Here is a 123,611-nt window from a genome sequence, read left to right on the forward strand (position 1 = left end):
TGACTTATGCACTGGGTTTGACAAGGCTACAGTAACGGATGTATTTATCTTGGGTGATTTCAATATAAATTGGAAGGATCATAATTAAAATATAACTAAATTAATGAGATATGCAGAGAGCTGTGGTTTGAAACAAATGGTTAATGATGCTACCAGATCATCAAGTAAGTTAGGTCACTGTTCGGACACGTGTATTGATCTTCTGGAATATACCATTGCAATGCTTAAAAGCCAGATCAATGCCAGTGGGCTGGACAGACCATAATATTGTGACCATAACCATGAACACCAAGGTTCCAAAGAAACCTCCAAGGATTGTGGTCAAGAGAAATGTTAACACTTAATCAGGAGCTATTTCAAAATGATTTGGCTGCTGTACCCTGGGAGCTGATTTATCTAGAGGATGATTTAAATCACACTACATAATGTTTCATTGATTTGCTCACCGAGGTAATGCACCATCCTGCCCCAGTAAGAAAGAGTAGCCTGGGTGAGGATGAAAATCATCGCCTGGGCACCAGGATGCCTGAAGACCTGCTTTCCCTTACCTTGTGGTTCCACGTCGGTTGAGAGTCCTGTGAGCGCCCTCCAGCCCATCATTCCACCCTCCCGTATCGTTGGCCCCGTGTTTTGGGACGTAGATGTGGACATCCGCCAGGCTCTGGAGAGGGAACCAGCGCCTGCTACCTGCCCCCCTAAGCACATCTACATCCCCACGGTGAGGGATCGGCTGTTGACCTGGGCACACACATCCCTTGCCTCTGGACACCCAGGTATCACCCCCAGCAATCAATCCATCTCCGTGAAGTACTGGTGGCCCAACTTGGTACAGGACGTCGCCCGCAATGTCAATTCATGTTCTGTGTGTGCCCAAACAAAATCTCCCTGGCACACTCCACCAGGGAAAGTCTTTCCCCTTCCCGTGCCTCAGCAACCTTGGTCCCATCTATCCATAGACTTTGTTACTAATCTCCCTCCGTCTGATAGTTTCAGAGCTATTATGATTGTTGTGGACAGATTCTCTAAATCCTGCTGTTTTATCCCTCTCTGGTCTCCCTGGCGCTCTCCAGGTCGCTAAGGCACTGTTCCAGCAGGTCTTTTGACACGATGGCCTTCCAGAGGACATCGTCTCCGACCGTGGCCCCAAATTCACATTGTGTGTATGGAAAGCCTTCATGGAGCAGCTGAGGGCCACAGCCAGCCTCACTTCCAGGTACCGTCCTCAGTCCAACAGGCAGGTGGAGAGGACTAACCAGGAGCTGGAAGATTCCTTAGAAGGACCGGCAGGGGGAGTGGGCCCGGTTCCTTTCCTGGGCAGAGTACGCCCACAACTCACTTCGTCACTCCTCCACCGGGCTGACTCCTTTCCAGTGCATCCTGGCCCCGAGGACCCTGAGCCAGATCAAGGCCCTGCGGTGGATGAGTGGTTTCGGCTGTCACGCCTACTCCTGCTACCCCTCTCAGGCGCCCAACGTCACCGGTCTACTAACCACCGGCCCTATCAATCTTCATTACGCACACCATTGTTTATCATATATGCATAGTCACTTTAACTATACATTCATGTACATACTACCTCAATTGGCCCGACCAACCAGTGCTCCCGCACATTGGCTAACCGGGCTATCTGCATTGTGTTCTGCCACCCACCAACCCCTCTTTTACACTACTGCTACTCTCTGTCCATCATATATGCGTAGTCACTTTAACCATATGTACATACTACCTCAATCAGCCTGACTAACCAGTGTCTGTATGTAGCCTTGCTACTTTTATAGCCTCACTACTGTATATAGCCTCGCTACTGTTATTTTTCACTGTCTTTTTACTGTTTTTATTTCTTTAATTACCTTTTTTGCTTTTTGCACTATTGGTTAGAGCCTGTAAGTAAGCATTTCGCTGTAAGGTCTACACCTGTTGTAGTCGGCGCACGTGACCAATAAACTTTGATTTGATTTTCAACATGTCCCTGATTAGTCTGTTATACCAACATGTTTCAAGCAGACCACCATAGTCCCTGTGCCCAAGAACGCAAAGGCAACCTGCCTAAATGACTACAGACCCGTAGCACTCATGTTTGTAGCCATGAAGTGCTTTGAAAGGTTGTTAATGGCTCACATCAACACCATTATCCCAGAAACCCTAGACCCCCAATTTACATACCGCCCAAACAGATCCACAGATGATGCAATCTCTATTGCACTCCACACTGCCCTTTCCCACCTGGACAAAAGGAACACATATGTGAATGCTATTCATTGACTACAGCTCAGCGTTCAACACCATAGTACCCTCAAAGCTCATCGCTAAGGATCCTGGGACTAAACACCTCCCTCTGCAACTGGACTTCATGACGGGCCACCCCCAGGTGGTGAGGGTAGGTAGCAACACATCTGCCACGCTGATCCTCAACACTGGAGCTCCCCAGGGGTGCGTGCTCAGTCCTCTCCTGTACCCCCTGTTCACCCACGACTGCATGGCCAGGCACGACTCCAACACCATCAAGTTTGCAGACAACACAACAGTGGTAGCCTGATCAACGACGAGACAGCCTATAGGGAGGAAGTTGGAGACTTGGCCGGGTGGTGCCAGAATAACAACCTGTCCCTCAACGTAACCAAGACTAAAGAGATTATTGTGGACTACAGGAAAAGGAGGACCGACCACGCCCCCATTCTCATCGACGGGGCTGTAGTGGAGCAGGTTGAGAGCTTCAAGTTCCTTGGTGTCCACATCAACAACAAACTAGAATGGTCCAAACACACCAAGACAGTCGTGAAGAGGGCACGACAAAGCCTATTTCCCCTCAGGGAACGAAAAAGATTTGGCATGGGTCCTGAGATCCTCAAAAGGTTCTACAGCTGCAACATCGAGAGCATCCTGACTGGTTGCATCACTGCCTGGTACGACAACTGCTCAGCCTCTGACTGCAAGGCACTACAGAGGGTAGTGCGTACGGCCCAGTACATCACCGTGGCTAAGGTGCCTGCCATCCAGGACCTCTACACCAGGCGGTGTCAGAGGAAGACCCTAAAAATTGTCAAAGACCCCAGCCACCCCAGTCATAGACTTTTCTCTCTACTACCGCATGGCAAGTGGTACCGGAGCGCCAAGTCTAGGACAAAAAGGCTTCTCAAAAGTTTTTACCCCCAAGCCATAAGACTCCTGAACAGGTAATCAAATGGCTACCCGGACTATTTGCATTGTGTCCCCCCCCCCAACCCCTCTTTTTATGCTGCTGCTACTCTCTGTTTATCATATATGCATAGTCACTTTAACTATACATTCATATACATACTACCTCAATTGGGCCGACCAACCAGTGCTCCCGCACAGTGGCTAACCGGGCTATCTGCATTGTGTCCCACCCACCACCCGCCAACCCTTCTTTTACGCTACTGCTACTCTCTGTTCATCATATATGCATAGTCACTTTAACCATATCTAAATGTACATACTACCTCAATCAGCCTGACTAACCTGTGTCTGTATGTAGCCTCACTACTTTTATAGCCTCGCTACTGTATATAGCCTGTCTTTTTACTGTTTTATTTCTTTACCTACCAATTGTTCACCTAATACCTTTTTTGCACTATTGGCTAGAGCCTGTAAGTAAGCGTTTCACTGTACACTACACCTGTTGTTTTCAGCGCACGTGACAAATAAACATTGATTTGATTTGACTTCATCATCACCTTGATTACCTACCTTTTATTTAGCCCTCAGTCATAAGGTCTGCATTGTATGAGACACTGACTGCAGATTGGGTTCCCAGTGGGATGGACTAATAAATGGTGATCTTTGATCATCATTATTATAGTTAAAATGATCAAGTATTAATTTCCTGTGCTAAGTATGAAGATCCCTCCTGAGCTCCATGCGATCTTAGCGGGTGTAGGGATAAACATGAGGCCCTTCTCCAGAAGTTACTGTTCTGCCGCTGTAAGCCTAAAAGTAACTGCTAGGTTAAGGAGATTGGTGTGTTGGGGAGTGACACTAGTACTGTCTTCCCCTCTTAATAGTTTAATTAGTCTAGCCAGTAGTTCAAAATCTTTACAGCTGCATCTGGTCTCCAATGCACTGAATCGTAATGCGCTGTGTGGAATCTGAGCTCAGTTCCGTAAAAATGTCTGGATATGCTTATTCAGTTGGTTCAGTTCCTCCTGCAATTCCCATGGACGCTCATCCGAAAAGTGTATGAGTGTGCATGAGAAACTTTAGCTGCTCTATTCAGTAGCTGTTGTAACTGTTTGACTGCAGTAGTGTACTCCTGATTCAGACCATTAACAAGAACCACTGATCGAATAACCTGTGTGTTCAGCTGTGGCTCCAGCTTGCCTATCACTCCTGAAATATGTCTGAAAGTTGCTCCAGGGAAACTATCTGTATGCTAGTGTCAGTGAAACTAGGAATGCGAGCAAGGTTGGAATCCCCAATAAAAACCACAGGTTTTGTAATCTCAACACTCCCAATTAATTTTTCTTTCAGTACTAGATTGACATTGGGTAGAGAAGTTAGCGTTAGCCACCTAGTAACGTTAGCTAGGTGGCTAACACTAGCTAGGGGTTAAGGTTAGGGTAAGGAGTTAAATTAAAGGGTTAGGGGAAGGGTTGGTGACCGCTAACAGCTCAGCAACTCGGCGGAAGCGGATATTATGTTTGAATCAGATGGCATGCCGAGTGGAGATGCACGTGAGAGGAATTGCAAAAGGAAATAAGAGAAGTAAAGTGGTAGTGGAATCTAATAAATGAAAGCCTAGTTATGATTATTTTTTGGTTGGAGTAAGGGTTTTGGATCAATGTTATCTGGGAGATCTGATTGTAGTCTATAAAAATTGTGTAGGCGTTGGATGAGGTGGCGTCTATGAGAGCAATGAGAAGTGTGCTAATCAAGTTTTTTTTGGTGTATCTATGAAAAAGAAGGAGCGTGCTCTGCACCTCAAGATATCAGATTGTAATGTATCGTGTGGTGTGTGGATCTTCGAAGCAGGGCACCTATCAACGGTATCTCTGGGGTGGCGCTAGAAGTAAAAGCAAATGATATACTATATGAAGAATTGGATGAAGTGGTTGGTGCGCACAGACTGACCAGCATGGTGGATGGAGTGAGGAAGCCCACTCCATCCATTCTATTGTTTTTTTTACGAAGAGTCTCTCCCTTCTCACGTGTATTTGGGTTTTATGATATTTGGTCATGTGTCAAGTGTATCATATGCCAGCTGAGCATAAATGCTGCAATTGTGGTAGCGAACATGCACCCAAATTTCTGAAGGGTGAAGGAGACAGAGGTGATAAGAATATGGACTGTCCACCATGTCTCCTATGCGGAGGCAGTGAGAAGAGTAGAAGAAAGGAGTGAACTTGAAGAAATAATGATAGTAGGTGTAGAGACACCGGATAATGTTCCTTGTCAACAGAGGGATCCTGACATGTTGCATGTCAAGTAGATGGACTTTGTAGCGTTTATTGCACTGGTTGTCAACGGCAGAGTGCAAACAGAGAGGAAATCTGAGAAAAAAGGGCATTATGAGCGTGGATGAGCAAATCTTCCCGCAATGGAATTGTTTTTTTGTTTTTTCAACACCCCTTAACAATAGGTGTAGTCTGCCATAAAACCTTAAAGAAGAAGAGGTAGGGAACGGGTTAGGTAACATGCTAAGTAGGTGAAAAGTAGCTACAAAAGTAGTAAGTAGTTGCAATGTTGCTAATTAGCTAAAATGCTAAGGTTGTCCATGATGAGATTCAAACACGCAACCTTTGGGTTGCTAGACATTCGTGTTAAACGCCCATCCATCTTTCGTTTTTGCCTTAAGTAACCTTCTGTCATATGTAACCATACCAAATGTAACATATCATACTAATTTGAGTGTCCCAGATTTACATTTAGTATGTTACGTCTAATCTATGAGACCAGGCTGGTGTTGCGTGCTCACTGCTCAAGTAGCCTAGCTTCATTAACGTTTAGTCGGTCATTGACCATAAATCTATATCTAATAAATCTATATCAAACATCATACATTGTTAGCCATGTAGGCTCTGACATTGGGGGAAGATGTACTGTCACTCTCTTTGCACATCAATTCACTGGTTGTCAGTTGGGGTGTGCTGGAGCGTCCATGCACACACACACACACACACACACACACACAGTGGTGTAAAGTACTTTAGTAAACATAGTTGAAAGTACGACTTAAGTAGTATTTTTGGGCGTCTGTACTTTACTTTAGTATTTATATTTTTGACAACTTTTACTTCACTACATTCCTAAAGAAAATTATGTACTTTTTACTCCATTTTCCCTAACACCCAAAAGTACTCGTTACATTTTGAATGCTTAGCAGGGCAAGAAAGTAGCCTAATTCATACACTTATAAAGAGAACATCCCTACTGCCCCTGATCTGGCAGACTCACTAAACACATGCTTAATTTGTAAATTATGCCTGAGTGTTGGAGCATGCCCCTGGACATCTGTAAATTAAAAAAAAAAATGATGCCATCATGGCTTGCTTTTTATAAAGAATGTGATTTATACTTTTACTTTTGATACTTAAGTATGATTTAGTATTTTACTGGGTGACTTTCACTTTTACTTGAACCATTTTCTATTAAGGTATCTTTACTTTTACTCAAGTATGACAATTGGGTACTTTTTCCACCAGTGCGCGCACACACACACACACACACACACACACACACACACACACACACACACACACACACACACACACACACACACACACACACACACACACACACACACACACACACATTACAGAGGTTGTCTAATACAATACAGCTGTAGCATAACTATCCATAGGCCAGGCCTAATATCTGTTTTGGCCTACACAGACAAACATCAAAGGTGCTTAACAGACAAGCGTAGAGGTTGAACAACTCTGACACCCAGTGGCAGTCACTGAAATTGCAAAACAAATAAGTGGGTCTCACAGTGCCTTCTATAAAATATCCTTGCTTCAAGATCCTTCATATACACTGAGTGTACAAAACATTAAGAACACGTGCTCTTTCCACGACAGACTGACCAGGTCAATCTAGGTGAACGCTATTATCCCTGATGTCACTTGTTAAATCCACTTCATTCAATGTGGATGAAGGGGAGAAAACAGGTTAAAGAAGGATTTTTAAGCCTTGAGACATAGGTTGTATGTGTGCCATTCAGATGGTGATGAATGGGCAAGACAAAATATTTAAGTGCCTTTGGACGGGGTATGGTAGTACGTGCCAGGCGCAACGGGTTGTGCCAAGAACTGCAACGCTGCAGGGTTTTTCACGCTTTAACAGTTTCCCGTGTGTATCAAGAATGCTCCACCAACCAAAGGACATCCACCCAACTCGATCCAGTCAACTGTGGGAATCATTGGAGTCAACATGGGCCAACATCACTGTGGAACACTTTCGACACCTTGTAGATGCCATGCTCCCAATGACTTGAGGCTGGTCTGAGGGCAAAAGAAGGTGCAACTCAATATTTGGAAGGTGTTCTTCGTGTTTTGTACACTGTGCACACATACTGTCATTGGTCTATGACCCATTGTTTGTTTGTCAATATCATGGCTGCATACATTATTTACAAACTCACATCTAAACCACCTTAAACGAACGATACAAATCTAGAAATGTAACGTAACTTATCAGTATTGCAACATTGTAACTAGCCAACTAGCTACATATTTTGTCAATAGATATTTTGCTACATGTGTGTCGCGTGCTCACTTATCAAGTAGCCAAGCGTCGTCAACCGTTACAATCGGCCATTGACATTGGAGAGAAAGCCAACTAGCCAGTCATAGGCAAATGTGTTGCATATTATTTTCGCAAATATCTACAAACTACAAGGCTAGGACCAAGTAGAGGTTGTCAAAAAGGAAGCTTCAAGATCCTGATAACAGTAAGAAAGTCACACATTTTTGTTAGCCAACGTTAATGGAAGTTAACCAGTGTTCGCTGCAGCCAGCCAGCCAACTGAGGCAGTTTGCAAATAACGTTAGTTGTAATTATGGCCGTTGGACAATATGCCTTATATTAGTGGTCATTGGCCAAAGGCTGTTCCTTCATATTTCTTCTGATCTAGCTAAATATATATATATATATATTTGTTGTAACTAAATGCATATCAGGTAAGCATATATCAATTAGTGATGTTAGGCATAGCTAACTTTAGCAGGGGTCCACCCTATGTTCCTTCAGCCTTATGGCCCTACGTTCCCTCAGCTCTATGTTCCCTGGGCCCAATGTTCCCTCAACCTATGTTCCCTCACCCCAATGTTCCCTCACCCCTATGTTCCCTCAGCCCTATGTTCCCCCAGCCATAGGGCCCAGGGAACAAAGGGCTGAGGGAACATAGGGCCCAGGGAACTGAGGGAACATAGAGCCCAGGGAACATAGTGCTGAGGGAACTTAGACATGGTCCCCTTTATCATATCACATGATGTAATCTGAATTTCTCTCCTCCAGAACAATCACCACCATGCGTCGCAGAAGATCAGCTTGTAGTGTCAACTCTGACAGCAGTGAGATCGATATTGATCTCTTAGGTATGTGTTTTCACAGTTCACCTCCCTACAAGCACTCAATAGCATCTGTTGCATGACTAAGACATGTCCTTTTATCTGATATCCTACCCATTTTTATCCCATAAAACATTAGGATACACTTACCAGTTTTGAAAGTTGTGTGTTGCAGCTGAGACAGAGTTGAGCAAACTCCAGAGACAGTTTCGCATCATGGAAGGAGACAGGCAGGCGTACAGCGTAGAATCACAGGATCTCATTCGCAGACAGCTGTGAGGATATTTTCGTCTTAAAGACTGAAAACATTGAAGTTTACTTATTAAGATTTAGTGTACCTCTAAAGTTGTCTTTTGCTATGTTTACCTGGACATTGAAACTATACTGTACGCCCATGACAACTTATTGTGGGACATGTGAACTCCGTTCTGCCACCTCTGGTCACTTTTGTTTTGTTCTCTATTGCTAGAGGGGGACGTCAGAGAGCGCCATAAGACCAACTCCTTGAATGGCCTACTCCTTGAAGTTTGCAGTTGTCTGAAAAAACATTATTTGCTCAAAATAATACTATTTTATCCTTACGTATATATATTACTGTATTTATACGTGGGATATTGTTTTTCAAAAGGAAAAGTTCAAAAATAGCTGGAGTGCATCTTTAAATACCCCCCCCCCCCAATTTGTTTTTAAAAAATGACACCCTTGCTTTTCGTGAAGTAACACTATTTTTTCCTACTAGCACTGACTTTGCTGAAGGCTACTTTGAGGAAAAATATACTTACTATGACTGAGATGTGGTTTTCTCACCTAGCTTTCTTAAGATGAACACACTAACTGTAAGTCACTCTGGATAAGAGCGTCTGCTAAATGACTAAAATGTAAATGCAAAATGTAATAAAAAGGAGTTTAGTTGGAGAAATGTGGCCAGCCCAGCCACTGTCAATTGAACTGGCCTAATTGCTAACAAAAGGTTTTTAAAACAGTATGATTAAGTGTAGTACAGTGTTCCTCCATATCAAGGCTAACGCTGTCTCTAGTAAGAGCACTAAGTCCAGTATGACACAAGCACATGGCTTCTTCCTTTGACACTGAAACGATGCATGTCTGTTACCCAACCAGGAGGGAGATCCAAAGGCTCCATGGTGAACGCGAGGAACTTCTCCGTAGCCTGTGTATCCCATTTCGATGCCGGGATGACGCAGACGCCACGCAAAATCTGAGCAGCATGCTGGTGTACCGCGACAGGGTGGTGGAGCAGCTCGACTCTGAACAAGGGAAAATGGCTTATCTCAGACAGGAGGTGTTTGTATTGACGATTGCTTTGTTACAAACATCATAGATGTGAATTGCCCAGATAATCAGGAATTCATGATAGTTTAACCTCATCCTACCCATGCTAGAAACTGACTTTACCCCCAAACCTGCAGATGGGAATCTGGGAAAGTCATTCATCAGCCTGAAGTGTTTCCCCTTGCCCTGTTGAAGGCTTTTTTCAATAGCGCGATAGGTTGGAACTTTTTAGGAGGGCGGTCACGTGTTTGGGAGGTTGTGAGTTTGAGAGCTGAATCAGAGGAGAAGCAGTACTCACTAAGCAAGAAGTGTGACATCCTTTACAATGGTGTTGTGACCCGGATCTGCAGCTGCATTCAGCTCAACCGCTGGGATTGCTGTGGAGTGAGTTTGGAGGGTGAATGTAGCAGATGAGGACCTGTGAAACTTATTCCTCAGCCTGCAGTGTCGCCTCTAGCTCTGTTGAATAAGGCCTTTTTTTCAATAGCGCAGTTCCTAAATTTGAGTCTTGGTATAAGCTGAATCAGGTAGAAGCGCTAAGCAAACAGCATGAAGTCCTTTACACAGGCCTATATCTTTTTCTAATTCATTTTATTTTAATCAGCTCCAATTGACACTTCTTGCTCAAATACCTAGTGATATTCCTTAGGTAACCAGATTTATTCGCTTATCTGCTTTTATCTGCTTCTTCTGTGGTAGATTTTGACTTGGGAGAGTAAGCTGGCTGGCCAGAGGAGAGGGAGCACCACATGCCACAGTCAGAAGTCGGAGGCAAACCAGACACAGAAGAACAGCCTCATCCTGGAGAACAAACTGGACAGGGTTAGCAGTAGCCTGAGTGCCAGTCTGTTTCTGTGCTCTTGCCAACTCCTTATGGAATTGTCATGGTGTTGACATGCCACCCATGTTTTTGCACCAGGGTCGTGTTCGCTTCAACAAGATTTTGGCCAAGAACGGGCAGCTGAGAGAGGAGCTGAAGATCTTGCACGTGGAGAGGAAGCAGTTCCTCCACCTCTACTGCAGGATGGAGAGGGTAGGGCTCACAGCACCATAGAAATCAAATTACTAGAATGGGTAATGAATTGGGATTCACCCAACTCACTGAGCAATGTTGTGTTCCTGTTTGTCATTCAGGAGCTGCAGGAGATTCGCAAGAACATCCGAGACATGATGGCTCAGTCCACTGCTGCTTTTGAGGCCAGGTAATACATACAGCTTTTTTGTGTTGATATGTTTTTGAGTAGAAAAAGGTTATTTGGTCTGCATTATAGAAAACAGACTAAAACAGGGAGAGACTACCTGAACTTTTTTTTTACGATGGTGTGCCCTCATGAATATGACCCTTCAGAGTGGAGGCTCGGTGCAAACGGATGCTGCTAAAGGAGAAAAAGGTGAAGGACCTGACCCAGTATGGCACGGAGGTGAGCGAACTGCAGCGGGTCATCTCCCACGACCACCGCCTAAAGACCTTCATGAGCATCAAGGGCAACGAGTCCAGCAGCCAGGAGGAGGGCGAGGACCTGAGCCGCAGACAGGGTCATAGATGAGATACTTATTATAAGCCTTGTTATAAGACATTATAAAGGCTTATACATGCTTATGACAAGTGACACAGCATTATACCTGTATGCTTTAATTCACACAATGACAACAATTACAAAATTACAAATTACTAAATCAAATACACAGCGCCATGGCTTTTCAGCAGACCGATTATTTTATTTAATAGCCGAATGCAACGCAGAATAAGCAATAGTTGAGTAGTTCTGATTTGGGGCACTGAGTTGATGGTGTACTGCTTTATGTAAGTCTGACTTATATCTGTCTGATTCTGACCTCTAACGTCTGTCTTTAGTTGAGGAGAGGCAGCGCAGGAGACTGGGACTGGACACTCAGGGAGGGACTTTTGGGACTCTCGATTCCTTGCAGGAGACCTTCCACAAGATCCACTGTGTCACAGGGGAGGAGGACCTGCACAAGCTGGTGGGGACCTTCATTCAGAGTGAGTCACAAAGCCATGTTTCCTCAGCAAAGGGGCACCTCTTAACTTCAAAATAATCGCATTTACTACTTTATTATGGAAATATGATAAGGAAATATGCCGTCCTCATATTTTAGGCCCTCAAGAGTATGCTCCTTAACTCTCAAACTACCAACATATTTTACATACATGGATTATTACCTAGAACATATAAGAAGAAACTATTGGAAAAAGCAACAATCGTAGCAAAATATCAACTTAATTATTTTAAAACATCATTAGACATGTAAATAATGTTATCTGAAGTAAAACAATAAAAATAACCAGTAAAAGTATAGTTAATTAGCATAATCTGTCAAATTAAGATATACATTTTTCCCTTATATAATGTGCAGCATTTTTCAAAAGTATAATCCACATTAGTAATAAAAAGCTAATTTACAACCATTTGATTGTAGTACCATTTTGTTTTTAGAATTTTGAAGTAAATATTAACGTTGCCATATTTTTGTGGTAAAAACCAACATTTGAAATAGCCTATACTTAATGTTATTGACAAAAAGTGAATGATCCGGAGAGATGGCTTAGTTTTCTTTATTTACTTACCCCACAGCCAACAGTAGCATTGCTGCTTGTGTAACAATGGGAGCGGTAGGGCCTATGGCAGAATGCTTCAAAAAGCAAGCCAAACCCTCAAATTCACTTCCAACCAAATGTTATAGCAACCAAAATACCATAACAAGTTGCAAATATAGAATATTGGAGGGTATTATATGAATGCTGGTATTTAAATAACATTTTCCAGGAGTGTATTGTATGAATTCTGGTATTTCTATAACATTTTCCATATCATCAAATTGTTCGTAGAATACACACCAATACGCGGCAGGTAGCCTAGCGGTTAAGAGTGTTGGGCTAGTAACCAAAAGTTCTCTGGTTCGAATCCCTGCAGCCAACTAGGTGGGAAATCTGCCGATGTGCCCTTGAGCAAGGCACTTTTATGAGCTGTTTTGACTGCAACTAAGCATATAACTAATTTAGATTTTGTACACGGTTATACCTAGTAGTTATAACCATAGGCGAGTACATAAGGTACATGTGATCTGTTTATCCGGTCAAGATCGCTCCACCCTCTGGGGATATGTATGACTTGATATTATGAACAAGTTGATTGACAAGTTTGAAGAATTTAATGAACCACCTTTAGGGTATGATAAAAAAATATATATCCCAGTCGGTAGTTTGAGGGTTAAACAAGGTCTGTGTTGACACAAGAGGCCATCTAAGATCTATTCTGTTACATTTGTAACTGTGATAAATATATTTTGTGTTTCTGCATCCTACAGTTGAAGACAAGAACTTTGCTTTGCTAAACTTTGTTAATGAACAGAACAACGAAGCCGAGACCTTGAAGGACGAAATCAACCAGGTCTGTATGAAATTGAAACTACATGCATGTTTACCTTTGAAATAAGTAATTTCTTTGGATGTTGTGCTTTAATGCGGCAGCGTAGCCTAGTGGTTAGTGTTGGACTAGTAACCGAAAGGTTGCAAGTTCGAATCCCCGAGCTGACAAGGTACAAATCTGTCGTTCTGCCCCTGAACAAGGCAGTTAACCCACTGTTCCTAGGCTGTCATTGAAAATAAGAATTTGTTCTTAACTGACTTGCCTAGTTAAATAAAGGTAAAATAAAAATGCACATAGTAAACTACAGGGCACCTTCCTTTCTATTTAGACACTTTGCTAAATGTAGCCAACTAATTGGAGGAGTGTGTGCGTGTGTGTATTATTGTGCATTCATGTGTCCATTAGGTGCCTCTTCTACTTTTGTGTTCAACCTGATCTCAGAGCATTTCATATTATTCTCTATGTACATCCGAGACATTTTAGTATATGCTACGTTTCGTATGGTATGTATTAATTTGTGAATGTCCGTCACCCATTTTGTATATGTTATGAATTACAATTTGTACAATATGTTACGAATTAGCAAAACTTACAATATCTTACAAATTTGCAAAACGTATAATATGTTACAAATTCTAGCTAGGTGGGTAACGTTAGCTAGCTGGCTAGGGGTTAAGTTTAGGAGTTAGGTTAAAGGGTTAAGCTTAGGGTTAGGTTGAAAGGTTAAGGTTAGCTAAAAGGGTTAGGGGAAGTGTTAGCTAACATGCTAAGTAGTTGAAAAGTTGCTAAAATTGTCCGTGATGAGATTGTCCGTTATGTGCTTACCCATCCACCCCGACCAACCACCCTAGTTTTGTTTTTGCCTTAAGTAACTACTTGTCTTATGTAACCATACCAAACGTAAAATATCATACCAATTTGAGTGTCCCAGATTTGCATTTACTATGTTACATCTAATCTATGAGACCAGGCAGTTGTGTTTTGGTGGGTGTGTGTGTGCCACAGATCCGCTGTGAGATGGAGGTGTTTTCCAGAGAGGAGCGCAGGCAGCATGAGGAGCGCAGGGCCGTGCTTCGGGGGGTCAGTGTGCAGCAGCAGGCCACAGAGCAGCAGGTTGGGGGCTACCAGCAACGCATCACCTCAGTGGGCAAGATCCTCAACCAGCTCAAGACAGGTATAGATGGGAAAGAATGGTTTGTTTTGTTTCAGGCCAGAATTATCTGCATCTGTCATCGTCGTGTGTGTAGGTGGCAGGGAAGTCAGGAGCAGGAGAAACCAACTTGGTATAACTGGAGTAGTTTAATAAAGAAATAAAAACAAACTCCAAAACCAACATACATAAATAAAATAACATGGGTAAAATTAACCCGTCGCACACCAATACAAAATACACAAGCACATAACAAACAATCTCTGACAAGGACATGAGGGTAAACAGAGGGTTAAATACACAACATGTAATGAATGGGATTTGAACCAGGTGTGTAGGAAGACAAGACAAAACCAATGGAAAATGAAAAATGGATCAATGATGGCTAGAAGACCGGTGACGTCGAACTCCGAGCACCACCCGAACAAGGAGGGGCATCGACTTCGGCAGAAGTCGTGACAACATCTTACGACTATGACTTCCCTTCCTGTGGAGGCCTTAATAAGCTACTTACTATGACTTGTTGTACTTATACTACTATAACTAATACAACTATTACTACTAATTTACTATTTTCTTCAAATTCAACTAAATCAAGGGTGTGTTAGTTGAATCAGGTGTGTTAGTGCTGGGCTGTAACAAAATGTGCTCCTCCTGGTGGTCTTGTCTCTCATTGCAGTGAAGAGACTCACCGAGTGCCAGTTTCTTTCTGCTTCTTTAGACAACCAGATTGAGAACCCTAAATTCTTCTTGTGTGTTTCTATGCACCAGGAATAGACAGTGTGTGCCACAACATAGACTGTGACCGGTCAGTGATCGAAGACAAGTTAGGCTCCTCGACCGGGATCCGGGACAGCACCATCATGACTTACCTGGGATTGGTGGAGCGCAGAACCAACGAGCTGCTGACTTTGCAGTCTTTCCTCAGCTCCAAGGTCATTTCAATATCACAAGGTTATTTAAAATGCATCCATCCCTCCTTCATTACTTCTCTGGAGTAAAAATGGATCCGATAGGACTGGATCGATGAAAGCTATTGTAATGTAGTGGAAACCTACTACTACTATCAAATTGTGTCAGATCAGGGATAGGCTACATCAGTGGAGGGAGGGTGGAAGTATGGATTTTAGAAGTGAACAGAGCCTCAGTGAAGTGTTGCCCTTGAACCATTTTATGTTGTTCTCTGTCTCCGCTCCAGGACCTTGATAAAGATTACAATCCTAGAATGGTTGCCAGGCACCTCCTAGGGCAAAGTCCACCACTGCCTAGGCAAAACAAAACAGTTGAGCCTCCTACTTCTGGGTATGTCTGTGTGTGTGTGTTCAATATAGAAGCTGCTATATCTAATGCCGGGAAGGGATGCCAATGAACAGTCAATGAGACAGCGGCAAGTTTGTTTGCAATCCTGTAACAATAACCTATAAAAAACATGTGGTTCTGTTTCTGAAATATATCCCCGACGATGCAGTTATATCCACTTTGCAGCTCATGTTTTTTTTGTTTTACCTGTGCTGCAGCTTAGAGAAACTTTTTAACCAGCCCAACTGTATTCACAACCTTGCCGGAGGACAAACTAGTGTGCTATTCCAGGGCATAGTGTCCTATTTTAAGAGCCTATTTTAGGAGTAGGACCTACATTTTCAGCTTTTCTCACGTCCATAAGGAAATAGTAAGTGAAAGCAATACTTGGAAGTGTGTTAACCATAGAAATATAACTTATAGTTTAACTTTATGGTGGTAATGTAAGACTACTACTATTTTAGGGATGACAATGACCCAGAGGAGTCCCTGCTAAAAGACCAGTTGAAGCCCCTCTCCAAGGACGAGCTGCTCCCGCTGGTAATGACGAGGGTGAGGCCTTCCCTTCAATCAACATGGACCACCACAACCATATAGCCGGAGATGGCCTACCTGACTCTAGTTTAACCCTCAATTGGTAGCAAAATAGTGTCCACAATTAGAAATATCATCCATACCTGATCATTGTTATTGTAATACTATGGGTTGATAGCATTCTGAATTTCCTACCGCACACATAACAAAATACTGTCTCATTGGGTTGTTTTCTGCCACAGATGCAGAGGAAGGCAAAGATCGTCCGACCAGAGGTCCGAAAATCAGCATCCAAACTCAGCGTTGTGGCCAGCAGAATCCACCATGGCTCCCTAAGACTCTGAACTCATCATCCCTTTATGAATATTGATTGGACACACAAACGGAAATAGTTTATTGACCTCATCCCTGGTAGATAGACAGACCTCATCCTTGGTACCTTGACCTAGTCCCTGGTAGTCTGACCTCTTCCCTGGTAGTCTGACCTCTTCCCTGGTAGTCTGACCTCGTCCCTGGTAGTCTGACCTCGTCCCTGGTAGTCTGACCTCGTCCCTGGTAGTCTGACCTCGTTCCTGGTAGTCTGACCTCGTCCCTGGTAGCTGCAGACTGGGGGACCGCAGGAGGCCCACTCCTGTGGAAAGCAGCATCACAGCCCTGCTTTCATGAGCCATTCATAATCTGTTACTTTTATAATGCTTCATTAGTTGCAAAATTGAGTTAAAAAGAACTGAAGTATTCATTATTTGTTGACCAAATAAAATATTGTCTGGTGTAAGCGTTTAAAGATGTAGAATAAAATAAATAATTTTAATCAGAATAAATGTCAGCCTCGGAATTCAGATAAGACATTTTATTTTTACAATGGCGTGCAACATGGTTCAACGCGACAATAAATCAGCACAATCGTCTTTTTCGGTTTTCCAAATTGGCAGCGTCTTGGAGCAAGAATTGGTATCATCTATACTGTGCTAATGACAATAAAAAAGAAGAGTAATGTAGAGCAAAGTACAATACGGCAAAATAGGCATTTTTGGTAAGTGCATGGGGCGTATTTATAGATGTTTGCTTAGATAGGCTACATGTGTGTAATTTCAAAACCACTTTCGAGGGGGCTTTGATTCCAGTTTCATACAAGATATTAGAACAAACACACAATCAACATTTTTAGAAAACTGGCTAAATATCTGATTCTTCGAAAATCAGTTTCTCACATAAAAACAGTTGCTGACATGACAAACAGTACATACATCATCACATTTAGTTAAGAAAATCATTTTTATGGAATGTGCACATGAAACAATCCTTGAGAATTAAACAATCTCAACACTAGGCCTAGCTACAAATTACATACAGTAAAATGAAATATCCAGTTACTTCATAATGTTAATGAATGAGTGAGTGAGCTCTGTCATAATCATTAGAGTTGAATCATTAATGTTGATGATCAAAATGATTATGTCCCTTCACGTCACCGTTCATGTAGACGTCTAGTCCTGGTCAGTCCCACAGAACACCACCTTGCTCTCCAGTCGAGCACGCTCAGCCTCAAACACCAGCTTGTGGCTCAGTAGAGTCTCCTCTGGTCCGGAACGGATAAAAGATGCATCTCCACTCTGTACGCAACACACACACACGCAAACACGAGTCACATTTTTTCCATCCACATGAGTGTAATGTAAGGTTACTATGAATGATATGGCAAAAGGTGTCATGACTGGTTTTTTAAAGGTGTTATGAATGCCTTTTGTATACTCCCTTCAGGTAAAGAGTTAGGCTAAGAGTTTTTACAGCACCCTATACCATTTTGTGATTCTATTGAACCAGGTACTGCAACAGTGTAAATTTCGCAATGGGGTTTGATTGAATCCTAACGAAGATCTAGATAACTCAAATAACATTTTGCTCCACGACATCAATGTATGATTAACACAAGCCTAAGTCAAAGCACAGATCTGAAGTTTAAAAAAATATTGTCCCTCAATGTTGACATTCACACAGGCTCCCAGCACTCACCGCCACAGCAGAGATGAAGGCTTCCACCAGTTGGTAGTCCGCCCCGCCGTGCCCGCCCATGCCAAAGGCCCCTGGGGCGCAAGTCTCAGCTGTGTGCTTGGTGGCCCTCCCTGTGAGGAAGTCAAACACTCGAATCTCATGTCCGTCACACGACAGCTCCCCCTATAGGAACAATGTAATCATTACATGATAAGAAAATGTTTGCAGGTTATCTTTATGTACTAAAATCAGACAGTAGCCAGATACATCCAGCTCTAGCTTTACAGCTACTACAAATACAGATGGTTATTTATAAGGATAAATATTCCAGAGAGAGATAAAGTTCATAAACTATGACACAGAAATTCGGGGTCAATAAACTATTGCAGTTTGTGCGTGTCCAATCAATATTCATAATCTCTCTCTTTCTATTCAATCCATATCCCTATCTTATTATCATATCACATTGATTTCAATCACACAGGTGGCATATTAATGATCAACAATTAATTATTCATAATGATTTAACTTGATCTTGGATTATTCAAGATTGTGTCTGGACTGGAGTGCTACAGTACCTTGCTGCCATAGATGGTGGTTCTCCGCTTACATATCTCCTCTGTAAATGCCACCATGGAAAAAGCAGCTGTAAGACCCCCTTCAAACTCCATGTTCACCACCTGTACACACAGGTACAACAAGGAGAGAGAAGAGAGATAAAGCGAGAAGAGCTGTGTCGACTTGAGCCAATATCAAATCCATCAAATCAAATTTTCTTTGTCACATGTGTTTAGCAGATGTTATTGCGGGTGTAGTGAAATGCTTGTATCATTATTATTTCTGACCGAAGCATAAACTTAATTTAAATACAACAAAAGTGTGCAGGACATAATTTACAATTCTGTAACCTCTCTTCTGACACTCGGAATGGTCTGTTACGAAAGAGACACTTATTCTAAAGGAGATATCCTGTTAAAATAAAGGTGAAATACAGAGTAATAAATAATAAGTGTAGATGTATAAATGTAGGATAACCCTTTTTCGAAGCATGGTTTCTCTGCGCTAGCGGCTAGCCAGATGGTGGTCAGTCTTACCTGGTTGGTGCAGACGTCGTTGTCACACTGGTAGACACAGCGACCGTACGGCCCTGATTTCAGAGCCTCGGTCACAGACTCAATGTCTGGGAGAGAGCTGGAACATATCACAGACACGGGCCAGCCCACACAGCCCTGAGAGAGACACACAGACCAGGTTACTGTGAAGTACTTTGTGATAACTGCTGATGTAAAAGGGGCTTTATAATTACATTTGATTGATTGACACAGATACACACACACACACACACACACACGGTCATTTTCTATGTGCCTTCTAATTTACACTGCTTGCCCTGAATAATAATTGCCCCCCGTGGGACAAATCAAATGTAATTGACATGAATGGAAAAACCTGTTTGACTCTGTCCAGGTAGATCTTGCGTGCAGAATATGGGCAAGATTCCTCTACAGGGCAGTCTAGGCAGCGGTCTGCAGCACCTGGTGGCTGGAGGAAAAACTCTTTAGCACTGAATCACCTTTGACTATTCTAGGGTGGGTTTCCCGAAAGCGTCGTAGCATTCACATCATCTACAGCAAATCCGTTGTAGGCAATGGACGAAAGATGATCTTTGTGCTACAAAGCTTTTTGGAAACCCACCATTATACTATGTAGGACAAAATGGAAGCTCATTGGACTTATGTTCCAAAGGGGCCAAAGAGGGTTGAGTACCTTTGACAGAATGAAAAACGATCTATAAACAAACATTAATACAACGAGTGATATCACAGAATGAATACAGTATGATTAGAAGGTAACTAAAAAGTGGAAATCAAATGTAAAAGCATGGACGTCAGCTGCTTCGGGAGAGGTGGATGTAAGGCAGGAAACTGGGGTTGTGGGAGTGTGATGCAATGCTTTGTCAGCTATGTTTTTTCAGACAAAGAATCACCAGGAGTTAGTTACAGTCAGTTCTCAGGCTTATGGGGCAGCATCTGTTCTCCCACCGTATCGCCTGTGGTGTACTGTTATTCTGACACAGTGACTCTGTGTAAAGGTTGTATCAGCTGTTGCTGTAATGTTTTCCTTACCGATCCATATTTTCCCTAGTTAGGGTCCAAAAAGTTGTGAAATCAGTGATTCCAGTATATTAAAAACTAAACGATATATAAAGTATTTGAGATGGTACAGGAATTTGGATGCTAATATGTTAAAGTAACACATCCATTCATGTGTATGTATCTATGGTTGTCATCACTCCAGGGCCTGTATTATTGTTCAATGGCATGCCAAACCCATTGTTTAAAACTATTTTGAGTTCATTCAGTGTCCAAAACAGACAAACATAGTTCTACCACTTTCTTTCTGATTACAGTGCATTCGGAAATATTCAGACCCCTTTACTTTTTCCACATTTTGTTACGTTACAGCCTCATTCTAAAATTGATTAAATTATAATTTTTCCCTCATTAATCTACACACAATACCCCGTAATGACAAAGCAAAAACAGGTTTTTAGATCTTTTTGCAAATAAAAACAATATAAAAAATACCTTATTTACATAAATATTCAGACCCTTTGCTATGAGACTTGAAATTGAGCTCAGGTGCATCCTGTTTCCATTGATCATCCTTTAGATGTTTCTACAACTTGATTGGAGTCCACCTGTTGTAAATTCTATTGATTGGGCATGATTTGGAAAGGCACACACCTGTCTAAATAACTTCCCCCATGAGGTCCCACAAACCAAGCCATGAGGTCGACAGAATTGTCCGTAGAGCCCCGAGACAAGATTGTGTCATTTGGAACCACCAAGAATCTTCCTAGAGCTGGCCACCTGGCCAAACTGAGCAATCGGTTGAGAAGGGCCTTGTTCAGAGAGGTGACCAAGAAACCGATGGTTACACTGACAGAGTTCCAGAGTTCCTCTGTAGAGATGGGAGAACCTTCCGGAAAGGACAACCATCTCTGCAGCAGTCCACCAATCAAGCATTTATGGTAGAATAGCCAGACGGAAGCCCCTCCTCAGTAAAAGGCACACTTAGAATTCAGCCCACTTAGAATTCACCAAAAGGCACCTAAAGGACTCTCAGACCATGAGAAACAAGATTCTCTGGTCTGATGAAACCAAGATTGAACTATTTGGCCTGATGCCAAGCATCACGTCTGGAGGAAACCAGGCACCGCTCATCACCTGGCCAATACCATCCCTATGGTGAAGCATGGTGGTGGCAGCATCATGCTGTGGGGATGTTTTTCAGCGGCAGGGACTGGGAGACTAGTCAGGACCGAGGGAAAGATGAACGGAGCAAAGTACAGGGAGATCCGTGATGAAAACCTGCTCCAAAGCGATCAGGACCTGACTGTGGCGAAGGTTCACTTTCCAACAGGACAACGACCCTAAGCACACAGCTAAGACAACGCAGGAGTGGCTTCGGGACAAGTCTCTGAATGTCCTTGAGTGGCCCAACCAGAGCCCGGACTTGAACCCGATAGAATATCTCTGGAGACACCTGAAAATAGCTGTGCAGCGACGCACCCCATCCAACCTGACAGAGCTTGAGAGGATCAGCAGAGAAGAATGGGAGAAACGCCCCAAATACTGGTGTGCCAAGCTTGTAGCGTCATACCCAAGACTTGAGGCTGTAATTGCTGCCAAAGGTCTAAAAACCTGTTTTTGATATGGCATTATGGGGTACTGTGTGTAGATTGATAAGGGGGAAAACGATTTAATCCATTTTAGAATAAGGCTGTAACGTAACAAAATGTGAAAAAAGTGAAGGAGTCTGAATACTTTCCAAACGTATATGAGAAGACCACACACCCTTTTCTCTTTGCGGAAGTGACTGAGAGATCCAAATGATGACACTTTCAAACACCTGTGAAGAACAAGCTTTTTTTAATAGGGCTGTCAGTCGATCAAATAAATTAGTTGATTAACTTATTTTATTTATTTAAAAAATTAAAACATTGCCTCTTTACCTTCGTCCTCCAGCCCAGTGATGTATCAAGTCAATGTCATGGCAGGATTTGGCCAGAAGTGCAAAAGAGCTCTCAGCCTCATTCCTCCAGTTCCCTCGAACAAAAGAGTGGGCAAAGTGAAAGAAACCAACCTAGAGCAGAAGAAAGTAACCATGGAAATCTTTGCAGATACTTCAACCCATGCAGGCTGCATTGAGAGTGGAGTGAAGGCCACTATTCAAATGTACAATACTGTACGAAGACCTGGGTTCATATACTATTTGAAATCGTCCATAAATATAAGCGTTCGCTATAGCCTGTCTGGAGAGCCTAGTTGAGCGGGCTTTGCAGTTTTGCAACTATTCTAGTAAGTGAAGTTTATTTATTTATTCTGTTGGTTCCACTGTGCACGGCAAGATCGCTCAAACACAGATAAATTAAATAGTATTATTACTTTATCGTAATAGCACTTGAACCCAGGTCTGGCTATGCTCTATGTAAATTACGTAAAATTGACACAGTATTGTAAATACATCCCTACCGGTTCTAGGTGTTGAATATGGACCGGGTCTCCAATCGCTCCACTGTCCATCAGCACCTGTGGGGTCAATTCCAAAGTGTTGGCAACACACTATATGGTATAATTTTAGTGAATGATATTATAAATATGACTGGTGGAGTGATGTCACACATGCAGCTAACACAGACATATGGAAATGTCTGCTCTACCCAAAGTTACAACCAATTAATTGCAGCATTACCACAAAAATGGAAGAGGCAAGTAGAAGGGGAAAAAAGTAAGGAACTTGTATGTTGGCCCTGTATTAAAGAACATAAATGGTTAAAGAAAAGTGTGATAAATAAAAACATATACCAATTTCATTTAAGGACCAAAAAACTGACAGCTGTGCCATATAAATTGCAAAATAGTTGGGAAGAGATTTGATATACCCATTCCATGGCACATGGTTTATGAATTGATACGCAAAACAACGCCGGATTCAAAACTTCAAATTTTTCTATTTAAATTAATATACAAACTTCTTGCAACTAATAGAATGTTATATATATGGCGGATACAATCTTCCCAGCTCTGCAGATTTTGCTGTGAGGAGGCAGAGTCATTAGATCATTTATTTTGGTATTGTCCATATGTACGTTTACGTCATTTAGCAGACGCTCTTATCCAGAGCGACTTACAAATTGGTGCATTCACCTTATGATATCCAGTGGAACAACCATTTTACAATAGTACATCTATATCTTTTTTGGGGGGGAGCGTGGGGGTGGGGGGGGGGTTATAAGGATTACTTAATCCTATCCCAGGTATTCCTTAAAGAGGTGGGGTTTCAGGTGTCTCCGGAAGGTGGTGATTGACTCCGCTGTCCTGGCGTCGTGAGGGAGCTTGTTCCACCATTGGGGTGCCAGAGCAGCGAACAGTTTTGACTGGGCTGAGCGGGAACTGTGCTTCCGCAGAGGTAGGGAGGTGAGCAGGCCAGAGGTGGATGAACGCAGTGCCCTTCTTTGGGTGTAGGGACTGATCAGAGCCTGAAGGTACGGAGGTGCCGTTCCCCTCACAGCTCCGTAGGCAAGCACCATGGTCTTGTAGCAGATGCGAGCTTCAACTGGAAGCCAGTGGAGTGTGCGGAGGAGTGGGGTGACGTGAGAGAACTTGGGAAGGTTGAACACCAGACGGGCTGCGGCGTTCTGGATGAGTTGTAGGGGTTTAATGGCACAGGCAGGGAGCCCCGCCAACAGCGAGTTGCAGTAATCCAGACGGGAGATGACAAGTGCCTGGATTAGGACCTGCGCCGCTTCCTGAGTGAGGCAGGGTCGTACTCTGCGAATGTTGTAGAGCATGAACCTACAGGATCAGGTCACCGCTCGTTTTTGGTCACAGGTACAGGAATGGCTGAAGAATTACAACATTTGCCTAGAACTAACGCTGCAGATAGCAATACTGGGTGATTTGAAAAGCCATAGACAATCAATCAATAATATAATAATTATTTTAGCAAAAATGTTTATTTTTAATTTACAATCTGTAGAAGCTTTGAGAATAGAAAGGTTCAATTGTTTTGTGAAGCATCACAGCACAGTTGAAAAATATATGGCAAATAGAAATCCGAAATGGATGATGTTGAGAGATAGATGGGAGGGGTTGAATGGAGCTGAAGGGTGGGACTAATAACAAGATAAACAATGTAAAACATACGGGGTCTGTAAAATGTATATAGGTTCAGAACTTTTTGTGAAATAGCACAGTTACAAATACAAATCAAACTAGATGGACATCAGAAATAGAGGAAGGACTAAAAACAAACAAAAAAGAACTATTGTAAAATAGACTGTGTCTGTAAAATGTGTATAAGATGAATAAATTGAAGGTAAAAGCCGAAGTGTTTATTAGTTTACTCCAATTGGGGGATCGGTGGTAGGGTTTGCGGGGAATATTAATAAAGGTATATTCTTTAAAAAAGTATGTATGTCTATAAAGGTATGTGTATGTATATATGTGTATATGTATGCATGCATGTATGGATATATATATTTACCAAAAAATATATGGGAGATTGGAAATGATGCAGACAATTACATTGATGGAAGCAATATTCTTTCCGCAATATTAAGCTGATCCACCCCTAAAAAAAAAACTTAAAAAAAAACACACTATATGGCAGCCCTTCTCAAGATTGATTTGACTGCTTCTATCCCACGAGGAGTACCTTGTTACTAGGTATATTTTCGCTCGAGCTCTGATTGGGCATTAAATCCAATCACAGTAGCCACTGTCCTAATGATGCTGGGTGAAAAAAACATTTGCCACGCAAAAAGCACAGATCTGTGCAAAACATACTGTAATATTTCAAATAAATGAATATACACTTACTTTTATCTTGTGAATGACAGGGTCATATCGGAGGACATGGCACACTGTTAGCATCACACCATTTTGAATGCAAGTTCTTACAATCTCTGTGCAGTCCTCAGCGGTTACCTAATATGAAAAAATATAAATTTGACACTGCGCTTACACACGCCTGCACGCCCACAAAAACAAACACGGACAGACACAGACACACTCTTTCTATATCTCTAGATATGATTGATTGTATAAACCACGTGTACTGGGCTGGTATAGGATAGCTGAAATGATCTTGTCTTGATCAGACATCACAACAACATACATCGTTTTTACAGGGGTTGGGAGAACACTCACAGCCATGGGCTTCTCCAGAAGAATATGGTAGCCTTTCTTTGCCAGTGCCACAGCGGGGATCTTGGCAAGAAGACAAGAACGCACACTCACTCAGAACAGCCATCATGGATTCTCAATCTAAGCCTGCTGTAGCATAAATGGGCAAAATACTAGACACTGAGCATCCTAAAATAGTTCTGTTGAAATGGTTGCTCAGATTCTGTGACATACCAAATTTGATGACTTGAGTAACAAGTATGCTCTACTACTATTACCTTATGTTGGCGGTCTGGGGTACAAATGAACACAGCATCCGCAAACTTGTCCCTTTGTACTATACCACGCCAATCTGGGAAAGAGGAATATAGGTAACATATGTCATAACACTTTTCATAACTGATTACAATGCATGTAAAATTATACTGGTTTGTACTTGACATTCAGAGACATAAGATGACACGAGAGCTTATTTGTTATGACATGCTTGTGATAATATGACGCTGTTATGACGTATAGTTCAAATGAAGTGCTACCAAATAATCAATCCAGCGTATATCAAAAAGGAGAGGGAGAAAATGGATGTGGACGGACAATTAAATATTTTTCACTCATACCAGCAAACACGTTGACATCTGCTATTCTGTGTTGTTTCTGAAGTTTCTCCCGTGCAAATTTCCTGGGGTCAGCCACTCCAATGACCTACAATTAATTTGAGTTATCATTGTTTCCATTATTATCATCATAATCATCATCATGACTTTTATGTAAAACCTTAGTCAAGACCGAATGGCTACTAATCGGTAGCACACTTCAATTCTGATGGAAAGAAGTGATGAATGATTTAGCCTAGCAGGGATGAAAGCCTATATCTTACTAAGATCAGATGGTCTACTCATTAAGTTATTTCAGTCAATATTGACAAGATCAGATGTAGAGAGATGTTGGGGAGCCTTACTCGCATGCGTTGAGGCTGGAGGGAGGCAAAGTGTGAGTATGTCTCCCCACGGTTCCCAGCTCCCACCACAATGACATCCACAGGTGATGCCATCCTGTCTTTCTGGGCCCTGCTTCAAAATGACAAAGACGCCAGTTCAAACCAGCCATGTTTCATTTATTGATGTATATGATGTTTAATGCTATTGTTTTTTTGTTGACTGAACATCCTCTTAAGATTGACTGAGGTTTGTGTAATAGATCATTTTCATGGTGAAAAAATTATTATAAAACAAATATTATTGTGCCTTGTTATATTTGAAGAATGACTCATTTCTTGTTTTCCTAGTTGTACTTCCTTTGTTTAATTTTACAATAATAATGTATTCGTTTAAACAAGGTTGTCACTAGTTAACACAGCCACAAAGTCAAAATTGGCCATGGTGTAAAAATTCATGCAAACAAATATGAGGTTTTTGGTCTTCATTCAAGGTTAGCAGTGTTGTTAAGGTAAGGTTTCAAATCTGATTTTAACTTGCTGATTACACCGGGCACGCATGTTGATTGTGTCCATCCACAGCAGACGCGATCAGGACATGCAGGTTGAAATATCATAATATCATGAACGAACTCTGAACCAACTATATTAAGCTAGCGAACTTGCTGTTGCTAGCTAATTTGTCATGGGATATAAACATTGGGTTGTTATTTTACCTGAAATGCTCAGGGTCCTATTTTTCCTGGATCTTTGTAGAACTGTGACCCATTTTGAGTCACACAAAATCGTGAGTTATCTAATCCGACAATTAATCCACAGATAAATGGGGAAATTTAGATAGTTTCTAGTAAAAATCTATGATGGGAGAGGCTGGATTTGCAGTGCGTCAATCCTCAAAAATAGAACCAAGACCTATTTCAGACCTATGTCGTAGGATAAATAAATTGTGACGATCTTTTAAACAAAGCATGAACGTTGTTTCCCTTTAATGACAAGATAAAGTGACTGTCACATGATCATATAAAAATCAGCAATAGTAGGCTAAAGGTTAAACGTGGATGCAATGTTTCAACAACAAAAACACAACGACCATTATTCACGCCAGAGTTTATCATTGACCGTGTACAAAAAACGCGAAATTCAGATCTATCGTTTTTTCTACAAACGTGTGCATACAATATAGGCTACAGTAGGCTACCTACCTTAAAAACCGGTGGTCTTCTTCAGTGAATCCAAGATTCGGTGGATGCATCTGAGCACATTCTTCTGGGGGGGGGGGAACGAATAGTAGGATAAGACATGGTTATGCCGGACATTGAAATCGATGCACACGGAAGGCGTGAAAATACAATTTCGTAAGCTAACGCACTGTTTGCTAGCACGATTAGTGTACGAATGCTTTTTATTTTTCGCTATTTGCCCATACACTGTTGTAAAAGGTTGTTTTTGGCAGTTAATTTAACCCTTTCACTATAGCTAGCTAGCTAACTTAATTTTTTGATTTTGTCTATTTTACCAAGCGAACTGCGGTGCAGCCAGCAACCAATATGAACGTTGATACTCCACAGCCAGTCATACCAGGGGGCTCTAATTCAATTTCCTCGACATCCAGTAATTGCATTACTAACAACAATGCAGCAACTAATGTCAGCAGTATCCCCTCGGTTGCCATAAGTAATGGTAAGTATTTCCACTCATTTTGAGGTTATAAACAGCTTTATGAGCTGGCTTTAGACACGGTTACACAACACATGAATGGTCTGCTATTTACTAGCTAAGCAAACTAGATCAAAAGTGACTCAGAACTGTTGAAGTTCTTTAAGTACAGTAGCCCACACATCATATAGCACTATACAAATCTTGAAACCCATCTTAGATCTAGCACGTTCATTGCTTGCTGCTTTGTGGAACAGTCCATTGCTTAGCCCAGAGCTGGACCTTGGCTATCAACATCTCAGCTACATTTAGGAAGATATTAAACTATGTCATTATATGTTTTTTTGTTTCAGCTCCAACCTCGGCTACCATGGCCACGCCATCATCTGACACATCCGTGTCCAACGGTGTCTATGTTCCCAGTGGCATTGCCAATGGCGATGTGAAGCCTGTAATCTCCACCACACCACTGGCTGACTTTCTCATGCAATTGGAGGACTACACTCCTACAGTGAGTCATACCCCTTTTTAAAGTCGTAACATTAGTTCACGAGAAGACAAATGTAGATTACTTTTTTCGCCTACCTGGGCTGATGTCGACAGTCAATTTACTTGTATACATATTGCATATTTGGGTTAAGTAATTTATATTTAGCATATAAATGTCCTTCCGGTATCAATTGTGGTGATGCTAGGGTACAAAATACCATACCAAAACACATCACAATGACTTCAGTCCAACCATTTGTTTGCCAGATCCCTGATGCAGTGACAGGCTACTATCTCAACCGGGCCGGCTTTGAGGCGTCTGATCCGCGAATGTAAGCCTCATCTTGTTTACCTCTTTACCTGCAAAGTGTCCTCTCCATCTTTCAGCTTTTACACCAGTTATAGCAACTCATTTGAGCGCCAAACGTAAACATTATATATGCCCATCGTTTTCAGAATCCGTTTGGTCTCCCTAGCAGCTCAGAAATTCATCTCAGACATTGCTAACGATGCCCTGCAGCATTGTAAAATGAAGGGCACTGCCTCTGGGAGCTCCAGGAACAAGACAAAGGTTGGTGTATTTCTGATGGTATTGAAACATAACATAGGCTATACATCTCAGTGAATGAACACATTAACTGTTTACATGAGTTGCACAGAATTATTCATGCACAAGTATGACTGTATTGTTGATTGGTTTCTCACTACGTCATCCCACCTCTTCTCTCCCAAAGCAGGACAAGAAGTACACATTGACCATGGAGGACCTCTCCCCTGCCCTGTCTGAGTATGGCATCAACGTAAAGAAACCTCACTACTTCACATAGGATATTGGCATATGCAGTCTGGCAGCTTCTGCTGTTTTTGCACCTCATAAACCCCTTATGATGGTCCTTTAGGATGGCCATGGAATGTTAATTGCAGTCACTCTTTTGTTCTGTTTTTTTTCTTCCAAGTAGAGCATGCTTTGCTTTGTATGAATTTGAGCTTGTAATATTTTATTGAGACAAATAAAATGTTCAGCAATTACTTATTTCTGACTTTGTGCTTTTTTATTTATGTACTCTGGTGTACAAGGAGAAGAGTTATGGGTCGATTATAAACTCTATTGATTTGGACGCGATAACACTAGTACTCCCAAAAAACGTTTTCTTGAGTGAGGGCAATCAGTAATGTTTGTCCATGGAAGTGAGCCGTAGTAATTGTCCACCCGCGGCTACCGTAGATTTAGGAACCGCAGTTCTTTTTGAATTAGTTCACTAATGGCATGCTTTCGGTTAACCACTGAATAGTTTCACGTATTGTTTTACTTGTGCGTGAAAATAAATAACAATGAATGTTCAGCCTTCTAACCCCAACAACCCGATTGTGTTCTTTGATGTCACCATTGGAGGACAAGTGAGTAACTAGTTTTATTGCTTTCATAGCTATGAAATGGCCAGCTAGCACGTTGTTGGCTAGCCTGCCAGCTAACGTTAACTTTCCCCCAAAATGTAATTATGACAAATCTAGCTAGCCATCACGTTGAGGCTAAAAAACATCCCATATAATATGTAGACATGTGGTCTCAAGCAATAGATAGCTAACGTACGAAGTGCTAACGTTACGTGATAGTTGATTTGTAGTAGCTACGAATGCACAGTTTCTAAACCCAAAGGCGCAACATCGCGAGACTTCCGGGAACGCTTGCGAAACAGATCAAGCTTTGCGGAATAATAGAAGTGAAACATTCTCCCTTCGAGAAGATGAACTACTCTGAAGATGCAACGTAGATTCGAGCTAATATCTTAATTATTTTAACATGTTATAAAGAAAGAGACAAACTGACACGTTTTCATTTTCGTCAAACTGCTTCTCCAATAGAAATTCCCCATCACACTCGTGGGCGATGTCATGGCGACGTTGGCTTGTTAAGTTCATGCGGAGAACACGTAATCATGCGCAGTTCGTCGTGAGATAGGCCGGATGACGTTTCTCTTCATGAACTTAGCTAGCCAACGTCGTCATTACTTCGCCTACAAGTATGATTGGAGCTTTCTATTGGAGAATACGTTTTTAGCCTATCTTCATACTGTTTTGTCGTTGAGAAAGGCAAAAACAGTATCAAAGATTTTTATTAATAACCTAAGATGGACCACAGCCTGTCGTTTCCAATGGGAGAAAATCAGTGGCGCAGCAGTCTAAGGCACTGCAACCCAGTGCTAGAGGCGTCACAACAGACCTTGGTTCGATCCTGGGCTGTATATCAACTGGCCGTGATTGGGAGACCCATAGGGCAGTGCACAATTGGCCCAGCGTCGTTAGGGTTTGGCCGGGGTAGGCCGTCATTGTAAATAAGAATTTCTTCCTAACTGACTTGCCTAGTTAAACAAAATAAAAACAAGCGAGGAGATGGGCAGAGCAAAGCATGAGCTAGCAATATCCTATTTTGGGATGTTCTAGCAAGTATTTGCATATTTCCGTTTGGGAATGGCTACTTCGTGAAGTGCGTATTTGCAATAACTCAATTCAGCCTTTTATTTATATATATATATATATATATATATACACATATATATATATATATACACATTTTGTTGAAATTTTGGCAAAGGGCAAAGTCTACAAAACGTGGTCCACTCTGTTTGTAGCAGATCGTTTTGGAAACAAAACTGTATTGAGATCAAATGTTTCATCGATGAGTAAATTAGCAGCATTCTGGCCACTGGGCTTCCTCTCATTAACATATAGTGAGTGGAAATGCCAACTGGATGCTTCACATTTATACATCTGGTGAAATATCTGGTTCATTGTTCCATCTGTGACAGTACGTAGATGGCCAGAAAGTGCTGCTCTAGTAGAAATCCCCGATTACACTTGTAGGCAATGACATAGGAAAGAAATAGTAATGCTGTCTTTATTTATTTTATTTATTTCACCTTTATTTAACCAGGTAGGCTAATTGAGAACAAGTTCTCATTTGCAACTGCGACCTGGCCAAGATAAAGCATAGCAATTCGACACATACACCAACACATGGAATAAACAAAACATACAGTCAATTATACAGTAGAACAAAAGAAAACCAAAAGTCTATATACTGTGAGTGCAAATTAGGTAAGTTAAGGCAATGGTGGCGAAGTAATTACATTATAGCAATTAAACGCTGAAATGGTAGATGTGCAGAAGATGAATGTGCAAGTAGAGATAATGGGGTGCAAAGGAGCAAGATAAATAAATAAATAGAGTATGGGGATGAGGTAGGTAGATAGATGGGCTGTTTACAGATGGGCTATGTACAGGTGCAGTGATCTGTGAGCTGCTCTGACAGCTGGTGCTTAAAGCTAGTGAGGGAGATATGAGTCTCCAGCTTCAGTGATTTTTGCAGTTCGTTCCAGTCATTGGCAGCAGAGAACTGGAAGGAAAGACGACCAAAGGAGGAATTGGCTTTGGGGGTGACCAGTAGAAGTCGACCGATTATGATTTTTCAACGCCGATACCGATTATTGGAGGACCCCCCCAAAAAAAGCCGCTACCGATTAATCGGCCGATTTATTATTTTATTTTTTGTTGTTGTAATAATGACAATTACAACAATACTGAATGAACACTTATTTTAACTTAATATAATACATCAATAAAATCAATTTAGCCTCAAATAAATAATGAAACATGTTCAATTTGGTTTAAATAATGCAAAAACAAAGTGTTGGAGAAGAAAGTAAAAGTGCAATATGTGCCATGTAAGAAAGCTAATGTTTAAGTGCCTTGCTCAGAACATGGGAACATATGAAAGCTGGTGGTTCCTTTTAACATGAGTCTTCAATATTCCCAGGTAAGAAGTTTTAGGTTGTAGTTATTATAGGAATTATAGGACTATTTCTCTCTATACGATTTGTATTTCATATACCTTTGACTATTGAATGTTCTTTTGGGCACTTTAGTATTGCCAGTGTAACAGTATAGCTTCCGTCCCTCTCCTCGCTCCTACCTGGGCTCAAACCAGGAACACATCGACAACAGCCACCCTCGAAGCAGCGTTACCCATGCAGAGGAAGGGAAACAACTACTCCAAGTCTCAGAGCGAGTGACGTTTGAAACGCTATTATTGTGCACCCGGCTAACTAGCTAGCCATTTCACATCGGTTACACCAGCCTAATCTTGGGAGTTGACAGGCTTGAAGGGGTGGGTATAATTTGTGGAACGTTCCAACAGGAATCTGTCCCAAAAAATTTAAAGTAAAAGGTTGCCAACCAACAACGCATACAAAGTAGCAATGCATACAAACCTAGCTAACTAGCTGCCGAATAGGCATCAACTCGCCACGTAGCTTATTCTTAATGTTTGTCCATAGGCAAACAGACATGTGAGGAGAGATATTTTTCGGAATAAACGTGATGAGTGAAAAACGCAATGAAATAGACCACTCCCTACCCGGTATCTTATTCTGCCGCTATACAACTTTGTATGCGTTGTTTTGGTCGAATCCGGAAGCTATCATCTCGAAAACCAACGTTTTTTTTCTTTCAGTGACATACGGAACCGTTCCGTATTTTATCTAACGGGTGGCTAAGTCTAAATATTCCTGTTAGGCATTGATGTTTATGGTTAGGTACATTGGTGCAACGACAGTACTTTTTTCGCAAATGCACTTGTTAAATCAACACCCGTTTGTCGAAGTAGGCTGTGATTCAGTGAAAATTAACAGGCACCGCATCGATTATATGCAACGCAGGACACGTTAGATAAACTAGTAATATCATCAACCATGTGTAGTTAACTAGTGATTATGTTAAGATTGATAGTTTTTTTTATAAGTCTAATGCTAGCTAGCAACTTACCTTTGCTTCTTGCTGCCCTCACGTAACAAGTAGTCAGCCTGTTAATCCTTGTGGAGTGCAATGTAAGGCAGGTGGTTAGAGCGTTGGACTGGTAACCGAAGGTTGCAAAAACGAATCCCCCCTGAACAAGGCAGTTCACCCTCGTTTCTAGGCCGTCATTGTAAATAAGAATGTGTTCTTAATCTGACTTGCCTAGTTAAATAATGGTGTAAAAAAAAAAATAATAATAATAATAAATGTTAAAAAAAAATATATAATAAAAAAAAAATCGGCAAATCGGTGGCCAAAAATACCGATTACCGATTGTTATGAAAACTTTAAATCGGCCCTAATTAATCGGCCATTCCGATTAATCGGTCGACCTCTAGTGACCAGTGAGATATACCTGTTGGAGCGCATGCTACGAGTGGGTGCTGCTATGGTGACCAGTGAGCTGAGATAAGGCGGGGCTTTACATAACAGAGACTTGTAGATAGCCTGTAGCCAGTGGGCTTCGCGACGAGTATGAAGCGAGGGCCAACCAACGAGAGCGTACAGGTCGCAATGGTGGGTAGTGTATGGGGCTTTGGTGACAAAACGGATGGCACTGTGATAGACTGTATGTAGTTTGTTGAGTAGAGTGTTGGAGGCTATTTTATAGATGGCATCGCCGAAGTCGAGGATCGGTAGGATGGTGAGTTTTACAAGGGTATGTTTGGCAGCATGAGTGAAGGATGCTTTGTTGCGAAATAGGAAGCCGATTCTAGATTTAATTTTGGATTGGAGATGCTTAATGTGAGTCTGGAAGGAGAGTTTACAGTCTAACCAGACACCCAGGTATTTGTAGTTGTCCAGGTATTCTAAGTCAGAGCCGTCCAGAGTAGTGATGCTGGACGGGCGAGCAGGTGCGGGCAGTGACGATTGAATACCACTAACTTGTATGCACTAATCCCGCCATGGTTCGTTGGACAAAGTTAATGTAGAAATTAATGAACTACAATCCCAACACTCTGTTTTAAAGTTAAGAAAGGTTATTAACCCTCACTAGAGTTAAGGTTTCGGAAACCTTTGGAACTTTCATATAAGCAAGAAATAATCTTTCAAATATAAAAGATAGGCTTACTGTGTGCGGTTTAGCAAAGTAGCACCCAGCTGTTTTTACACACTGCCTCGCTATGACACAACCTCTCACTTTGCAGTTGCATTTCCAATGGACCATTCAATTTTATATTTCCGTCTAGATCGCGTTTCTCAAAATACAGCAGGGTGCAACTTTCCTAAACTGCGTACAGTTAACTGTATCTTTTTACAAGTATTATTTATATATATATATATATATATTTGAATTCTCGCCTATATGAAAGTTAAGTTCCAAGTGTTTTTAAAGTTGTATCGCATGCCAGGCGTATTTGTGTTGAGACAGAGCATTTCCATCACAAGGCTAAAGGGGATGTCCAATGGCTCAATGTAATGCAATGGAATAGATTTTTATGAATAAGGGCTAGTGGTTCTCCAAAAACCAGAGAATATTCGGAAAGATATTAAATCCACATTTTGTATCAAATAAAACATTTAGCTTTCGTGTGTCTTTGTTTTGGTCGCAATGTCTGATGCGCTGTTATCTACTTCTAAACGTGGCCATGGCCACGTGGCGTAGAAACGACTAGTTCCTGCAAAGATGTTGTGAAATGCAACATGTCTGGCAGGTGAAATGGTGAGGGAACTGCTCACTCAGTGCAAAATGTGGATTTAATATTTTTCTGAATTGTCTGGTTTATCGAGAACCATTTGCAACTGGACACACATTTACAAGATACAATTTTCTTCTGAATTGAGGACAAAGTAGGTAGGCTATCGCCAAGCACAGGTTAGTAGAACATTTGCCTGGAATGCTTTACACTAGCTACTTATCGACGACTATCGCTCAGCTGGAATGCAGATAGTAATGATCAGACTAGCCAATGATTTATTAGCTAGCATTGCGGTTCTCCTAGCCTAGTCAGCATGGCTATGGGTCTCCAGGACTATAGGTCAGGGGTGTTCGAATCCCAGCCTGGAGGTCCAGACTAATAGTGCTGGTTTTCTGTTGCACCCACTGCACAGAGTTGTGTGGCGTCCACTCCTAGGTCTAAATCAGTCCTTGTTTAGAGGGAAGAATGAATGAAAATCAGCAGTGGAACTGGGCTGGTTTCGAGGTCCAGATTCGAGTTTTCCTTTGGTAAGAGGACCAATTCATTTGGAATTTGACTCTTTCCTCTCCACCAGATACACTAAATAATAGGCAGCCGTTCATATTTTAATGTAATCTGACACAAGAACGTTTGGTCATGACTCATGAGGACATTGCCCATTTGACATGACCAGCAGATGGAGTCTGTTAACAATATTGTGAATTTTGTTAGGGCAGTTGGACATTTGTCACTTTATGAAAAACACACAGCGTACTTGGCAGGAAAGGGCTGGACTGTGTCATCACATTTGATGACTTAAAGCTGGTTTTTAATTGTGTGTAGGACTACACTAGGGGCTCAATTCAATCATTGTTGTACAGTAGCAGTCTTTTCTCATGGTCAATATAGGCCATTCCATGGTTGCATAGCCCAAAATATTTTTGGTATCTCAGATTGTTCTGGCAATTCTCACAGAAACTTATACTGAACTAAAATATAAACGCAACATGTAAAGTGTTGGTCCCATGTTTCATGAGCTGAAAAAAAAAAGCCAGACATTTTCCACACACACATCTTATTTCTCTCAAATTTTGTACACAAATTTGTTTACATCCCTCATAGTGAGCATTTCTCCTTTGCCCAGATAATTCATCCACCTGACAGGTGTGGCATATCAAGAAGCTGATTAAACAACATGATCATTACACAGGTGTCACACAATGCCAGAGATGTCTCAAGTTTTGAGGGAGTGTGCAGTTGGCATGCGGACTGCAGGAATGTCCACCGGTGTTGTTGCCATAGAATTTAATATTAATTTCTCTATCATAAGCAGCCTCCAACGTCGTTTTGTAGAATTTGTCAGTATGTCCAACCGGCCTCACAACCGCAGTCTACGTGTTGCCATGCCAGCCCAGGACCTCCACATCCGGCTTCTTCACCTGCGGGATCGTCTGAGACCAGCCACCTGGGCAGCTGATGAAACTGAGGAGTATTTCTGTCTGTAATAAAGCCCTTTTGTACGGGAAAAATTAATTCTGATTGGATGGGCCTGGCTCCCCAGTCTTGTGAAATCCATAGATTAAGGCCTAAAGAATTATTTCCTTATATGAACTGTAACTCAGTGAAATTGTTGCATGTTGCGTTTCTATATTTTTGTTCAGTATATTTGGGGGGGAAGGATGCTTGATATGCTTTTTACATTTGTAAAATAAACCATATTTAAGAAAATTGAGATAAAGTGGCAATTTTAGGCCCTTTTTAGACCTATACATAATGGTCTGTAAACCGTACATTATACACACTACCTTTGTTTCATTATACTCGGTTGAAGCTATATGAGTGAAAAAAGTAAGCATGAGTCATTTGGCACATTGTGGATATAGGATACTCCATCTTATTCCTGCACAATAGGCCTGGCTGTCATTGAAAGATTGAGGTTGATGTATCCTTAGTTGTAATGCATCATTGAATTTGCAAACGGTGTAGTCACTGTGAGGAAGTTAGTTTGTAAAACAAGAAATAGACCTATGACAGTTTGTTTTATACACCACATATTTCTGGACAAACCAGACCTACAAGAAAGTCTCTACCATTGTCCTAAAAAGAAAGGTCATTCTCACAAAATTGACATTTGACAAAACAATTTTCAAGTGTCATTTTTCACAATTTCCTCTTTGATCACTGAGAGTACTTATCAATTTCATACTTTTTATTTATTGATCAGATATTATTCATTTTACCACTATTTCCAGTACCAACGCAAAAATTCTCATTACTGCTCATTACCAAGTCCAAAAAAGTTAAACAAATCAATGTGTAATATTTTAAAAACATTTCTTACTTAATGAAAAGGCCGGAGTTAAACATAACACTGAAAATACAAATATTGAAAATGTCATTATTAAAAAGTATTTCATTTATCTCATTACTGTTATTATTATATTTACACTACCGTTCAAAGGTTTGGGGTCACTTAGAAATATCCTTGTTTTTGAAAGAAAAGCTATTTTCTTTTATCCATTTAAAATAACATCAAATTGATCAGAAATACAGTATACATTGTTAATGTTGTAAATTACTATTGTAGCTAGAAATGGCAGATTAAAAAAAAAAAATTGAATATCTACGTAGGTGTACAGAGGCCCACTTTCAGCAACCATCACTCCTGTGTTCCAATGGCACGTTGTGTTAGCTAATCCAAGTTTATAATTTTAAAAGGCTAATTGATCATTAGAACACACTTTTGTAATTATGTTAGCACAGCTGAAAACTGTTGTCTGATTAATGTTCACATTTGGATAAAGAACAAAATCACACTATTACATTAAGTGAACATTGCTAAAGTATAGGTTTTAAATTGTATTTTTCCTTTATATTGGTGCATTACGGTAATGATGAGCAGGTTTTGGAGATGAGACTGCATGTTTCAGTAATGAGTGTTTGCCATTGAAAAACCGTACTAATCTCTTTCAGAGATTCAGTAATCCAACAAATGATCAGCATCATTTGTTAATCCCAAATTATTTGCATCATACTAAAATATCCCTTATTTCAGTATAAGTACTGTAATTACATGCATGACTTAAGGGTAACAAAGGGAATTAAAATGTTTTTTTGTTAAGTCTTTTACAGGTGATATTGGTGTATTAGGACGTGGATAGGTGTGGTTGTAAGGTTTTTTAGATGCATTTCTGGATTGAATGGGATCCTATGGGCAAATTGGATAATACTTTATAGGCATATTGTATCTAAATATGTGAGATATGGACCAAAAACTGTCTTGGGTTGTCGAACAGCATTATATGTAAGTGTGAAAACCGATAACAGTCAAAATGGGGGATATCCTCCTTTAAGTGATGGGATTGGGTCCCGTGTGGCTTAGTTGGTAGAGCATGGTGTTTGCAACGCCAGGGTTGTGGGTTCGATTCCCACGGGGGACCAGTACGGGGTGAAAAAAGTATGAAATGTATGCATTCATTACTGTAAGTCGCTCTGGATAAGAGCGTCTGCTAAATGACTTAAATGTAAAATGGGATTGCTCTTTGCTGAAACACAAACTGCAGATTTTGTATTGAAGTAAGTTACATGGGGTTTGTACACCCCATTTTCTGGGGGGGACAAACCATACTTATTCAAATTAATGTTGTTTTACCCAAAAATCTATACAATAGTTGTAAATAGTGGTTCAAGTAAATAAAGTTACCAACACAGCACACCCATTAAATATACATTAGAATTAGCATAATACCTAAATTATAAAGGTTTGCGTTGCCAAAACGGACCTCAATTACATGGTAATCAAATTTGTGTTTTAGTAATGAGGCCCTTAAATATTGGCTAAACCGGCCACACTCGTACGCAGGCTTGCACATTTTTGCTTTTGTCTAGCTGCACCAGAAGCGATCGGGACAAGCAAGTTGAAATATCAAAACAAACTCTGAACCAATTATATTACTTTGGGGGCAGGACGATGTGGTTAATGCCTTTTCCTGGTTACATTTTTGAGTGGAAAATGTATTCCGATTCTTCTGATTTCACCACGATTGAGGAGTGGTAACATGGGTAAGTACAAGGGACTGAGATATAATCACTAATTCAGTTGACATTAATTGATCAGGTAGTGACTTAGCAGGTAGGAAATAATGCTAGCAATACAGCAGACCTTGAGGTTCAGTATTCAGTGCCCAATAAAATGTGTAATCAATTCAAATGTATTATAACTTACCTTCTTGGCTAGATGTAAGCTATCAAGAATGATCATATTTTCATGCATTTCCATTCTTTCTGATTGTTTACCCCAGAACCATTGGGTGGGTCTTACGTAGATACCTTACAAAAGTGTCATGGGGGGACTTCCGTCTGGTTTTGCACAATTCAACATCTGTGAAGAGTAAAATGGACATGATTGTTAACCAATAACCAAATATTTATTTTGTCATTACCAGGTACTTGGCATCTGGAGGCTCTATTTTCAGCCTGGCCTTCACCTATCGTCTTTGAATCGATTATGGAGACCTTTTGAGGCCATATGTCGTCAGCATCCATCCTCCTCTCAATCTGCCGTGACTCACTGAGGAAACCTAGATTCAAACTGCTCAAGAGTTTAAGAAAAAATGTTCCCAATTGTTTGGGATTGGTTGACAGAAAACCTATTATGATCAAACTCAGGGAGATGTTTCTTTATTAATTATAAAGTAACCCTTTCTGTGGTGCTACTCGCCCTTGTGGATGCCAACTACCGCTTCACAGCTATTCAAGTTGGGGGGTTTTGGAGAAACGCCGGAGTCTATGCCAACTCTCCAATTGGAAGGGGAATGTGGTCAAAAACCCTGCAGGTGCCCCAAGATGCCTTTCTGCCTGGGTGTGAAGAGTTGGGAAATATACCATACGCAATGGTGGGGAATGCTGCATTCCCTCTAAAGCCCTACCCAGGGCTCTAAAGTGCCACCAATTTAGTTGCATATGCGGCAAAATATTTAGCTGTGCGACCAGGAGTTTTGTTTGGGAGCACTGTGCGACTTTGAAAAAGATCTCCCAGATAATTGTGGTAATGATAAGGCATCGCTCTACCGTTGTTTCCGAGTGCCCGAGATTCTCGTTAGCGTCATGGTTGCACAATTACTTCAGAGAACTGCTTGCCTCTAGCCAACCAGGTTAACGGATTTGACCTATATTACCCACGCAACATTGTTATTTAGATTTTGTTCAGTCATGTCACCTCATTGACTAACTTTACCAGTATATCTGAACATTTGGGGTCACAGAAACAACGTTTCTTCAGGAGATCAATGATTAAATGACAGATCTTTCATGACAAACTTAATGTTTTTAAAGAGACGGCGTAAAATGTAGAAACCTAATATTCCACATATGGCTTATATGACATAACATTTCAATGACAGGTATTCATATCAACATTTTAGCTTTTATAATAAACTAATGTATTTACAGTTTTACATAGTGCATTCGGAAAGTATTCAGACCCATTGACTATTTCCAAATTTTGTTAAAGATTTATTCTAAAATGGATTAAATAGTTTTCCCCATCAATCAACACACAATACCTCATAATGACAAAGCAGAAACCGTAAAAAAAAAAGTTATGTTAAAACTGGACACATCACATTTACACAAGTATTCAGACCCTTTACTCAGTACTTTGTTGAAGCACCCTTGGCAGTGATTACAGCCTCGCGTCTTCTTGGGTATGACGCCACAAGCTTGGCACACATGTATTTGGGGAGTTTCTACTATTCTTCTCTGCAGTTCCTCTCAAACTCTGTCAGGTTGGATGGGGAGTGTCACTGCACAGCTATTTCCAGGTCTCTTCAGAGATGTTCTATTGGGTTCAAGTCCGGGCTCTGACTGGGCCACTCAAGGACATTCAGAGTTGTCCCCATGCCACTCCTGCTTTGTCTTGGCTGTGTGCTTAGGGGTCGTTGTCCTGTTGAAAGTTGAACCTTTTGCCCAAGTCTGATGTCCTGAGCGCTCTGGAGCAGGTTTTTATCAAGGATATCTCTATACTTTGCTCCGTTCAGCTTTCCCTCGATCCTGATTAGTCTCCGAGTCCCTGTCGCTGAAAAACATTCCCATAGCATGATGCTGCCACCACCATGCTTCACCGTAGGGATGGTGCCAGGTTTCCTCCAGATGTGACGATTGGCATTCAGACCAAAGAGTTCAATCTTGGTTTCATCAGACCAGACAATCTTCTTTGTCATGGTCTGAGAGTCTTTAGGTGCCTTTTGGAAAACTCCAAGCGAGCTGTCATGTGCCTTTTACTGAAGAGTGGCTTCTGTCTGGACACCCTACCATAAAGGCCTGATTGGCTGAGTGCTGCAGAGATGGTTGTCCTTCTGGAAGGTTATCCCATCTCCACAGAGGAACTCTGGAGCTCTGTCAGAGTGACCATCGGTTTCTTGGTCGCCTCCCTGACCAAGGCCCTTCTCCCCCGATTGCTCCGTTTGGTCGTCAGCGAGCTCTAGGAAGAGTCTTGGTGGTTCCAAACTTCTTCCATTTAAGAATGGAGGCCACTGTGTTCTTGGGGACCTTCAGTGCTGCATAGTGGTTTTGGTACCCTTCCCCAGATCTGTACCTCGAAACAATCCTGTCTTGGAGCTCTATCAACAATTCCGTCAACCTCATGGCTTGGTTTTTGCTCTGACATGCACTGTCAACTGTGGGACCTTATTTAGACAGGTGTGTGCCTTTCCAAATCATGTCCAATCAGTTGAATTTACAACAGGTAGACTCCAATCAAGTTGTAGAAACATCTCAAAGACGATCAATGGAAACAAGATGCACCTGAGCTCAATTTCGAGTCTCATAGCAAAGGGTGTAAATGCTTATGTAAATAAGGTGTCTGTTTTTTTATACATTTGCCACCATTTCTAAAAACCTGTTTTCGCTGTGTAATTACTGGGTATTGTGTGTAGTAGATTCATGAGGAAAACAATTAATTTAATCCATTTTAGAAAAAGGCTGAAATGTAACAAATTTGGAAAAAGGTCAAGGGGTCTGAATACTTTCTGAATGCCCTGTATTAGTTTGTAGGGGCACAAAGTGTGCTTTCGAAAGTAGCTAGAATTCATAAAGGCTGTATCTCAATCAAGGAAGTATTCATTTCTGGTTCTCTTAAATTTCATGTGATGCTCTTAACTTTTTAAAGTTGGGCGCACCGGTGCTACCAATGAAAAATCTTAATGTAAAGCCTTGGCCCTACCTGATGAGGCCATAGGCCGGGCACAACATCAGCTACGTGAAACAAATATTCAACTATTGTCTCTGTTGAGCTAGAATGACAGTGGAGAAGGCATTCGGGATCCCTGCGGCCAGATACAGTGGGAGAAAAAAGTATTTGATCCCCTGCTGATTTTGTACGTTTGCCCACTGATAAAGAAAGGATCAGTCTATAATTTTAATGGTAGGTTTATTTGAACAGTGAGAGACAGAATAACAACAAAAATATCCAGAAAAACGCATGTCTAAAAATATTATAAATTGATTTGCATTTTAATGAGGGAAATAAGTATTTGACCCCCTCTCAATCAGAAAGATTTCTGGCTCCCAGGTGTCTTTTATACAGGTAACGAGCTGAGATTAGGAGCACACTCTTAAAAGGAGTGCTCCTAATCTCAGCTTGTTACCTGTATAAAAGACACCTGTCCACAGAAGCAATCAATCAGATTCCAAACTCTCCACCATGGCCAAGACCAAAGAGCTCTCCAAGGATGTCAGGGACAAGATTGTAGACCTACACAAGGCTGGAATGGGCTACAAGACCATCGCCAAGCAGCTTGGTGAGAAGGTGACAACATTTGGTGTGATTATTCGCAAATGGAAGAAACACAAAAGAGCTGTCAATATCCCTCGGCCTGGGGCTCCATGCAAGATCTCACCTCGTGGGGTTGCAATGATCATGAGAACGGTGAGGAATCAGCCCAAAACTAAACGGGAGGATCTTGTCAATGATCTCAAGGCAGCTGGGACCATTGTCACCAAGAAAACAATTGGTAACACACTACGCCGTGAAGGACTGAAATCCTGCAGCGCCCGCAAGGTCCCCCTGCTCAAGAATACATATTCATGCCCGTCTGAAGTTTGCCAATGAACATCTGAATGATTCAGAGGACAACTGGGTGAAAGTGTTGTGGTCAGATGAGACCAAAATGGAGCTCTTTGGCATCAACTCAACTCGCCGTGTTTGGAGGAGGAGGAATGCTGCCTATGACCCCAAGAACACCATCTCCACCGTCAAACATGGAGGTGGAAACATGCTTTGGGGGTGTTTTTCTGCTAAGGGGACAGGACAACTTCACAGCATCAAAGGGACGATGGACGGGGCCATGTACCGTCAAATCTTGGGTGAGAGCATCCTTCCCTCAGCCAGGGCATTGAAAATGGGTCGTAGATGGGTATTCCAGCATGACAATGACCCAAAACACACGGCCAAGGCAACAAAGGAGTGGCTCAAGAAGAAGCACATTAAGGTCCTGGAGTGGCCTAGCCAGTCTCCAGACCTTAATCCCATAGAAAATCTGTGGAGGGAGCTGAAGGTTCGAGTTGCCAAACGTCAGCCTCGAAACCTTAATGACTTGGAGAAGATCTGCAAAGAGGAGTGGGACAAAATCCCTCCTGAGATGTGTGCAAACCTGGTGGCCAACTACAAGAAACGTCTGACCTCTGTGATTGCCAACAAGGGTTTTGCCACCATGTACTAAGCCATGTTTTGCAGAGGGGTCAAATACTTATTTCCCTCATTAAAATGCAAATAATTGTATAATATTTTTGACATGCATTTTTCTGGATTTTTTTGTTGTTATTCTGTCTCTCACTGTTCAAATAAACCTACCATTAAAATGATAGACTGATCATTTCTTTGTAAGTGGGCAAACGTACAAAATCAGCAGGGGATCAAATACTTTTTCCCCCCACTGTATATAGATCCTATATATCTTCCTCACAAAGCCTTGTGGTGTGGAGATTTGGCTACAACAGAGTGGGACAGGGATGAGGCATAGCCATCCAGGCCAACAGCGCAGGCCAGGAGGCTGTTTCTGTCAGGGAAAAGTTGATCAAGTATTTCACCTCTGGCAGGCAGAATTGTTTTCCAAGACAGAATGGTTGGAGCTAGGCCTACTTAATTACACTGTGTATGTCTCTAGTTAAAATAATTCTACCTGATTTGTTTATTAAAATGTGACAGTATGTTCATCTTTGACATCTTCATTGGTTTTCTTTGTTTAGGCTACACTTTAAAACTACCATTCCACCAACTAAAAAAACAACCAAGGAAATTAAAAAGGTCTCTTGCTTAACTCTCTCGGCTATGGAGGATTTCTACTTTACCTGAAATTAGCATGGTTCTTGCATTCTATCTAGACCACATCTTTTTTTCCCCCTGGATCCTTGTAAAATTTTGAAGCCTTGTCATTTAAAAGCAAGTACTTCTATCCTTCCACGATTAATCTCTTGTCATTATCTCAAGCACCCACGTTGGCTTTTGTTTAGAGGAAGTATGCTCGATGTGAGAACCAGTTAGGTGATGGGAGAGGCGGGACTTGCAGAAAGCTGCAGCGTCTCAAACAACCATGTTCTAGTTTAGAGCTCTTGAATAACATGTACGCATGCATTTATTTTGTGTTGCAACGCTCGTGCACGCAATGTAGCTGTGTCGAGTCAGCATATTAGCTCAATCTGCAAATAATAGGAAACGGCCATTTATGAGTCCGCAAAGAATTAACCACATCACTAAAGCCCATTCATGCCTCCATGTTGCTAAGGTAATGCTTCTGACTTTTTCCCAATTTTGAGCTTTTTAGCCGTTTCGGTAATGAGAAGGTCAAGTGGGGTAAAGGGGGTGTTTTGAGAATAAGAGTCTAATTCTGAAGGCGCATATGCGAATTCATGAACTTGTGATCAAATTCAGACCCCTTGACAGTTGAAACTGGATTTTAAAGATTGACTCTCTGCTCGACACTAACAAAAGACCCATCATATCTGGCCCTGTGCCCTCTCTGAATCGTGGCATTGAATGCTCCTCCAGGATTCTTTCTCTTCACAACTGGCTACCTGATTATTGCAGCTCAATGGGTGGAACTTTTGTGGACAATTTCGATACCTTTTGGAAACAAAACACGTTTTATAAGGAGGATGGGATCCACCCAAATCATTTGGGTTCATGGATCCTTTCACAGCATTATGAGGCTGCTTTGAGGCAATGACTTATCAATGAAGCCCAGCTCAGTTAATCCCTACCATTGTGATGCAGAGTTGTCATAATGCTTCAGCAAATATACATTACACCAGGAGTGTCGGTAGACGCAATATAAGTAACATAATGTATGTCTCTCTAACTGCTCTGAATGCCTCTGCTGATCCTACAGCTATTGTATGCTGTGATCGTGTGCCTACGAACCCAATTTATACTGTTAGCACTGAGCCGGTGTGCCCTAGTAGGAAGCAGTAAAGTAATAAAAACAATTAAGCATCCCAGAAGAAAAGTGCTCAAAATAGCCCACGTTAACACATGTAGCAGGGTTCATGAAATCAATAATTTGCTAGTAACAGATGACATTCAAATTATATCTCTGAAACTCACTTAGATAATAACTTTGATAAAGTGGTAGCTATACAAGGTTATAACATTTACAGAAAATATAGAAATGCCAATGGTGGTGTTGCTGTATATATTCAGAACCACATTCCTGTAAATATTAGAGAGGATCTCATGTTAAATTCTGTTGAAGTAATATGGCTGCAGGTTCATCTGCCTCACCTAAAGCCCATTCTGGTGGGAAGCTGCTATAGACCACCAAGTGATAACAGTCAGTATCTGGATAACATGTGTGAAATGCTTGATAATGTATGTGATGTCAATAGAGGTTTACTTTCTGGGTGATTTTTAAATATTGACTGGCTTTCATCAGGCTGCCCACTCAAGAGAACGTTTCAGACTGTAACTAGTGTCTGCAACCTGGTTATCAATCAACCTACCAGGGTTGTTACAAACAGTACAGGAATGAGATCATCAACATGTATTGATCATATCTTTACAAATGCTGCAGAGATTTGTTTGAAAGCAGTATCCAAATCCATCGGATGTAGTGATCACAATATAGTAGCCATATCTAGGGAAAGTTCCAAAGGCTGGGCCTAATATTGTGTATAAGAGGTCATGCAAGAAGTTTTGTAGTGATTCCTATGTTGTTGATGTAAAGAATATTTGTTGGTCCGTGGTGTGTAAAGAGGAGCAAACAGACACTGCATTTGACACATTTATGAAATTGCTTATTCCAGTTACTAATAAGCATGGACCCATTTAAGAAAATGACTGTAAAAACTGTTAAATGCCCATGGATTGATGAGGAATTGAAAAATTGAATTGTTGAGAGGGATGAGGGAAAAGGAATGGCAAATAAGTCTGGCTGCACAAACGATTGGCAAACATACTGCAAAGTGATAAATCATGTGACTAAACTGAAATAAAAGAAGAAGAAACTACACTATATAACAAAGATAAATGACATAAAGAATGATAGTAAAAAGCTTTGGAGCACCTTAAATGACATTTTGGGGGAAAATGCTAATTCAGCTCCATCATTCATTGAATCAGATAGCTCATTCATCACAAAACCAACTGACATTGCCAACTAGAGTTGCACATTTTTGGGAATATTCAGAGGTGGAAACTTTCCGTGGGAATATATGGGAATTAACAGAAATATATGCAAATGAATATTAATACCATTTAAATGTAGATGTTTTTTACATTGGGATACATTTACCATATCTTATGGAGACAGAAACCTAAATATTTTACCTCATCATAAGTAGACATCATTTGCAAATGATTAAATCCTTCCAATAGAAATCAACAAAGTATTTAGTTCCAAATTGAACTTTAAATGAGTTGACTTTTCACATGGGATGATTTCACTGAACAACAAAAGAAAGGGAATGAATGATCCCCAATGATCCATTGTATCTCCCAAAAACATTTTCAACAAACATTTGTAAAATGATAGTCTAGAAACTAAAACTTTGGTTGTCTTACTTTCACAGGCCGACTACACCGCTCGCGTTGCAAAATTAATTTAGACATACATGTTATTCAATTATTGCACCCACACTGCTCGCGTGCGCCAACGAGCATCTGCGTTTCCAAGGGCTAAAATGGAAGTCAGTTCTATTTCTGACGCAGATTGCGCTGCAAGTCCTGCCTCTCCCATCTCATTGGTTTATAGAAGCAGGTACCCACGTGCCATCTCCTCATTGGTTACACCCACGTGGGTGACTGAAAGGTCAGTGCCAGTAATGCACCTAATTAATGAAAGTTGCCAATCGCAATGAAGTCAAGAGAAGAAAAAACCTGGAAGGAGGAGAGATGACTAGAAACGATTCTGTTGACCGTTTTATGTGTGTGAATTAATTGGCGGAGTAGAGGACCTTGTGCATTTCAGGTAAAATAACAACTCAATGTTTATATCCCAGGACAAGTTAGCTAGCAACAGCAAGCTAGATAAATAGGGCAAATTAGCTAGCAAGTGCAAGCTAGCTAGCTAAATTACCATAAATGTTTAATGCTTTTCAACCTGTCCCAAAATAATATAATTGGTTCAGAGTTTGTTTTAATATTTTAACCTGCGTGTCGTGATTGCGTTTGGTGTGGGGGGACAAAATACATTTATGCATGATGGCGCACTCGTGCAGCCGCTTTGGGTTCCGTGTCAGGCTTCCATGTCTTCTTCCTGGACCTTCTCAATGTCCACCTCTTGAACATCAGACTCTGAGGCCTCATCTTCACTGTCACTTTCCAACCTGGTTGAGGATGGCTCGTTGTCAGGCTCAAAAAACCTCAAATTTGCCCAGATGGTGACCAATTTTTCAACCCTTTTATTGGTCAGCCTGTTGAGTGCTTTGGTGTGTATGTGTTCCTAAACAAGGACCAGTTGCACTCTGAGGCGGCTGATGTTGGTGGGATTTGGAGGATGATGGAGGCAACAGGGGAAAGAGCCTCAGATCCACAAAGTCCCTTCCACCAGGTGGCTGATGAGATATGTTGGCACGACTGCCATCCCAAAGCCCTTGCTTGGAAGTGTACTTCGCCAGACTGCTAAGAACCTTGCCCTCATCCAGGCCAAGGTGGCGAGACACGGTAGTGATGACACCATAGGCCTTGTTGATCTCTGCACCAGACAGGATGCTCTTGCCAGCATACCCGGGGTCCAACATGTACGCTGCGGCGTGTATGGACTTTAGGCAGAAGTCTTCACACTTTTTGATGTATTTCAGAACTGCAGTTTCCTCTGCTTGGAGCAACAGTGAAGTGGGCAGGGCAGTACAGATTTCTTCTCTTACATCTGCAAGCAGAGTCTGAACAACAGACAGGATAGCATTGCCTCCCTCAATCTGTGCAATGGCTACTGCTATAGGTTTCAGGAGTTTCAGGCTGCTTACCACTCTCTCCCAAACTACATCATCTAGGAGGATCCTCTTGATGGGGCTGTCCATATCGGCAGACTGTGATATGGTCATTTTCTTGGAGAGACTCCTTCCCCTCCAGGAGACTGTCAAACATGATGACAACACCACCCCAACAGGTGTTGTTGGGCAGTTTCAATGTGATGCTCTTATTCTTCTCACTTTGCTTGGTGAGGTAGATTGCTGCTATAACTTGATGACCCCTTCAAATACCTAACCATTTCCTTGGCTCTCTTGTAGAGTATATCCATTGTTTTCAGTGCCATGATGTCCTTGAGGAGCAGGTTCAGTGCATGAGCAGCACAGCCAATGGGTGTGATGTGAGGGTAGAACTCCTCCACTTTAGACAATGCTGCGAACATGAAAGCTGCTTGGTCTGTCACCAGTGCAAATACCTTCTGTGGTACAAGGTCATTGATGACTGCCTTCAGCTCATCTGCAATGTAGAGACCGGTGTGTCTGTTCCTTGTGTCTGTGCTCTTGTAGAATACTGATTGAGGGGGGAGATAATGTATTTAATTATTCCTTGCCCACAAACATTCGACCACCCGTCAGAGATGATTGCAATACAGTCTGCTTTCTCTATGATTTGCTTGACCTTCAGTTGAACTCTGCATCCAGCAAATGAGTAGATAAAGCATGTCTGGTTGGAGGGGTGTATGCTAGGCGAAGAACATTCAGAAATCTCTTCCAATACTCATTGCCTGTGAGCATCAGAGGTGAACCAGTTGCATACAAAGCTCAAGCAGACTTTCATCAGCATTTCTCTGACTACATTCCTCCATTGAGTCAAAAAAACTTCTCATTCAAGGAGGACCATGAGCTGTTGCTATAGATAAGGTGTCTGCTTCATCATTTTCACCTCGAATAGAAGTAGAGGGACTTTTGTCAGAGGTTGCTTGTTGTGAGCGCTGAGGGAACCTTATGCACTTGGCCAGATGATTCTACATCTTTGTTGCATTCTTTACATATGATTTGGCACAGTATTTGCAAATGTACACAGCTTTTCCTTCTACATTAGCTGCAGTGAAATGTCTCCACACATCAGATAGTGCCCGTGGCATTTTCCTGTAAGGATTTGAAAAAAATGAGTAAAACAAATACAATTCCATGTACAGATAAATAGCTAAGCAGTTAGATTAAACAACTCCTTTGTAAGATAAATGTTTTAAAATGAAGCATGTATGGAAACAGGTGAATGAACACTCCTCAGAAGGCTCAAGCAAGCTAAAACCCACATGGTAGCAAACACGAACTAGCAGAAATTGCTAACAAGTTATAAATGATTTAAACACACTATTTTAAACACACTATTACTACTACTATTTACTAGTTAACAAAAAATCATGTATGTCATATAAAATATTTTCACCACACCCAGTATTGTAATCAAAACTTACCAGAAAGCATGTAGTCCTTGGCTCAGACAGTGTAGTAGTGTGGGCTCAATAGCATCTCATTAGTGTGCAAGATTTTGAGAATCAGCTGTACAGTTGTGGCCAAAAGTTTTGAGAATGACACAAATATTAATTTCCACAAAGTTTGCTGCTTCAGTGTCTTTAGATATTTTTGTCAGATGTTACTATGGAATACTGAAGTATAATTACAAGCATGTCATAAGTGTCAAAGGCTTTAATTGACAATTACATGAAGTTGATGCAAAGAGTCAATATTTGCAGTGTTGACCCTTCTTTTTCAATACCTCTGCAATCTGCCCTGGCATGCTGTCAATTAATTTATGGGCCACATCCTGACTGATGGCAGCCCATTCTTGCATAATCAATTCTTGGAGTTTGTCAGAATTTGTGGGGTTTTATTTGTCCACCTGCCTCTTGAGGATTGACCACAAGTTCTCAATGGGATTAAGGTCTGGGGAGTTTCCTGGCCATGGACCCAAAATATCGATGTTTTGTTCTCCGAGCAACTTAGTTATCACTTTTTCCTTATGGCAAGGTGCTCCGTCATGCTGGAAAATGCATTGTTCTTCATCAAACTGTTCCTGGATGGTTGGGAGAAGTTGCTCTCGGAGGATGTGTTGGTACCATTCTTTATTCATGGCTGTGTTCTTAGGCAAAATTGTGAGTGAGCCCACTCCCTTGGCTTAGAAGCAACCCCACACATGAATGGTCTCAGGATGCTTTACTGTTGGCATGACACAGGACTGATGGTAGCGCTCACCTTGTCTTCTCCAGACAAGCTTTTTTCCGGATGCCCCAAACAATCGGAAAGGGGATTCATCAGAGAAAATGACTTTACCCCAGTCCTCAGCCATCCAATCCCTGTACATTTTGCAGAATATCAGTCTGTCCCTGATGTTTTTCCTGGAAATAAGTGACTTCTTTGCTGCCCTTCTTGACACCAGGCCATCCTCCAAAAGTCTTCGCCTTACTGTGCGTGCAGATGCACTCACACCTGCCTGCTGCCATTCCTGAGCTCTGTACTGGTGGTGCCCCGATCCCGCAGCTGAATCAACTTTAGGAGGCGGTCCTGGCGCTTGCTGTGAAGCCCTTTTTGTGCAAAGCAATGATGACGCACGTGTTTCCTTGCAGGTAACCATGTTTGACAGAGGAAGAACAATGATTCCAAGCACCACCCTCCTTTTGAAGCTTCCAGTCTGTTATTCGAACTATAACAGCATGACAGAGGGATCTCCAGCCTTGTCCTTGTCAACACTCACACCTTTGTTAACGAGAGAATCACTGACATGATGTCAGCTGGTCCTTTTGTGGCAGGGCTGAAATGCAGTGAGAATGTTTTTTTGGGATTCAGTTCATTTGCAAGGTAAAGAGGGACTTTGCAATTCATCTGATCACTCTTCATAACATTCTGGAGTATATGCAAATTGACATCATACAAACTGAGGCAGCAGACTTTGTGAAAATTAATATTAGTGTCATTCTCAAAACTTTTGGCCACGACTGTACGTTTGATGGAAGAGTGCACAGCACATGTGATGGAAGAATTCACTGTGCATGCAGAGGGTTCCAATTCCATTGAATTGGGGATAGTTTAACAAAAATATGCCACAAGACCTAGAATTGCCTTATGTGTATTCCACAAAAAAGGTTCACTGTTGTAAGCTAACGTTTTTGATGAATTTAAGCAAAATTCCCCAAATTCCTGGGCTTAACTTCCCATGGAAATTTACCAGAAAGTTTCTGACCCTTTGCAACCCTATTAACAACTGTTTTAATTTTTTGTTTTTAATTGGCCAGATTAGAAAACTTAGGCATGCCATGCCAGCAACAAACGCTGACACTGCACATCCAAGTATATCTGACCAATTATGAAAGACGAGCATTATCATTTTGCATTCTGTAAAGTGAGTGTGCAAGAGGTGAGAAACTTATTGGTGTCTATCAACAATGACAAGCTACCGGGGTCCTACAACTTGGATGGAAAATTGCTGAGGATAGTAGTGGATGATATTGCCACTCCTATTTGCCATATTTTCAATTTCAGCCTACTACAATGTGTGTGCCCCCAGGCCATTTACTGGCTCAAATAGCTGACCAATCAGCCTGTTACGAACCCTTAGTTAACTTTTGGAAAAAATTGTGTTTGACCAGATACAATGCTAATTTACAGTAACCAAATTGACAACAAACTTTCAGCATGCTTATAGGGAAGGGCATTCAACAAGCACAGCACTTGCACAAATGACTGATGATTGGCTCAGAGAAGTTGATGATAACAGCCTCCCTCAATCTTTTTTTCTTAGACTTCAGTGTGGCTTTTGACATTAGTGATCATAGTCTGCTGCTGGAAAAATGTTTGTAATGGCTTTACACCCAATGCTATATTGTGGATAAGGAGTTACCTGTCTAACAGAACACATAAGGTGTTCTTTAATGGAAGCCTTTCCAACATAATCCAGGTAGAATCAGGAATTCCCTGGGGAAGCTGTCTAGGCAATTGGCGAAAAAAGTAATCTTTACTAATGACATGCCACTGGCTTTGAGTAAAGCCAGAGTTTCTATGTATGCGGATGACTCAACTCTATACATGTCAGCTACTACAGCGACTGAAGTGACTGCATCACTTAACAAATAGTTGCAGTTAGTTTCAGAGTGGGTGGCAAGGAATAAGTTAGCCCTAAATATTTCAAAAACTAAAAGCATTGTATTTGGGACAAATCATTCACTAAACCCTAAACCTCAACTAAATCTTGTAGTAAATAATGTGGAAATTGAGCAAGTTGAGGTGACTAAACTGCTTGGAGTAACCCCGGATTGTAAACTGTCATTGTCAAAACATATTGATACAACAGTAGCTAAGATAGGGAGAAGTATATCAATAATAAAGCGCTGCCCTACCTTCTTAACAGCACTATCAACAAGGCAGGTCCTACAGGCCCTAGTTTTGTCGCACCTGGACTACTGTTCAGTCGCATGGTCAGGTGCCACAAAAAAATACTTAGGAAAGTTGCAATTGGCTCAGAACAGGGCAGCACAGCTGGTCCTTGGATGTGCACAGAGAGCTAATATTAATAATATGCATGTCAATCTCTCCTGGCTCAAAGTGGAGGAGCGAATGACTTCATCACTACTTGTTTTTATGAGAGGTATTGAGATGTTGTTTGAACTGCTTGTGCACTGCTCGGATACCCATGCATACCCCACAAGACATGCCACAGAGGTCTCTTTACAGTCCCCAAGTCAAAAACAGACTATGGGAGGCTCACAGTACTACATAGAGCCATGGCTACATGAAACGCTATTCCACATCAAGTAACTGTTGCAAGCAGTGAAATTAGATTAGTAAAAAAACAGATAAAAATACACCTAATGGAACAGCAGGGACTGTGAAGCAACACAAACATAGACACATGCATACACACACATACACGATAACATGCGCACTATACACACATTTTGTACTGTAGATATGTGGTGGAGTAGGAGTAGGAGCCTGAGGGCACACAGTGTGTTGTGAAATCTGTGAATGTATTATGTTTTTAAAATTGTGTGAACTGCCTTAATTTTGCTGGACCACAGGAATATAATCAATACAAAAGGACTACTCCTCTAGATGATGCATCATGGGAGAATAAATATGTATTTAACTGTTTTTACAGGAACTTGAAAAAGTGTTACTTTAATGAGAGACGTGTCCACAGACACTGTTTTTCCATAATACCTATAGATTAATGGAAACTTCAACTAGTATAGAATTTTTATTATTTATGGACAAACTACAGCATACTGTTTTTATTCAAACAAGTTAAAATTGTTGAAAATGACCAGAGAATTTAATCCAGACACATTTCGGTAATGAGAATTAGGGGGGTAATTTTACAAAATTCAGGCAGAAATCTAAAATGTATTTAAAATAATACACTTTACCAAAAACTAGGCATCTTAGTCTTCAGAATGATAGTTGCTTTTTTGCAGATGCATCATGGTTTTGCCACTCAGTTTGCTACAGACAGTTAAAACTAGTTTAATGAGAATCACCCAGTTTCTCTAAAGCATATTGAAAAACCTGTAACAGAGAAACATGAAACTCGAGGAGTGGGAGTCAGTACAGAGAGTTTATTGAGCAAACATACAAAGTACACTACTACAAAGTGTTGCAGGTCCTTTTATTATCCCCATGTTGTTGGATGTGTGTGAGAGTGAAAGTATTTGTTGTAACAATGAGCTAGTCTAAACAAACGGCACCACCCTTCATACAGTTAACATATCAAGGGCAGGAACTATTGAGAATCATATAGGCTAGGCTTACTAACAAGTAGAAGTATGTAACAGCATAATTGCTTTCTTTGTCCTCATATCTGAAACAAACGTCATCAAAGGAATGTAAAGGTAATACAGTAGGCTTATCTCGCATCATGAGCCAAGCCCGCTTTCGATTGGCCTAATTCAGACATGCAGGAGTGGGTTTCTGTCCTTGCCTGACAGGCTGAACACAGTCTTGGGAAGTTTCTCAGAGTCTCTAACGGGTCCTCTACTTAAGTGCCAGTAAGCCTGCCACTGGCAGATGTCATCCGGAAGATCGCTGTACGGCCCCAGCCAGTCGCTCTTGAGCCAGAACACCAGCCCTACCAATAAGCTGTTGGCACACTCCAACCACAGGAGGTTGATTGCAATGTAGGCGGGAACCGCAAGGCCCAAGAGCTCACAGGCAATGCACATGACCAGGTATGATGCCCACATTGTGCTGAAGCCCAAAGTCAGTCCGAGGTAAAGGGGGTGCCTCTGCTGTTCGGTCTCCACCGCCAGTGCTTTCTCCTCATCCTTGTCAGCCCCTGGCTGGCCGAACATGGCATACCTGAAGCTCAAGTCGCTGTGCGACGTTGGGTTGACGTCGTCGCTATGCTCTGAGAGCCTGTTGGCCTCCTTCAGCCACGAGGGAAGACGTTTGTAGTGCAGCATCAGCACACAGCAGATGGCTACAGAGATCCCCACTGAGAAATGTACTACAAACACAGACTCCTGCACCACGCACCCTAAAGCATGCCTCCCTCCCTCGTACTCCACCTCTACGAGGTAGGTGAAGGCTGAGCAGCCGGAGCGCACGCCTGCCAGCACCCACACCAGAAGCGTCAGGGTGCAGTTCCACAAGGCCCTGCAAGGGGCGGCATGGCAGGAGGTGTAGCGTGACTCTGTGGCGTAGTCCAGCAGCCCCAGGCCCAGCACGGGCAGAGGGAGCGCGTTGAACACGGCCGAGGCCTGCGCCAAGAGGAAGCAGATGGACACTGGGGAGCGGGCAGGTCCTAGTAGCCAAACGGCCACAACGGCGCATGCCAACGCCACGTCGACCAGGAAGACGGAGAGACCACAGACGCCCATGAAGGAGGTGTTAAGCCGGCGCAGGCTGATGAACAGGACCATACAGTCCATGCCCACCTTTAACAGCAAGATGAACAGAAACTGGCTGGTGTTGTCCTTGATGCAGCTCCCTTCCTCTTCCCACGACTCAATGATGGCCAGCATGTTGAAGCTTTTGCCGTTGAGACTGAGCCCAGCCCCAGAAGTAACCTATTGGGTCTGTGATGTTCCGGTTGACGTCACCATGCTCAGGAAAAAGCTGTCGAAGAGAGAGTGGAGCAGTTAGCAGTAATCTACAAACAGCTTTTACCAAGAAATTAGACTGTTTCTAGTGTTATCAGTACTACCTGGCTTTTCATGACTCGTCTACAGAAATAACAACACCTTATGGAAGTCGAAAATAAGAAACTTAAACTCTCCCTAATGTATGTTGGCACCAGTGTGAACGGATATTTTTGGTATCTCAGATTGTTCTGGAAATTCTCACATTTCTCAAAGATTTTCTGAAAGTATTCAGACCCCTTCCATTTTTCCACATTTTGTTACGTTACAGCCTTATTCTAAAATGGATTAAATACATTTTTTTCCTCAGCCATCTACACACACTACCCCATTATGACAAAGCAAAAACAAGTTGTTAGAAATTTTTGCAAATGTATAACAAAAAAAAGAGACCTTATTTATGTAAGTATTCATACCCTTTGCTATAACACTCCGGTGCATCATGTTTCCATTGATCATCCTTGAGATGTTTCTGTAAGTTGATTTGGAGTCCACCTGTGGTAAATTCAATTGATTGGACATGATATAGACAGGTATGTGCCTTTTCTAAGGTCCCACAGTTGACAGTGCATGTCAGAGCAAAAACCAAGCCATGAGGTTGAAGGAATTGTCCGTAGAGCTCAGAGACAGGATTGTGTCGAGGCACAGATCTGTGGAAGGGTGCGAAAAAATGTCTGCATCATCGAAGGTCCCCAAGAACACAGTAGCCTCCATTCTTAAATGAAAGAAGTTTGGAACCACCAAGACTCTTCCTAGAGCTGGCCGCCCAGCCAAACTGAGCAATCGGGGAAGAAGGGCCTTGGTCAGGGAGGTGACCAATAACTCGATGGTCACTCTGTGGAGAGTCCTCTGTGGAGATGGGAGAACCTTCCAGAAGGATAACCATCTCTGCAGCACTCCACATATCCAGCCTTTATGGTAGAGTGGCCAAACAGAAGCCACTCTTCAGTAAAAGGCACATGACAGCCCACTTGGAATTTGCCAAAAGGCATCTAAAGACTCTCAGACCATGAGAAACAAGATTCTCTGGTCTGATTTAAATGAAAATTGAACTCTTTGGCCTGAATGACAAGCGTCACGTCTGGAGGAAACCTGGCACCATCCCTAAGGTGAAGCATGGTAGTGGCAGCATCATGCTGTGGGGATGTTTTTCAGCGGCAGGGACTGGGAGACTAGTCAGGATTGAAGGTAGGATGAGTGGAGCAAAGTACAGAGATCCTTAATGGAAACCTGCTCCATAACACTCGGGAGCTTGGAAGATGAACCTTCGCCCAACTCCTAACAGGACAACGACCCTAAGCACACAGCCAAGACAATGCAGGAGTGGCTTCGGGACAAGTTTCTGAATGTCCTTGAGTGGGCCAGCCAGAACCCAATCGAACGTCTCTGGAGACCTGAAAATAGCTGTGCAGCGACGCTCCCTATCCAACCTGACAGAGCTTGAGAGGATCTGCAGAGAAGAAGAATGGGAGAAACTCCCCAAATACATGTGTGCCAAGCTTGTAGCTTTATACCCAAGACTCGAGGCTGTAATTACTGCCAAAGGTGCTTCAACAAATTACTGAGTAAAGTGTCTGAATATTTATGTAAATGTAATATTTCAGTTTTATTTTAAAATTTGCCAACATTTCTAAAAACCTGTTTTTGCTTTCTCATTATGGGATATTGTGTGCAGATTGATTTTATTTTCCTCCTCATCAATGTAATACATTTTAGAGTAAGGCTGTAATGTAACAATGTCGAATAAGTAAAGAGGTCTGAATACTTTCCGAAGGCACTGTAATGTTATGAATCGCCCATAAGTTTGAAAAATATAAATATGATTTCTAGGCCATATTGCCCAGCCCTAGTTTGAAGAGTATATTGCTACAAACAATATGTCTTTAAAATAAGAAAAATCAAAAAGGGTAGTTTTAAGATATTATTATTTTATGTTGAATAAATTAATGTGAAAATGTGTATTTCAAAATCTATACATAGGCTTACTCCATATTTATGAGAATGTTATAATGACACCAATATGTTGCCTGTGTCATGTACGGTTCACAGATCATAGATCATAGGGTCTTACAGGAGACATGTATATGTCTAAAAAGGGCCTAAAAGTGACAATTTGATTATGCTTTTCTCAAAAATGGTTTGTGATACAAAAGTATGTTAAAAATCTGTCCTCCCAATGAAGTTCCTATGTGAGAATTCTCACAACAATCTAAGATGCAAAAAATAGTTTCCACTCCCACTGGCGTGGAATCGCTCATGTAGCATGCCTCAACACTCATTGGAGTCCACCAACCTCAAGTGTTAGGAAATACAGTAGCCTATTATTTATATACTTAACTGGTGACTGCCTGAGGCTAGACAAAAGCTAATATTTCAGGTATGGCAATCCAATCCGTTTTACTATTCATTCCTATAAAAAAACAGGTTTGTTTACGGGTAGGAGGAAATGCGTGCCTTCTTTTGATACAGTGCTATCGCTCAACCCAGATATTTCCAGATACGGGAATCTTCAAAGAGGAAACGATATTTTGAAGCTTATCAACTATCACTTTGATCTCATGGAATGTTAGTCCTTGCATCCATAGCGCCATCTATAAATTTGAGCATGATTAGGCTACATTCAGCCAGCCCCACCCCTCAGCTCTATTGCAAACCCAGGGATAGGGCTGCCTTATACTTAATAATACAAATAAATCTAATTTAAGAATTGTTTTACGATGACAATGGAAAAAGCTAGCAATCCACGTAATACTGTGATCTTTTGAACACTACAAGTAGGCCTTACCTCTTAATCGTGGTAATTTATGTGTAGTTTGAGATCCCAGTGGCAGCATCAACAGGTGTGTGTGCTTTACTGTTAGCAACAGGCTAGTAGTGTTTGGCAAGCACTTCCTTATTATATGGTAATTTTACATTGTGGGTGGGTCTATTACCTGCTCAGGGAGAAACTAGCCTTGTAGCCAACCTGACACACCTGTAATTCTACCTGGCGGTTACAACCACCCTCCTTGCCCTTCCCCCCTCTGGTACTACCATTTCTCAGTTTTGAATAGCCTGTTGTTGAGTTTTGGGTGGGGTGAAGATTCACCACTAAGACCATGCAGAAACTGTTGTTTTGTTGAAGAGTCAGTGTGTCTTACAAACATGCACCTCTGCTGTGATGCCGATATGGGGACAACACTGATCAAACCCGAGACATCCATCACGAATGATTACTGTAAAATCGAGGGCCAGGTCTAGATTTCTTTCTCAACCTGAACAAATGGTTAATTAACAGTGATGAAAGGAACACCTATACTAGGAGGTAAAAGCTTATTTATGGCCTATCCGGTATACATGGCGCAAAGGATCCACTTGGCGATTTGAGGAAATTACCGAGAAAATCGAAGTGTGCGAGGTGTTGTTGACTCCTGCACCTCCAATATTTGTTTAACACAGAAGCTCTCCGGGGATGCCTTGGGGACAAATGGCTCTTTTCACAGGGGGTGGATTTCAAAGCTGTAGCACAATATTTGACATAAAGCAGGTTTTGAAAGAGTTTAGTCCGCTTCTTATTTTCCTTTTTGCCATGGAAAATTTCAGTATCGTCTTAATTCCTAGAGGGCCTGATTTGGTGTCAGTTTTTTGCCCCAGCTAACACATCCGACTCCAATAGTCACCTAATCATGACCTTCAGTTTAGAATGCAATTTTAATCAGCTGTGTTTTGCTAGGGATGGAGAAAAGGTGTGACACCAATCAGGCCGTCGGACTGGAGTTATTCACCTCAATAACAACTAGTATCATGACAACCCGACCAGTCGATACTGCTTAATTAATCCATTGGGAACAGGTTTTCATTAAGTAGCCTATTAGTCATTTAATTTGCGTAAAGTGTCTTACCATGTGAAAAAGATATGATATGATTACAAAATATTGTTGAATACAAGAAACCAGAAGTTATTTGGTCAAAAGATATAGAGACTATGTTTTGTCATATACATTTTACACTGCTTCCAGAAAAACATTTCTCATGCAGAACAATGAATGTAGTTTAGAAATACTAATTGTTAAGCATACCAGGAAATATGAATGTGGGCAAAAGCGGCTTTCAAAACCCGGTCGAGCAAGGTGATGACTATTGTACTCCTGTCAATATTTGCATGTGGAGTGTTTACAGAAATCAGCCCTTTGACTTACTGTTTTCCAGGAAGTTGGGAGAATGAAGGTAGAACTCTTTGCCGATGTGGTTCCAAAGACGGCTGAGAACTTTCGGTAATTTTACCTAAACAAATTTCATGACTTCCTAGTGCAAAATCATGCCTTAACTTTCACATCAAGGCCACATTCAGTATGGCATAATGTTGTAGAATGTCGGACAGAAAATTATTCTGTAGAAGAGACATGCCTCTGACGTATCTGCAATGTTTAGTACATTGCACCATACTGAATTATTAAAGATTTGTTAGAGATGATTAGTAGAGGTGATTTTGCCCTTCCAATGAAGAATAAATGCTTTCTTTTGTCTTTTACAGGCAGTTCTGCACAGGGGAATTCAGGTAAGGGCATCTCTATGGACACTAGAGTAAGCTATATATTGATTCCTGGTACACTTGCTTATCTACTCGCTCTGACCACCCAACTGTACCCATGTACTACTACAGTTACAAGCACAGTCACTGTATGAAAGGCTGTAGTCAGGAGAGGTTTTATTGCTCACTTGACACAAGTATCTAGCAGGTTAAGGTGTTGGCTTTATAACGCCATCTACTGGAGCTGTAGAACCCTTTCCACTACCTTCCTCACACCTAACTAGCACAGTTCACCCTTGAAGAGAGTTCAGTATTTGATTAAAATAATGTACCTGCAGCCTGTTCACTGGCCGTGGTGTCCACTTAGTGGAACAGGTGTATAGAGTGTTATTCTTTTCCTCAGTACAGGTGTTTTAATTGTGGCAAATGTCCCTTTTCACTTATGGTTTAGGCTGTTGAGCACAAATTAAAAGACAGTAGTCGTGGCCGCTTCCTTTCAACTCTGCAAAATGCGAAACCTTCTGTGCACCCTAATAGGAGAATGGTAGGGAATCAGACCACAACCTCTTTTTCCTTTCCACTTGTTCTTTAGGCATTAAACCATTTGTGTTAATTGCTGTTTTTAATTGTAGTTTGCATAGTGATTTTCTGAGGGAAAAGAAAAAAATCCCATAGACAGCAACTCTTTAACATTCCAACTATGGAGACAAACAATGACTCTTTATGATGACTATACAAGATATATTCAGGCATTCTTGGGGGAAAAACTGCAAAAATATTTTGTCGTTGTCATTAGTCAAACTCTATTAGCTAAAAGGTAAACCCCTTGTCTATTTTACATCAGTAAATATTACTGTGATTTGAAATAATAAAAATGGAAAGGACGAGTACTTTATTCTAAATAAACACTGAGTGTAGTACAGCTTTCCATGACACAGACTGGCCACGTAATTCCAGGTGAAGGCTATGATCCGTTATTGATGTCACCTGTTAAATCCTCTTCAATCAGTGTGTAGATAAAGGGAATGAGACTGGCTAAAGAAGGATTTTTAAGCCTGGAGACAATTTGAGACACGGATTGTGTATGTGTGCCATTCAGAGGGTGAATGGGCAAGACAAAAGATTTCATTGCCTTTGAATGGGGTATGGTAGTAAGTGCCAGGCACACCGGTTTGAGTGTGTCAACAACTGCAACGCTGCTGGGTTTCTTACGCTCAACAGTTTCCCGTTTTGTATCAAGAATGGTCCACCACCCAAAGGAGATCCAGCAAACTTGACACAACTGTGGGAAGCATTGGAGTCAACACGGGCTAGCATCCCTGTGGAACGCTTGACACCTTGTAGAGTCCATGCCCGACGAATTGAGGCTGTTCTGATGGCAAAAGAGGGGGTGCAACTCAATATTTGGAAGGTGTTCTTAATGTTTTGCATACTCAATCTATTTTGAAACTCAAACATGGTTGAAAATGTATCTTGTAATCTGTTATGACACTGTCACACACATACGCCTATCTGACAAGTGAGCCTAAAGGAAAAACCTACGTGGTAATATTACTCTAGGGCAGCCATTCTCAACAGGCAGACGGACCGCTGTCCAGATCTGGACCCAGAATGGGGTCAATAGGGACCACCACGGGTCCCGACAAAATTTATTATTATTATTATTTTTTTTTTTTAAGTTGATCAAGTAGCCCATGTTAGCTAGGTAGGTTAGCCTAATTTATCTATCTAAATCTTGTAAACTAGTTAGCATGGCCAGATTACGTGCCTTGGACCCTCGACCCCTAGGGGGCACCCTATTTTAATTTGTTGAGTCACTCTGGCATCATATGAACACACATTAGACATGGCAAAATGTGTAGAAATAAGATTTAAAACTGCTAAAATTCTATGCCAACAAGAGAAATTTGAACAGTATGGGGCTGCAAGGTGGTGTTTGTTACTACGCTGTTAAATGAGAATATCCATTCACACTTTTTCCACCTAGGAAATGTGTGTGTTCTCAAATAGTACATAGTAGTTGAGTACCCCTGCTATAGGGTAAAAGTGAATCCCTCGACCAGGATTTGCATGTACAGTGCCTAGTGTGATTCTACAAACCCCTTGCACAGTCTTCACATTTTGCTGCCTTAGAATGATATCAAAAGTACTACACATTTTCAAAGTGAAAGACAAATAATAGAAATGTTAACTAATTAATATTAAATAACAAAGATGTCTTGATTATGTCTTCACACCCCAGAGTCAATACTTGGTATAATCTCATTTGACAGCCTTTACAGCTGTGGATAATTTTGAATAAGATTCTACCAACCCATTGCAAAAGCTCAGTAAATTTGGTTGGGAGTCAGTGATGAACAGCAATATTCAAACCTTGTCTCTGATTTTCAAGCAGATTTAAGTCAGGACTGAGACTGGACCATTCAGTAACACTCAACACCTATTGGAAAGCTATTTTGGTGTGTCTTTGGCATACAAATGTGTTTAATTGTCCCACTGAAAAATAACAATATAAACTCAGCAAAAAAAGAAACGTCCTCTCACTGTCAACTGCGATTATTTTCAGCAAACCTAACGTGTCAATATTTGTATGAACATAAGATTCAGCAACTGAGACATAAACTGAACAAGTTCTACAGACATGTGACTAACAGAAATTGAATAATGTGCCCCTGAATAAGGGGGGGGGGGGGGGGGGGGGTCAAAATCAAAGTAACAGTCTTCTCCTCATGGACTGCACAAGATTTGCCAGTTCTTGCTGTGAGATGTTACCCCACTCTTCCACCAAGGCACCTGCAAATCTTTCTGGTGGGAATGGCCCTAGCCCTCACCTTCCGATCCAACAGGTCCCAGACGTGCTCAATGGGATTGAGATCCGGGCTCTTTGCTGGCCATGGGAGAACACTGACATTCCTGTCTTGCAGGAAATCGCGCACAGAACGAGCAGTATGGCTGGTGGCATTGTCATGCTGGAGGGTCATGTCAGGATGAGCCTGCAGGAAGGGTTCCACATGAGGGAGGAGGATGTCTTCCCTGTAACACACAGTGTTGAGATTTCCTACAATGACAACAAGCTCAGTCCGATGATGCTGTGACACACTGCCCCAGACCATGACGGTCCCTCCACCTCCAAATCGATCCCGCTCCAGAGTACAGGCCTCGGTGTAACGCTCATTCCTTCAACGATAAACACGAATCCGACCATCACCCATGGTGAGACAACACCGCGACTCGTCAGTGAAGAGCACTTTTTGCTAGTCCTCTCTGGTCCAGCGACGCTGGATTTGTGCCCATAGGCGACGTTGCCGGTGATGTCTGGTGAGGTCCTGCCTTACAACAGGCCTACAACCCCTCGGTCCAGCCTCTCTCAGCCTATTGCAGACAGTCTGAGCACTGATGGAGGGATTGTGCGTTCCTGGTGTAACTCGGGCAGTTGTTGTTGCCGTCCTGTACCTGTCCCGCAGGTGTGATGTTCGGATGTACCGATCCTGTGCAGGTGTTGTTACACGTGGTCTGCCACTGCGAGGACGATAAGCTGTCCGTCCTGTCTCCCTGTAGCGCTGTCTTAGGGGTCTCACAGTACGGACATTGCAATTTATTGCCCTGGCCACATCTGCAGTCCTCATGCTTCCTTGCAGCATGCCTAAGGCACGTTCACGCAGATGAGCAGGGACCCTGGGCATCTTTCTTTTGGTGATTTCAGAGTCAGTAGAAAGGCCTCAGTTTTCAGAACTGTGACCTTAATTGCCTACCGTCTGTAAGCTGTTAGTGTCTTAACAACCGTTCCACAGGTGCATGTTCATTAATTGTTTATGGGTCATTAAGCAAGCATGGGAAACAGTGTTTAAACCCTTTACAATGAACATCTGTGAAGTTATTTTGATTATTACGAATTATCTTTGAAAGACGGTCCTGAAAAAGGGATGTTTATTTTTTTGCTACGTTTATGAATTCAGAAGACTGAGACAGAGTTTTCTCTTACTTTTTATCAGGGCTTTGCTCCTTTCACATTTCTTTTGATCCTGACAAACTCCCCAGTCCCTGCCGGTGACAAGAATACCCATAACGTGATGCTGCCACCACAATACTTGAAAATACAGATGACCAACAACATTGCATTTACGCCACATTACTGGCCAGTATGGCAAAGTGAAAAGAAAAAAAATCCACTCCAAATCATCCATTGTTTTTGCAACAAGGCTGTTAAGTGATATTGTAAGACAACACGGCAAAGAAATTAACGTTTTGGCCTAAATTAAAAACTACAGGCTTGGGTCAAATACTACACACTACAGGGTGAAATCCTCTATATTTTCAAGTATTGTGGAGGCAGCATCATGTTATGGGTATGCTTGTCATCGGCAGGGACAGGGGAGTGTTTGATGATCAAAATGTTAGAAAAGATCCCCCTCATTCTTCTGAAAACCTAACCCTAGCTTGGTTTCCATCCAATTGGCGACAGATTTTCCTGCAAATATTAAAACATCTGCATAAAGGAACATATGCACGTTTTCCCACCAGTGGCGTTTCCACCAAAGTGACTTGTTGTGGAAAAAAGCAGTGCGTGATGACGTAGTGCACATAAAAGGTACTTTTTTGCTTAAGTTTTCATGTACCGAATGAAAATGTAAAGTTCAATATTTTTCCAGGGCATTTTCAACTTAACCGATTTTTAGTTTTGTTACAAAAACAGTTGTGTTAAATAGCAAATGTGCACACTCTGGTCTTGGCACGTACGCTGTAGCCAACAGCTCGCAGATACAATGTGGGTGGACTAGCCTACATGAGAATATTATTAATTAGATTTTTTTTATTTGTCAAACAGCAGCCAAGGATCGGTCATCATGTCACCAAGACACTCATCACCCTGTGAAGTTCATAATGTATTTAATCTGTAGCCTAATAAACTGTGTGCACCACACAACATATCATCACGTGACTTCAAGTTTACTTCAATATGATGGTTATTATATTAATATTGCCATTTCTTGCGTTATGAATTCCGTTCCCGCCATGTCGAATGAACAAATTGTCGGGTCAACATTTATGAAATTGTACTGACATTTCCTGTTTCCATCAGCCCGGCCGTGACTTTTTTTTTATGCTACAGGTAATTCATCCACATGAAATGGTTGGATTGAAACCTGGTTCCTGAGAGTTTTGTTTTTCAGCGGGACAATTAACACATTCTAATGCCAAAGACACCAGAATGGCTTTCCCAAGAGGTGTTGAGTGTTCCTAAGTGGTCGAGTCTGTCCTTATTTAAATTTGCTTGAAATCAGAGAGTATTGCTGTCCAATGATTCCTAACCAAATGTGCTGTTTGACCAAATAAAATGGTCAAATGTTGTCCTCAGAGTTATGCAAAGTTGGTGGAAGCACCTTTGGCAGCTATTACAATGACTGGTAGGCCGTCATTGTAAGTAAGAATTTGTTCTTAACTGACTTGCCTAGTTAAATAAAGGTTAAATAAAAATAAATACGATTTCACCTAGTATTAACTCTATGGTGTGAAGACGTACGCAGTTAAGATATTTGAGTTTTATATAATTTCGCAACATTTTCTGTAATTTGAAAATGTGCAATAGGAAAATAATTGAATTTATTTTCATTTGGGATTTAATTTTAAGGCAGCAAGGGCTGCGTAGACTTTCACTAGTGACTGTATATTTCCCAGTTAACAGTAAGGATACATGTCTGGTTTGTGAAACTTAATGTTGATTACTTTTCATGTGAATGCGCTATCTTTAACTACCTAGCGCTGACTTGGAGGTGTAAAATGAGCTAAACCTAAAAAAGTTTTTGTTTTGTTTTAGTGAACTAGCCTATTCCTTAAACTTTAGAGGCTTTCTGTATACTCTGCTGACTTTTATATCAATACAGCAAAGGAGGCAGTACCATCTTAATTTATCTGTACAAACTCTCTCCTACAGAAAAGATGGTGTCCCTATCGGATTTAAAGGCTGCACCTTCCACAGGTATGCTTGAGTGGGATGATGGAAGATGATGTGACAAGTGTTACTTTACATATATTTTTGATCTGACATCAAATCACAATAATGGATATTGTGATAGGCTAGGCATTGTCTCTTAGAAGCAACAACATGCATATTAAGTAATTATTGAATCCATAAAACCTATATCTTGATGGGGTGTTTAGTGTCTTCGTGTTGGTAATGCTTTTCTTCGCAAGCACATTCTTACGTGTTATGATTTGGTAAGATACAATATGAATATTTTTGTATAATTGAATTTGATTGTTAGATAAAAAGCTCCTCAGTCTGTTGCCAGTTTTAACGGTTTTTTATTGCTTCCTCTACTAGGGTGATAAAGGACTTCATGATCCAAGGCGGGGACTTTGTAAATGTAAGTCAATTCACTGCTCTTTATTGTTTCTGATTTGTTCTTTTAGAATTCCAGCCAAACTGTTAGTTTATGCAGTTAACTACTTTTTTGCAGCATGTCCTTTATCTGCACTGCGGTGCAGGTACCCAACTGTAATAGTGTGCTACAGAGTTGGAAGCCGCACATATCTGCTATTCGATAAGTCAATTAAATATGGTGTGAAATATGTAACGGGCCGGCGGACTATCGCTCTCTGCAACTCTGGACTCTGTATCAAATTAGCAATACATTAGCATTACAATCTACTTCTAATCTAATTTGTCCTCCTTTGTTTCCCTTGATCCTGTGGTGCACCTGTAGGGCGATGGTACAGGTATCTGCAGCATCTACAGAGGACCATTTGCAGATGAAAACTTTAGAATGAAGCACTCTGCCCCTGGCCTCCTATCCATGGTACCTTTATTTCAGACAAAAAATCACACGTTTGCACACACACTGCTGTTCATACACACATGTTCCATTGGAGACATTTAAACATTGATATGAATAGACATTGATTATAACTGATGTTATTGGTTGATGTAGGTGAAGCATACAGTAATAACCCTCCAATCCGTCCTCTGCAGGCAAACAGTGGCCCCGGAACCAATGGCTGTCAGTTTTTCATTACCTGTACGAAATGTGACTGGCTAGATGGAAAGCATGTGGTCTTCGGTGAGTATTACTATATTGTGGATCACAATGGGTAATATTTAATATGCTGTATGTGTATTTGGCTCATAAAATATTTTATTTCAACATTTCAGGGAAAGTGGTCGACGGCTTGCTCGTCATGAGAAAAATTGAGGTAAAAGCTCTTCATTTGATAAGGGTTTGTGCCCAGGGCAAGATATATAATGATGATCCTCAACAAAGATCAAACTTTAAGGGTTGGTGGGTTCCATGGAAGTGGAAGTAGAAGCAGGGAATACTGTTCTTAGATAATCCAGATTTAGAAACGTGATTTCAGAGCCATGTTTTAACCTTGGATTACATAGTATTGGATTATTGAGTCCTTGACTGTGCTAGAGAATAACAAGGCTAATTTATTATCTGAATTGGTCGCTTAGTAGATCTAAATAACATTGGGGCTGTTTTCTCGACACAGATTAAGCCTAGTCCTGGACTACAGAGAATTCTCCATTGAGTTTGCTTTTTACTCCAGGACTAGGTTTAAAGGGAAACTGAATGCAAACACCAATTTATCTGAAAATAGCTCATTGATATTAGTCAGAAAAAGTTATTCCAGAACCAAAATGGATTTAAAAAGTAAGTAGGTTAATTGTGGTTATTGAGTCCATATACTCCAAAACATAGTTTTGTGAGATTTGTGTAATCGAGGTCGTCACGATTTACATGAGGTTTGGGTTTGGATTACAATCATGCCTACTAACATAGGATTGTAACGCCTAAGGAGAATTTTCATGCACAGAGAAACAGCTGCGCTTTATTCAATCATAGCAGTGAACCTCCACAGACACTGAGACAGACCTGCCCATTACACAGCGCCTTGGACTTGGACCTGTTTACATAGGACAACACGTCGCCAATGTTATGTTGAAAGAACACTTGGCCCTTAGCCCTTTATGGAGTGGCCACTTCCTGGTGTGTTTCATAGTGAACACTTCAGTCTGCCACTATTTTGGGCAAAATGAGAATTTGGATGATGCGCACTTATATATATCAACTGCCACTTGTCAATATAAAAAAATTCTAAAATCATTTGCAAGCATTTTGTGTCCTGCCGCGACCTGTTTTATAACATGATCTGCAATGAAACACTGCCAGACAGACGTATACTCTAGTAATAGATAGTGAGAAAGTTGTAAATGGCACCGAAGCACACACGTTGCTTGATAAGCTAATTTAGCTAACTTGGGCAGCTACTAGCTAGCTTCATTGACAAACAGAGATGGAACTTTGCTAGCTAGCTAGTGATTTTGGGCACTGATACACAGCGGGTAGCAGATTGTGCTTTATTTACGATCGTTTGACAGCTTGCTGCTGATGAAGTTGTAGACGTTCTCAGAAATCAGTCCTGAGCGCAGCTAGCAGAAGCTGACTCCATACTGTCTGCAGTGCACTTTTTATGCAAATGTTTTTAACTTGAGAAATACTGCACCAAACACCTTAGCTAGATATGAAATTGTGTGACTAAGACCTCTGCAAAAATGTCAAAATTGCAGATTTCATGATTTACCTTAGATTAATTCGGACCATTTTTGAGGATGTGGTAGTGACTATGTTGTTGCTACTGTGTCTCAATGACAAAAAACAACTGCCAGGGTACGATAATGCGAACACATCCAAATCGTACCACATACCCAAGACCAAAATCATATTTTTCATAACGAGCAGCAGAAAAACATGTGGAATCATTAATCCGCTCTTTAATCTGTGTCCGGAAACTTCCCCATTGTGTTTCTTGAAAGCAGACATATGTTATTGTATAGTCAGTCAGATTTGGCTATACATATCTGGCTGGGAAAAAATATCTTAGTTTAACCTCAAAACCCTTCTACACTTCAGATTACACACTGTTTAGACATGAGAATATCTGTCGCCGGTCCCAAGCTGTTTGCAACAACCATCTGATTTAATATACGTCAGAATTCTTTGTATACAGTACGTCTATTGCTGGTAGTAGAATCACAACCCTTTCCAACAAATGTCGTAAGGTAGAAATTACTGTACCATTTTAGAATGTTATATTGAACGTTATCTGGACTCCTCTTTCCCACAGAACGTTCCTACCGGCCCAAACAACAAGCCCAAGCTTCCCATCCTCATAGCTCAGTGTGGGGAAATGTGACTCAACTACAGGGCAAGGATATTTTTTAGGACAGCCACATAACCTCTTTTTGTACTTGAATAAGTGTGTTCTTCTCCCATGTTTGCGCTCAATAGACATCAACCAAATTCTGTTTACTTCTGTAAGTTGAGTGGAAGTCAGTTTGCCACACAATCATGACGTCTCCTATAAATAGTATAGCTATACAAATTGCATTGCTTGAGTCGGTAAAATTCACAGACTGTAAATCTAGGATGTAAGACATCTTGGACATCAACTAGACTTGAGCCTCATTACTCCTTACAAAAAAAATGTTTCTGTTCCAAGTATCACCAATCCATACATTTCCTATGTGTAATTCGATAACTCACTAATAAATGTATAGACTACTGTAGCTTACTCAAATGTTTTCTCAATGCTTAGCTATGAATAACAATTATTGGAAATGCAATGTTTTGTATGGAATCTGTTGCCTTTTTATAAATGGATCATATAAATGTGCTTTTTGGTGCAGCGGTTCTGTTCAGTAGTTGTTTTTCGAAATGTCAGGTTTTCAACAATTATTTGGTATCCCCCACCAACAATGCATGTGAGTAACAAGACATTGAGTTTTCTTATAGCCTAAACAGAATAGATTCCACATATGGACAATATTGAGGTTTATCAATTTGTCAGGTATAATAAATTAACATTTTTGTCAACTACTGCTGGTATTCTAATTTATTAAGACATTTAAACCTATGAACCATATTATATATTATTGTTGAGAAGCAATCTCAAAGGCATTCACAAAGTTCCTCAGGTAATGGATGGACTGTAAGTAAATTGGACAAAATCTGACCTTTTTTAAAACGGAACTTTAAAAAAATACGCTTCCCCACCCCCACGCCTGAACTTGCCTTGGACCCTTTCCCTCCCAGTACAAAAGAATCCTTTCACATGGAGCTCGGCTCTCTTATGGAGCAGGAACAGTTTTTGGGGGTCTTGGTGGGAGGCTTCTGGGGTCAATGTTAAAGGCCGTCTTTGTGTGGGACAACAGGGTCCGACCATTAACAACAGGCTCTTCACACATCAACCAGTACTCATAAACTGTGCCAGCAGGGCATTAACATGACAAAAGATGGGGAGTGGTTTGGGGCTGTTTCGCACTCAGGCTTGGGCTGGCTGGCTGTCTAGTCTACCACACTGGCAAGTGGATCCTTTTAAATGTTGGATTTTAATCGAGGACAATGATGACAATTTAGCAGTGGTGTAAAGTACTTAAGTAAAAATACTTTAATGTACTACTTTTGGGGTATCTGTACTTTACTATTTATATTTTGACTACTTTTACTTCACTATATTCCTTAAGAAAATATTGTACTTTTTACTCCATATGTTTTCCTTGACACCCAAAAGTACTCATTACATTTTGAATGCTTAGCAGGACAGGAAATTTGTCCAATTAACGCACTTATCAACCACACATCCCTGGTCATCCCTACTGACTCTTGATCTGGCGGACTCACTAAACACACATGCTTTGTTTGTAAATTATGCCTGAATGTTGGAGGGTGCCTGTGGCTTTCTGTAAATTAATAAAACAAGAAAATGGTGCCATCTGGTTTGCTTAATTTAAGGAATTTTTAATTATTTATACTTTTACTTTTTATACTTAAAAGTATTTGGTTTAAAATATACTTAGACTTTTACTCAAGTAGAATTTTACTGGGTGAATTTTACTTGAGTCATTTTCTATCTTTACTTTTACTCAAGTATGACTGTTGGGTACTTTTTCCACCACTGCAATATCGGGTTTGTTTGATTTGAGGTATATTGTTGATAGGAAACCCAAGTCCCTTCCTATAAAAATGAGCCAGAAATCTTTTTGGATAGAAACGCCTCTTGGTGCTGCTAGAGATTAAAGAGAAACACTTGACATACAGTTGAAGTCGGAAGTTTACATACACCTTAGCCAAATACATTTAAACTCAGTTTTTCATAATTCCTGACATTTAATCCAGGTAAAAATTCGCTGTTTTAGGTCAGTTAGGATCACCACTTTATTTTAAGAATGTGAAATGTCAGAATAATAGTAGAGAGAATGATTTATTTCAGCTTTTATTTCTTTCATCACATTCCCAGTGGGTCAGAAGTTTACATACACAATTAGTATTTGGTAGCATTGCCTTTAAATAGTTTAACTTGGGTCAAATGTTTTGGGTAGCCTTCCACAAGCTTCCCACAATAAGTTAGGTGAATTTTGGCCCATTCCTCCTGACAGAGCTGGTGTAATTGAGTCAGGTTTGTAGGCCTCCTTGCTCGCACACGCCTTTTCAGTTCTGCCCACAAATGTTCTATAGGATTGAGGTCAGGGCTTTGATGGCCACTCCAATACCTTGACTTTGTTGTCCTTAAGCCATTTTGGCACAACTTTGGAAGTATGCTTGGGGTCATTGTCCATTTGGAAGACCCATTTGCGACCAAGCTTTAACTTCCTGACTGATGTCTTGAGATGTTGCTTCAATATATCCACATAATGTTCCTACCTCATGATGCCATCTATTTTGTGAAGTGCACCAGTCCCTCCTGCAGCAAAGCACCCCCACAACATGATGCTGCCACCCCCATGCTTCACGGTTGGGATGGTGTTCTTCGGCTTGCAAGCCTCCCCCTTTTTCCTCCAAACACAACGATGGTCATTATGGCCAAACAGTTCTATTTTTGTTTCATCAGACCAAAGGATATTTCTCCAAAAAGTATGATCTTTGTCCCCATGTGCAGTTGCAAACTGTACCTGTTTCCTCCAGCATCTTCATAAGATCCTTTGCTGTTGTTCTAGGATTTATTTGCACTTTTCGCACTAAAGTACATTCATCTCTAGGAGACAGAACGCGTCTCCTTCCTGAGCGGTATGACGGCTGTGTGGTCCCATGGTGTTTATACTTGCGTACTATTGTTTGTACAGATGAACATGGTACCTTCAGGCGTTTGGAAATTGCTCCCAAGGATGAACCAGACTTGTGGAGGTCTACAATTCTATTTCTGAGGACTTGGCTGATTTTTGATTTTCCCATGATGTCAAGCAGAGGCACTGAGTTTGAAGGTAGGCCTTGAAATACATCCACAGATACACCTCCAATTGACTCAAACGATGTCAATTAGCCTATCAGAAGCTTCTAAAGCCATGACATTTTCTAGAATTTTCCAAGCTGTTTAAAGGCACAGTCAATTTAGTGTATGTAAACTTCTGACCCACTGGAATTGTGATACAGTGAATTATAAGTTAAATAATCTGTCTGTAAACAATTGTTGGAAAAATGACTTGTCATGCACAAAGTAGATGTCCTAACGGACTTGCCAAAACTATAGTTTGTTAACAAGAAATTTGTGGAGTGGTTGAAAAAAGAGTTTTAATGACTCCAACCTAAGTGTATGTAAACATGCACCATTTTGTAAGTCGCTCTGGATAAGAGCGTCTGCTAAATGACGTAAATGTAAATGTAAACATCCGACTGTATACATATCAGCCAAAAATGATACATAAAAGCTGTAACATGATAGAGATGTGCCTAGGAGTACATATGGCTATTGAATAATATCCTTTATTTGTAAAGAGCAGTTTCATACAGTGGCCAACTTTTGTCATAATAAAGAATGCATATAAAAACAATGAAACATAAATGATAAAAGCAGCATAGAATAATACAAATTAATACAAACACATAGGAATAAGATGTTAAAAAGGAAGACAAAAGTTAGCAAGACTAATTACAAGCCAAACTAAAGAGGTTGAACCTTAACCTTGCTTGTAAAAAAAATGTTACTGTTTTTTGCCTCCCTCCTTTTTAGATGACGTGGCACAGCATTCCAGTTGTGGGTTGTAAAAGCTAAAAGCTGCTTTACCACTTGACAGTAATATGCGTATGGTATTCCAGAAAAATCTGGAAAATACTTAAATTGCCTTGGAGCACTCTATTAATAGCTCCTAGAATAATCTGCTCTTTAGTTTTGATGTCAGCAACAATAGACATTACTATAAGGTTACAGTAACTGACTAATAGCCTGCATTGTTTAAGGGCACTCTGTTTTTTTTAAATGATGCTGGGACACAACAGGACACTTGACATTCATGAGAGCACCCTGGAACCTACCTCCTTCCTATTCTCTTTTTCCAACCCACAGCCATTCCAGTGGGGATTTTGGCGCAACTCCGGCCATGATAACCAAACTGAAACATGTCCAACTTGTATAACAACTAAAGGATAGGCTAGGTAGCTACCAGGCAGAGTGGTTCATAGCTAGTGGAGACTGGTAATTGTGAAATAGCAACGTGAAGGGTACAGTTAACTCAAAGCAACCCTTTAAGAGTTTAAAGACTGATACTCCTCAACAAGCTCATGTAATATAGGATTCACAGAGAATAAAAATGAAAAGTATTCAATATTTAATTATTATACATTCACTATTTTTCATTCATTCATGTATAATAATGATTGATCCCACTTAAAATAAAAAATGACTAAGGCATAATGAAGCCTTCACCTTTCATCAGGCCTATAGAGATGCTTCAGAAATCATTCATAAGCAATTGTCTATAGTTATAAAAGGGTGACAAATGGCTTGTGCCGCTGTCATATTTGGCAAATCACCAGAAGGACCTTTTATATCACTCATACGACTTTGCTTAGGCCTTTATGTGATTGGTGAATGATGTATGTAGTGCTTATGAAGACTTTATGAATGCTCTATAAACCCTTCAAGTCGTTGTTAGTTTAAAATGATGAGGCCCAACATTTTATACAGGCCTACAGTAGCAGTCAAAAGTTTGGCCACACCTACTCATTCCAGGGTTTTTCTTTATTTTTACTATAATCTACATTGTATAATAATAGTGAAGACATCAAACTATGAAATAACACACATGGAATCATGTAGTAACCAAAAACGTATTTTATATTTGAGATTCTTCAAAGTAGCCACCCTTTGCCTTTGACAGCTTTGCACACTCTTGCCATTCTCACAACCAGCTTCATGGGGTAGTCACCTGGAATGCATTTCAATTAACAGGTTTGGTTTGTCTGACAGATGTTATTTTTATGTAAAATATTCTGTAACAAGTGTTGTTTTTGTGCTCAATGGTGGATCTATTCATAATTATTTAAGAGATGATAAAAGTTCATTTGTGGAATTTCTTTCCTTAATGCTTTTGAACCAATCAGTTGTGTTGTGACAAGGTAAGGGTGGTATACAGAATATAGGCCTATTTGGTAAAAGACCATGTCCATATTATGTCAAGAACAGCTCAAATACGCAAAGAGAAACGACAGTCCATCATTACTTTAAGACATGAAGGTCAGTTAATCCAGAAGATTTCAAGAACTTTGAAAGTTTCTTCAAGTGCAGTCGAGAAAACCATCAAGCACTATGATGAAACTGGCTCTCATGAGGACCGCCACAGCAAAGGAAGACCCTGAGTTAACTCTGCTGCAGAGGATAAGTTCATTAGAATTACCAGCCTCAGAAATTGCAGCCCAAATAAATGCTTCACAGACTTCAAGTAACAGACATCTCAACATCAACTGTTCAGTGACTACTGCGTGAATCAGGCCTTCATGATTGAATTGCTGCTAAGAAACCACTACTAAAGGACACCAATAAGAAGAGACTTGCTTGGGCCAAGAACACATGGGGATTGGTGAAACTCACTCCTCAGCCTGAAGTGTCACCACTTGCACTGCTGAATAGCTCACTTTTCGGTGGTGCTACTAGGTAAGATGCTTCAGGAAAGCAGTCGTTTGCTAGGCAGAGGCCCTGTGGTCAAGCCTTTGTATGAACCGAATCAGGAGGAAGCGGGAACTCGCAAAGCAAGCAGCGTGACTTCCTTTACACTGGTGCCGGGACCCTCATCAGCAATTGCGCTCTGCTAAACACTGGGGTCACTGTGGAGTAAATTGGGGGGTGAATGTATCACATGGGAATGCGTGAAACTCACTCAGAAACCTGAAGTGTCTTGCGCCGCTGAATAGCTAACTTTTCGGGGGGGGGGGGGGGTGACTAAGAGACTTCTAAAGGGCGGTCAAGTGTGTTTGCGAGGCAGAGGTCCTGGGTTTGAGCCTCTGTATGAGTTGAATCAGTGCAGTAATCAATAACAATGTAATACTAAAAATAACATGTCCAGGGGCCCCCCTTGGGTGCACATTTTGTTTTTTGCCCTTGCACTACACAGCTGATTTTCAAATAATCAAAGCTTGATGATGAATTGGTTATTTGAATCAGCTGTGTAGTGCTATGGCAAAAAAGGGGGATCCAGGGGGGACCCTGCTTTACACCTACAAATAAGGTATTTAAAAATTAAAAGCACACCTAATTTAATAGCAATAATTTAAAAACATGCAAACCAATCAGGTTTCTGGGTCAGAAATAACATTTCAAGGTTTAGGCTCAGCATGTGTTTCAGGTTTTATGTTAACTTTGAACTAAACCTGGTTAATGTTTTGTTTTCTCTTTATTGTAGTTGCTGGGAGCACTGTACAATGTATATTTACAAAATTGTTTAGCTACAATGGGCGGAATCGATTATGCTCAGTCGCGGGCCACCGGTATATGGCCTGGGACGTGAACGAGCAAAAGTGGTGGAGGAGCGCCTTCTCAAATCGAACTGTAATCTCAGCCATGTTGTCAACAAGGTGCAGCTTCCAGAAACATCTCTTTTCCATAAAATATGTTTCAAACTAGTTTTCATTGGGAAGGCAGATAAAGCGTTTTTATCCAAAGTAATCTCTTTTGCATGTGAAAACACAATCCTACTCATGACTCCACATGCTCCCACGTCACTTGGGTTTTGAGCCGAATTCGCCGTGGGCTTGAACAGGGCAACTGTTTTTTTCACCATTGAGGCAGCCCGGTTCCAAAACGTATGCAATCAACTTTCACCCGGTGCAAAACTTGCTTTGCCGGGCCAGATTAATCTAATCCCCTGTCTTGGTCGTCTGTCTGGCTCTAGCTCATAGGTCTGGCTCTGTCTTGTAGGCGGTGTTGGTTTTCGACATCATTTCTCTTGTACCAATTAATTTTCAGGGCAGCCATATTTCTGAAAAACTGGCAACCAATGAGGGGATTCTATAAATCTGGCCCGAGCGCCCGGTAGACGTATTTTGCGCCGGGCGAAATTTGATAGCATTCGTTTTGGAATCGGGCTGACTACCGGGCGTGAGCCAGGTTCCCTGTTCAAAACCCACTGCGAAGTCTGCTCAAAACAAAAGTCGGATAATTAAGCACGTGGAGTAATGAGTAGGACTGTGGGGGGAAAAAAACAAAGTGATTGCTTTTGATAAAAACGCTTGATGTGACTTCCCAATTAAAAATCGTTTGCAAATCCAAACGTATTTTGACGACCCTGGGTTTATAAGCGCGGAAATCGACTCTGCCGCTCGAGCATGATTTTGCGGCACAGTCGATAGCGCGCCGGCCTTCGGGCTTGAAGGTCGAGGGTTCGAGACCTGCTCCCTGCTGTTTCATTACAGTATGTACTTTACTTTCCCGTTCACGTCACGGGCCATAGACCGGTGCCCCGCGGTTCAGTATAATCGAACCCGCCCATTGTTACGTTTATCGAGAGGAAATAATTGACCAATTATATTAGAGTGGGCGGGACTATGGCTGGGGATAGTCCACTGCATCGTTTTTCGTTCCTCCCAGTTCGATCGGCAACGGGAGAGAGGAAAGTTGAGAGCCCGAAGGCAGCAGCCCCCACCACCGCCGGCCCAGGTTACCATCTAGCACCGGGAAATACACTAGAGAGCCACCGCCGGCATTACCAACCAGAAACCATGAGCAGCGAGGCCGAGACACAACAACCGCCGGAGCCTGCTGTGGATTCGGAGAGCCCACCCAGCCCGCCAGCTACAGCTTCCGCGGGGGATAAGAAGGTCATCGGTAACGTTAAGCTACAATAGCGTTAGCCAAGTGGAACATTATTGAATGCCAAATTAGATTTTATTGGCACGGTAACGTTGATTTCAAAAATGAATCAAACTAGTTACGTCGAAATGTCTAAATAATTGTAGTTAACTAAGTTAGTAACTAGGATGGCTATCTTGAAATCGTTAACTAAAACGAACGTTATGTTCTCAGATGTATGTTAACTAAAGTGCCAATTCAAAATGTCAGTTGGTTTAACGTGAATCTACTTCATAAGTTACCTAGTTGACGTTAGCCAAATACTCAGAATTTACTAACTATAGTGCTTAGATATAGGCTGACCATATATCTGAGAGTCAAGTTCCGAGGTAATGAATACTGCAAGTTAGCCTTTCCTCCATATCCGCTGTCTTTGGCATCTATGTCCTAATAGTGATTTTAGCCAACCGCAGCTAGCCTTTCTGCTAAATGGCTTGAAAGAGTTGATATTGGCCTTGTTCGTGACCGATTACCGGACCCCCAAAATAACACAGATCCCATGACCAGGATAGGTACTATACAACGTGTATTTTACGCAATTTCCCTTTCTAAATTAATTGTAGCCCATTTTAGGGACTTGTAACAATGAATTGGAGGCCAACGACTGCACCACAGAGCCACTATTGCAATTGTATGATATCCCTTTGTTCGCGGAGATGCACATACTAGCTAGCTTGCTTGATAGCATCATGCTAAGGCTACAATAGCTAGCTACTAACGTTATATTGCTAACTTTCGATAACTAGCTAATGTTATGTTTCACCTCCCCCAAAAGTAGTAGTTTGTGTTAACTTAATTAAGTTGCAGATGGAGTAGTTAGCTAACCAACTAGCTTCCCATTATGTCGAGTGGATAGTGGCGACCAAAATGTCCGCATCGATGTTCGGATTCTATTCATTTCTTTTGTCCAGCTTTGGCAGACAATTTCACTGTTATCGCGCCTAAAACCTTACCCATCACACGCGTAAGAAATACTCACTCGGTGCCCATGGGTATTTATTTGAGGTGTTGAATAACAGGTTTAAGCATCCTGGCCCGTATCCAACCACATGGTTGAGACCAAAGGCAATCTGCTAGCTAATTTAGCTACAGTGGCTATGTAGCTAAACTTGCTTGCTAAATCGCTAGCTAGCATCTTAGGGCGCGACACCACGTGTAAAGATTCAAGCACTTCCTTGTGCGCATTGAAACTGGGGTAATGGTTTTGCATCTCTAGTTCCGGGCAGTAAATGATTATCCGCCCAGGTTACACATTATACCAGACACTCTGATCAGTTGTGTACATGGCGTAGAACACATTGAACGTCTAGGCTAGTACCGGTAAGCTCTGGCCTCATAAGACCCTCGTCACGTAGGACGGTCATTATTGCAAGCTAATAATATGCGTTGGACCATGCCATAGCAGCTGGCAGACAAACACCAAGGGTTTAGCGGCCGAATCTATAAAAAGCGCAGCAGTTAATTATAACTTGCTTCCCCAGTGTATTTTCCTTTCCTGGTTGGTGTCTGTAGTCTTTCATTATCAGTCTTGCCATTTGATTGCCCACATGAAGTGCTCTTGACCCATTCCCCCTTTGAGTAATATTTGAACGAGAATGAAAGCAGCTAATGTGCACGGTACATCTTTGCATTGTAGTTATAGTTGGTAACTCGGCTACATTGTCTTTTTCAGCAACTAAGGTTTTGGGTACAGTCAAATGGTTCAACGTCAGAAATGGCTACGGGTTCATCAACAGGTATGTTGCACCCTCCTGGGCATGTCCAAAAGCCGCAAATATGAAGTGTGTGTGAAGGAACAATCTCAATCCTATTATGGCTTTGATTTGCTTACAAAGCTGGGAAGCAGATTTGCCTGTCCGTGGCATGCTCTTGTTGTCGTGTTACAATTAAGCCAGATGGTTCTGTTAAAAGCTGTTAGCCTCAATTATAAAATAGACATACCTTTTAATCCAGTGGTTTTTATTGGCCTAAATGTAACTAATCGCATTCTCCCTTCTACCACAAGGAATGACACAAAGGAAGACGTCTTTGTCCACCAGGTAACAAGCTCCAAAATTCTCCATGGATCGAGTAATGTATTGTGTAACTTTTTACCGTTTTCCTGCAATCAAAATCAGATTGCAGTTGTGTCCCAAAGGCAAAAGTTTATAATGAAATGTTATGTTTTTTTTTAGACTGCCATAAAGAAAAACAACCCAAAGAAATACCTTCGCAGTGTTGGAGATGGCGAAACTGTGGAGTTTGATGTGGTTGAGGGGGAGAAGGTAGTTGCAGGCTCATATACATTAATATGCCTTAATATTTTGGAATATTTAAAGCTTTAAATATGAGTTATAGATTTCTCGTTGAAAGCAGGTCTAAGTGGTAGAGCTGTTCTGTGTGCTTCCCGTTAAGTGTAGTTTTACTTACACCAGCTGAAAATAAAATGGTTATGGAAAATATATTTCAGTGGTTTCGGCTGTACAATCATTTTCTACGCAATATTTGCTTGTTTTGGCACAAACCGAAATTAGACAAACTATAACTTTGGCAATCAGGAAATAGCGGTGTGATTTCTGCCTAGTGCACCTTTAAGGCATTCAAATTTACTCTAACATCACGTACCACCTCAGTTATGATAAACAGTGATTCTAATGTGCTTGGGTAGTTTTGACTAGTCATCAATGCTATGCAAAATAACCTAATAAATAATTTTAGTGGGTGCTTATATTTGTCCTATTAAGTAATGTGTGTATTGGGGGGAAAAAATGTTTTTGTTGCATACCCCAACTCCCCGAGACACCCTCAGTGAGTGGGGTATGGCATCAATTCCCTAGAGCAATTAGGATTAAGTGCATTGCTCAAGGGCACATTGACAGATTTTCACTTTATTTGCTTGGGTATTCGAACTAGCAACTTTTCGGTTACTTGCCCAATGCTCTTTGACCGCTAGGCTACCTGCTGTCCTAAACTTGATTCTCCAGAATGGTAGTGTGGTCCAAACAGTGTGTTTGAATCTCTTCCCAGGGAGCAGAGGCAGCCAATGTGACCGGCCCAGCGGGTGTCCCAGTCCAGGGGAGCAAGTATGCAGCTGACCGGAACCGCTACAGGCGGTATCCCCGCAGGAGGGGCCCTGCCCGTGACGGCGAATACCCGGACAACTACCAGAGTGACGGCGAGGGTGAAGGAGAGCGTCCCCCCCGCAAGAGCCGCGAGTGTGCTGAGAGTGCCCCAGAAGGAGAGATGCAGCCCCAGCAGCGCAGGCCCCCCTTCCCCGGGAGACGGCGCTACCCCCCATACTTTGTACGTAGACGCTACGGCCGTCGGCCCCCGTACACCAACGCACCTCGCGGAGAGATGACTGAGGTACGCTGTCACAGGCACTCCTGAAGCAGTCCGGCCCCGTTCCAGTGATGTCATACACACTCTCATCGAATACGCGCGCCACACTTGGTTTTGGCCGGACAAAACCAAACCTCACGTGTATTAGTCAACAGACCAATACAGGTTCACCAAAATAGGTCTACATAGTGTATATACTGACAAGAGTTGGCTCCAAACCACTGGTCAACAGATTACAATTAAACCTTGAGCGTATCGGTCAACAGACCGATACAAGTTGACCAAAATAGGTCTGTCAATCTGTCACAAAAACCCCAAAGCGTTACACCTGCGGTTGGTCACCACACGTGCAGAGACTCAAATATAATATAGTGGCTGGTGATTCTTTCTATCCAGATAATAGGTAGAATCTACTGCACACCAAGGCACAACTGGCAAAACTGGAAAGTGTCTCCCCACAGGCAAATTAATGGTAGCTAAGCTTTCTGTCAGTCAACTGTCATCAGAGCTTATCTTTTCCTGTTTTTTTTCATTCTTTCTATACATTGGTGAGTTTCAGACCCGGATCTAGGTTGAGTCAGGACTTCGTGAGCCTTGAGTGATTTGACTGTGACTAACTCTGTTTGTTTTTAGGGTGGCGAAGGTGATGAGAACCAGGGAGGTCCAGACCAGGGCAACAAACCAATGAGACAGAACTACTACAGAGGCTTCCGACCAAGGTTCGCATGTTGTTTATTGACACAAGGCTGCAAGAAGGGGTTATAACCTCAACACGAATGGACCCAGAACTTAATCGAGCAGTTGACCTATTACACCAGAGTTTAGTTCTGGGTTAACCAAGATTATCCCTATAGTTATAATTGATATAAGTATTATGAAATGCATGACCCTGGTGAATTGGCCAAACTATCTATGGACTATGATCTTAAATGATTCCAGAACCAAACGATCTTTGCTGTTGAAATGATGATTTCTCATGTCTCTTCTCTGACAGAATAATGGAGAGAGCATAAACACCTCTGATCTCAGCATGTTCACATTTACTTGCCCTCAACAACCCTGTTTAAGTTGAGGAATATTCGTGTTTCTATTTTGAGTGTCATTATTTTGTCAAACCTGTGGTCCATGTTATGACCAGGCCTTTCGCTCTGCCAATATGCCTCAATGATGAACTTGTATGTAAATTGAACTTAATCAGAAATGGTTCAGCGCACAGCCACAACTTGAACGCCAACACTTGTTTTAAGCTCAAATGCATGCTGCGCTGCTAGCCCGTGGACAATTCTTTACTCGTTTCAACCAGACTGTGGCAAACGTTGCAACCAAGGACAGACGATGTTTACATCGTAGCACTCTGTGGTCCCGTTCCATAAGCTTGTGACCTACCACTTTGGCTGAGCTGCTGTTGGTCGTAGATATTTCCACATCACAATAACAGCACTTAGTTGCCTGGGGCAGCTCTAGCAGGGCAGAAATTTGACCAACTGACTTGGTGGCATGCTATGACAGTGCCATGTTGAAAGTCACTGAGCTCTTCAGTAAAGCCATTCTACTGCCAATGTTTATCAACAGAAATTGCATGGCTGTGTGCTCGATTTAAATCATTTTTTATTCACTGTCAGCAACGTGTGGCTGAATCCACCTCAATTGTCTTATTTAGCAACAAAAAAACAACATTTTTATACTTTGGATTTAGACTCAGAGCAACAATAAAGAGAGCTCATACTTTGCAGTTGAGGAAAATTCTGCTTTGAAAGTTGCTGAACTTGGAACCATTTTCTCAAGTGGGGTTACATCTGGGAAAAAATGTAATTATTAGTGATTACATTTTGTTCCATCTGGGAAAAAAGGTTACATTTCAAATTCCCATCCCTAAAATGGAATTGGCTGTCATGTTCTGAAGTTATGGGTGCTATCTTGAGATGAGGCCGGTGTTAAAGTGTGTATCCCTCAACTCCTGCAGCAGGGGTGGCGGTCCACCCCGTCCCAGACCGGTGCGGGACGGCGATGGGGAAAACAAGGAGAACCAGGATGGTGATGGTGAGAACCAGGAGCCCCGCCAGCGCCGCTACCGCCGAAACTTCAACTATCGCCGCAGACGCCCACAGACTGGCGGCAAGCCCCAGGATGGCAAAGAGGCCAAGACCGACGGCGAACCATCTACAGAGAAAACGCCCGCTCCCGCGGCCGAGCAGGGCGGGGCTGAGTAGAAACTGCCGGCATACCATCGTCCGGGTGAGTCCAACACACATTGCTACTCAGCATACCTGATTTCTGGGGGGGGGGGGGTGAGCATGCTGAATTAAATTTCAATGCAGTCAAGCTTAGTTTGTTCAGTATAGGACTGCAAGATTATTCATGGTAAAATATACAAATAAGTTCTACTTTTCCACAAGCACACTGGCATTGATGTGTAGGTTGGAGAAACGGGTCCTTATTGCTTAAAGATCAATCAATTTAGTGGAGGGGGGAAAGTACAAGTATTCTTGTATCAAATGAATGGACCACAGGCTGCATTAAATCTGCTTGCGGGCAGTCTGTTTGAGACCCCTGATTCAGTGGAAAGGTCCATATCAGATGGCCATTGCTGTGTCCTGGGCCAGTTTACTCGAGTTCTAAAGCCAGCCTCAGTCTGCACTTTCTATTGACACTGTGCTCCATCGCCCAAGGCAGGGGCAGAATGAGGTAATGCCATGGATTTGATAAAGCAAACTGCCTGCCTGATTAGTCCTGCCATTGTGCCATGTCTGATGCTGGCGTCAACCTCTGCCCCTGTTGCACATTCATCAGTTGACTGATGCAGTAATGTATTTTCTTTAACAGTCTCCCTCTTTTCTCTACAGTTGTCATCAAGAAGAAACAAAGATCTGAGCAATAAGAAACAGATTTGACTTGACGATCGTCTTAAGCTTGCACCATGAATTTGACCAGATTACCACCGATTGCCTGCAGAATCTATGCAGACCTGTTTTGTTCCATTATTTTTGTGACAGCTAAAAAAAGTTTGGGGGAAACAGCAGATGTTTTTCTAAAATCGGTCCTAAGTTTTTACACCAAATGGTTTTTAAAAGTAATTTGATATCTGGTCAGTTGACATTTTTAAATAACTTTTTATGTATTCAAACATGAATTTTAACAACGCAAGCTCAAATAAAAAGTCAAAGGAGAACTGTTGACTCAACTTTTGTACCAAATGGTCTGCTCTGTCCAAATGCATGACAACCAAGGACTTGGGGGGTATACTGTATACAAGTTTGAATATTTATTTGGCACTTGCAGGCATCGCACAATTAACATTGATGGGGAAGGCATTACTGATGCTAAGTCCCACCACCATGGCATGTTTCAAATGAATGTAAAATAGAAATACATTTACACAATAACTGACATTAAATTCATACAACACTACCACTTCAAATGTACATGGCAACTACTTCCTGCCCAAGCGAGGTCTATTACTGATTGAGGCAGGGATGTTGGTTGGCTAAACGTTGGTTTCCTTGCGCAGGCGCTTCATACGCTGTACATTGTTCTCCCTGGCAATGCGGTTGGTGATCTCCGTGGCACAACTGGCAGGAAACCAGCCCCTCTCCCCGTCCCTCATCCTCTCCCCATGGCACCAGTCTACAACAGGAAGGAAGATATTTTGGTAGCAATATGATTTAAGATTATCTTAACACACTTAAAGCAGCAAACTGCACTTCATGGTTTCACTAAAAAGCTGAGGGATGGGGTTTGAAAAGTAAACCAATACTTTTGATTCAAACCAATTAAGTGTAAACATTGAGTAAAACAAGCTTATTTGGTATGACAGTTTAGCTAAACTCATAAGGCATCTTTAAATCAATGGGTACATACTAACTTACAAGTCCAAAAATTGATGTAGCTATTGCAGGTTGCCCCTTAAGTGTTAGCGCTAGGTTACTTGTTTCTATCCAGACTTACCCTCTTCTTTCTGCAGGAGGATGACTACCTCTGCTTGCTGCAGGCCTAGCTCATCTGGCTCCTTGGGCATGTAGGCTTTAGTGGCCTCGTACTGCGGCAGGCCTGAAACACCATAAAAAAGGCCCACTAATAAGTTAACCAATGTCATTGCAATGGAAAGTGTAGGAAAGCAGATACATGTAGCTAGTCACCACTAGTGGTTCTGGGGGGAGATTTACATATGATTTTTCAAAGTAGATCACTAGATCCAAAGTAACAGATAAGAAAAATAGTTACGGGCAGGTTTAGTGTAGCTTAACGTCTTCCAGTGTGAAGTAGTTGGTCAATTATATTTTCAGAGTAGCTTCCCCCACCACTGACATAACCAGCAATCAAGGTAAATTGCATCTAATAATCCTACCGTCTGCACTGGTCCTGTTCTGCTTGTGCTCCCGGAGAGCACTTACCCAACGAGCGCGGTCGACCCTTGAAATTAAGACAGATCAGACACTCATGGCATTGTTAGTAGAAACTGGTTGTATCAGTTGTGCATTCCAAAGCATGGGGAGGAGATTCAGGTTTCACTTTCGGTAAAGATGAGCTACAGACCATCTACTAACCCTTATCCTGACCAGCAGTTGCTGAATGCAGTTAGTGCATTCAGAAAGTATTCAGACCCCTTCCAGATTACAGCCTTATTCTAAAATTAAGTTGTTTCTCCCCCCCCCCCCTTATCAATCCATACACCATAATGACAAAGCAAAAACAGTTTAGAAATGTTTGCAAATATATTAAAAACAAACTGAAATACCACATTTACATAAATATTCTGAACCTTGACTCAGTACTTCGTTGAAGCACCTTTGGTGGCGATTACAGGCTCTAGTCTGATTGGGAATGATGCTACAAGCTTGGCACACCTGTATTTGGGGAGTTTCTCCCATTCTTTTCTGCAGATCCTCAAGCGCTGTCAGGTTGGTATTTTATTAGCATCTCCATTAGCTGTTGCAAAAGCAGCAGCTACTCTTCCTGGGGTCCACAAAACAACTACATACATTAAAAAAAGGCACACGTAGCCTACATATCAATGCATACAAACTATCTAGGTCAAATAGGGGAGAGGCGTTGCTTTCTGTTTTTTGAAACCATGTTTGCTGTTTATTTGAGCAATATGAGATGGAAAGTTCCACGCAATAAGGGCTCTATATAACTACATTTTCTTGAATTTGTTCTGGAGACTATGAAAAGACCCCTGATGGCGTGTGTGTGTGTAAGTTGACTATGCAAACAATTTAGGATTTAACACTGTTTCTTATAAAAAGTAGTGATGTAGTCAGTCTCTCCTCAACTCTTAGCCAAGAGACTGGCATAAATAGTATTTATCAGCCCTCCGATTACAATTAAAAGCAAAACATCCCACTCTGTTCTGGGCCAGCTGCAGCTTTCCTTGCAGTACTGGACCACATGACTAGACTAGACAATACTAGAGCCTGCAGAACTTGCTTTTGAAGTGGTGTCAAAAAAGCAGAGCCTCTCCCCATCTTTGCAACCATGTTTTGACCATGACAGTTTACAATCTAAGGTAATGCCAAGTAATTTAGTCTCCTTAACTTGTTCAATCACCACACTAGCTGAGGTCTAGCACTTAAGGAATGATTTGTATCAAATACAATGCTCGTAGTTTTAGAGGTGTTCAGGACCAGTTTATTACTGGCCATCCATTCCAAAACAGGCTGCAACTCTAAGGGTTTCAGTGACTTCATTCGCTGTGGTTGCTGATGCGTATATGGTTGAATCATCAGCAAACATGGACACGTGGCTTTAATGCCAGGTCATTGGTACTCATTTCTATTTTTAGAGGGCCTAGAGAGCTGCCCTGCAGTACACCACACTTTACATGTTTGACATTAGAGATGCTTCCATTAAAGAAAACCCTTTGAGTTCTATTAGATAGCTCAATCCACGATATTTCAGAGGTTGAAAACCCATAGCACTTAAGTTCAACAGGTTATGGTCAATATCAATTTCTTTCAACAAATCAGTCATTTGTGTCAGTGCAGTACATGTTGAGTGTCCTTCTCTATAAGCATGCTGAAAGTCTTAATTTGTTTAGAGAAATAGCATTGTATTTGGTCAAAAAAAATTCCAACAGTTTGCTAATTGCTGGCAGCAAGCTTATAGGTCTGCTGTTAGAACTAGTAAAGGCCGCTTTACCACTCTTGGGTAACGGAATTACTTTGGCTTCCCTCCAGGCCTGAGGACAATGACTTCCCTCTAGCCTCAGATTAAAAATATGACAGAAAGCTACGGAGGATGGTGGCTGACTATAGCAATGCCTAAGTTGTCAATGCCAGGAGGTTTGTCAATATTGATCGTTAACAATAATTTTCCCACCGCGCCTACACTAACTTTACAAAATTCAAACTTGCACTGCTTTTCTTTCATTCTTTTTTATGCATGAATATAATTGCTCAGTTTGTGGGCATTTCCTGCCTAAGTTTGCCCACTTTGCCAATGAAATAATCATTAAAATAATTGGCAACATCAAATGGTTTTGTGATGAATAAGCCATCGACGAAAGATGGAGTTGAATGTTTTTCTGCCAAGTTTTTTTTTTTTTCCCCCCATCATTCTTCATATCATTGATCTTGGCTTCATAATAGTTATTTTTATTGAGTTTAGTCACAATCTCAATTTGCAGTAAGTAAGGCAGTCAGATGTCAACCATACAGTTTTTCAATTCCTCAATCCATGGAGCCTTAACAGTTCTAACAGTCAGTTTAACATTGATCATAAATTCATCAAGTGCAGCGTCTGGATGCTCCTCATTAATCACAGACCCACAAATATTTTTAATATCCACATAAGTCACAGTAAAATATTTTGTATGATCTGTAAATACACTATTTTAGGCCCAGCTGTTGGAACTTTGGCTATCCTGGATATAGCCACTATATTGTGATCACTGCATCCAATGGGTACGGATATAGATTTAGAACAAAGTTCTACAGCATTACTAAAGATGTGATCGATACATGTGGATGATCTTGTTCCTGTATTGTTTGTAAACACCCTGGTAGGTTGATTAATAACCTGAACCAGATTACAGGCACTGGTTACAGTAAGAAGCTTCCTCTTGAGCAGACAGCTTGATGAAAACCAGTCACTATTCAGGTCCGCAAGAAAGTAGTCCTCTGTTTACATCACATACACTAGCAAGCATTTGACACATTATTTAGATACTGACTGTTAGCACTTGGTAGCCTATAGCAACACCCCAAAAGAAAAAGGCTTTAGATGTGCCAAGTGAACCTGCAACCACAACACGTCAATAAGCAAAGATCTTCTAAGCATTACAGGGACATGGCTCTGAATATATACAGCAACTTCTCCCCATAAGAATCTCTGTCTCTTCTATGAATATTATATCCTTGGATTGCTACTGATGTATCAAATTATTTATCTAAGTGAGTCTTCGAAATGGCTAATGTGAATGTTCTGATGTTAGAAATAAGGTTAATGAAATCAGTTACTTGCTAAGACTACATATAAGAGCCATTTTCAGCACTTTCCTGAGTAGCTTAGAGACAAAGCAAGATTAAAATCATACACACATTCAGCAGTCCATTAATCAATTTGTGTGCGTGCTGCGGAGTTGAGGTTACGAACCCATAGGCTTGGCTCATCACTTCCAGGCTTCTGGGAGGGAGGGTGGACAATGAGCCTGTCGTAGCAGATGTACGCAATGTCCCCACACACTCTGGCAGCTTTCATGGCTGGGATCAGTGCTTTCCTCTGGCGCACAGCTTCAGGATAGTCCTCGTTGAGGAAGATATGTTCCTCTCAAGTTCTTGGCTCTTTCCAGAACAGCTACCTTGTTCTTGAACCTCAGGAATTTGACCACTGGTCGGCCGGTGGTGGGTTTTCCAGTCCTGTGTTGTCATTGTTAGCTGTCATTGTTAACATGGATTCACGCACAGAACTAATGTCCTCTCTAAAATGACAGATTGCTGTCATCTTGCCGTTCTCCTGTTTCAACTCGTCGAGCTGACCCTGGGAGAACTGCAAACTGTTCTTCAGGTCCTGGACCTCTGGTCAGGTCGTCCATTCTTTTATTAGTAGAATCCACAAGTATTTGGACAAAACACTTGTAACAACTGCTTATAGGTCTCTTTAAAAGATCCTTCACGTGTGATAGAGAGACACCACTGGCACTGTCCTCAACGGTACTCCCACCGGCTTTGGTCCTTGTCATAGTAGCCAACATCTTAAGTTAGGCTGTTACTCCTCGCAGTTCCAGACAGGGCAGGTCACAGGGAAAATGTCAGGGATCTAGTCACAAACCCCGGACAATCTGCGGTCCCAGCCACAATAGCTAACCGCATCACGGGCTGTGTTCAAGAACACCGCGCTAGCTTGACATCCAGCTAGCTAGCAGCGACACCAAATAGCTCCTCAGACCCATCCTTAGTCGGCAGGATCACTGGAACAATACAAGCAGTCCCAGCAACTGATGCCAACTGCGTCGCGGGAACCAATATAAGCTAGGTAGCTACCAAGAACTTTCCAATATACTTTTAAACAAACAAAACCAAGCTCTTCCTCGTACAACAGGAAGTGACAAAATTAAAGTCTACATAGCTGGATGGGGAGCGTCGCTGCACAGCTATTCTCAGGTCTCGCCAGAGATGTTCGATCGGGTTCAAGTCCGGGCTCTGACTGGGCCACTCAAGGACATTGAGACTTGTCCCCAAGCCTCTCCTGTGTTGTCTTGGCTGTGTGCTTAGGGTCGTTGTCATGTTGGAAGGTGAACGTTCACCCCAGTCAGAGGTCCGGAGCAAGTTTTCATCAAGGATCTTTCTGTACTTTGCTCCGTTAAGCTTTCCCTCGATCTTGACTAGTCTCCCAGTCCCTGCTGCTGAAAAACATCCCCACAGCATGCTGCCACCATGCTTCACTGTAGGGATGGTGCCAGGTTTCCTCCATATGTGACGCTTGGTATTCAGGCCAATCTTGTTTCTCATGGTCAGAGTCCTTAAGATGCCTTTTGGCAAACTTCAAGCGAGCTGTCATGTGCCTTTTACTGAAGAGTGGCTTCCGTCTGGCCACTCTACCATAAAAGCCTGATTGGTGGAATGCTGCAGGGATGGTTGGTCTTCTGGAAGGTTCTCCCATCTCCACAGAGGAACTCTGGAGCTCTGTCAGAGTGACCATCAGGTTCTTGGCCACCTCCCTGACCAAGGCCCTTCTCCCCCGATTGCTCAGTTTGGCTGGGCGGCCAGCTCTAGGAAGAGTCTTGGTTGTTCCAAACTTCTTCCATTTAAGAAGGGAGGCCTTTGTGTTCTTGGGGACCTTCAATGCTGCATAAATTTTTTGGTACCCTTCTCCAGATCTGTGCCTTGGCACAATCCTGTCACTGAGCCCAACAGACAATTCCTTCAACCTCATGACTTGATTTTTGCTCTGACATGCACTGTCAACTGTGGGACTTTATGTAGACAGGTGTGTGCCTTTCCAAATCATGTCCAGTCAGTTGCATTTACAACAAGTGGACTCCAATCAAGTTGTCGAAACAGCTTAAGGATGATCAATGGAAACAGGATGCACCGGAGCTCAATTGCAAGTCTCATAGCAAAGGGTCTGAATACTTATGTAAATAAGGTGTTAGTTTTGTTGGAATACATTTGCAAACATTTCTAAAAAGCCACCCACACCTCTGATTCAGAGGGGTTGGGTTAAATGCGAAAGAACCATTTCAGTTGGACAACTGACTAGGTACCCCCCTTTCCTAAAAAAAAGTTTCTGCTTTGTCATTATGGGGTAGTGTGTGTATAGATGGATTAACTAAATAATTTTAGAACAAGGCTGTAATGTAACAAAATGTGGAAGGGGTCTGAGTACTTTCTGAATGCACTGTATGCTTTAAGATGTATCATGAGCAACCGCCTTATGATGATCCTGACTAAATACAATTTTCTGATAACATAAGCCTTCAGATTATTATTATTTTTTTTTTTTAATGACTCATACATGCCTGTAACCAGTATTGGACTGAATGAGAATGAAAGAGCTAGTGATACCTGGACTCAGCGACCAGAGCGATCTCCTCCGGTCTCCCCTCGCTGTTCCTCGACATCAGCAGCCGCAGAGACAGGTGGGCGGAGCCTCCCTTGGCGGGTGGTGATGTCCGTCCCTCCATCTCCTCTGCCGATTCCACCTCCACATTCACCAGCGTGGCATAGTCCATCACCACATAGCTCTCTTCACTGGACACACACGAATTACATGTTCATGTGTGTTTGAAACATATCCTGTACATGCATGTATAATAAATCGCCACATACAGTACAAGTCAAAAGTTGGACACCAACTCATTCAAGGGCTTCATTATTTTTTACCATTTTCTGCATTGTAGAGTAATAGGCTGAGACAAAACTATGAAATAACACATATGGAATCATGTAGTAGTTAAAAAAGAAGTGGTAAATCAAAAAATATATACATTTTAGATTCTTCAAAGTCACCACCCTTTGCACACTATTGGCATTCTCTCAACCAGCTTCATGAGGTATGCTTTTGGAATGCTTTTCCAACGGTCTCGAAGGAGTTCCCACAGATGCTGAGCCCTTGTTGGCTGCTTTTCCTTCACGCTGCGGTCCAACTCATCCCAATTGGGTTGAGGTTGGGTGATTGTGGAGGCCAGGTCACAGCACTCCACTCTCCTTGGTCAAATAGCCCTTACACAGCCTGGAGGTGTTTTGGGTCATTGTCCTGTTGAAAAACAAATGATAGTCCCACTATGCCCAAACCAGATGGGATGGCGTATCGCTGCAGAATGTGGTAGCCATGCAGGTTAAGTGTGCCTTAAATTCTAAATATATATATATTTTTTTAAATCACTGACAGTGTCACCAGCAAAGCACACCGAGACCATCACACGTGTAGATCATCCGTTCACCTACTCCTCGTCTCACAAAGACGGTTGGAACCAAAAATCTCAAATTTGGACTCAGACCAAAAGGACTGATTTCCACCGGTCTAATGTCCATTGCTCGTGTTTCTTGGCCCAAGCAAGTCTCTTCTTATTGGTGTCCTTTAGTAGTGGTGTCTTTGCAGCAATTTGACTGTGAAGGCCTGATTCACAGTCTCCTCCTGAACAATTGATGTTGAGATGTGTCTGTTACTTGAACTCTTGGAAGCATTTATTTGGGCTGCAATCTGAGGTGCAGTTAATGAACATCCACTGCAGCAGAGGTAACTCTGGGTCCTCATTTCTTGTGGCGGGCCTCATGAGAGCCAGTTTCATCATAGTGCTTAATGGCTTTTGCGACTGCACTTAAAGAAACTTTCAAAGTTTTGAAAGCTTGATCTTCATGTCTTAAAGTAATGGACTGTCGTTTCCCTTTGCTTATTTGAGCTGTTCTTTCCATAATATGGACTTGGTCTTTTACCAAATAGTGCCATCTTCTGTATTCCAACCCTACAACTGATTGACTCAAATTCATTAAGGACTACCTAATGAAGCTGGTTGAGAGAATGCCAACAGTGTGCAAAGCTGTCATCAAGGGAAAGGGTGGCTACTCAAATATATTTTCATTTGTTATTTTTGGGGGGTTAACACATGGAATCATGTAGTATTTCATAGTTTGTAGAATAATAGTGGGGAGACAATGTAGAAAACAGCTTAAAAAAAAAAACGTCAATGAGTAGGTGTCCAAACTTTTGACTGGTACTGTATACAGTCAGGTCTAATTATTGGCACCCTTGATAAAGATTGGCAAAAAAAAAAAAAATACTGAGCTATATTGTATGCAAAAAAATAAATATATGACTTGTGAAATTATATTAGTATGATATTTTATACTAATACAATTTCACAAGTCATTAAAAAAAAAGTTAAATCAGGGGATTAAAAATTGACACCCCTTTTCAATACTCTAGCACCCTCCCCTCACGAGGGTAAAAACAGACTTTTGCTAAAAGGTTGTGGGATTAGAGAAGACATTGAGTTGAAATTAGAATATTACGCCATACAGAATGTTTCCAGATCCTTGACATCCTTCCTCTGCACTGCCCTCGTCAATTAAAACCATGGGTTTTCAATTGGGGTACAAGTCCGGAGGCAGATTACCATTACAAAATGTTGATTTTGTGGTCAATTAACCATTTTTGTAGATTTTGATTAGTGCTTGGGGTTATTGTCTTGTGCTAAGATCCAACAGTTGGCATGACTACGGAGTAGGCAAAAGCACAAACAGATCTGGGACCAGGCTTCTCTAGACAGTCATTGTGACCTGAAGATTGTAAGATGGCCTTGAGACACAGTTCTGAACATGACGCCAGCACACTGGCATATCGCTTCCTCTCACCGTTGACATGGATATAGCCTTCTAACTCAGGCGCATGGACACACACGCTGACTGGAGTCTGCTGAACAGACATGGTGTAAGGGGGTTCTAGGAATCCCAGGCATGCTCAGCAACATCTTCCCTCCCGCCATCCTCTCCTACTTTCCATGACAGGTCGCAGCTGGCCCTACTCAACCCCCCCCCTCCCCCAGAGGTCATGACCTGTCTCCACTGGCTTAAGTAGAAGGACAGCAGATAAATGACTCCTCTTCAAATGAATGAGTTGGATGCGAGTGTGAAACCAGCATAAGAACTTATTCTGTTACATCAAAATGTGATTTGTCTGTTGTATGAATACGCTTTGGGACAAATGTTATGGACGGAGGCCAGAATTAAAATCGAACCACATTGCGCTGACCCCAAACTGCACTTAACTTTTCATCTCAGCCCATAAAGATTCGTATTGTCAGAGGCTGAGGCTCTCTCACCTCTTCTTTTTGGTGACGATGAGCACGTCGTTGAAGAGGAACAGGTAGTAGCTCCTGTGGCTGAAGGCCTTCCAGAAGATACTGAGCTCCTCAGTGCAGACGGCCAGCTCCCCGCGCTTCTGCAGCCACCGTGATGACGACACCAGTGGGAAAGGCTGAGGACAGATTCAGGTTTATTTTGTAATTTTTTAAAATTATATATAAAATAAATTAAAAAGGTACTCGGTCACAACACATTTAAAATAAAATGGATCAAACAATAAGTATAAATAAATTAGTAAAAAGCTAACAAGACAAACATAAAAAAATTATTGAAATGTAGTGCTGTGAGTGAAGGTCTGCTTGGCCGTACCTTGATCTTGCCAAACTCCATCTGCTTCTGAATAGTGTACATCTGTTCGGTCCTCTCCATTCGCCTTGCTCCGTTGTTGCAGCTATTCACCAACTGATGGGATGAGAACACATGCAACATTTCATTTACAGATCTATTTTGGTTGCACAATGCTCAGTAATCCAACACACAGCAAAGGAAATGTACTGCGCATTCAGACCTTGACTTTCCACTGTTACGTTACAGCCTTATTCTAAAGTGTAAACTCAGCAAATAAAAATGTCCTCCCACTGTCAACTGTGTTAATTTTCAGCAAACTTAACATGTAAATATTTATATGAACAAGAGTCAACAACTGAACAAGCTCCACAGACATGTGACTAACAAATGGAAGAAAGTGTCCCTGAACAAAGGGGGAGGGGTCAAAATCAAAAGTAACAGTCAATGCAACTGGAAACCACACCAGATACTAAGTACTGCAGTGCATCTCCTGGCCATGGCAGAACACTGACATTCAGGTCTTGCAGGAATTCACGCACAGAACAAACATGGTCACATTGTCATGCTGGACGGTCATGTCAGGAGGAGCTTGCAGGAAGGGTACCACATGAGGGAGGAGGATGTCTTCCCTGTAACGCACAGCGTTGAGATTGCCTGCAATAAGCTCAGTCCGATGATGTTGTGACACATGGCCTGGGGCGGCAAGTAGCCTAGTGGTTAGAGCATTGGACTAGTAACCGAAAGGTTGCAAAATCGAATCCCCGAGCTGACAAGGTAAAAATCTGTCCTTCTGCCCCTGAACAAGGCAGTTAACCCACTGTTCCTAGGCCGTTATTGAAAATAAGAATTTGTTCTTAACTGACTTGCCTAGTTAAATAAGGTAAAAATAAAGAAAAAAAAGCCCCAGACCATGACGGACCCTCCACATCGATCCAGAGTACAGGCCTCGGTGTAACACTCATTCCTTTGACGATAAACGCGAATCCGACCATCACCCCTGGTGACACAAAACCGCAATTCGTCAATGGAGAGCACTTTTTGCCAGTCCTGCCTAGTCCAGCGACGATAGGTTTAAGCCCATTGGCGACGTTACCGGTGAGGACCTGCCTTAGAACAGGCCTACAAGCCCTCAGTCCAGCCTATTGCGGACAGTCTGAGCACTGATGGAGGGATTGTGTGTTCCTGGTGTAACTCGGGCAGTTGTTACCATCCTGTACCTGTCCTGCAGGTGTGATGTTCAGATGTACCAATCCTGTGCATCTGTTGTTACACACGATAAGCTGTCCGTCCTGTCTCCCTGTAGTGCTGTCTTAGGCATCTCACAGTACGGACATTGCAATTTATTGCCCTGGCCACATCTGCAGTCCTCATGCCTCCTTGCAGCATGCCTAAGGCACGTTCACACAGATGAGCAGGGACCTTGGGCATCTTTCTTTTGGTGATTTTCAGAGTCAGTAGAAAGGACTCTTTAGTGTCCCAAGTTTTCATAACTGACCTAATTGCCTACTGTCTAAGCTGTTAGTGTCTTATCGACCATTCCACAGGTGCATGTTCATTAATTGTTTATGGTTAATTGAACAAGCATGGAGAACAGCGTTTAAACCCTTTACAATGAAGATCTGTGAAGTTTGGGATTCTTACAAATTATCTTTGGAAGGCAGGGTCCTGAAAAGGGGACGTTTCTTTTTTCGCTGAGTTAATTAAATAAAAAGCTCAATATCCCATAATGACAAAGCAAAAACAGGTTTAGAATTTGCTACTTTATTAACAGAAATACCTTATTTACATAAGTATTCAGACCCTTTGCTGTGAGACTTAAAATTGAGCTCCGGTGCATCTGGTTTCCATTGATCATCTTTGAAATGTTTCCACAACTTGGAGTCCACCTGTGGTAAATTCAATTGATTGGACATGATTTGGAAAGGCACACACACAATTGTCTATATAAAAAAAGGTCCCACAGTTGACAGTGCATGTCAGAGCAAAAATCAAGTCATGAGGTTGAAGGAATTTTCTGTAGAGTTCAGAGACAGGATTGTGTCAAGGCACAGATCTGGGGAACGGTACAAAACAAAAATAATTATGCAGCATTGAAGGTCCAAGAACACAATGGCCTCCATCATTCTTAAATGGAAGAAGTTTGGAACAACCAAGACTCTTCCTAGAGCTGGCCGCCCAACCAAACGGGGGAGAAGAGCCTTGGTCAGGGAGGTGACCAAGAAGCTGATGGTCACTGACAGAGCTCCTTTGTGGAGATGGGAGAACCTTACACAAGGACAACCATCTCTGCAGCACTCCACCAATCAGGCCTTTATGGTAGAGTAGCCAGATGGAAGCCACTCCTCAGTAAATGACAGCCCGCTTAGAGATTGCCACAAAAGGCACCTAAAGAACTTACCATGAAAACAAGATTCTCTGGTCTGATGAAACCAAGATTAAACTCTTTGGCCAGAATGCCAAGCGTCACATCTGGAGGAAACCTGGCACCATCCCTACGGTGAAGCATGGTGGTGGCTGCATCATGCTGTGGGGATGTTTTTCAGCAGCAGGGACTGGGAGACTAGTCAGGATCAAGGGAAAGAGGAATGGAGCAAAGTACAGAGAACTTGCAAAGTACAGAGCGCTCAGGACCTCAGACTGGTGAAACGGTACACCTTCCAACAGGACAACGACACTAAGCACACAGCAGTGGTTTCAGGACAAGTTTCTGAAAGTCATTGAGTGGCCCAGCCAAAGCCTGGAATTTAACCCGATCGAATAACTCTGGAGACCTGAAAATAGCTGTGCAGCGATGCTCCCCATCCAACCTGAGAGAATCTGCAGAGAAGAATGGAAGAAACTCCAAATACAGGTGTGCCAAGCTTGTAGTCATACCCAAGAAGACTTGAGGCTGTAGTCACTGCCAAAGGTGCTTCAACAAATTACTGAGTAAAGGGTCTGAATACTTATGTTAATGTAATTTCAGTTTATTTTTAATACATTGCAAAAATGTCTAAATACCCATTTTTGCTTCGTCATTATGGGGCATTGTGTGTACATTGAGAAAAAAAAACAATTCAATCAATTTTAGAATAAGGCTGTAACGTAACAAAATGTGGAAAAAGTAAAGGGGTCTGAATACTTTCCGAATGCACTGTAAGTTGTTACAGTGCCAGGGTATAGCTGTAGCAGTACTGCAACATACCAACAATACACCATGCGCGATTAAGTTAGATGTATAGAACAATATGACAAATCAAAATGGATGTCTGTTGCAGGCCTGTGAAGCGTTCAAAAAGGTCGACATTTAGAAATGTTGGAGGACGGACGCAACAATGAACATGCAGGGTTTGTGGAGCAGCCTACCTTACTGATGGCCTTCAGGGCCCACACTGCAGCAAAGTGCTCCGCCGTTGTGTCTAGAGTTTTCTGACAGATTGTCTGGTAGAGAGAAAGAGAGAAAGAGAGAGAGAGATATGGATGGATGGATGAGGTTGGGGTCCCAACTACTACAAAACCACCTATTGCCCATCCGGATTTCAACCCCTGGATACCAGATGTCGCAACTGGTTCACCCTGGGAATCTGCTTATAGAACAATGAATACCTCTAGGCCCTATAGTAATAGCCTAGTCGGGTCACGTCGACAGGAGAGACTCCTGTCCGTACGGATACCCAATCCTTTTACAACAGGGGTTTCCAATGCTGGTCCTATGGAGGTACAGGGTGTGCAGGAATTAATTCCAGCCCAACACTAACACATCTGTTTCAAATAATCAACTAAACAATTAGTTGAATAATGAGTGTTGGTGTTGAGCAAAAGCCTGCAGACCCAGCAGCACTCTCCAGGACTGGAGTTGGAGAACCCTTTCCTATACCAGTGGCAGGGCTTTGACTATTATTGGTCTGGTGTCAAATCTCTCCATTAGGGTGCGCCCAAGGCCTCTCTGCAGTGTGTCATAGCAATTCTGCAATGTTTGAATCTCACGGACCCCTCTCCTTGAGGGACATTACGAGATCAGAGGAAAATGCCAAATTTTCTCCTCGCTTACCCTTGACGTTTTGAAAAGGAGGATGCAAGGAATCAAGACAGACTTTTGGGATTCACCTGTTGACTCCCATCAGAGGAATTGTGAGGGACTTACATCTAATAGCAGCGGCAGCCGGGTGACCCTCTGCATTGGAAGGATGAGGAAGGAGATCATGGGCAGGCCTTGGGACTCGCCACTCCCCTCAATCCGTTTCAGCACCTCCTTAAAAGCATTGTTGCTCGTTCTGAGAGACACAAACAAGGAGAGAAGATGAAGCCACTATAAGTCATGTTTGAATCATTTCAACATTGCATTATCCTTTAATACTTAGCCCATTCACTGATCGGACATGACTGGATTGGTATAACCTACGTAGTGGAAAACCTGATTTTCATTTATCCAACCATTTAGATTTGGTGATTTGATTACTTTAAGGAAAGGAGGACAAAGGGATGCATGTTAAACGTATTTAATCAGGGTTTCTGTTATTGGCCCTGTTCGATTACTTCAGAAATGCATACTTCTTTTCAACCTTACTTGATGTAGTCACAGATCTGAATTAGTTAGATGTGTACTCTCACCAATCAAATCACTTATAGATCTGTACTTGAAGGAAGGATGCATTTCTGAGGTATTCGAACAAGGCCCTTAAATTTGTCCTACTCACAGCAGCTTCTGCAGCGTCCTCTGCTGGAAGGTCTCGTTGGAGCAGTACACGATGTAGGGCTCAAAGTGGTGAGCGGCGTGGTTCTGCACTATGTCGCTGATGTCCTGGATCACCACGTTGTCATGGTGACGCCTTTCAAGGTCGTCGAAAAACCTGTCGAGAACAGAACACATGCATAACTGTTCCCTTCCCTCTCTAACCATAAGAGCTACTGTACCGGAGCCGCCGTTTAATAATAACCGCAGTGACTAAGGCAGTTACGTTGAGAATATTCCAAGCGCAGCCAGCAGCAGCATTGTACAAAGGTTGTAATTGACCTCTTAGTGCTGCCCTGAAAATGGCACTTGTGATCTTTTGATTGCTTAGACTTTTACAGTTCAATACCAGAGACTGATAGCATGTCATAATGCAGGGTTCCCCCCAGGTGCACATTTTGGGTTTTGACCTAGCACAACACAGCTGATTCAAATAAGCAAAGCTTGTTGGTTGATGGGTTGTTATTTAAAAATCAGTGTTAGAGAAAAAAAAATGCAAGTGGGAGTGGCAGGAACCAGGACCCAGTTTGAAAAACCATGTCATAATGAACAGATCTAAAGACTTGGGTGGAGGGAGGGGATATTTTGATTTTATTTGGTTGTGAACTGATATTGGAGATAGCAAATGATGTTTGTCCACTTTCAAAAAGGCACACGGTGGTAATAAAATTGATGTTCCACTATCTCAGAGTGCACATTAATGAAAATACCACAATCTACTACACTAAATGTGAGCTAGGAAAGCATTAAAAGAAATCAAAACAAAATTAGCTAAGCTAGTAAGGCCAATGATGTATTACATAGGGCTGGGCGGTATACCGTATTTTATGATACACCGAAAATGGTTTGGATTTTTACTTTACCTTCTATACCGGTATTTGAATGTTTGGTTTGTTAAATGTGATACGCCATGTGTACTTTACTTCGCTACTTGGGCAGGTAGCCTAACGGTTAGAGCGTTGAGCCAGCAACCGAAAGGTTGCTAGATCGAATCCGACAAGGTAAAAATAAATAATATATATATATTCTGTCGTTCTGCCCCTGAACAAGGCAGTTAACCCACTGTTCCTATGCTAACATTGTAAATAAGAATGTTCTTAAAGAATTTGCCTCAATAAACTTGAATAATTGGCTTTCTCCCAGTGCCACGCCCCCTGTCACTCAAGGAGCGCACTAGACGTTCCTCAACCACGAGACACTTGCGTTCAGTCTGCATGCGCAATGCTGCACATGTTGATGCACATGTTGATTACTTCGTAATATAAATCCAATAGCGTTCTATAATGACACGGCTAGTTTGTCTTTTCTTAGCAAGTTGCCCTAAATCTTGTTAGCCGCTAATGCTAATAAATGTACTGAGTAAGAGCAAACGTAGCTAGCCAATACAGCCTGATGGTGTAGACCTAAATGAGCATGTTGTTTGTGCAACAGTATCTTCTAAAACAAAGAGGAATATGCTAGCTACATGAAGTAGCTAAGAGAAAACATGCAATGTAGCCAAAGCTTATAGGGTCCCCTAGGAAACACATGTCAACACTAGATCCTACCATGTCGCAATAACTCCTCCCTGGCATTTTAATTCGTTGGCATCTCAAACACCATTATATAATAGTGATTCTATTTCCATGATTCCAGCAGTTTTGCTCTAATTCGCAAGTCAAATCGCAACATTTAGTTAAAAAAATAAGTCCTAGATTTGCCCACATCGTGCAGCCCTACGTGGCAGTGTGGAAATTCTCTCAATTGAGCAGTGGTGTAAAGTACTTACGTAAAAATACTCTCAAGTACTATTTAAGCCGTTTTTTGGCATCTGTACTTTTTTTGACAACTTTTACTTCACAACATTCCCAAAGAAAATACTGTACTTTTAACTCCATACATTTTCCCTGACACTTAAAAGTACTTGTTACATTTTGAATGCTTAGCAGACCAGGAAAATGGTCCAATTCTCACACACGTCAAGAGAACATCCCTGGTCATCTACTGCCTCTGATCTGGAAGACTCACTAAACACAAATGCTTTGTTTGTAAATTATGTCTGAGTGTTGGAGTGCGCCCCTGGCCATCTGTAAATTAAAACAAATAAAATGGTGCTATCTAGTTTGCTTAATATAAGGAATTTGAAATTATTTACACTTACTTTTGATACTTAAGTATATTTAAAACCAAATACTTTTACTCAAGTAGTATTTTACTGGGTGACTTTCACTTGAGTAATTTTCTATTAAGGTATCTTTACTTTTACTCAAGTAGGACAATTGGGTACTTTTTCCACCACTGCAATTGAGTGCAGAAAAGTGCTGAAATTTGTTTTGGTTGAAGTTGAATTGAAGAGTATAAAACGATCAGAATGCAGAAAGACTCATTGAAATCACTTAGAAAGTGTGTTCTGCCACCCTAGGATCACTCACTAATCATAAAGCAAATGTAGAACTTATTATTCAAAAACTAAAAATACCGTCAAAGCGTCCAATATATATATATATATATATATTTTTTTTTTTTTTTAAATACCGCGATACATTTGGGCCATATCACCCAGCCCTAGCTTCTAATAGTACAATTTCCAATGTGCTATAAGTTAGTTGTTACTTCCAGCCCCACCCATTACAGGGACTCATTTTTTGCTGAGAAACCTTGAGTAAACTGACACCCAAAACAGCTCAACTGAAGCAGCAATGTCACACACTCCCACACGATAGTCGAGCAAACACATTAGAACGGCACACTTCCCATTCAATTTTAACTGTGGGCAGCCGCATAACGATTTGTGCAATTGCCGTTGACAGAGACTAGATCCATTTTCATTCAAAAAGCAGCAGTAACAAACAATAACAATGTAGACTTGAACGCAACATCATTATTAAGCTCTGCTGAATACCACCTGACCTACTAGGCAGTAGAACCGGTTGAGCCAGCGTGTCTAAACACGTCCAATGAGTCCTTCCAGGAGACTTGCTCATGTTCATTCCATCGGAGGCTGCGTTTACACAGGCAGCCCATTCTGATCTTATATCCCACCAATTGGTCTTTTGACCAATCAGAGCTGATCTGATTGGTCAAAAGACCAATTAGTGAAAGAAATATCAGAATTGGGCCAGTTGTGTAAAGGCAGCCTAAATTAACCCATTGTGAACCTTTAAGCTGGGCAAACAACCAAATCTAAAATGGGAATAACAGTACTGTATTTAATTACTAGATTAGACAGATTTCTTTATTCACAGATGTTTCAATGTTTGTCCATACAAGCATTTCCAAAACATTGATAACAATAATTTTGCTCTAGGTATGTCTGTGTTACTAGTCCTAGCTAGAAGAGCCAGGTCTGCTAACTTTCATTGAACCTCTTTAGATGGCCTGTAGTTTCTCGGAGATCAAGCAAGATAACTGAAATAATGATTTCCACCATCAAAGTCACATAAGTAATGAATGACAACAACCTAAAGATGAGAGTCAAGGAACATGTTTCAGCCTCAGCCTGCACTTCTGATTGCCTCCAGCTGCTCGGTTTGTGGAATTTGATGCTTATGGTGAGATCTCCTAGTGCTAGCCTAGTCCAGGTACGCGTGTGCGTCAGCCAACTGCTCGGCTCTGACTATTATGCATTAGTGATACAAATAAATCGATAGTTACATAATCAGGATATTATTTAGGGACGATATAGCGTATCGCTTTGACAATACAATTGTGCTAGTTGGCTGTACCTGCACCAACTGAGAATGCCAACAGTGTGCAAAGCTATCAAGACATATGGTGGCTACTTTGAAGAATCTCAAATATATTTTGATTTGTTTAACACTTTTTTGGTTAATACATGATTTCCATATGTGTCATTTCATAGTTTTGATGTCTTCACCATTTTCTTACAATGTAGAAAATAGTAAAAAAGTAAACCTTTGAATGAGTCAGTGGGTCCAAACTTTTGACTGGTACTGTATATAGGCCACGGCCCTGTTTGCCATTTGAATGTTTGCCACCTAATAACCTCACTATTCCAATTGCAGGCCAGATAGAAATGTTGTGACCTTCATACTGAGACCATCCTAACCCAGCGGTCTCCAACTGGAGTCCGGAGAAATATAGTACCTTTTGCTGACACCTTCAATGACAGCAATGTTGGAGAAGAGGTGGTGGTGCTCGGTGGCAGTTATGGTCTTCCGCAGTGCCTCACTCCCTTTGAAGTGCCTCACCAGGATTCCAAGGCTGTGGAGGTACGAGAACTCTGAGGTGATGATCTCAAAGATGGCCTGCCAAAACCACGTGAGAGAATGTCAGTGGAGAAAAAAGGCCCCTTATATGGCAGGGTGAATCCCAAAAAGAAGACCTGTATTGTGCAATGAACACTAAAAATATATTTTTTAAAACAACAATTTCAAAGACTTTACTGAGTTAGTTAGGGCTGTGGCGAGCTGGTTATTGTCATGCAAAAGACTGGCAGTTTCTGTAAGTTGACCGTTAATGAACAAAAACAGGTTTAGCATCTACAAGCCTCCACACATACAAGCAGCTGCTACGTGCCTTTGGAACATCTACATTTAAAAAAAAGTCTAATAAAATCAATTTAATATACACATCACAATAAATCCATTATTTTAGTCAGGTCTAAAGAAACATGTATTTAAGAAGAACAGAATATGAGTTGTCCTACATTATCTGGCCATGTGCCATGCGATGCCAAGATATGCATAAGTCCCATGACAATTGTATTGTAAGAAGAATAGAATTCAACTTAACTGAATAAAATTGAAAGGGTATTTTTCCCATTACAGAGCGAGTGCACGTACGAAGTGGCTATGTTGAGCGTAAAAGTGATCATTTGAAACAGGACCTATATTGAGTTATTCGGCAACTTTAGTTGCAAATGATACAAACCGTATATGTTTTGATCTAAGAAATTCTTTGGGATGCATGATGCGACTATAGGCCATTGATGATTTGAGAAAGAAGCAAAAAAATTAAAATAAAACTTGCTCTGTTCCTTGCCTTGTTCTCAAGTGATCATATTTTGACCCAGTCTATTTTCAATGTAACCTTGTCTTTAAAAATAATTGTACATATTAGTAATTTAGAATGGCTTTTCCACAAGTCTGTTTTGTACAATACTTCGGTTTTATAGCGGAGCATGTGCTTAATATGAGCAGCTGAGAAATAATATAAGAACATGCATCAGCCACTGATATTCCTGTTGTGCAGTTACATGTTTTCGCAATGAAACATTTCACTAAATAAACTGTTTGACAGTCCGTCTGTGCGCTCAAGAAAGGAATAAAGGAGAGATGGAAATGCATGGTGGTGAGATATTCAGTATAGCTTATGGTAATGTCACAATTCATTATGAATATATATTTAAATCCCTATTACTAGGCTATTCAAAATCACTAATTATAGGCAAACCCTGCACAATCAACAAACCTAGGGCTATATGTTCTTTCCCCAGACTCGAGAGTATATACATTGGAGTGTAGCATAAGGTAACCAGTCAATCCAGTATGCATAATAATACTACAGTCCACACTCAACGTGATTACTTGAATGTTACTTTTTGGAGGAGTATATTTTGGGGCTTGGGCTCATAAGCCTATCATATGGAGGTTTTGAATTAGTCACCTTAGAAAGCGCTGTCTATGTCATTGTTAGGCTTTGAAACATCCACAAAAAAAAAAAAAAAAAAAAAGTTTCACACTGTTTCAACCTGCTGTTGAAGTTTTCTTCAAATCGATCATCACAGTGAGGGGAGTTGTAAAAGTACTATAGGCCTACTGTTTTGATAAGTGTTTAATGTGATTTTCAAATGCATTTACATTGATGTCAGAGAGGTTAGAGGGACAATAGAGCCCTGAGCACCAGGTCATTAGGACTTGGCGGTCATTAACAAGTTGGGTACTACCAAAGCATGTCCAAAGTGCATAAAATGAGATTGTTGAATCATGCAGTCACATGGAATTTTACTGCGGTCATGACTCATTACTGCCAGTGTGGCAGTAATATGGTCACCACAGCCCGTGTTACAGTTCATATAAAGGAAAATAAGTCAATTGAAAAAAATTCATTAAGCCCTAATATATGGATTTCATATGACTGGATACAGATATTCATCTGTTGGGTCACAGATATCATTATTTAAAAAAAAAGGTAGGGGTGTGGATCAGAAAACCAGTCAGTATCTGGTGTGACCACCATTTGCCTCATGCAGCTCAACATCTCCTTTGCATACAGTTGATCAGGCTGTTGATTGAAGAGTGAGACAACATTCCACAATGGCTGTGCGAAGTTGCTGGATATTGGCGCGAACTGGAACACGCAGTCATACACGTAGATCCAGAGCATCCCAAACATGCTCAATGAGTGACATGTCTGGTGAGTATACAGGCCATGGAAGAACTGGGACATTTTCAGCTTCCAGGAATTGTGTCAAGATCCTTGGGACCGTGCATCATCATGCTGAAACATGAGGTGATTGCGGCGGATGAATGGCATGACAATGGGCCTCAGGATCTCGTCACGGTATGTCTGTGCATTCAAATTGCCATCGATGAAATGCAATAGTGTTAGTTGTCCGCAGCTGACACCTGCCCATATCATAACCCCACCATAGGGTACTTTGTTCACAACATCGACTTTGGCAAACCGCTCGCCAACACTACGCCATACATGCCGTCTGCCATCTGACCAGTACAGTTGAAACAGGGATTCATTCGTGAAGAGCACACTTCTCCAGCGTGCCAGTGGCCATCAAAGGTGAGCATTTGCCCACTGAAGTCAGTTACGACACCAAACTGCAGTCAGGTCAAGACCTTGGCGAGGACGACGAGCACGCAGATGAGCTTCCCTGAGACGCTTTCGGAGTTTGTGCAAACCCCCAGTTTCATCAGCTGTCTGGGTAGCTGGTCTCAGACAATCTCGCAGGTGAAGAAGCCGGATGTAGAAGTCCTGGACTGGCGTGGTTACACATGGTCTGCAGTTGTGAGGCCGGTTGGATGTACTGCCAAAGTCTCTAAAATGACGTTGGAGGCAGCTTATTGTGGAGAAATGAAATTCGCTGGCAACAGCGCTGGTGGCATGCCAATTGCACACTCCCTCAACTTGAGGCATCTATGGCATGGTGTTGTGACACAAAACCGCACATTTTAGAGTGACCTTTTGTCCCCCGCACAAGGTGCACCTGTGTAATGATCATGCTGTTTAATCAGCTTGATTTGCCACATGGATTATCTTGGCAAATGAGAAAATGCTCACTAACAGGGATGTAACCAAATCTGTGCACAAAATGAGAGAAATAAGCTTTGTGTATATGGAAAATTTCTGGGATTTTTTTTATTTCAGCTCATGAAACATGGGACCAACACTTTACATGTTGCGTTTATATTTTTGTTTAGTGTCTTTACAAAGTGGTATACATAAAGTTGTATACCGTAAATTCCGGACTATAAGCCACAACTTTTTTCCCACGCTTTGAACATCGCGGCTTAAACAATTACGCGGCTAATATATGGATTTTTCCCGCTTTCAACATTTTTTTTCTTTCAAAAAAAAACTGGCGGCATGAAGCTTTTATTAGACCAATGAAATTGCCGAACGGGTTAAGGTCAAACAACTTTTTGGTTTGGATTAAATCGAGCGCTCTCAAACTTCCCATCATTCTGATTACGGTAGTCATTTTGTCACCATCATGGCAAAGACACGGAGAAATGCATATGATGCAGCTTTCAAGTTGAAGGCGATTGATCTGGCTGTTGGAAAAGGAAATAGAGCTGCTGCACGGGAGCTTGGTCTTAATGAGTCGATGATAAGACGTTGGAAACAGCAGCGTAAGGAATTGACTCAGTGCAAAAAGACAACTAAAGCGTACTGCTAATTTTTTGTTAAAAGCCGTGTTTCGTTAAAGCCTGTGTAAAGTTCATTTGTTTCAATGTACCGGTAGGCACCTGCGGCTTATAGACATGTGCGGCTTATTTATGTTCAAAATAACACTTTTTTTTTTTAATTCAGTGGGTGCGGCTAATATTCAGGTGCGCTTAATAGTTCGGAAATTACGGTACATATACAAAGGTCTGAACAGATCAGCATTCAAAAGATACAACTGGACACATACGGCTAACGACTATAATTAGCAAACAGCAGCAATGATAGAGAATGTAGCGTCGCCACTTCGTTTGTTTCAGTCGCAGACATCCCTAGAGTTAACTATTATAGTAAAATAACCTTACAAGATGTGTAAAGGATTAAATGAGAATATTGTGAATGGGATGCAAAGACCACTTGTTTGGAAACCAAGAAGGTCGCTGAAAGAACTTTATTTTAATGATGTCTACTATGTGTTCCAAACTTGTGTAACATTTTGTTCCCATACGTCTTTTACCATTTTGAATGGACTATGTCCATCCTTTGGAAGCAACAACCATTAATGTACAGGCATGGCTCCTTTGTGTATGGTTGTTGCTTCCAAAGGACACTAATGCAATAAAATATATGGATTAATAGTTAAGCTAGCTATAGCTTTACGTATTCGCCTTACAGAAGATTAATCACTGATAAATCTAGTTTGAAACTCAGCTAGCTGCTTCTAAGACTTTTGAGAAGGGTGATCGTGCTATTGACATTACAGGGTTAGCCAGTAGGAGTGGAGGGACTAAGGCAGCCAACAAATGGAGGGAGTGGCTGCATTTAGCACACAGAGAGTACCGGGTGGACTTTGATATTTAAACAATAGTGTGTTCTGACTACCAATAAAAAAAGAGTCCCAGAGCAGGCACTCTCAAAGACCCTGCTGTAAATTCAAAAACACAGAGTCCCTTACCTCCTGTCGCTTCCGCTCCTCAGCAGAGATCATCTGAAGAATGTCATTATCCTTCACCTGAGGCATAGAGGAAGATGTTTACAGCAAAATGATTAGTACATAAACTGGCTGTCATTACATCATACAGTCAGGTACATAAATATTTGGACATTTAAAACAATAACTTGGTCACTGTCCACCACAGCATATTGGAGTTGAAATTAAATAATGAATATGAGCTGAAAGTGCAGACTTTTACATCCAAATCGGGTGAATGGTGTAGGAATTAGAGCACTATTTATATGTGGTCCCCCCCCCTTTAAGGGACCAAAAGTAATTGGACAATTGGTTACTCAGTTGTTCCATGGCCAGGTGTGTTTTATTCCCTCATTCATTCACTTACAAGTAAGCAGACAAAAGGTCAAGAGTTGATTAAGTGTGGCATTTGCATTTGGAATCTGTTGCTGTTAACCCTCGATACAAAATCCAAAGAGCTGTCACTGCCAGTGAAGCAAGCCCTCATTAGGCTGAAAAGAATCTAAACACACATCAGCGAGATAGCAAAAGCATTAGGTGTGGCCAAATCAACTATTTGGTACATTCTTAAAAAGAACGAACGCACTGGTGAACGCAGGAACACCAAAAAGACCACGGAAAACTGTGGTGGATGACAGAAGAATTCTTTCCCTGGTGAAGAAAACCCCTTTCACAACAGTTGGCCAGATCAACAACACCCTCCAGAGGTAGGCGTATCTATGTCAAAGTCAACAATCAAGAGAAGACTTCACAAAAGTAAATACAGAGGGTTTACCACAAGATGTAAACCATTGGGAAGCGTCAAACATGAAGACCAGATTAGTTTGCCAAAAAACATTTAAAAAAAGCCTGTACAGTTCCGGAACATCCCATGGATAGACGAGACAAAGATCAACTTGTACCAGAATGATGGGAAGAGAAGGGAAGGAACCGCTCATGATCCAAAGTATACCACCTAATCTGTGAAGCATGGTGGAGGTAGTGTTACGGCGTGGGATTGTATGGCTGACACTGGAACTGGTTCCCTTGTATTTACTTATTGATGATGTGACTGCTGACAAAAGCAGCATGATGAATTCTGAAGTGTTTATGGCTATATTATCTGCTCAGATTCAGCCAAATGCTTCAAAACTCATTGGACGGCGCTTTACAGTGCAGATGGACAATGACCCGAAGCGTACTGCGAAAGCAACCCAATACTTTAAGGCAAAGAAGTGGAATGTTCTGCAATGGCCAAGTCAATCACCTGAATCCAATTGAGCATGCATTTCACTTGCTGAAGGCAAAACACCAAGAGCAAGAAGGAATTGAAGACAGCTGCACTAAAAGGCCTGGCAGAGCATCACCAGGGAAGAAACCCAGCAACTGGTGATGTTATGGGTTCCAGACTTCAGGCAGTCATTGACTGCAAAGGATTATGTTAGTTTGTCCAATTACTTTTGAGCCTCTAAAATTGGGGGGGGGGGGGGGCGCTATGTACAAAAATGGTTGTAATTCCTACACGGTTCAGACAATAATTGACAAAGATGAAAGTCTACATTTAAAGCACATCTTGATTGTTTCCCTTCAAATCCATTGTGTTTGTGTACAGAGCCAAAATTATGCAAATTGTCACTGTCCTAATACTGTATGACAGAGCACTCAGTCAGAAAATTTTATCCATATGGGAATGCAATTGCACTGAAAATGTTGTAAAATCCAGAGTTAGAGTTTGGATGGAAATGAGCCTCTATTAATGAAATGGCCAATACTGTCAGGCGAGTTTATTTATGAATGAATTCAAAACAATGGTTCAAATAGAATTAAACACCACCTTTTAATTTAAAACAGTATATTTGTCTTTATGGAACTAGGCAAGTAAAAAGTTAAGTGGAAAATGATAAGTTCTGTTCCTAAAATCTTTAATTTGAAGTCTGAGTGATATATGGTGACTAAGGTGAATTGAAGAATGCAAGTTATTTTAAGATGTTTTTAAGCCACAGTTTCATACACGCAGTCAATGCATTGTTTACTTCACAAGGCTTTCTGTAGCACTTGAATTAAAATTCTAAGACGGCCACAAAACAATTAAGATTGGTTCAAATTTCAGAAACCCATCCCTTTTACTGCCTTCTTTAAAGCGTATGATCAACACCGAAGTTCGGTGTTGATGCACAATCACATCTGCTGACAGGGTTCAGACCCCACATCTGTGCCCCTACCAGTCCCCGCTGGCCTGGAAGACCCCTCTGTTCCTCCCTGCTTACCTGTTGTAGCGAGCTCCAGGTGACCTGCGCTGGCCTGTAGCTCTTTACCACGATGGCCTGGTCCTCCCCGGGTGGCTCCACGTGGACAAAGTCGTCATCATCCGTAATAGTGGTGGGCTGCAGCCCCCGCTCCCTGATCTCCTGGTACAGCCGAGGATCTACGGGCAAGAGAAAGGAATAACTTTATTGTTCCATGCAATGTTGAAATGTCTTTTGTAGTTATGTGATACTGACATGGAAAATGTTGAAATGTTTGAAGAACTTCAAGTCCTCACTTCACTGTCATTAAGAACACTTCATTTGACACATTCAGCAGGTTACATGCACACAATAATTGTGGATAGTCAGATTAATACTATTTTTTTTTACATTTACATGCTTTGCAAGAAGAATAATTTCTCCTAACAAGCCTGTATACAGCACGTCTGAAATCAGGCTACTGATGGGCCTTTTGATACATGCAAAACATTGGCTTTCTACCACACTGACCATGTTATTTTTGCAAAGCCTATTTGATTTGGAGTTGAGACATAGTTCTCACAGAAATTTTAAGATGCATATACTTTTTCCGCACTCACTTTACTTGCGCACAAGAGCGAGGCTTGCACTCCAGGTGCTGGCATGTGCATAGATCAAATATACAGCTGATTAAGCGTTCCAGTGCCATGTCCTAATAATTCAGAAGATTGCTCAGAAAACCAGTTGCTTTAAAAATCGGCATACGTTAAGGTCATAAAGTTAACGTGATTAAGCAGATCAAGGTGCTTACATGACTAATACCATACTCCGCCTTCTGCCATAATCAGTTTAATATCGAATGATTTATTGTGCATGTTAAGGTACTTCATGAGAAATATCCAGTATCTCTAGGCGCAACAGTTACGATTTGTCGGGTTGAATATTTTCTTAGCTATAAAATAACCGTTTAAAACATGTTTTTATCCAGGGTTTCCCCATTTTCTGCCTGTGGGCCGCCATTGTAGAACATGCAGGCACACGAGTATCTCCCACTTCTACAGGCAGAAAATGGGAGACCCTGGATAAAAACGAGTTTTAAATGCTTATTTGATAGTGAAGGACACATTCAACCCGACGAATCATAATTATTGTTCCTAGAAATACTGGATATGCCTCTAACGTTCTTTTGGTGAAACCGAGTAGTTTAGATTTGGTTGATCAAGGACGCCAGGCTACGGAAGCTTCCACAACGAGCCATCTGTCTGTAAACAATGGCTCGTTGCAGGACGAAGCCACATGCTAACCAGGAATGACGGTCAACCAATTCGATTTGAACTTCAAGAAGTGAATTGAAAATAAATGACAGAAATCTTCACTCGAAAGAAATAATGCGCAATTATAGATTCATGAACTGGATTTTGATTAATCCCCTGACTTTCCCATATTTAAAAATGTATTGAACAAGCAAGATGCTAACTGTTTTGTCATTTGATCTTTTCCTGTCATCTGCTAGGCTGGGTGCCAGTCTGTTTCTGCTCTTTTGCAAACTTATGCAGAAATACACTGGCATGACTAGTCATCTGTATCTCTAGGGGCAAAGCCCTGTCAGCCGGGAGGAGTGACACATAAGTACCATCTTTGAATGAGCCCCCGTGCCTCTGGTTCCTCTTTCTCCCCAAGGTTCTCTAGAAAGGAGATGGTGGAAACATAAGTTAATCATAGAACAGGCATCATCAACTAGATTCAGCCACAGGATGATTTTTCTTGAGCGGATGGTCAGGGGGCCGGAACATAATTACAAATCATTTGTAGACTGCATAAAGCCCAAACATATATAATATTTGGCTAAGACAATTTCAAACCGTGCTTACATTGGTATACGATCACATACTGTACAGCTCACGATTATGTGTGGGAATACTGTGAAACATATTTCAAAAATTAAAAATCACTGAGCTGATTTGCTGGTGTTCTTAGTCTTGTCCCCCCCGCCAAAAAATAAAATAAAACTCGCCCCGGGACAAATTTGGCCCACGTGCCACCAGTTGGGGAACATTGTCACAGAGGAATGAATGTGGGAGAGGGCCTCCACAGAAGGACATGGAGCCCTCAATTTTGTCAGTATGTTTTGCTCCATGTTAAAACCATAGTGCAAGACTTCCTCAACTGACAACACTAACAGATTATGCATGGAAAGCTGTCCTGGAAATTTGACCTCATTCTAACTAAAGAGATTACCTCTAACTTAGGGACTTATCACCAGCACTTTGGCACTGATGACTCAAGACAGCTATGTTTCTGAATAGACACACTGAGGAGTGAGGTGTCCAATACAACTATCCCTTCCAGAACCACAGAACTGTTCTACCACAGGTTCAGTGATTGGCTAATGTCAACAGACCTTGTCTCCCAGGTGTAAAGCAAACATGTTCAATCATAAACATAAAGTGCCTGTGGAGCTCCAGGAACAGGGTTGCCTACCCCTAGGGGATAGCAGGGGGCTGGAGGTGAAATTCAGCCAGCGACTCGCTCACACTTGCCTTGCGTCTGGGAAGGTGCGCCGGCCCTGGGCTGGAGGCTCTGCTGTCCTCCTTTACAGGCATGAGCGTGTTTGCGCCCCCATTGTTCACAGCCATGGCGCCTATGTCGAGGCTGGTCACCGCCACCCGGTACGACTGGTTCCTGCGGTTCCTCCTCAATGACAAGCCATCCCCATCCCCGTCGCTGTTGTAGTCCTCCCAGGACACATCAGGCTCCATGGCGGAGTGACGGCTCCTGGAGGAGGAGGTGGTGGAGTTGGCCTCCAGACCCAAGGGGAAGGTGACCACGGTGGTGTGGTGGCGGGGCTTACTGGGCCGACTGTTCACCGCCAGACTCTTGGGGATGAGCTGCTGGGTGCCCAGCTTCCGCGCCGCCGCGCTCTCAGTGCTCAGGACCACCGGCGTCCGCCCCATAGAGCAGTCGGCCAATGACGGCTCGGCCTGGGACGTGGGCGAGCCCTGCGGTTGGCCGTGGTGGTTGTCCAGCGAGTCACAGTCCAGCTGCAGGTCAGAAGAGAAGCGTTGCTCCAGCAGGAGGGAAGTGTGGTCGCCCATGGAGCCGTCTGATTGTCTGTTGGACATTCCTGGTCTGTGGTCCCGTTGGTTCAACGTCTGCCTGTGAGCTTGGTTACCTCTGCAGCATCAGGCTACCATAGCAGCATAGAGACTGTTGGGACAAAAACAGGATGTCAACTGGAACCAGGTAGGGGATTTCAGTTTTGCAATTGACTGCAACTATAAAAATAAACATTTGTTTCACTATGGCATTAATGTTTCAAAGATTAAACTCCATGGAATGTGGTAATTATGGGTGGAAATAGATAGAGGCTTTGAATGTGAATGTCCTGCTTTCATTTTCTGCTCAAATGCCAGACAACTAGCCAACCGATGTTCCCTGGTTACCCAAACCCTTTGCACCGGCCAAACGCTGTGCCACTCCCACGGACATTGGTTCCTTGCAATGAGTCTGGATCTGATTAGGGTCCTTGCAATTCAGGATCCTTGGGACATCCCTACCACATTGAAAGTTTAAAAGTGTACACTGAACAAAAGTATAAAACATCTTTGCAATTGTTGCATATTGCAAAGGCTTTACCGAGTTTGAACAGTGCATTCGGAAAGTAGTCTGACTTTTCACTTTGTTACATTACAGCCTTATTCTAAAAATATTTTTTAATTCCCCTCAAACTACACACAATACCCCATAATGATAAAGCAAAAACAGGTTTAGAAAGGTTTGCAAATTCAGACCCTTTATTCAGTACTTTGTTGAAGTACCTTTGGCAGCAATTACAGCCTCGAGTCTTCTTGGGTATGACACTACAAGCTTGGCACACCTGTATTTGGAGAGTTTCTCCCATTCTTCTTTGCAGATACTCATGCTCTGTCAGGTTGGATGGGGAGCGTTGCTGCACAGCCATTATCAGGTCTCTCCAGAGATGTTCAATTGGGTTCAAGTCCAGGCTCTGGCTGGGCCACTCAATGACATTAAGAAACTTGTCCCGAAGCCACTCCCGCGCTGTCTTGGCTGTGAGCTTTAGGTCATTGTCCTGTCGGAAGGTGAACTTTGCCCAAGTCTGAGGGCCTGAGCGCTCTGGAGCATGTTTTCATCAAGGATCTCTGTACTCGATCCTGACTAGCCTCCTAGTACCTGCTGCTGAAAAACATCACCACAGCATGATGCTGCCACCACCATGCTTCACCGTGGGAATGGTGCCAGGTTTCCTCCAGACGTGATGCTTGGCATTCAAGCCAAAGAGTTCAATCTTGGTTTCATCAGACCAGAGAATCGTGTTTCTCATGGTCAGAGTTCTTCAGGTGCCTTTTCGCAAACTCAAAGCGGGCTGTCATGTACCTTTTACTGAGGAGTGGCTTCCGTCTGGTCACTACCATAAAGGCCGGATTGGTAGAGTGCTGCAGAGATGGGAGAATCTTCCAGAAGGACCACCCATCTCCACAGAGGAACTCTGGAGCTCTGTCATAGTGACCATCGGGTTCTTAGTCACCTCCCTGACCAAGGCCCTTTTCACCTGATTGCTCAGTTTGGCCAGCTCTAGGAAGAGTCTTGGTGGTTCCAAACTACTTCCATTTAAGAATGTTGGAGGCTACTGTTCTTAGGGACCTTCAATGCTGCAGAAATATTTTGGTACCTTTCCCAGATCTGTGCCTTGGCACAATCCTGTCTCTGAGCTCTACAGACAATTCCTTCAACCTCATGGCTTGGTTTTGGCTCTGACATGCACTGTCAACTGTGGAACCTTATATAGACAGTGGTGTGCCTTTCAAAATCCTGTCCAATCATTTGAATTTACCACAGGTGGACTCCAATCAAGTTGTGGAAACATCTCAAAGATGATCAATGGAAACAGGATGCACCTGAGCTCAACTTTGAGTCTCATAGCAAAGGACCTGAATAGTTACGTAAATAAAGGTATGTTTAAGAAATGTGCAACAAAAAAAAAAAAAAAAAACCAGTTTTTGCTTTGTCATTATGGTGTATGGATGAGGGGGAAAAAAATAATTTAATCAATTTTAGAATAAGGCTATAACGTAACAAAATGTGGAAAAATCGAAGGGGTCTGAATACTTCCGAATGCACTGTACCTTAAGGTAGGGCCATGGATCAGAAAATCAGTCAGTATCTGGTGTGACTTCCATTTTACTCATGCAGCGCGAAACATCTTTCGCATAGAGTTGATTAGGCTGTTGATTGTGACCTGTGGAATGTTGTCCCACTCCTCTTCAATGGCTGTGTGAAGTTTCTGGATATTGGCCGGAACTGGAACACGCTATCGTACACGTCGATCCAGAGCATCACAAACATGCTCAATGGGTGAGATGTCTGGTGAGTATGCAGGAACTGGGACATTTTCAGCTTCCAGGAATTGTGTCCAGATCCTTGCGTCATGGGGCTGTGCATGAGGTGATGACGGCGGATGAATGTCACGACAATGGGCCTCAGGATCTTGTTGCGGTATCTCTGTGCTTTCAAATTGCCATAACTCTACCATGCGGCATTCTGTTGACATCAGCAAACCATCTCCCATACACGCTGTCTGCAATCTGCCCGGTACAGTTGAAACCAGGATTCATCCATGAAGAGCACACTTCTCCAGCATGCAAGTGGCAATCGATGGTGAGCATTTGCCCACTGAAATCAGTCACGACACCGAACTGCAGTCAGGTCAAGACTGATGAGGACGACAAGCAGTTTGACAGTTTGTGCAGAAAATGTTCAGTTGTGCAAACCCTCAGATGATCCCTCACAACTGCATATTTTATTGGCCTTTTATTGTCCCCAGCACAAGCTGCACCTGTGTAATGATCATGCTGTTTAATCAGCTTCTTGATATGCCACACCTATCAGGTGGATGGATTATCTTGGAAAAGGAGAAACACTCACTAACAGATGTAAACAAATTTGTGCACAAAATGTGAGAGAAATAAGCTTTGAGGGTATAGAAAATGTATATATTTTGTTCAGCCTAAAATGGTTACACAAGGGTTAACATTGGGGTTGGGTAAGGGTTAAAGTTAGGGTAGGCATGTCCCAAGGATCCCAGATAGCGCTACCCAGCCGAGCGCTACCCATCAGAGTACCTCCCCAACGATTTCTATAAAACACATTCTAACCGTTCTGATTGGTCCCAGAAACCAGTATGTTGGGTCAGAGCCAGAACACATGGGTACAGCAGTGTTTGGAAAATGTGTCATTGGCTTGATACTCTGATTGGATATACATTCATTTGTTTTCTACAACACCTGTTTTTTTTGGAGCAACCAATGATGGCAACATAGCCACGGGAAGCAGTTTGGGAATGGGGGTGCAGTGATTTGGGGGGAGGGGATGCCGAAAATTGCCTGCATTGAAGACGTCTATGTCGGTCCACTAATACAGGACTACTAAAAGGCCCAGTGCAGTACTTTTGTGCTTTTTTTAAAAAAAATACTAAATGTAGTCTGATAATTATCTGTACAAAACAGTTCATCTGAAAACACTTGAATATAAAAAATAATGTTTTACAGTTTGACACTTTGCAAATCCAATTTATTTCTATGTCAAAACTGATGGTCTATTCAGTCCTTTTCCATGTTAGTAGACCCTCTTATCCAGAGCAACTTACAATAGTGAGTGCATACATTTGCATACTGGTCCCCCATGGGAATCAAACCCACAACCCTAGCATTGCAAGCACCATGCTCTCTCTACCAACTGAGCTACAGCATCACAAACCACTTGTCTCATTGTACTCAATTACTGTATTATGGAGAGTTTTTTTTCATGGCAATGGAAAGTCTACAGGTACAAACCTAGATGACCAGTCTATGTACAATACAGTAATGTACATTTACATTAAGTGGTTTGTAAGGATGGTAAATTAATACCACACAAAAATAATTTTTGTATGTTATTTGATCAAGAATAATATTGAATTTGAGATCCTATTGGCCCGTCCTAGCATGCATCTGCATATTTCCGTCAGGGAACGCCTACTGTGTAAAGTGCATGTGTGCAATAACTCAATTCGCCTTTGCATTCCTTCTAAACATTGCGATTTTGTAAAACTCTGGAAATGGGTAAAGTCTACAAAAAGTAGTCCACTCTGTCCAAAGCAGATTTTAGTTTTGGGAACAGAAAATTGCACGGAGATCAAATGTTTCATTGTTTGCAGAATGTCGGCCAAAATGAATCTCCTTCCACCTTCTCCCACTACCGGCCACTGGGGTTCCTCACTACCATATTTGGCAGTGAGTGGAAACGCCAAGCGGATGCTTCACATTTATGTCATTGTTCTATCGCTCTGCCATTTCCTGGTTGCTAAAACGCCAATAGTTCGCCTAATTTCAGTTTATGTGACAAAATAAAACTAGCATAGCGTAGAGAATTATTGTACCATCTAAACTGCTGTGAATTATATTTTCAGCTGTTTGAAACCGAAAGTAAAAAAGAAGCAAAAACAAAAACGTAAGAATGGTAAGCATAGAAATTGGACAGAACGGATCTACCGATTCTTAGACTTGCTTTCAAGTGAAATGGTATATCTATAACTCCCATTTCTATGCGATTTTGGTCGGGTCGCCCAAAAAGTTACATATTGCAACTTTAACCGTGCTCGTTCCCAACAGAAAAACATGGCAATCAACCCATGACTCACCGCTCACGCCTACGCTCTACCTACATCCAACACAAATCTGTGAACTGACAACTGCATTTATAACATGTAATAAACCGAGTAGGCTACTTTACCGAGGCATGTATAGCCTTGAGGGAAAATGACTTGCACTGCAGCCAATCATCACCCGAACCTGTGTGTTTCATGTCTGCCTATCACACAGGTAGATTGTTTTACATTTACATTTTAGTCATTTAGCAGAAGCTCTTATCCAGAGCGACTTACAGTAGTGAATGCACACATTTCTTTCGTACTGGTCCCCCGTGGGAATCGAACCCACAAACCTGGCGTTGCAAACACCATGCTCTACCAACTGAGCCACACGGGACTGTGTAACTGTAGGTTTATAAATCATAATGACTATACACTTAAAAAAAAGTTATAATGCAAGTATGGTAAATACACTTAGTTTGCTGTAGGCTATGGATCTCAAATTGGTAGCTAGTCTATAATTTGCAAAGTCAACGTTGTAAGGACAAAATACGAATACGTGTATCGATGCAGTATTTGGAACAACCCCATTTATCACATTCGTGTTTTATGTTCATAATTTCAATAAAAGAATAGCCTACGCACGGTGGGTACACCTCCTGAAAACTTCACCGTTTATAAATGGACTAGAAAGGAATGTGAGCGTCGCACTCACACGGTCCACGGCCTCTATAGCTCTAAACTAAACGTAATTAAAAACTATTTATAAAATGTAGTACTACTGTACCTGTCCAACTCGAAAAAATTTGTCATCTTCCAAACAACTAAGTGTTATATGTCGTGCATGTGTCCAGCAGAACAGTCGCGGAATTTCTCCCCCCCCCCAAAAAAAAAAAGCCTAAATTAACTCCCTTTCGTGAAGACTGCTTCTCCTTCTCTTCCTCCTCAGTTTGCATATATAACAGAGCCCATCAATCTGTGCATGCTACGTCACTACAGGTGTGTGAGGGCGCGTTCCTCTGCCCAGGCGTTGCTGAAACATACTAGATCTTACAATGCCTGGATAGGTATTTTACACCATATATGTTATAGCAATCTGTCAGTGGATGACACAGTCTATAACGTAACACGCAAACGTTGGTTGACGCTTGCAACGTCTGAGCAGGTGAACGCGACCTTAAATCTGCTGTCAAAACAGCGAGATTTTGACAATGTCCGAATATTTTCCGGAGAAGCATTGGTTAAATATGAAGCCATTGCGATGTAACTGAATTGATAGATTATCCCTTTCAAATTGAATTTCAGTGGATTCAGCGGATTAAATTGAGAGAAAAATAATTACAACATAATTTGAAGCTACAAATTTGCTTGTTTAGTCTACCATAAAATGACCCACCAATAAACCTACATAAACAAAAGAGCAATATGGTTTAGCCTGCCCTACAAGGGGCATTTCATTACATTTTCAAACTCAAATTCCACTTGAAATAGCAGTCTCTGTGCTAAAAGTAACATTGCATGACAACATTATTTATCCACCTGTTTTGAAGCTATCCATAATGTGTTTACAAATCTCTTATGGCAACCAAAACAATGGAGTAGATTCCCATTTTTGGTATTATGATGGGGCATTATAATACTGTAAATCACATTCTTATAACATAAATTGATATTTTCGTTAGTTGAAATGGCCAATGAACGACTGAAAATCGCACAGATGTATGTTTTGACTGACTAGTAGGCCTACAGACCCTTATATAACCCCTATGGTCCACCTGCTCTAGAGGCCAACTCCAAGATAAAGGTCTCCCCTGTTCTGGTGAAGAGTTTGCTATGACTGGAGTGCCATCTAGTGTGTTTACAGCTATATTACATGTGCAAGGCAGTGGTAGAGAATCAACTGAAAAATATCAAAGATTGCAGTAAATTGTAATTTATTTATTTAATTCCATTTGACAGTCTGAAAATATAGTTTTACATTAATGAAGCAATAATCTATGTAAGCAAGGCTGAGAACTGTAATATCATGCAATTTCGGAACAATGAAACAACAAGTATTGAGGGTTACTATATACAGTATTTATGTATAGAAAATCTTCTAATGGCAATGACGTTTACATAGTTTTAAATTTCAACATCAATATGGCATCCAATGAATTGAATATTTCCAAATGATTTCTCAACAAAGGACCATGCACTTCCTAATATATTATGTATGTAATGTATATGTTTGATACACCCAAAATATACAAAGTAAACCTACAGCACATTTTCTGACATTGAGGGGTTCCCATATATTTGTTATATACACACATTCAGAAAGACACATCTGGCACATTTCTGAGGTCCAACAACTCTAGCCACAACAACTACAGTGCACAGTCTACCAACCTAGAAAACCTACAATGTGTCTATGGTCATTTCTGAGAAAGATGATGCCCGAGTTACCTTTAGTTTGGTCCCCTGGCAAAAAAAAACACAATTTGCCTAAATTAAAAGCTGTAGGTGGATTGAAAATAATAATGTAGGTGAATAGGAAAACAATGAGAAAGAATAGAAAGCCAACATTTTCCTGTGATTCACATAATGGTATTATACACAGAGCAGCATAATTGAAGGAGTGTTTAATTTTAGCCGGAGAACACACAAAGAATAAGGGCATCCATGAGGACTTGTGTTTCTCAGACACACACAGAGGAGAGAGAGGGGGAGAGAAAGAAAGAGAGAACATTCTCCTCTAGTAAAGGGATCTGCTCATAAAATATTAACTTCCAAGGTTTACTGGGGCAAACCAGATATAGGTCACAGGACAGGAGTCACTGATGTATTTTGGGGACTTTTGCAACATTCAGTTTGCTGGTTAGACTTCTGTTACGATTGTGCCCCTAATATTTCCCAGATCACTTTAAAAAACATGTTTGCTTGTTGAACTCAGAGATTTGCTAAATAGTATTTTTTCAAAGTTGCATGGATATTTCTTGGCATGGTTGTGAAATGTGGTCTGGGGTGTTCAATTCTCTTGGATAACAAGAGACGTGCTTTTGTTTTGACAACACAGAAAATTATGACATCCATAAGACACAATATGCAAGACACAAACAATTCACCATGATCACAATAACTTAACATTTAATGACATTCATTGAAAAATAAAAAAGGGTTATATGCTCAATATATTAATTATTCATTTAAGATGATACGTTACTTAAATTACGTTTCCCAGAACTAGCAAAATTAAACCCATTTTAAAAATGTTTATGGTTGCAGTTAAAAACCATATGATATTCATGTCCACTGATAAAATGTAAAGGAGGGACCTCTATCAATTTCCCATCTGTTTCAATAATATCTCTGCAGTTCAGATGCGCTCGGTGAGAAACAGCATCATTACGTAGAATGGCCTGATTCCATGTCTTTGTGCATTAAATGCAGATTAGGATATACGCAGTATAGAAATGCCTGCTGTCATAGGAAAACAAATATTAAAGTCTTTAGCATCTATCGGAGTCCAAAACGTGTATGTGTACGCACAGCAGTGTTCTAGAATATTGGACCGTTGGCTTTCCTCCTTTTCAAATTCTCAGCACAGCTCAAGCAATTTCTCCAACTATCAACACATTCAAATGAATGGAGGACGTGTACGACGAGCCGCGTTGGTTGGGAATTATGGGGGAGGTGCGCATTCGGGCTGTGCGTCCCCCGCGGACGGTGGCCTCAGAGCCTCGTAGCTATGTCACAATGGGATGCCGGACTATCGCGTCGCTGCGTCATTGCACTCTGAATTACACTTTACTGGAGGTTATGTTCAACAAGCTGTTGCTTATTACGTTGACCATGACACTTTCCATCCTAAAAGCAAACGTACAGTAGCCTACAACAGTTTAGTTTAAGAGCTCAGTTATCAATGTAAGTAGTGGGTGTGGCAGATGCAGGGAAAACAGATTACATTTAGGAAAAATGGCTGGACATATAGCCATGACAGATGTAATCACCACAGTAAAAAACGACTTTTCCCACAATGCCCCACAAGAGAGACCAATATTGAGCAAGGTTGTGATAGTGTACGGTAATGTGTGGGAACTTCCTACAAAGTGTCATGTTAAACAACTTGACGTAAAGTAAGCTAGTGTATATGATTCAAGACTTAGGGTCTTCATGGTAGTTGGGTTGGGGGGGTTGACAATGAAGGTGCAGAGGGTTGGACAGGGAGGTTGATGTGGGCGAGGACCTGGGGGTGCCATGGAGAAGGGCTGTCTACGGTTTCGCTATGTCTCCTTTCTTTAGGATGATCTGCCGTTGCCATGGCGCCAGTTTGCTCTCGTCGTAACCCAGGGTCCGTAGTCGCTCCTGCTCCGTCTTCTCCTCGCTCTCCTTCTCCTTCTTTGCTCGCTCCTCCTCTTTTCTGAGTGCACCAATGAGAGGGAAGGAGAATACAAGGTGTCAGAATGATTCAATGCTTGTGTACCATAACAAGTGACTGTCGCCGGTAACACTTCCTTTCACAGTCCTGTTTCAGCTGGTATTAAGAAACAACTGTCTGAGTCACACTATCGAGCCAAACCGAACCGTACTGTGATTGCTCTGATACTTTATTTTTACATTGTCCTTCCCAGCTCAGTTCCAGAAACTATGGTAGATGTGTAACAAGGCCAGCCCAGTACAGCTCGCTCGGTTTGGCCCTGTTGTATGAATAACAAGGTCACAATAAGCAGTCTGTTTAGCTATCAATACACTCCTTGCCATGTTTGGAATGACACAGAGTACAAGGAGTAGCATGTAAGCACAAAACAGGTTCTGAATTTCAGGCCAGATCACAATCAGACCTAGATCAAAAACAAAAAGTTACATTGAAGTATTTGAGCTGTTCTTGAATTAGCTGGGAGTTTGGGACTATTCCATTGTACCAAATCAAGCACAGCTCAAGTATTTGACACAGGTCTGGTAACAATGGATACTTTCGGTACTTCTGGTAACTACCTGGTAAACCAACGTTACGGTGTAATTTATAAATACATACCAGGTAAATAGACTTATGCCTCATGGATGTTTTAACTATATCTTTAATGCATGTATGGTATTTCATGGAGCAGCATTGATGTGTTAGTGAACTAACTCTGATCAAAAATCAGCAATGATGTGAAACCAAAAATGCCATATGGCATCAATGATAATAACAAATGTTTTTTTCTTACCTTTTTTGCTCCCTGCCCGACCCGGAGAAGATAAGCACAATGGGGAATTTAAGTAATTACAGTATTAATCCATGGCATTCAAAATGTTACATTACTTAATGACTACAGGAAAGAATGCATAGCGGTTACAGTAGGTAGCTAGCTATATACTCTAAAACATTTCAGGATCTACATGACTTGCAAATTTTAGAATCAACCCACCCAACTGAACTTGAGGTGGGGAAAAGACAGAAAAAAGAAATAAAGCATTAACCAGACAGACATAAACAACCAGAAAAATTGACAGAAGTGAGGACAAATCAGAGAGCAGAGTGACAGTGGAGACCCCGAGGGCTCCTGATTGGAGGAATGGGACGGGTAGCGCCGTCTCTCACTCACTTCTCTTCATCAAGCTTTTTCTTCATGATGTCCCTCCGCCACGCTGGCATGGATGCCAGGCGCGCCGCCTCCTCGTCCACCTGCAGAGGACCAAACACACAGGAGCCAACATCTGTCACAATGGGGCCCCACTGTTAACACTGTCCCTGCCCGTCTCGAACTCCACTACTACAGTCATCCCTTTAGCCTCCCAGGAACTGAGACTTTCCCATCCTTTCTTGTTTCTATGATGTAGCTCACAAAGGTGACACACCTGATGGGATTAAGCATAAATTAGATTAAGCATCAACTTCATCTCCAGCACCACCCCAACATCAACATATGTGAAAATGGCACATTTCTATGTATTGTAGTAAAACAAGATACAGGAAGATAAGTATTTCCAATTATGTTGGTGTGCATCATGGGATTTTAACCAATTATGAATAGGCATTGCCTACTAATTAATTGGATGATGATGTCATTGGAAACACTTATCTTCCCCTATCTTTTTTACTACAAAACATAGAAACGTGCCATTTTCACATACATTGATGTTGAAGTGGTGCTGGAGATGAATATTGTATAGAGCAGACCAGGCTTCGAATACTATTTGAAATAATTTCAAATGTATTATCTGGGCTTGATTGAGCTTGCCTGGTGCAAGGTAACCAATAGAGTAGTTGCAAAACTGCAAACCCCGCCCATCTGGCACTCCAGACAGGATAAAGCATTTTCAAATAGTATTTGAACCCAGGTCTAGTATAAAGACCCTATCAGCCAGGCTGCGGCATAGAGAGACACATTTTTAATCGACTGAAACCCAGTTCATTGCAGACAGGTTGTGGACCGTGCACGCACACAGAGGCGTGTGCACACACTACCTGAAACTTGACCGACTCCCCTCTTTCAGGTCGTAATTGGAGGCGGGGCTGAGGAGCCATCTTGGATTTCTAATATTTACATAGCTACAGATCTATTACACCACACCCCCACATACCATTTCACTGGCCCTAGCCAACAGTATCCTGGTAAGCTTATCTCTACACATTGCATGTTTAATGATTCCCCAGGGAATTATAACATTGGGGGGGGGGGTCATTTGATAGACATGCAAGGAAAGTAAGACAAAGCCAGTTTAATGTTACCAATACAACAGGAGAGCATCCATTCTAGATTGACATGGTTGGAT

The 123,611-nt window shown here is 41.7% G+C and overlaps 7 protein-coding genes across 20 annotated transcripts; 4 read left to right on the top strand and 3 right to left on the bottom strand.

The window, feature by feature from the left end:
• Nucleotides 1–7,682: 7,682 nt before the first annotated feature.
• LOC106572211 (outer dynein arm-docking complex subunit 1) lies at nt 7,683–16,978 on the top strand. Of its 2 annotated transcripts, XM_014146186.3 has the most exons (15): nt 7,693–7,909; nt 8,476–8,555; nt 8,704–8,803; nt 9,648–9,828; nt 10,518–10,640; nt 10,738–10,851; nt 10,953–11,020; nt 11,167–11,354; nt 11,674–11,820; nt 13,146–13,228; nt 14,213–14,381; nt 15,129–15,292; nt 15,556–15,659; nt 16,121–16,208; nt 16,433–16,978. In XM_014146186.3, the coding sequence occupies exons 2-15, from the start codon at nt 8,489–8,491 to the stop codon at nt 16,532–16,534; spliced, it is 1,698 nt and encodes a 565-aa protein (XP_014001661.1). In that variant the 5' UTR covers nt 7,693–7,909; nt 8,476–8,488; the 3' UTR covers nt 16,535–16,978. The 2 variants fall into 2 exon arrangements, 1 of the variants encoding a protein (XP_014001661.1); XR_006759234.2 differs by lacking the exon at nt 16,433–16,978 and having other exon boundaries at nt 7,683–7,909; nt 15,129–15,311; nt 16,121–16,140.
• A 47-nt stretch (nt 16,979–17,025) lies between these two features.
• Nucleotides 17,026–27,580, bottom strand: zgc:154075 (4,5-dihydroxyphthalate dehydrogenase). Of its 5 annotated transcripts, none has more exons than XM_014145635.3 (14): nt 27,512–27,580; nt 26,334–26,445; nt 25,993–26,077; nt 25,654–25,727; nt 25,400–25,459; nt 25,070–25,177; nt 22,721–22,777; nt 22,201–22,331; nt 22,043–22,097; nt 19,632–19,724; nt 19,277–19,411; nt 18,761–18,862; nt 18,204–18,365; nt 17,026–17,803 (listed from the first exon to the last, which is right to left on the bottom strand). In XM_014145635.3, exons 1-14 carry the CDS (start codon nt 27,559–27,561, stop codon nt 17,678–17,680), a joined length of 1,350 nt encoding a protein of 449 aa, XP_014001110.2. In that variant the 5' UTR covers nt 27,562–27,580; the 3' UTR covers nt 17,026–17,677.
• On the top strand, nt 27,016–29,487 carry taf10 (TAF10 RNA polymerase II, TATA box binding protein (TBP)-associated factor). Of its 3 annotated transcripts, none has more exons than XM_014146190.1 (6): nt 27,016–27,096; nt 27,830–27,989; nt 28,319–28,476; nt 28,722–28,786; nt 28,911–29,025; nt 29,189–29,487. In XM_014146190.1, exons 1-6 carry the CDS (start codon nt 27,031–27,033, stop codon nt 29,279–29,281), a joined length of 657 nt encoding a protein of 218 aa, XP_014001665.1. In that variant the 5' UTR covers nt 27,016–27,030; the 3' UTR covers nt 29,282–29,487. The 3 variants fall into 3 exon arrangements, with proteins under 3 accessions (XP_014001665.1, XP_014001666.1, XP_014001667.1); XM_014146191.1 differs by having other exon boundaries at nt 29,192–29,487; XM_014146192.3 differs by lacking the exon at nt 27,016–27,096 and having other exon boundaries at nt 27,836–27,989.
• A 205-nt stretch (nt 29,488–29,692) lies between these two features.
• Nucleotides 29,693–69,849, top strand: ppih (peptidylprolyl isomerase H (cyclophilin H)). 2 transcript variants are annotated; one of them, NM_001141233.1, is given in 9 exon segments: nt 29,693–29,852; nt 59,650–59,714; nt 59,975–59,998; nt 65,904–65,948; nt 66,294–66,336; nt 66,676–66,768; nt 66,942–67,029; nt 67,122–67,162; nt 69,098–69,848. In NM_001141233.1, coding segments are annotated over 9 exon segments (534 nt in total). In that variant the 5' UTR covers nt 29,693–29,786; the 3' UTR covers nt 69,167–69,848.
• On the bottom strand, nt 53,921–58,370 carry si:dkeyp-100a1.6 (uncharacterized). Of its 2 annotated transcripts, XM_082962046.1 has the most exons (3): nt 58,247–58,360; nt 55,878–55,956; nt 53,921–55,438 (listed from the first exon to the last, which is right to left on the bottom strand). In XM_082962046.1, exon 3 carries the CDS (start codon nt 55,342–55,344, stop codon nt 54,271–54,273), a length of 1,074 nt encoding a protein of 357 aa, XP_082818172.1. In that variant the 5' UTR covers nt 55,345–55,438; nt 55,878–55,956; nt 58,247–58,360; the 3' UTR covers nt 53,921–54,270. The 2 variants fall into 2 exon arrangements, with proteins under 2 accessions (XP_082818172.1, XP_014001658.1); XM_014146183.3 differs by lacking the exon at nt 55,878–55,956 and having other exon boundaries at nt 58,247–58,370.
• A 6,918-nt stretch (nt 69,850–76,767) lies between the features above and the next one.
• On the top strand, nt 76,768–83,576 carry ybx1 (Y box binding protein 1). 4 transcript variants are annotated; one of them, XM_082962047.1, is made up of 8 exons: nt 76,768–77,062; nt 78,759–78,822; nt 79,092–79,125; nt 79,261–79,350; nt 80,093–80,431; nt 81,041–81,126; nt 82,371–82,642; nt 83,251–83,576. In XM_082962047.1, the coding sequence occupies exons 1-7, from the start codon at nt 76,783–76,785 to the stop codon at nt 82,615–82,617; spliced, it is 1,140 nt and encodes a 379-aa protein (XP_082818173.1). In that variant the 5' UTR covers nt 76,768–76,782; the 3' UTR covers nt 82,618–82,642; nt 83,251–83,576. The 4 variants fall into 4 exon arrangements, with proteins under 4 accessions (XP_082818173.1, XP_082818174.1, XP_082818175.1 ...); XM_082962048.1 differs by having other exon boundaries at nt 82,374–82,642; XM_082962049.1 differs by having other exon boundaries at nt 80,093–80,368.
• A 71-nt stretch (nt 83,577–83,647) lies between these two features.
• On the bottom strand, nt 83,648–117,863 carry arhgef16 (Rho guanine nucleotide exchange factor 16). 2 transcript variants are annotated; one of them, XM_014146177.3, is made up of 15 exons: nt 117,658–117,863; nt 111,766–112,432; nt 110,859–110,910; nt 109,268–109,425; nt 107,007–107,063; nt 102,296–102,456; nt 98,175–98,327; nt 97,622–97,751; nt 96,844–96,918; nt 93,520–93,612; nt 93,168–93,322; nt 90,412–90,597; nt 84,753–84,817; nt 84,353–84,454; nt 83,648–84,031 (listed from the first exon to the last, which is right to left on the bottom strand). In XM_014146177.3, exons 2-15 carry the CDS (start codon nt 112,345–112,347, stop codon nt 83,892–83,894), a joined length of 2,109 nt encoding a protein of 702 aa, XP_014001652.2. In that variant the 5' UTR covers nt 112,348–112,432; nt 117,658–117,863; the 3' UTR covers nt 83,648–83,891. The 2 variants fall into 2 exon arrangements, with proteins under 2 accessions (XP_014001652.2, XP_014001653.2); XM_014146178.3 differs by having other exon boundaries at nt 117,516–117,817.
• Between the last annotated feature and the right edge of the window lie 5,748 nt (nt 117,864–123,611).

This window comes from Salmo salar, chromosome 15 (assembly GCF_965601325.2).
Source record: "Salmo salar chromosome 15, fSalSal1, whole genome shotgun sequence".
NCBI classification, from domain to species: Eukaryota; Metazoa; Chordata; class Actinopteri; order Salmoniformes; family Salmonidae; genus Salmo; species Salmo salar.

Bases quoted from the DNA above. Each gene is read 5' to 3' on its own strand.
- ppih (XM_045695188.2), top strand. From the start codon at position 59,662: ATGAAGGTAGAACTCTTTGCCGATGTGGTTCCAAAGACGGCTGAGAAC. The intron at 59,999-65,903 runs GTAAGGGCATCT...TCTCTCCTACAG, and splicing joins TTCTGCACAGGGGAATTCAG to AAAAGATGGTGTCCCTATCG. The intron at 66,769-66,941 runs GTACCTTTATTT...CGTCCTCTGCAG, and splicing joins CCCCTGGCCTCCTATCCATG to GCAAACAGTGGCCCCGGAAC.
- arhgef16 (XM_014146177.3), bottom strand. From the start codon at position 112,347: ATGTCCAACAGACAATCAGACGGCTCCATGGGCGACCACACTTCCCTC. The intron at 93,323-93,519 runs GTACGGCCAAGC...ATCTGTCCTCAG, and splicing joins TGGAGTTTGGCAAGATCAAG to CCTTTCCCACTGGTGTCGTC. The intron at 84,818-90,411 runs GTATCACTAGCT...CTTAATTTCAAG, and splicing joins GCTCTGGTCGCTGAGTCCAG to GGTCGACCGCGCTCGTTGGG.
- LOC106572211 (XM_014146186.3), top strand. From the start codon at position 8,489: ATGCGTCGCAGAAGATCAGCTTGTAGTGTCAACTCTGACAGCAGTGAG. The intron at 11,355-11,673 runs GTCATAGATGAG...GTCTGTCTTTAG, and splicing joins GGACCTGAGCCGCAGACAGG to TTGAGGAGAGGCAGCGCAGG. The intron at 15,660-16,120 runs GTATGTCTGTGT...CTACTATTTTAG, and splicing joins GTTGAGCCTCCTACTTCTGG to GGATGACAATGACCCAGAGG.
- taf10 (XM_014146190.1), top strand. From the start codon at position 27,031: ATGCTCAGGGTCCTATTTTTCCTGGATCTTTGTAGAACTGTGACCCAT. The intron at 27,097-27,829 runs GTGAGTTATCTA...TATTTTACCAAG, and splicing joins ATTTTGAGTCACACAAAATC to CGAACTGCGGTGCAGCCAGC. The intron at 29,026-29,188 runs GTTGGTGTATTT...TCTCTCCCAAAG, and splicing joins GCTCCAGGAACAAGACAAAG to CAGGACAAGAAGTACACATT.
- zgc:154075 (XM_014145635.3), bottom strand. From the start codon at position 27,561: ATGCATCCACCGAATCTTGGATTCACTGAAGAAGACCACCGGTTTTTA. The intron at 19,412-19,631 runs GTTTTTCCATTC...TGTCTCTCTCAG, and splicing joins ACCTGGACAGAGTCAAACAG to GGCTGTGTGGGCTGGCCCGT. The intron at 18,366-18,760 runs GTACTGTAGCAC...TTGTTCCTATAG, and splicing joins CCACCATCTATGGCAGCAAG to GGGGAGCTGTCGTGTGACGG.
- si:dkeyp-100a1.6 (XM_014146183.3), bottom strand. From the start codon at position 55,344: ATGCTGGCCATCATTGAGTCGTGGGAAGAGGAAGGGAGCTGCATCAAG.
- ybx1 (XM_082962047.1), top strand. From the start codon at position 76,783: ATGGCTGGGGATAGTCCACTGCATCGTTTTTCGTTCCTCCCAGTTCGA. The intron at 79,126-79,260 runs GTAACAAGCTCC...GTTTTTTTTTAG, and splicing joins AAGACGTCTTTGTCCACCAG to ACTGCCATAAAGAAAAACAA. The intron at 80,432-81,040 runs GTACGCTGTCAC...GTTTGTTTTTAG, and splicing joins CTCGCGGAGAGATGACTGAG to GGTGGCGAAGGTGATGAGAA.